The 123,198-nt window shown below is 42.2% G+C and overlaps 3 protein-coding genes and 1 non-coding gene across 5 annotated transcripts; 2 read left to right on the top strand and 2 right to left on the bottom strand.

Moving 5' to 3' along the window:
• The first annotated feature begins 29,080 nt into the window (after positions 1-29,080).
• On the top strand, positions 29,081-39,471 carry TCP1 (t-complex 1). The gene is made up of 12 exons (XM_075203563.1): positions 29,081-29,257; positions 31,199-31,284; positions 32,872-33,000; positions 33,363-33,460; positions 34,295-34,405; positions 34,759-34,940; positions 35,478-35,604; positions 36,513-36,688; positions 37,674-37,797; positions 38,131-38,323; positions 38,507-38,670; positions 39,145-39,471. The coding sequence occupies exons 1-12, from the start codon at positions 29,194-29,196 to the stop codon at positions 39,356-39,358; spliced, it is 1,668 nt and encodes a 555-aa protein (XP_075059664.1). The 5' UTR covers positions 29,081-29,193; the 3' UTR covers positions 39,359-39,471.
• LOC142147678 (small nucleolar RNA SNORA29) lies at positions 31,549-31,684 on the top strand. Its single transcript, XR_012690789.1, has one exon. It is a non-coding gene; the product is annotated as a small nucleolar RNA SNORA29 (small nucleolar RNA).
• A 331-nt stretch (positions 39,472-39,802) lies between the features above and the next one.
• ACAT2 (acetyl-CoA acetyltransferase 2) lies at positions 39,803-51,739 on the bottom strand. The gene is made up of 9 exons (XM_075203564.1): positions 51,564-51,739; positions 49,010-49,144; positions 48,480-48,661; positions 45,165-45,282; positions 44,917-45,060; positions 44,230-44,352; positions 43,602-43,756; positions 41,215-41,325; positions 39,803-40,611 (listed from the first exon to the last, which is right to left on the bottom strand). The coding sequence occupies exons 1-9, from the start codon at positions 51,616-51,618 to the stop codon at positions 40,438-40,440; spliced, it is 1,197 nt and encodes a 398-aa protein (XP_075059665.1). The 5' UTR covers positions 51,619-51,739; the 3' UTR covers positions 39,803-40,437.
• An 11,496-nt stretch (positions 51,740-63,235) lies between these two features.
• Positions 63,236-94,096, bottom strand: WTAP (WT1 associated protein). 2 transcript variants are annotated; one of them, XM_075203562.1, is made up of 8 exons: positions 93,855-94,096; positions 88,381-88,416; positions 88,243-88,298; positions 83,501-83,559; positions 79,716-79,843; positions 76,920-77,098; positions 66,330-66,484; positions 63,236-64,478 (listed from the first exon to the last, which is right to left on the bottom strand). In XM_075203562.1, the coding sequence occupies exons 2-8, from the start codon at positions 88,408-88,410 to the stop codon at positions 63,904-63,906; spliced, it is 1,182 nt and encodes a 393-aa protein (XP_075059663.1). In that variant the 5' UTR covers positions 88,411-88,416; positions 93,855-94,096; the 3' UTR covers positions 63,236-63,903. The 2 variants fall into 2 exon arrangements, 1 of the variants encoding a protein (XP_075059663.1); XR_012689737.1 differs by lacking the exon at positions 63,236-64,478 and having other exon boundaries at positions 66,351-66,484; positions 76,322-77,098; positions 93,855-94,094.
• Between the last annotated feature and the right edge of the window lie 29,102 nt (positions 94,097-123,198).

Here is a 123,198-nt window from a genome sequence, read left to right as displayed (position 1 = left end):
ATTTAGATATGTCTAGGTAGCACTTGTTATGTAATTGTTATGTGTAATTGTTATGTCTGGGTTAGGATACTTACAAGTTAATTTGGGTAACAAAATAATACTATCTAAATCTGGGTACACACTACAGGGTTTTTGTCCAATAATCGGCTCAACCAGCTGACATGCGACCACTCGTTCGAAAGTCGGGTCAGTGTGTGCAGTGACACAGTGGTCGAAAGGCTGCCCAAATGGACGATTGTCACCTCCTTTGGTTGGTCATACCGTTCAATATTTTCATAACCTCTTCATATTTACCCTTTATAAACTTATACCTTTATAAACTATTAAACTTATAAAGTCATATTAAACTTTATTAACTAATATTTGTAAAATACACAGAATAAACCACACAGTGTTAATGCAACAGTTTTATTGCAGGAAAAAGTACAAAAATTTTTATTGCAGAATATGACAACTGAAAAAAATATTATTACACTTTAAAGGTGCTAGTGGTTTGTGGCAGAACAATTCCAAACAGCATACACATTTCAATAACATTTTTCTCCAGTTTTTCTTGATGTCGCTTGGGTTTATATTCCCTTTGATTTCTTTACCTACGAAACAAGGAAATAAAAAATGTTTACCATTAAACTTCTATATCTGTAATTTATATCCAACACCAGAAATACTCTCATTTGCTCACCTTGCACACTGCTCGAGATCAGTTTATGTTGTGGTCCCTCTGGCACAATCGCAATAATAGCGGGCTTAACCTCCATATATTCTGGAAAATGGGCGCCATTTTGGTTATTATAACGGTATAGGTATGTGCCCAAAGCATTTAGTTGTCTACACATGTTCACTGAAATACCTTTGTGTATAACTTCTTTCATATCTTGGTATTCAACATCAATTTTCTTGTTTGCTAACAGGTGTTACATTAGTGGTATCAGTGGTATCTAAACAGGCCTTCTCACCGTTAATTCTGCGTTCTGACATAAAAAAATCTATGTTACAAATCAGGCGTTTGCATTGCTTCGTGTGAAACTAGAATGAAATTCTATGAAATACGGGGGTAAGAGAGGGAGAGAGAGAGAGAGTATACTACAGACGCCTCACTAATAATTATTATAATTCAGACATTATGTACAGGACTGCATACATATATTATTTATTATTACACTGTAAGGCTATTAAATGTATTTAGTGTGCTGAGTGCTAATATATGATTAGCAGCATTGATGTCATCACTTATAAGCTGGACTCATTATCAGCATTAATAATAATGCATATGCATATATATTATGATGTTGGGCTAAGTATAGCAGGCATATATATGTGTACTTTGCAAAATACTGATGTAGGACAGTAACTAAATAATAGGTATGTCAGTGAAGACTGTAGAATATTTAATGAGGTGAAATATTGTAGTAGTGTAAGGACACAGTTAACATGCCTTATATTGCTCTGATTTTTACTGTTGATTCAACCAAATTCATCCTATGTGGCCAAGAGTCTGTAAGATATCATAAATATTGAATAACATGAGTTTGAATAGGTTGGCTAGCACAGAATGAATAGGGGGTTGTCACATCACACCTATAAGCACGATATACAAGCTAAACCCCTTCTTGCTATATGTTTGTTTACTCACCTGGGAGGTCTATGGCTATACAAGCACATGGGGACAAGGACATAGTACTGGGAGGTATCTTATTACATCTAATTACAAGTATTATTCCTGACTATACACATTCTTGCAAGATTGCATAGCACTAATAAGATAATATTACACAAGGGCACTGAGGTTGGTACATTTGCATAGGTACCATTAAAGTTGTCTGATAACTGAAAATATTACAGTATCTTTTTTCAGAAGTCCTGCTGATTGGAGAGTTTAGCACAACTCATGGCAGAAAGTACACAAGTCTGCACAATACAGCTAAAAACTCATCTCTGTACCACACGACAGACTCATACCAAGATCTGGCCTTCATAGTGCCAAGCAATGGAAGCAGAAGCTGTTGATGGACATTACAGAGTTCACGGCCGGTCCAGCGGGACTCCAACACAAGCACACCGGACAGCTGACACCATGCCCAGCGCAGCCACTGGTGCATCATCTACGACTGATACCATTTTAAACACGGTCAAAAGGATATTCATCGCATCACAGCTGAAGGTCCACCAAAAAGCTGACACCATGTCCAGCGCAGCGGGCGGTGTATCATCTACAGCTGACGCCTTTTCCAGCGCGACCAAAAGGACATTCATCGCATAGCAAGGGAATGGTGAGATCAATAATACCGCTGTGCAAAATTGTAATGTAATTGATGGTAATAATGTAGGTAATACAAATATTAATGTTAAGGATGTTTATAAGGATCAAGAGGGCGTGGGTTACAGTTCAGGTGACGATAGTTCATCTGAGCAGATGTATAAGGTGTTGAACGAGCAGCTGCGTGTAGTAAGGTATAATAGGAGGAAGAAGAAGCTAGTGGGCCCCAGGCTGGATGCAGTAAGGAAGAGGCCTGGGCAGGTGGAGTTGCAGGAAGAAAGTTTATTCGTACAGTGGAGCGTAGCTGTGGGTTGTGAGTTGAGAGCAGTGGCGGGACATTTGTCAAAACACACTAGGAATGAAATTGAGAAGAGTAATTTTGTTGATATATTTACATTCACTGGGGTAGGACTCAAGAAAAAAGAGAGGGAGCAGCGCAGGCAGATGCGTAAACAACTATAGATAATTGGTTGAGCGGGATGTTTGTGTACTCTGGTTGTTACATGGCAGTGCAATGTATAGGCCAAAGTACATAAACTTTATTCATTCAGTTTATAGAGAATACGGGGTGTCAGTATGGTGAAAATATGATGACACTTTCAGATTGAGGTCACAACGACAAAAGTCCGTAAGTTTCAGAGTACGGGATATAGATATTTGGCTGAGATCACAGAGTGGTGCATCAGTGGAAAGGAATGGTGCAGCAATAAGGTTTGGAGCAAGGAGGCCCAGCACGGTCAGGCAGGAGAAACACAAGTGTTGGGCTTTTAACAAATCTCATTGCACAAGGGCGCACTGTAGATTCAGACATGCGTGTGCATTCTGCAGCAGAAATCACTCTGCCAAAGATAGAGTAAGAAGGAAAAGCATTGAAGCACAAAAGCTACCTGGAGAGATTGTGCCTGGCAAGAGCAAATAGTCCAATAAAGGTGAGCAGGATGCTAGAGTGGCTGGCTAGGTATCCAAAAAGGGAAGAAGCTGAGTTGTTGCAGGCAGGTTTTACAGAAGTTTTAGGATTACTATTACAAGAAGCATTCCCCAAAGGGGTTCACAGGAATTTGAAGTCAATCAACATGCAATCTGCAATAGTCAGGGATAAGATTGTCAAGGTGCTGATGTTGGACCGAATGGCTGGCCCATTCAAGGAGCCGCCCATTTTAACTTTAGTAATTTCGCCTCTGGGGCAGGTTCCCAAGTAGGCAGCAGGAAAATTTAGGCTGATCCAGCACTTATCTTACCCGGCTGGGGCATTAGTTAACGATGCTCTGGACAGGGAGAAGTGTTCGGTCCAATACCATTCCTTTGACAGGGCTGTAAAAATGGTTAAAAGCATGGAAAAGGGGCCCTTATGGCAAAATTAGACATAGAGTGTTAGGAACTCCCAAGCCAGTACAATGAAACTCGGGGTCTACTCCGAAGGCCCGGTGTTCGCTGGAGCCCCTAGTGGTGGGGATGGACTTGGCCGCGGGCCGACAGAGGGTTGAATAACGTATACTAGCTTAAGGAGAACCCAGGAGTGGAGTGATTGGCGGACAGTAGCGGGCAGGAAAACCAAGGTCAGAGGTCACAAGCACAGGTTCGAAATCCAGGGACAAGTGAAAGGTCAGGAGCACTAGCGGAGGAGCAGAATCCGGTTTTCAGGCAAATGGTCAGGGTCAGAAGTGTAGGTACAGGGGTCCAAGAACAAGCAAAGGTCATACACGGGAAGTCAATCAAAGGTAATAATCACCAAGCACAGGAAGAACAAGCAGGCAGCAGAACTGAGAACAGGACGCTATAACCGGCAGTGAGGCTGCAGACCTCACTGCCTTAAATAGCACTAAGAACCAATCAGGACTAGTTCTAAAAGTAGCCACAGGTTTTGCCTAATGGCAGGAGTGCAAATGGCCAATAGGAATGCAGTGTCCCACTGCATAGTAACTACTAATGTGCCCTGACAGCTGATAACAAATAGCCATGATTGGCTAAAGTGCCTGCAGCGCACGCACTCGGCTGTAATTCAGCTGCCCGTGTACGCGGCAGAGAATCCCTTGCTTCCCGGCTGTTGCCTAGACAACCGAGACGCCGAAACCGGAAAGAACGTCCCGGTCGCTATAGCGTCGACCGGGACGCCAGCAGGAAGGTAAGGAGAGTCGCGGCGGTGCCCGCGGCCGCCGCGACTACTAACAGTACCCCTCCTTGAGGAGGGGTCAAGGAACCCCGACATCCAGGCTTAGTAGGAAATTTTTTGAAGAATTCCTTCACTAACCTCTGAGCATGGAGACGCCTCTGTGGTATCCAACATCTCTCTTCTGGGCCGTAACCCTTCCAGTGGACTAGGAATTGCACTTGACCTTGAACTCTCCTTTAGTCAAGGATTCTTTCAACAATGTATTCGTGATCTCCATTGAAAATCAAAGGCTGAGGCCTCTTATAGGAAGACTGACTGAATTTGCTGGAAGCCACAGCTTTCTTAAGAAGAGAACAATGGAATGTAGATGGTATTTTTAAAGAGGGTGGTAGATTAAGCCTGAATGCGACTGGATTTATCCGTTTTATAATAAAAAATGGTCCAATGTATCGGGGCCCCAACTTCCTGCAAGGTTGCCGCAACCTGATGTTCTGTGTGGACAACCACACCCGATCCCCCACTTTCAATGAACATGGTCGACGATGGCGATCCGCGAAGACCTTGGATTTTTGGGAGGCTTGACCTAGTGCAGAGTGCACCTTTCTCCAGACAGATCTCAAGCTGGCAGTAAAAGCAGGTGTTCCGGAATCCCTACTGGGAACAGCAGTAGAAAACGAGTTGGATTTCGGGTGATACCCGAGGTTGCAGAAAAACGTGGATGTGTGAATAGTGGAATGGCAAGAATTGTTATACGCAAATTCTGCCCAGGGCAAGAGAGAGGACCGGTTATCGTGAAATTTCAAAACATAGATGCGTAGGCCTGGTTGGTTCTTTCTGTCTGTCCATTCGACTGGGGGTGATACGCCCGAAGACAGACTTACAGTGATCCCGATGGATTTACAAAAAGATCTCCAAAATCGTGCAATAAACTGAGATCCTCGGTCCGAGACGATGTCTACGGGAAGCCCATGGAGACGGAAAATATGTATCAAAAACAAGGTAGCCAAGGTCCTAGCATCAGGTAATTTGGGTAATGATATAAAATGTGCCATCTTACTGAATCTGTCCACGACTACCCAAATGGTGTTATGACCTGCGGATACTGGCAGGTCAACAATAAAATCCATCGAAAGATGGGTCCAAGGCCTGCTTGGAGCAGGCAAGGGTAATAGAAGACCAGAAGGACGGTTTCTATCAGATTTATTTCTGGCACATTCAGGGCAGGCACGGACGTAAGTCTCCAGATCATCCGATAAGGTGGGCCACCAAAGCCAGCGAGAAAGAATTTCGATAGTCTTACAAATTCCTGGATGACCCGCAGAGCGGTTCTTATGACCCTCTATGAGGACAGATTTCCTTAGGTGAACCTTAGGTGTCTGAACGGGAGCAATTTTCTGGAAGTGTCGGATAGTTGCTCTCAGATCCTGGGTGAGTCCGAGATGAATAGAAGTTGACGGAACAATAGGCAATGGGTCAGAAGACTGAGAATGATGGGCCAAAAAACTTCGGGACAAGGAATCGGCCTTAATATTTTTGGAACATGGACGGAAAGAAATGATGAACTTAAATCTGGTGAAGAATAGAGCCCAGCGGGCCTGCCTGGGATTCAGAGTTTTAGCAGTCTGGATATATTGGAGGTTTTTATGGTCTGTGAAGATGGTAATGGTATGTGCAGCTCCCTCTAACCAATGTCGCCATTCCTCCAGTGCCAATTTAATGGCCAATAATTCACGATTTCCGACATCTTAATTACATTCAGCCGGCAGAAATTTTCTAGAGAAAAAAGCACAAGGATGTAACTTTTTACTCCGCAGGTCTTTCTTTGAGAGGATGGCACCAGCACCGACATCCGAAGCATCCACCTCCACAATAAACGCAAGTTCTGGGTCAGGGTGTCTAAGTACTGGAGCAGAAATGAAGGCAGCTTTGAGAGCTGAGAAACTTGCCAATGCCTCTGAAGACCACTTTGCTGGGTTAGCTCCTTTTTGGGTGAGAGCAGTGATAGGAGCCACTAACGAGGAGAATGAACCAATGAACCTTCGGTAATAATTGGCGAACCCAAGGAATCTTTGGATCGCCTTTAGGTTAGTAGGGACGACCCAATCTTGAATTGCCTGAACTTTGGCAGGATCCATTGCGAATCCTGATGAGGAGATGATGTAACCCAGGAACGCCACTGTAGACCCCTCAAATTCGCATTTCTCCCGTTTTGCGTACAGATGATTTTCCCACAATTTCAATAAAACCTGGCGGACATGCAGACGATGCTGAGATAAGGATTCGGAATAGATTAAAATGTCATCCAAATAAACAACAACTGTTTTTTCCAGGAACTCTCGTAATACGTCGTTGATCAGGTCTTGAAAGACTGCCGAAGCGTTGCACAACCCGAATGGCATTACGAGATATTCATAATGTCCCGACTGAGTATTGAAGGCGGTCTTCCACTCATCCCCCTTCTTGATTCGGATAAGATTGTAGGCCCCTCGGAGATCAATCTTCGAAAATATAGTGGCTGTTTTCAGTTGATCAAACAGGACAGAAATTAACGGTAAAGCATACATGTTCTTAATCGTGATGTTATTCAGTCCACGGAAATCGATGCAAGGTCTCAGGCAGCCATCTTTTTTAGAAACGAAAAAACAACCTGCGCCTACGGGAGATTTAGAAGAGCGAATGAACCCTTTCTTCAGGTTTTCCTCTACGTAACTCTCCATGGCCTGAGTTTCAGGGATGGACAAAGAATATAAACGACCTTTAGGCAACATGGAACCTGGTACTAAAGCAATTGCGCAATCGTATTCTCGATGTGGTGGGAGTGAATCAGCTTTCTTTTTGCAGAAAACATCACTGAAGTCTGGACTAGGCAGTATGACTCTAAGAGGCAAGGTCAAGCAGGACGTAGAGCACCCGGGACTCCAACGGATAATTTCCCCTCTTTTCTAGTTAATAAGGGGGTTATGACTGCAAAGCCAAGGATACCCCAGAATCAAGGGAATCAACGGAGCAGAGGGACAGGTAATTAGGTAGAAGGAGAGTTCCTCTGTATGGAGGGCTCCTACTGACAACCGAACCATTGGAGTCCTAGCGAGAGTTGTTCCCCCAGGCAAGGGGTTACCATCCAACCCACAGGTGGTAATGCTTGATCCTAGCTTGATTTCCGGAATGTCGAGCGTCAGAGCCAAATGTATGTCCAGGAAATTACCGGCCGCACCACTATCAAGAAACGCTGTCAGATCCACGGATTTCCCACGGAAGGCTAAACGTCCAGGGACTAAGAAGGAATTTTCTGAAGAGATAATTTGAAGACATAAGCGCACCTCTTCACCTGCACTTAGGCTTTGGAGTTTCCCGGCTTATTGGGACAGGAACGTACTAAGTGGCCAGGTTAACCACAATACATACAAAGACCTAGTGAGCGTCTTCTGGAGCGTTCTTCTGGAGGCAAGCGGTAAGCGCCCAACTGCATGGGTTCAGAGGAATCGGGCAAAGTGGTACCGGAGCTGAATGATAAGTCAATAGGTACAGATGATTCCCGTTCAGTCTTCCTTTCTCTGATTCGACGATCAATTTTGATGACGAGTTGCACCAACTCCTCCAGTGAGTCAGGTACCGGATACTAGACTAAGGAATCCTTAATTTGCTTGGTAAGACCTAAGCGAAATTGACTTCGCAGTGCTGGATCATTCCAGGCACTATCGGTGGACCACCGCTGGAATTCCGCACAATATTCTTCAGCGGAGCGACGTCCCTGCCTTAACGCTCAGAGATGAGACTCAGCTGAGGCCACCCTGTCTGGGTCATCGTACAATAATCCCAAAGCTTGAAAAAAGGCATCCACGGTCTGCAAGGCTGGACTAGTTGAAGGCAAAGAGAAGGCCCAAGACTGAGGGTCGCCCTGTAGTAGAGAGATGATGATCCCTACCCTTTGCTGTTCAGAACCGGAGGAGCGGGGTCTCAGGCGGAAGTACAACTTGCAATTCTCCTTAAAGTTGCGGAAAGCTGACCTGCTTCCAGAGAACCGATCCAGTAAGTTCATTTTGGGTTCTGGTGTGTCACCAGCGGGGGCTTGCTAAAGCTGCAGGTTTCTGGAAGCCTCTTCTTGGGCTGCCAACCGTTGGGATAGATTCTGTACGACTTGGGAAACCGTCTGTATCTGATTTGCCAGGATCTGGGCTGGAGACAGATTCGGTTCGTCGTTGTCCATGGCCATATAATACCAATCTTCCTTGGCCGGTTATAATGTTCGGAACCCCCAAGCCAGTACAATGAAACTCGGGGTCTACTCCGAAGGCCCGGAGTTCGCTGGAGCCCCTAGTGGTCGGGACAGACGTGGCCGCGGGCCGACAGAGGGTCGAATAACGTATACTGGCTTAAGGAGAACCCAGGAGTGGAGTGATTGGCGGACAGTAGCGGGTAGGAAAACCAAGGTCAGAGGTCACAAGCACAGGTTCGAAATCCAGGGACAAGCGAAAGGTCAGGAGCACTAGCGGAGGAGCAGGATCCTGTTTTCAGGCAAATGGTCAGGGTCAGAAGCGTAGGTACAGTGGTCCAAGAACAAGCAAAGGTCATACACGGGAAGTCAATCAAAGGTAATAATCACCAAGCACAGGGAGAAAAGCAGGCAGCAGAACTGAGAACAGGACGCTATAACCGGCAATGAGGCTGCAAATAGCACTAAGAAACCATATGGGGACTAGTTCTAAAAGTAGCCACAGGTTTTGCCTAATGGCAGGAGTGCAAATGGCCAATAGGAATGCAGTGTCCCACTGCATAGTAACTACTAATGTGCCCTGACAGCTGATAACAAATAGCCATGTGTCACTCACCAGACTGTTAGTGCCTCTAGGTTGGGACATGGGTCTCTCTCGCTCCTGCCGGCGCCTCTCCTGAGCCGCGGCCGTCCGCCATCTTGACTAAGATTGCGCATGTGCAGAAACCTTGAACTGTTAATACCTCGCCTCTAGTCTCATTGGTTAATTAATCACCTCTCAGTACTTAAGGCACCTGTTGCCCTATTACCTTTGCCTGTTCTTGGTTCTCATTCCTTGAGACTCTGAGGTGTTTCCTGTTTCTGCTCGTGTTATCCATTTGCTCTGGACAAGTCTCCTCTCCACATCGGTAGTAGAACTTACCCGCTGCAGACTACTCTCGCTACTTCCGTTACCTGCCTGCTCCTGGACAAGTCTCCTCTCCACATCGGTAGTAAAACTTACCCGCTGCAGACTACTCTCGCTACCTCCATTACCTGCCTGCTTCTGGACAAGTCTCCTCTCCACATCGGTAGTAGAACTTGCCTATTGCAGACTACTCTCGCTACCTCCGTTACCTGCCTGCTTCTGGACAAGTCTTCTCTACACATCAGTGGTAAAACTTGCCTATTGCAGACCACTCACGTTACTCCGTTCCATGCCTGCGCCTGGACAAGTCTTCCCTTCACATCAGTGGTACAACTTGCCTATTGCAGACCACTCACGTTACTCCGTTCCACGCCTGCACCTGGACAAGTCTTCTCTACACATCAGTGGTAAAACTTGCCTATTGCAGACCACTCACGTTACTCCGTTCCATGCCTGCGCCTGGACAAGTCTTCCCTTCACATCAGTGGTACAACTTGCCTATTGCAGACCACTCACGTTACTCCGTTCCATGCCTGCACCTGGACAAGTCTTCTCTACATATCTGTGGGGAAACTTACCAGCTGTAGACCATTCATGTTTCCTTGTGATATAGCTACTACTCTGTATGGTACCTATTAGCTGGACTAAAGTCTGCAAGTGCCTCTGTATTGTAGCTGCAAGTCGCTGACTCTTCTACTATATTGTTGATTGGTCTTTGCCTAACGTTATCCAGTTATCAAGTACTGGCCTGTTATATGCTACCTGCGTGCTAAGGCACTTGGACTCTTTCCTCATTGTATCCTGTTTACTAAACTGCTGTACCATCACAGTTCCACGGTGCCAAGACTCAGCATTTATACTATTGATATTCCTTTCCTCTATTCTACTGTATGGTTCCACTGATTCACCACACTACCCAGAGGTCTGCACTTCTGGTAAGAGTAGCTACACCTGGTGAATTCTGGGTAAAACTCCTAGTGCCCGTGACACCATGATTGGCTAAAGTGCCTGCAGCGCGCGCACTTGGCTGTAATTCAGCTGGCCGGGTACGCGGCAGAGAATCCCTTGCGTCCCGGCTGTTGCCCAGACAACCGGGACGCCGAAACCGGAAGTGACGTCCCGGTCGCTATAGCGACGACCGGGACGCCAGCAGGAAGGTAAGGAGAGTCGCGGCGGTGCCCGCGGCTGCCGCGACTACTAACATAGAGTCTGCCTTTCGATTGTTGCCTCTGCACCCCAACAGCTTTGGGTTGATGGATTTTTCAGTTTGATGGGTATTATTTCATAAACAAGTGTTTGCCTATGGGCTGTTCAGTATCATGTGCATTGATGCCTTTAGCTCCTTTTGGCAGTGGTGTTTTGAATCAAGCACAGGATGCAAATAAGTGGTGCATTTCCTGGATGATTTTTTTGTGCCAGGGCTAGCGGAGTCAGATCAGTGTAAGAATTGGCTATGAGAGTTGGAAACAAGCTTAAGGATTTTGGAATATTGGAGCTGTATGGTCAGACGTGACAGGGACAGGCTTTGATAAGGCAAGAAATAAAGTGAACCCTGCTATTGGCAATCTCATTACCTGCCGTGGCAGCAGCAGAAGCAAAATCGGGGTTTAATTTTGTAGGTTTTTAGAGGAGTGATGGGGAGCTCCTTTAAGTTGTTGCACTGGATATGTTTAACAATGTGCAGGAGGCACTTGGGAGGTTGTTGTTACAGGAGGTCGCAGTGGTGGGGGGGGCTTCAATCTCCATGGACAGGGTCATGAGGACCTTGTTTGGAGGGAAAAGCAGGGGGAGCCAACAGGGCTGTATCACCCCGAGAAGACGGCTGCACGCCTGGTTCCAGCTTCAACGGTTGAGCCAATACAGGCGGTGTGCCAGGTTTCAGTAATTAGAGGGTGATTTATGCTAATGGAGCTGGTCTTCGGAGGACGTTGTTGCGGTGCCTACATGGTAGGCAAAAACATGCCCTATTTTTCTAGATGGAACGTCAGACAGTATCACCCTGGGTAGACGGCCACATGCCTGGTTCCAGCTTCAACGGTTTGGCCAATATGGGTGGCCTGCCAGGTTTCAGCAATTGGAGGGTGATTTATGCCAAGATGCTGGTCTCAAGAGGACGTTGTTGCGGTGCCTACATGGTAGGCATAACACACCCTATTTTTCTACATAGAACTGGAAAAATGTGGTAAATTTTATTTGCCTTACACTTTGCTTGTCTGCCAAATACAATTTTGAAAGTGTTTCATAAATCTGTGACCAAAATTATTTTTTGCTAAATACTTGTCTCAGAGTCTTTCTTTTAATAGCTCATAAATCTGTGCAAAGGAAAAAGTCATGCAGCGTCTTCTGGCCCGCAAGACAGTTAGAGGAGACACAGTTATGTGACTCTTCTTTCACCTGTGGCTCTAAGATTTATGCTGTATAGAAGGTGATGAAGATACAAAGGCATGGGGAGACTCAGAAATAGAGGTTAGAGGTTCAGATGTACGAGGAAATGTAGGAACATTTCCTCATCTTTCTTCAGGGTGGCAGTTGTGAATCCACTGGATCACCATCTGCAAAATGGCATTAAGCCCTTTACAGGTTTAATACATGAGAAAATTAACTACAATTAACTAGTAATGGGTATACTGTTAATTTAATGTTGGGGCTGGTTGGAGGGAAATAGGTCTATTTATTAAATGTGAATATTAAGGAGGGAGGCCTAATTATAAAACGTGAGTGCTATTGTTTTAACACCGGGACTGGTTGAAGTTTTCTAAATCTCATGTACCCATTTTTTTTCAAAATAGGGCATCCAATATTCTAGGATCAAGACAAGAAGGAATTTTGCCAAACCCATACTTGCCTACTTTGTCTATTTGTCTATCAATTCCCTTCCCCAAACCAGAGGTGGATTAAGGCTCAGGGGGCCCAGGGTATATAAGACAGCAGGGCCCCTATTATGTAATACGGTTATCATTTTATACAAATACACAGGCACTACTGTTAGATGCACACAGCTCTGCCTTCACAAGCAGTAGGTTGTGAAGCAGGACATACCTCCCCACTGTCCTTGCAGTCAGACCAAATCCTGACTAAGTGAGACAGTCACCCAAATTCACGACTGCCCCACCAGATTCAGGACAGTTGGCCGACTGTCCTGCTCTCTCCTACCTGTCTTGGTCACTTTCAACACTTGTGTCACTCACCGGACTGTGAGTGCCATTTCCCGTTCAGGAACCGTTGCCGTCCGCCATCCATGTACAGCCCTTATCAAGCCTTCAGTACCTGTTGCTTTTAATTGATTGGATGATCAGGCAACCCTCCCTATTTAAACCACCTGTGATCATTACCTGGTTGCCTGATCTTGGAGTCTCATTCCCCATGAGCCTCTGAAGGTGTTCCTGTGTTCCTCGTGTATTCAGCTCCTGCTGATTCCTGTTTACTGCTATTGTGGTTTCCAGACCACTTCAACTCTCCTGTGTTCCTCGTGTTTGCACTCAGCTGATTCCTATCCGCTGCTTCCGTTACTACTACAGAGTTCCTGTTCACTTCAACTCTCCTGTGTTCATCGTGCCTGCACTCAGCTGATTCCTATCCGCTGCCTCCGTTACTACTACAGAGTTCTTGTTCACTTCAACTCTCCTGTGTTCATCGTGCCTGCACTCCACTGATTCCTATCCGCTGCTTCCGTTACTACTACAGAGTTCCTGTTCACTTCAACTCTCCTGTGTTCATCGTGCCTGCACTCAGCTGATTCCTATCCGCTGCCTCCGTTACTACTACAGAGTTCTTGTTCACTTCAACTCTCCTGTGTTCATCGTGCCTGCACTCCGCTGATTCCTATCCGCTGCTTCCGTTACCACTACAGAGTTCCTGTTCGTTTCAACTCTCCTGTGTTCATCGTACCTGCACTCAGCTGATTCCTATCCGCTGCCTCCGTTACTACTACAGAGTTCCTGATCGTCTCAACTCTCCTGGGTTTATCGTGTCAGCTCTCCGCTGCCTCCACCTCTACTACTGGATACCAGACAGCCTCAACTCTCCCGTGTTCTTCATGTTTCCAGTTCCACTTACTACTGCTTCCTGAGTATTGCTTCGTTGATTCTGGACTACCTGCCATGCGCTGCACCAACCTGATTACCGCTTCCACCCTCCAGTGGTCGCTCCTCCTGTCGGCCTTCAGCCGTTCAGGTATCCCTGCACGTCTCTCTGACAGCCTGCTCTCCTGAACCGCGGTATGCATACTTTCCATTGACTTTGCTTGTGTATTGCATATCCATCTGGACTGAGTTGTGTTCTCCTCCAGAGCCTCCTATCCACTGAAGCTATTGTTACCATTGACTTTGTTTCCTATTGCCTGGATAGCTATTGTGACTTTGTATACTTCAAGCAGTGCTTGTCAGTTATCGTTGTATTGTGGATATCATCGTGGGATCAAGTTCTGTGTGCCCCGTGTATACTCTGCTTTACATTCATCTCCTCGTGCCCCTCCTCACATATATATAGCAGTGGTACAACTTGCTGACGCAGACCACTGACTCCTGTTCCCTGTGACACCAGTTTCAAGTATCCTCTCACATAAGCAGTGGTACAACTTGCTATACGCAGACCACTGACTTCCCCGTTACCTACTTTCACCTGGATTCCATTCCTTCACTATAGACAGCGGTACAACTTGCTATACGCAGACCGCTGACTCTCACTACCTCCTCGCTACTCCTGGACATTCCTCCTCACTATAGCAGTGGTACAACTTCCTATACGCAGACCACTGACTTTCCTCACGTTCCCTTGTCCATCTGGTTCCTTGTGTACATTCATCTACTCATTACCAGTTGCTGCTAGTCATAGACTTTCCTCGAGCATTCTCTCACCATCTGCTGTTTCTCCTGTTCCGTTGTCACCCTGCTACCAGAGAACCATAGTATCAACTATATTACTCTGGTAAGTCCATCATCTGGTGATATCCTGGGCAAAGACTCCTAGTGCCCGTGACAACTTGTAGCAGCTGGTTTATTTAGCTCAGTTCCTTCTTCTCTTGATCATGGAATATTGGATGCCCTATTTTGAAAAAAAGTGGGTACATGAGATTTAGAAAACTCCAACCAGCCCCGGTGTTAAAACAATAGCACTCACGTTTTATAATTAGGCCTCCCTCCAGAATATTAATATTCACATTTAATAAGTAGACCTATTTCCCTCCAACCAGTCCCAACATTAAATTAACAGTATACCCATTTACTCTAAACATATTTCCCTCCCTCCAAACAGTCCCAGCAATAAATTAAATAGCATTACAGTTTAATAAATATAGCCATTTTCCACAACCATCCCCGGCAATAAATAATTTATATTCACATTTAATAAATAGCCCTCTTCCCCAAAATCAGCCCCATATTCAAATGATAGCCCTAGACCACCCCAGCATTAAATTCAAGGTTCCTTCACCTCATCTTAAATAATTAGAGCCCACCTACACTCCACCATTAAATACCCTACCTCCCACACTATATTATGATCCTCCCTTCCCTCACATATTATATTAAAATACTGAACGCACGCACACTATATTCAAATACTGCGCGCGCGCACACACACGCACACTATATTTAAAATACCGCAGACACACACGCAGACTATATGAACATGGCCAAACACACACACACGCAGACTATATGAAAATGGCCAAACACACACACGCACACTATATGAACATAGCCAAACACACACACACGCACACTATGTTAACATGGGGCCACACACACACTATAGAAACGTGGGGCCACACACACACACTATAGAAACATGGGGTAACTTACACACACACTATATTAACATGGCCAAACACAAACACACACACACACTCACACACACACACACACTATATTAACATGGAGCCACACACTATATTAACATGGGGCCACACATTATATTAATATGGGGCCACACACACACACACACACACACACTATATTAACAAGGGGCCTCACACACACACTATAGCAACATGGGGCCACACACACACACTATAGCAACATGGGGCCATGTGTACCTGTATATACAATAAGTCCCCGAAGTATCTACAAAGGGACAGAAGGATCCCTATTGTATTCTATAGTTACTAAGAGAGTCTGTACTAGCACAATACATTACTGCATTGACGTGCAGCATAGTAATAACCTGCATCTGTATATATATATATATATATAATTTAAAATTTACTAGCCGGTACAATAGGAGCAATATGGATTTTTTGGATCTTCAACTGTCCATACAAGAAGGGGTAGTGGCAACGTCAACTTTCAAGAAAAAGGTTGATGTTGCCAACTATTTGCACTACAAAAGTGCACATTACCATAAATGGAAGAGTAACATACCCAAAGGCCAACTCATGCGCCTTAAAAGAAATTGTACGTCTGAAGTTGTCTTTGCTGGTCAAGCAAGGGACATGTTGATGGATTTTAGAGAAATAGGGTATCTGGAGAAACTGCTGACTGAAGCATTAGAGGTTGTTAATAAAATGGAAAGATCAGAATTGTTGGAAAAGAAAATAGTTACCAGTTCATTAGAGAAAAATAAGAGGAAGACTTCCTTGTCTGTTGCCTTTATATCCAAATTCAATAAGAAATCTACATCAATACGGAACATAATTAGAAAAAATTACCCAATTTTAAAACAAGATAAAACTCTGAGAAAGATCTTACCAGAAAACCCACAAGTGATATTTAAAAGAAATATTAATTTGAAAAACATACTGGCGCCAAGCCTTTTACGAAACGATTCATCAGAAGGCTCGAGTCAAAAGAGTCTTAATAACTGGATACCAGATAGATTAACAGGATGTTTTAAATGTGGTCACCAAAGATGTACTACTTGTAAACATATAATGAATAAAACCACGGATTTTGAATGTAAGGATAAGAAATATAAAATTAAAGGGTTTATCAACTGTAAAACTTGTTATATTATTTACGTACTAAAATGTAGTTGTAATATGTTCTATGTTGGTAGGACAACGAGGCCATTGAAAATTAGATTTTTAGAACATAGACGGAATGTTGTGAAGAGAAAGCTTAACCATAGTGTTTCCAGGCATTTTGATTTAGTACACAAAGGGAATATTGAACACCCCAGTGTCTGTGGTGTAGAATATATACCACATACACTGAGAGGAGGTGACAGATATATGAAGCTTTGTACACAGGAAGTTTACTGGATCCAACAATTGAATACTTTAAGTCCAGCAGGACTAAATTAAGTGGTTGAATTGAATGATGTTTTTTCTTAGCAGCCTATGAGCCATGTGGAGGATTCTTCATTACAGTTCTCCTCTTTCTCATTTGGGAATAATGGGTGGTCCTATTGCTGATTTGTAGATCAGTAATTGGTTGTTTAATATCGATATGTCAGATAAATCGAAGATTTATATAAGATCAATTTAAGTATTTATTAATGTGTTGATAAGTAATAAGAAAATCAAGACCTTAATAACTTATCACATGTTTCTATTGTGGATATATAATGGCCAATCCGTTAAGGAATGATCATTATAATTACAACAGTTGGTTAAGATTGGTTATTCCATAATGGGTGTAGTAGGGTGTTGATTCCTAAGATCTACTAATTTTAAATTTTTAATTTATATAGTTATTATTACCTACAAGAGCATGTTAATATGTATTAATATGTATTTTTATGCAAGGTTAATGAATTAGCTAGACTATATTGTTCATGAGTTATATATTTAGTCATAATTGTTCTGAAGTAATGGTCTGCGTTGTCGCAGATTATAATTAATTTATTAATATTGACAGTTGTATACTGTTTTTTATATTTATTATATATCTTTGTTCACAGTTTTTATTATTAATATTATTATTAATAATTTTTATTATTATATATATTTTTTTGAATCCACGTTTGTTTAGTATAAATAACTGATGGGGACTTATATAATATTTGGCTAACACCTTTTTTTCTCTAACTCGACCCCTTACCTTCTGGCGAGGGAATGGTTAACAAGAAATGTAACTAATTACCGGCACACTTGCCGGAAGAGGCCGATCATTGTGTCCATTAAGCAACCTATATAAGGTGTATCAACTACTCTGAATAGCATCACATTTTCTCTGATGAAATCACCACGGTGATGAAACGCGTCAGGACTTTTATTACATAGCCAATTCCACTCTTGGAATACGTATCCAGATACAGATTTGTCTGTTACCAATTTCTACTACCACGGAGAGAAGCGCTGACACGGCCGTGCTAACCGATGGTCTTTATGTCATGCTGACACGGAGCTGAACGATCTAAGTAAGAGACTGGTCTGGTGAACCCCGTGTGAGTATCTTGTATTCATCATCGGCACCTACTCCAGGGTGGCTGACGAACCAGCTACACATCAAGGAAAGTAACGGAATATATACTATCTTCTATTGCATGAATGCTAATTATTGGAACTTTCCTGGTGCAGTTTCTAATACTATTTACTTACCTTCATTCCGATGTATAATAGGGTTAACTGATTGACTATAAGACTGCGATGATTCCAAAGGAATAACAATACTATTTCCATCAATGCATCACCTATAAATGTGGTACATCTTGAATTATCAACTTGGTATGAAGAGTCATCCTATTTTAACATCTAGTAGGAGCTTATGGATATATTTATTATCAATATTGGAAAGACTTTGGGTCTACGAACTATCAACAACCCTATTCATTTGAATAAGTGATTAGATAACCGTTTTTTATGCTACAGACTCATTTACCTTCATTCCGCATTGTGTTTGGAGTCTGTAGCAGAGTGTAATTGTTAGCAGTGTATTGATATCTTGCTATTTATATGTTGTTAATGGATTTTTGCATGTTTTTAAAATAAACTATTTTATTTGTGCAAACGTGGATTCAATACTAGACTTAATTCTAGGTCTCAGCGCTGTTTTTATATCTTATTGATTGCTTCCATTTGACCCACGGGTTTCTTACAGCAGCGGGACCTGTATTAACACCTAATTTATTTTTACTAGTGATTCAGAGCCGAATTTTTTTGTGTATGTATGTGAAGTAACCTGCATATACAAGAAAGTATAAGTACATACTGCATAAGACTGTATGCATACTACTGCATGAATCTGTTTGCTGCTGTACTACAAGCCACACTGTGAGTACCTGCATAACAAAGTGATTATTACCAAGTTCAAAGAAACAGCATCCTGTTTAAGTTAAAAGCGTTTGTGGAGTCACATCCACCTAACACTTATATCTAGGGGGTTGATATGTGGCTGAGGGGGTCATGATATATCTGGGGGGTCTGTGAAGTGCCTGTAGGGGTTGTGATGTGCCTGAGGGGGCTGTGATATGTCAGGGGGGCTTGTGATGTGGCTGAGCGGTGACGTGATGTGCCTGGGGGTGACATGATAAATGTAATGTTTTATTATAATGTATGTATTATATACTGCGTGATCTGTGTTATGTACTGTGTTCACTTGGTTTTCAATATTTCATGTACCTATACATTTTCCAATCAGGTCCCAACATTCCAGGATACATACAAGAATCCAGTACCAGGTTGTGAAAGCTGCAATAATGGGTAGGTGAGAGCAACACTGTTTTAATAATAATATGTCATATATAAAGCGACACAGCCATGCCCCATGTTGATCATGCCCCCAAAATTGTAACTACGCCCCCTTCGGCTGCCACACCTCTTTCCCTTCTGCTCTATGGAGCCGGGGCCCAAAAAAGTTGCTGTACTGGGGCCCCAAATTCCACTTGGTGGCCCTGCATAGCCCACCCAGCTGTTCGGAGGTATCCATAGAAACCAAGCAGTCAGAAGAAATGGAGTATCGCGGTGGAGTGTGTCTGCACCCATTACTCCTTACAACAACTGCACAGAAATGACAGTCACCAATGACTGCTTTATTATTGACAGCTAATAATGCTGCTGCCTTACAGTAGCCACACACATTTTCCCCATCAGCAGCTACAATTGTTGTTCCACTATCTTCCTTACACCTAAGCTCATTTGGGCAGGACCTTCTGGTTCATGTCATTATATGCAATTTGTTTGTGTCGTGATATATGTATAGTTTATGTATAGATTATGTATAGTTCTTGGTAATGTCTCAGAACTTTATAATTGATAATAATGTAAATTCTACTGCAAATTTAATACAAAATTAATCTGCCACATCAAAAAATCGGTAAATTAATTTTGTGTATTACAAGTTCTATGTAAATATTTACTTGATACAAATAAAAAGGCTATCTATCTGAAATCTTTTATTATGTTTGGAGTTTGATGGTATCAAATGTAATCTATGCCTGTGGCACGGGGAAGGTAAATGGGCATGTTAGTTTCTGCTTTTATGTGGTTACAGATTTATATTGTTAGAGGGGGTGTAGGGGGGTGCCATTGTTTGGGCTGAGAGGCAGGGCCGGATTTACCGCTAGGCAACCTAGGCACCTGCCTAGGGCCTAGCGGCTCTCGGGGGGCACAGCTGGGGGGGACAGGAGTATTTTTTAAAAAAATGAAAAAAAAAAATCGGCCCCTCCCCCGACTCGCGGCACACCCCCCCCCCCCCCCGCGACTCGTGCGGGGGGGGTGCCGCGAGTCGGGGGAGGGAGGGTGCCGCGAATCGGGGGAGGGGGGGGTCGGGTCCCGGCAGCCTCTTCTCCTCTCAGTGTCTCAGTGATAGAGAGGAGGAGAGGCTGCCGGGACCCGACGAGCGATCACGTGACTCTTTCTCTTTTTTTTTTTTTCCTTTACATCTGGACTGACGGAGGAGGAGCAGCGCGCAATAGAAAGGTAAGTAAAACAAGGGACATAAGTGGTGATGGTGAAGGGGCACAGAAGTGGTGATGGTGAAGGGGCACAGAGGTGGTGAAGGGCACAGAGGTGGTGATGGTGAAGGGCACAGAGATGGTGATTGGCACAGAAGTGGTGATGGTGATTGGCACAGAAGTGGTGATGGTGATTGGCACAGAAGTGGTGATGGTGATTGGCACAGAAGTGGTGATGGTGGTTGGCACAGAAGTGATGATGGTGATTGGCACAGAAGTGGTGATGGGCACAGAGGTGGTGATGGTGAAGAGGCACAGAGGTGGTGATGGGCACAGAGGTGGTGATGGTGAAGGGCACAGAGGTGGTGATGGTGATTGGCACAGAAGTGGTGATGGTGAAGGGCACAGAGGTGGTGATGGTGAAGAGGCACAGAGGTGGTGAAGGGGCACAGAAGTGGTGATGGTGATTGGCACAGAAGTGGTGATAGTGAAGGGCACAGAGGTGGTAATGGGCACAGAGGTGGTGATGGTGATTGGCACATTGGTGGTGGTGGTGATTGGCACAGAGGTGGGGATGGTGATGGGCACAGAGGTGATGGGGAAAGGGCACATGTGATATTGTGAAGGGGCAAAAGTGACAATGAAGGGGCACAGTGTGATGATAGAGGGACAAAAGTGACAAGAGCACATACTTGGATTTATGCGTATTATTTTTGCAAACAACTTAAGTAAGTATTTCTGCCCTGACTTCAATATTTATTATGTTGTTTTGACCCAACTACTTAAAAAAACGGGACTGCTTGGTAATTATTTAGGGGTCCTTTTTCTGCAGCAGGGTGGCCTTGCTCTTTTCACATGTTAGGTACGCCCCCAAAGATGCAAGCCACGCCCTAACCTCCTTTTGCTTTCATATCTACGTAACTATAGGGGTATATGGTAGGCTGCAAAAATATAGTGCTATGGATTGTTTCAGGGAGGGGGCCCAAAAACAGTATCCTGCCTAGGGCCCTATGAGGTCTAAATCCGGCTCTGCTGAGAGGGGACAAGTGTCACTTAGATTTTCCACACCACCACTTCTAAATTCCCACTTCGAAATTGATATAGCGGTCACCATTATATCTTATAAGTCATGTCTTGGTTGCTACTAGCTGGTATAAGTTTGAGCGCGAGGTGGAAGGTGCGGAGGATGTCAGTATTAGTAAGGTTGAGGAAATGTTGTGACCATTTCTGAATCCCCAATATTTTATCCTCTGGCATGAGCTCAGGTTTTATGGTCGAATATATAGTGGAAAATAAAGTGAGGGCCATTTGAGATGAGAGAATCAAGGGGGCTAACAATATTCTGCTGGCTGAAAGTCGAGAGGGTTGCTCGAACATAATGAGTGGCCTGCATGAAGGCAAACTGGTGGCCGGAAAGAAAGGACAATTTTTTCAGTGGCCTGGGAATATGTGAAAGGGTGTTTAGAGGAGTCAAGGAGGTCCTTAACATGGACTATGCCCTGTTGCGCCCAGTTAGTGAATGGCAGGATCATCTGTCCATCTTGAAAATACAAATTGCTCAAAAATTAGAGCAATAAGAAGTGAGGGTAGGGAAGGCCATGGTTCTTTCTAGCAAACGTCCAAGCCTGGCAGGTGCCATTAAAAAGGATACTATTAATTGCGAGTTCCTTCAGTGTGGGCAAAGGGGCATGTATAATATAACTCAGGGAGAGAGGAGCACAGAATTGTGAGTCTAACAATATATCCGTAAAAGTGCTCTTGCCCCTTATCCAGTCCACCGCAAAACGGAGCTGGCATGCCAAGCTGTAGAACTGTAGGTTGTGTAAGTTAATCCCACCCTTCTGAGGGCATTGTTGGAGTTTGATCATGATCCTAGTCCTTTTGTCATGCCAAATAAAGTCCTGTATACTTTTGTTAAGATGGCAGAGATCTCATTTGGTAAGCAAAAGAAGGGTCATCTGCATAACGTATAGTATCTTTAGAAAGGTAGACATCTTAATCAAGTTACATCTCCCTAGAAAATCAAGGCTCAGGTCTTGCCAATCATGTGGTTCATGATGGATTTTACGGAGTACAGGGTTCACATTGCAAGTTACCTGCTAGCTTGGAAAATCAGCTTCTCAGCTTTACCTGGAAATCCAGGTCTCCTATATTTGCAGTCACCTGCTAACTTGGAAAACCAGAATCTACAGCTACTTAGCTTACATGGCAATCCAGGCATACTACTCCTGTAGCCTTCTGCTAACTTAGAAAACTAGAGTCTACAACTTCTCGGGTTAACCTGGCAATCCAGGCATCTTTTTCCTACAGTCTACTGACCCACTCAGAAAAACCAGAGTCATCAGATATCCTGGTCACCCAGTCATCTATACTGGTCCAAAATCCTCTTGCTCTCCAACCAGCCCGCCTGGTGCCCGTCCGGAGAACCGCGACCTGTGGTGCTGAAGCAGCCAAGACCAAACCTCTGTGCAGGGGTCACTGGTAAACACCTTCACTTCGTTAGATTTCGTGGTAGGCAGCGCAAAACCACACAGATCATAAAGTCTTGTCTGCAAACATAATATGTAGGCTGGTATAAGAGAACAATGTTTCCGATCTACAATAGAAAGTCACACCATAATAGACAGGGTTCACATCTATAGAGTCGGCACACTAATGTAGCAAATCAAAGAGTGAGCTTGGTAAACAGAAAGATTAGCTGTGATCACGTCAGTGAGTAAGTAGAACTATCAAACACTCATCAATTGAATGGTCGAATGATAGTGAGAAAACGCTGTTATGGACTTACCTTGTTCCCCGCCGCTCCATCCATCAGAAGTCGTACTTCCGGGTTCGGCAGTCACATGACCGCAACCCGGGGGTGGGGATTCCTGTGCCTCCAGCTTCCTGTGTATTGATTCTGCCTGCTTGACTATTCTGCCTCTCCAGCCCCTGTATACCGACCCAGCTTGCTGACCTCTCTTCTGATTCTGGTGACCCTGTGTAATAACCCGGCCTGTCTGACTACGTACTCCTGGCTCCTACTCCCGCTATACTATATCTTGAGGCGAACCTGCGACTCCTAGCAGCGAAGCCCATCCTGCCTTGCGGTGGTTCTTTGTGAACACCAGGGAGATCGTTAGACTCCGCGCCTCAGGTAAGCCAGCGCTAATCAAGATTAGTATTATTATCCAGTAAATCCATTACAAACGCCACTTTTTAATTCCATATAAGTGCCGTCAAATGACTCCAACTTGTAGACCAGGGGTCCTCAAACTACGGCCCGCGGGCCACATGCGGCCCGCTGAGGACATTTAAATGGCCCGCCGCCGCCGCCGGGGGGGGGTTTCGGGGCTCCCTTCGTTGGTGGGGGGAGCCGGGTAGTAAAAAGAAAAAAAAAAATATACACTACTCACCTCACCGCGGCGCTGGCGTCCCTCCTCCTTCCTGCACTGTTGATACTGAATGACAGGCGTGACGTCATCAAATCACGCCTGTCATTCAGTGAGGAGCAGCGCAGAGAGGAAGCAAGAAGAGAGAAGACAGAAGAGAGGAGAAGAAAAGAAAAGCTAATAGAAAGGTAAGTAAAAAAAAAAAGGGAATAACGCAAAAAGGCACATTATGGAGGAAAAGGGGTAGAAGAGGCACAGTATGGAGGAAAAGGGGTAGAAGAGGCACAGTATGGAGGAAAAGGGGTAGAAGAGGCACAGTATGGAGGAAAAGGGGTAGAAGAGGCACAGTATGGAGAAAAAAGGAGTAGAAGAAGCACAGTATGGAGGAAAAAGGGGTAGAAGAGGCACAGTATGGAGGAAAAGGGGTAGAAGAGGCACAGTATGGAGGAAAAGGGATAGAAAAGGCACAGTATGGAGGAAAAGGGGTAGAAGAGGCACAGTATGGAGGAAAAAGGGGTAGAAGAGGCACAGTATGGAGGAAAAGGGGTAGAAGAGGCACAGTATGGAGGAAAGGGATAGAAAAGGCACAGTATGGAGGAAAAGGGGTAGAAGAGGCACAGTATGGAGGAAAAAGGGGTAGAAGAGGAACAGTATGGAAAAAAAAGGGGTAGAAGAGGCACAGTATGGAGGAAAAAGAGGTAGAAGAGGCACAGTATGGAGGAAAAAGGGGTAAAAGAGGCACAGTATGGAGGAAAAAGAGGTAGAAGAGGCACAGTATGGAGGAAAAAGGGGTAGAAGAAAGGCACAGTATGGAGGAAAAAGGGGGAGAAGAGAGGCACACTATGGAGGAAAAAGGGGGAGAAGAGAGGCACAGTAAGGAAAAAGGGGGAAGAAAGGCACAGTATAAGAAAAAAAGGGTGAGAGAAACAGCATGAGGAAAAAGAGGGGGGAGAGAGACACAATAGTGGGGACAATTAATTAATTTAAGATGGGGTGGTTTGGGGAGAATGAGGTCCCTTTATTAAATGTGCCTATGAATTTAATGGCAGTGACAGTTGCGGGAAATAGGTATATTTCTGAAATGTAAATACTATTAATTTATTGCTGGGGCTGTTTGTAGGGAGGGAAATAGGTTTATTTATTAAATGTGAATACTATTATTTTAATGTTGGGGCTGGAGGATGTTAGAAACTCCCAAGCCGGTACAATGAAACTCTGGGTCTACTCTGAAGGCCCGGTGTTCGCTGGAGCCCCTAGTGGTGGGGACAGACTTGGCCGCGGGCCGACAGAGGGTCGAGTAACGTATACTGACTAAAGGAGAACCCAGGAGAGGAGTGATTGGTGGATAGTAGCGGGCAGGAAAACCAAGGTCAGAGGTCACAAGCACAGGTTCGAAATCCAGACACAAGCGAAAAGTCAGGAGCACTAGCGGAGGAGCAGAATCTGGTTTTCAGGCAAATGGTCAGGGTCAGAAGCGTAGGTTCAGTGGTCCAGAAACAAGCAAAAGTCATACACGGGAAGTCAATCAAAGGTTATAATCACCAAGCAGAGAGAGAACAAGCAGGCAGCAGAACTGAGGACAGGACGCTATAACCGGCAGTGAGGCTGCAGACCTCACTGCCTTAAATACCAGTATCAGCCAATCAGAGCTTAGCTCTGATGTCACATGAGCAGGCTCTGATACCCACAACATAAATCAGCCCACAGGCTTGTGAGTGCCTCTGCGCATGCGCCCGACTGTCCCCAGCTGCCGGGACGCAGCGCTACTGCTGCTAGCGTCCGACCGTTGGCAACGGTCGGGTGGATTCAGGAAGTGACGTCCCGGTCGCCATAGCGGCGGCCGGGACGCCTACAGGAAAAAAGGTAAGAGTCGCGGCGGTGATCGCGGCCGCCGCAACTGCTAACAGAGGAAGGCCTAATTATTAATCATGGGTGGTACTGATTTAACGATTTAAAATGTACCCATTTTTTTTCCCAAATAGGGCCCCTAACATTCCAGGATCCAGACAAGCCGCAACTAAAGAAACCTGCAACACAGGTGGTGAAAGTGAGAACAGGTAGGAGAGAGCAGCATAGTCTGTGAAATTTTGTGATTCTAGTGGGATAATCCCAATTTTTGGTGACCGTTCAATGGTGTACACAACAATGCAGTTTTTGTCTGTAGGAGGGTGGCCTGGCCATGCCCAATGATGCATTATCAATGGTATTTTAATTTGCGGTATCATTGCTAGTTTTAATGTGCATTATAAATTTTATTTTTAAAGTGCAGTATCATTGCTAGTTTTAGCGTGCGGTATCATTGCTAGTTTTAGTGTGCGGTATCATTGCTAGTTTTAGTGTACGTTATCAATAGTATTTTTAATGTGTGATATCATTGCTAGTTTTAATGTATGGTGTCAATACCCATTTTAATGTGGTGTTTTGATGATTGTTTTAATGTACAGTATTTGTAGTTTGTGGAAACAATGATTTTTCTTATGCAGACAACCTAATCGAGCCCTCTGGGAGAGCTGTGTCATACTGTGGGCTGTAGGTGATGTAATGCAGGATGTGTCACTATGCCCTTAATTTTAGATCTTAGGGGCCCCCCTGTCTTAAGTGCCCCGGGCCCACCGAAGACTTAATCCAGCTCTGCCGCCGGGTGTTTATGCCGCCGCTGCCTGTCTGTCATTTTTTTTACATGAGAAGGACGGTCATTGGTGGAAGAGGGAGAGGGGGCGACGGCCGACGCCGATTAGCTGGCCGGCTGAAGCGCTGGATCATAGTTTTTGTTTTTGCTATAGTCCGGCCCTCCAACGGTCTGAGGGACAGTGAACTGGCCCCCTGTTTAAAAAGTTTGAGGACCCCTGTTGTAGACCATAAACAAAGAAATTTTAAATGATTGTGTTGAATAAACCCAGGGACATGAGGTTCACAGCAATCACAGGCACTCTTTCCTAAGCTGAATATCAGCTACATGAGCATTAGCAATCGTAGATGTAAATGTACCTACAGAATAAATCACAGTGGGATTTTTTACATACGCTCAGAAACGATACTCACAAACCAGCCAAGGAGTAAACGGCAAACAGTTTTTCTCTGAAGGTTGTAAATTGGCAAACTTTCCAATATCTCAGAGGTTGATAACTTAATGTTTCAAAGGGACACGTTTCATTACCATTGTGTAATTTCTTCAGAGGTATTTTTAGTCCGGTATCTGGAATCCAACAAGGTGCTGTCATCATTTATTGACAGAAGTGAACTACTAATTGGAGGCATTTTTAGTTTTCACAGAGTTAGAGACAGATACCAAGGGCCTGATCATTAAGGAAAGTTAAGCAAAAAATTGAGTAGGTTTCCTTACTCAAGTTTTCTGGACAATACTATGTTGCAATGCAAGGTGTGCAAATTAGTTTATTATTTTGCATAAGGAAAATACTGTTATTTTATATAGCACACAAAATACTTGATAGCTTATTTGTACACTGAAATTTAAAGTTGATATAGGGCATGCCCTACTCCAAATGTAAATCTGCCATCACATTTTATATTTACCTCCTCCAATGCAACATAGTTTTGCCTTACTTACTTTAGCTTAACTTTCCTTAATGAATCAGGCCCCAAGTGACATTGTTTTTTTATGAAGTAAAATTACAAGCATTTCATAAATGGCAAAGGCTTTTATTGATAATTACATTAAGTTTATGCAAAGAGTGTTGACCCTTCTTTTTGAAGACCTCTGCAAATTGCCCTGGCATGCTGTCAATCAACTTCTGGGCCACATACTGACTGATGGCCACCCATTCTTGCCTAATCAATGCTTGGAGTTTATCAGAATTTGTGAGTTTTTGTTTGTCCACCCACCTCTTGAGGATTGACCACAAGTTGTCAATGGAATTAAGGTTTGGGGAGTTTCCTGGCCATGGACCCAAAATTTTGATGTCCCTGAGCCACTTAGTTATCACTTATGGCAAGGTGCTCCATCATGCTGGAAAAGGCATTGTTCGTCACCAAACTATTCATTCTTGGATGGGAGAAGTTGCTCTTGGAGGATGTTTTGGTACCATTCTTTATTCATGGCTGTGTTCTTATGCAAAATTGTGAGTGAGCTCACGCCCTTGGCTGAGAAGCAACCCCTACACATGAATGGTCTCAGGATGTTTTACTGTTGGCATGACAGAGGACTGATGGTAGCGCTCACCTTTCCTTCTCCGGGCAAGCATTTTTCCAGATGCCCCAAACAATCTGAAAGGGGATTCATCAGAGAAAATGACTTTACCCTTGTCCTCAGCAGTCCAATCCCTGTACCCTTTGCAGAATATCAGTCTGTCCCTGATGTTTTTCCTGGAGAGAAGTGGCTTGTTTGCTGCCCTACTTGACACCATCCATCCTCCAAAAGTCTTTGCCTCACTGTGCGTGCAGATGCACTTACACCTGCCTGCTGCCATACCTGAGCAAGCTCTGCACTGATGGTGCCCCAATCCCGCAGCTGAATCAAGTTTAGGAGACGGTCCTGGTGCTTGCTGGACATTCATGGGCGCCCTAAAGCATTCTTCACAACTATTGAACCTCTCTCCTTGAAGTTCTTGATGATCCGATAAATGGTAGATTTAGGTGCAATGTTACTAGCAGCAATATCCTTGCCTGTAAAGCCCTTTTTGTGCAAAGCAATGATGACTGCACGTGTTTCCTTGCAATGGTTAACAGAGGAAGAATAATGAATTCAAGCACCACCATCCTTTGAAAGCTTCCAGTCTGTTATTCTATCTCAATCAGCACAACAGTGATCTCCAGCCTTATTTATCATGGTCAAAACTCTCATCTGTGTTAAGGAGAGAATCACTGACCTCATGTCAGCTGGTCCTTTTGTGGCAGGGCTGAAATGCAGTAGAAATGTTGTTTTTGAGATAAAGTTCATTGTCATGGCAAAAAAAGGGCCTTGACATTAATTGGAATTCATCTGAAATACTTAATTCTACAATGATGAAATTGAAATTTCCTATTGGTACATCTATTTTCCCCATAGCACACATTAGGTATATCATAGTTTACTACACGTGTACATATGACAATGTTTTAGTTCCATTTTTTCCTTTATTCCTAGGAATTACACTATAAAAATATATTTAAGACTTTTGCTGCAACAGAATGAGACATACAAGAGTAAATACCACAGATTGATTGTTGAGGATTATGTAACGCACATACAATTAGAAAGCGCGCTCCAGTGCACCAGCTAACAGGGAAGGAGCCTCTGTGCACGTGACACGAGAGCGCGCACTCAGCACACAGGCCTAGAACATTCTTTATCCGGTGCCGCATAGTGCGACCACGCCTAGACGTCACTGCCGTTCAGACGCACGTAACCCTTTCGCTGCTGATACACGTCGCCTCCATTTTTCTACCGCTTTGTCTCTAGTCATTCTCTTATCTGGCAATGAAGGGGTGTTTGGAGTAGGCGGAGTATAGTGACTGGGCAGCGTAGGGGTAAGGTCTTCCCATCGTGCTGTGCGGCTAGGCGGCGGTTGGTGAGCACGTTGTACCGGGTCAGTCGTCGGGTTTGTGTGAAGCAGATAGCGGAAGATGGAAGGGCCGCTCGCCGTGTTCGGGGAGCGCAGCACCGGGGAGGCCGTGAGGAGCCAGAATGGTATAACATTGATCTCAGGACAGTATTGTAGTCAGCTAGTAGTGAGGAGCAGCTGCTGAGATGACAATGGAGTGTAGAGAGGGCCGCGCCATGCATGGCCCCTCAGTGCTTGTCCCAATCCCAGTGTTACATGCAGATCTCTGACAGCTGAGTCCTTGTATGAAATCCATAGCCCATTCCCTGTGTATATTCCTGTTATTGTGCTTTAACTTCTTTATGATCAGAATCGCTGTATTTCATCCAAAATTGTTCAGTTCTGTTTGTGCTGAAAATGAAACCTTAGAAAGGTAGTCCGGCATTGTACGGGCTCCCAGAATCCCGTTAGTTAATCTACATTCCTATAAATGACAATCTGAGTCCTGGTGTCATCATTTCTGTTTTCTTATGGGAAAACTAATGTAATAAAATAACTTCCCCCCTCCCCTATTGTTACCATATGTGCATATTATAGCATATTATAAGGCACCTTGATTTACCGAATATATCGGAAGTTCTTGTTCAATATGCACGTAATTTACATTATGGGGTGCATTAGCCCTTCTATAAATATTGATGTTTGACGTTAAAACTTTAAACTCCATACTAATTGCTGTAAACTAATAATTTAATATCTTATTTATGTGAGCTACATATGACATATATAATAAGAATGTGGATGCTTTACTTCTACTGTCTAGGCATAGCAGCACTGGTTGCTAAAACAATTCCTTATATGGGGGTTATGTTAAAACCTGTATAGCTTACTTTACACTGCCATTAACTACTAAAAACTCCCTGACCACAGAGGATTTTAATGTTTTATTCAGTCATATAAAAAGCACTTCAAAAACATACTGGTAGGTTAATTGGCTGCTAACAAATTGACCCTAGTGTGTGTTAGGGAATTTAGATTGTAAGCCCAATGGGGTAGGGACTGGAGTGAGTTCTCTGTAGAGCGCTACAGAATTAGTGGCGCTATATAAATGGTGATGATGACGACTCGGAGTTAAAACTGCAGGTATTTTGACCATCTAGTCAATTTTGCTTATGGTGAATGGTAGAAGTATTGAAAAGCAGTTTTTCAGCTTAACTCAGAACCACTTTTCTTTTTGATGGGGAAAAGAATGTTAATGGTGTGAGTAATCCTCACTTGAAGGAGGCAAGAAATAACTTGTCTGAAAAATAGCATAATGTGTGTTTTGGTCCCTACTTTTAATTGTAATATACTGATAATGTAAATCTGCAGCCTTTAATGTTGAACTACTTTAAGACTGTAGATAGTTTACACCTCTATGGCCAGGCTCATTTTCATTGTGGTGCAGCAGTCTCCCTGGGAATTACTTATTAATATATCATTAATAGCAAAGTGTGTGTGTATATAGATAAATATAGATAGATAGAATTTTTTTATTTTCCGGAGACGCATGGATTGTTTTTTTTGATCTAGTGTTTTATATTTCTTTTAAATTTTATGACCATTAGCTAGGGGAAATGTGACATCACAAAAATATACTTTGCCATGTTTTTTTTACCATGGTTTCGCTTAAATATTCAAAACAATTCCAGATAATTACCCAGAATTTTAGAGAATTTCCTCAAGTGCAAAGATGCGAAATGTATGTTCTTATTTTATCAAGGTTTTTGGAAGTTTACAGGGTAACAAACAGATATGATTTTAGTCTTTCGGACTTTATAAATATAGTCAGGTACTCAAGAAAAGGGTTTATTGACAACCACGGCTAGGAAATGGGATGGTCATAAGGAGCATAATTCCTTCATATCTTTTATAATTAAATTATCAGTCTGGCACAGTCAGATGTGACTTTCTAAATACATTTTTTTGTAATGGGTTAAATTGTCTGAATTGGTTATTTCTTGTTTATGACTTATTAAATATAATGTGCTTGCTGTTTTTCCTATGGACTTTTTTAATATAACTTCAATTTCTTATTTTATTTTCAGTGATGGCAGCAGCTTCCATTGCCAATATTGTGAAAAGCTCACTTGGTCCTGTTGGTCTGGATAAAATGTTGGTGGATGATATTGGTGTAAGTACATGATTTTTAAAGCATTTCTGTCACCTAAAATTGATTGCTATCGAATTGACCATAGTCTCTCTCTCAGTGTGTGTGTGTTAGGGAATTTAGACTGTTGGCTCCAATGGGGGAGGGACTGATGTGAGTGAGTTCTCTCTACAGCGTTGTGGAATTAGTGGCGCTATATAAATAAATGCTGATTCATGTTAAAGTTAAATTCATTTCAAAGATTGCAATTAGCGACTAGTGATGTTATTTGTGTTGCAACTGCATAATAATCCCATTTTAGTACCACTTTTTCGTTCTCCAGAATTAGTGGCTATGCTAATGGGGTAGATCAACATCTGTTATTGTCTGAAGCAGAAGGTGCCTCTTTCACCTTCTACTACATGATATAGCAGGACATGTATTTTGTAGGAGTGTGACCTCTTCACTGTCATGTAGCTCCATAGAAATCTTTGATTTGTGCCTCTAATGACAACTTCCATCAAATTTATATCAACTGTATAAATTATTTAGTAAACACCTGGTACAGAGCCATACATTATTCCAACATATGCAGACATGTAAATCTGTTTTCAATGCCAGTGGGTGTTGGAATCATTTACAACTCTAAATTATGATTGCAAAACATTGCTCTCACATTTTATAGTTTAGTCTATTGAAAGGACCACCAAGCTTACAATATAAATATATCCAATACAAAAAAACAACATTTTGTGACATACTCCAACACTTACATATATATCAGCAGATCCTAAGGTATTTGACATTGCATTTATGTTGCAGAGTACACGCTATTTTATATCCTTAATTATTTAAAAGACTCGTGTACAGGAAGGTAGGTATGTGTACATACTCAACAATTCTTCCCTCACCACTAAAACTTTACATTTGATTTTGACATGGTACTCTTATATGCAGAGACTTGTAGATTTCATATGTGTCCTTTAAAGGATTGTACAACCTGATATTGGATATGCTATATTTTAGTTTGGTTACACATATCTGGTGACCTGTATCCAGTTCATGCATTGGCACAATTTAGGTCCTTAAGTGTCAAGTGGGACCTTATTATCTTTGGCATAGAATATTTTTCCTCCATTTTATGCATGATGGAGCTGCAGCTGTTATCACTAGGTTTTCTCCACTATTTTCATGTAAAATACCATACTGCAATCAATGGGTAAGTGAATTATTGCTAACAAGCTCCTGATTTGGAATATAAAGAACATCGCATGGACCCTTTTTCTGATTTCATTTGGGCCTATTAGTGGGGTTATTAGATGACTGCACAGATAGGATGATCGCTTTTATCAGGCTTGTAGGGAGGTATGGACTGTGAGGTTGTCAGACTGCTTTTGTTAGATCTCATTGTGTGACCAGATTAACCTAGGTAGCTGGAGTCTGGTTTTAAATGGAGATAGTGTTATCACCAAGTATGTTGGCTCACACACTGATTCCATATAGATGAGCGAAAACATTAATTTACCACTCGTAACTGCAAAAAAAAGTATGTAAATAACAAAAATCGTGATTTTATATTCTACCATATTAACCATTCAGTTTGCCCTAATTCACTTACTGCCTTTCTTGCAGGATGTAACTATAACAAATGATGGTGCGACCATTTTGAAGTTGTTAGAAGTGGAACACCCTGCTGCCAAAGTCCTTTGTGAACTGGCTGATCTGCAGGACAATGAAGTTGGAGATGGGACAACATCCGTAGTAAGTTTTCTTCTGCTTCCTTCACACACACACTGAATCCAAATTCAGCATAGTTAACCATTTTAATTACTGCTACAATAGTAATTATCATTAAGTGTTTTCTAAAAATAAATAACAAGGATGCAAGGACTAGTTAATGAACACATTTGGTTTTTGACTACGTTGGCAAAAACATCAAACTAGCACCAGAAACAATGTCCTTGTAAAGTTTAGACTATCAAACATTTGGGTACTACGCTATTAGTGAACCCACCCAGCCCATTTCTAACCCCCCCCCCCCCCCCCCCCCCCCCTTTTTTAAAAATAAAAATACTACCAGTGCTTTAATTTTATGTCTTAACAAAATGACTGTCTACACGCAGGTGATTATTGCTGCAGAGTTACTGAAGAATGCTGATGAGCTGGTGAAACAGAAAATCCACCCCACATCCATAATTGGAGGTTATCGTCTGGCTTGCAAGTGGGTTATCTTAATACTGTACATTGTATTACTGCACCTTCAGTTATAAATGACAAACTTATCTCTGAATGTTTCAATTTCCCTGCTAATAATTTCTTGGTTTTCTCACCTCGTGTTTTCTTTTGTTTATATAAAAGTGTAATGGCCTTAACATATGATACTTTTTGTAGCCGTGCTTATCCCTCCGCATCATCAGTTTGTGTTCACTGCATGGGGAACGCAGCACACAGGAATGTAATCGGAGCCATAATTGATTTCCATGGTAAACGTGATGTGTGTGTGTGTACACTCAGTCTGTGTTCATCATTTAGTCAAAGCAATCTGATGCTGTGAAGCATGGCTCCTGTGGAGAGACCTGACTCCAAACTGTTATGCGAGATGCTTGCACCACACTTGCCGTGGGTATATTGCATTAGGATAGCTAATGTGCCTGTAAAATCTGCTGCTGGCAGCTAACTTTCAGGAGTAATTTCTGTTAAGCTCAATATGTGCGTATCTTTCCTGGTTACTTAAAATATCCAGTTAACTTAGATTTGACATGTTTCCTAAATTCCATATTTTTAATGTCCCTATGACCATTCCTGTTTTACTAGCGTTCAGGTGATTGAAATTCCATTTGCTTGAGTTTGCTATAGGTAATATTGTGAAGGCCTACAGCGACCTCCAATGCCCTCTAAATGTTCGTAACAAACATGGCAAACACATCTGAAAAAAACACCTACCGTTTATTTGAGTTCTTATCTGATTAAGAATTTGACATCCGTCACCTAACTGGTTGCATTAATGTAGCAAGTATCCTATTTCGACAACAAATTATGCTGTGTTTTTCAACAGAGAAGCAGTCCGTTACATCAATGAGAACCTCACGATCAACACTGACGAACTTGGGAAAGATTGTCTTCTTAATGCTGCAAAGACCTCAATGTCTTCTAAAATAATTGGAGTGTATCCTTTTTCAAATTTTGAACTGGCTCCATCATTACAAATGGTATTTGTATTAACGTGGATGAATCTGAAGTTCAGACACTTGGGAAACATGTTTGCTTAAGTCTAGGAAATGGTGTAATATTTTGACCTAGTTGGGAGGAGCAGCATTAATTTGGGCTGGAAGTTGGAGAGAGAGTTGTATTTTGGATGGCTTACATCATCATTATCATTTATTTATATAACGCCAGCAAATTCCGTAGCGCTTTACAATTGGGAACAAATATTGATAAAACGATACTGGATAATACATACTTACATGTCGATGCATGCATTATATAGGTTCAGTTGTTATCCTTGACTTATTTGCTCAGTGACAGTGACTTCTTTAGCTCTATGGTGGTTGATGCTGCACTTGCTGTTAAGTATGTGGATCCTAGGGGTCAGGTCCGTTACCCGATCAACTCTGTTAACGTGCTGAAAGCTCATGGCCGGAGCCAGAAAGAGAGTATCCTAGTAAATGGTTATGCACTTAACTGTGTGGTGGGCTCACAAGGTGAATAGTATTGACATTTTACAAGCTTATGGTGGTGCAATTTATAAAAAAATCTGTTAAGCAGTCCTGCAAGTGAATTATTTTGATTTTAAAGGATTTGTCAATGTTTAGTCAACCACTGGTATTGAGGTTCCTGCTTCCCTTATGCAAGCTTTTAGTGGGCACCCCTTATGTTGCCTGCGGTCAGCCACTGGCCAAATCACACCGACTGTTTTGCAGAGTTGCCAGGGTAGTTGGGTGAGGAATTCACATTTCTAGGTATGTGGCAACAGTGCAGCAGCTGATATGATGAGATCAAATCAGCTGTGCCAACCAATCCCCACACACTATCCTCCCTACTTTAATAATTAAGTTTTGTCTACTAGTGTTGGTCGGTAGCCAAATGTGTGTTTCAAGAAGTGTCTGCTGAAGACTGCTTGGTGGGATCTGCCTCAATAGCAGGGGTTGTGCAAAGGTTCACACACAACTTAAATTCCATTAAATATTTAGAGACTATACTGTGTTTATAAAATACTTTGTATATATGTTTGTTTTCAGGAATGACCAAAAGGATCACAAATGCAAAAATTGCCTGTCTGGACTTCAGCCTGCAGAAAACGAAAATGAAGCTTGGAGTTCAAGTAATTATTTCCGATCCAACCAAGTTGGACCAGATCAGACAGAGGTATGAATTATTGCAACTGTATCATAAGTCAGATAAAACTCTTATCATAATTTTCAATTCAAAAGAGTAAAGATCAGCTGAAAATATATAGTGTGTATAGATTGAAAATAGAGCACAGGGATAGATATATCTAAGTGTAGCTATAATAGGCATCATTGTACTACAATGATTAAAAAATTGCACTAGTTTCAGTAGGGAAGTATTGGTATGAAAGTTGGCTGTTTTCTTAAACTGGGCAGGAGGTTAGGGGAGACCAGGACAAGTCTGTCATGCAGCATGAACATCACACGAAACACCCAAAAATAAATGCCTGTGTACACGAATGGGTTAAATGCTTGCACCTAAAATAGATACTTGATTTTATCATTGCTTAATACATTGAGACACGGTCATTATTCTAATTGAAAGACACTCATTGAGACTAGAAAGGCTGAAGTTTGAGAACAGTACCCTGCTTTATAAGTTATTTGACAATTACCTACAATGGTTTTGAAACATCTACATAAATGTTACAGAATGGCTTTATGGAAACCTTTGTTGTGAAACCCTTTTAATTTATAGTAGGTTGTCCCCATTTTTTTGCTGCCATACAGATTTCGTGGTGTGAGCAGTTATACGCATGGGGTAAAGCATGATTGGGCTTCTGCTTAAATGGTGAAATTGTATTTTTTCACTAGATTGGCAAGAGCTCTACATTGTAAACTGTTTTGTTTTTCATTTTTGAGTTGTGCTGTTTTCATAGGTCCATTCTCTTCATTGTTTAACATAAACTGTCTTAACATGTACCATGTGGTTGCTTTACAACGTTTATTACTGGAGGTAGTATAATCACAATTTTCTCAAAAGAAAAACAATTTTGAAAGTCTGTTTTGTTTTTTTTTTATAAAGCAGTTTGTGTATTATTCTAGGGAGTCTGACATCACCAAAGAGAAGATCCAGAAGATTTTGGCGACTGGTGCTAATGTCATTCTTAATACTGGTGGAATTGATGACATGTGCCTCAAGTATTTTGTAGATGCGGGTGCAATGGCTGTACGGAGAGTTTTGAAAAAGGATTTGAAACGCATAGCTAAAGCAACTGGTGGTAAAGGCTTTCTTTTATTTCTGTTGTCGTCTCACCCCCCCCCCCCTTCACCAGTTAAATACTATACATAGCCTTATCCAGTGTAATATAAGCAGAGCAACACTGGCCTTTTTCCAGGGTCGATGCCTGTCAAATGCAGTGAATTGGTTTCCAATACAGACTGCGCTTTACCACATTTCTAAATCTGACGCTTCAAGTGTTTTAATATTCTATTATTTGACTTGAAATAGTATTCCTGCTTGCCTTACTGTATGAGGCATTACTTGTCCTAATTGGCATTCCTGTAGGGGCAGACATTTTATTGGGAGAGCTATTTAAGAGTAACATTAATTGTCTTTAGTTGAACTTTTATAATCGCTGCCTCAGTGCATTCAATTCGAGATTTGTCATTGGCTCCATTATGAATGGGACAAAATGTTTGCAGTCAATTTATCACTAGCTAGTGACCATTTCAGATATAAAATGCAACATGTTGACCTTAAGTCTGTCATCTTGTGAAACAGGTCTCAGATGTGCTTAGTGTACCTTTAATTGAAATGTCTTCAGAAATATGATTCAACTGCATGTTTAAGGAGCAGATAATGACAATTATAGTTTGATTAAAGAGCTTTCACATCCTAGTTTAGTGTTTTTCAGTAGTTCATAGCGCATGACATCTGCCTTAAATGGTGGTAATCGCATGAGGAATTGATTCTATCTGCAGAACATGTGGATCCTTTATGCCATTTTCATGTTGGATTGATTTTTAGAATAGGGATTTCACCTGAAATGTGGAAATTTGCTTTTATCTTATAGGGGTATTAATGTTCATCTATTGAAGATCTGTCATATTTACTAGTTGGATCATATGTATTCCTTTTTACTGGGGTCTAAAGTCAAACTGAGACTACGCTGGTTGCCTTGCCTCTAATGCAGCAAATTATTTTAGTTAGAATAAATTATTTCTGGGTCTAATATTTGCATATCTTACAATTTGATCCGACAGCTACAGTTTGTTCAACGCTTGCAAACCTGGAAGGTGAAGAGACCTTTGAGGCATCCATGTTGGGACAGGCTGAAGAGGTTGTACAAGAGAAAATATGTGATGATGAGCTGATTCTTGTTAAAAAGTGAGTGTTGTCCTACTTGGGCCCATATCTTTCCCATTACATTACTGCCTTGTAGATCTCTCATTTGCAGTTATACGCGTGGGATAAATTAAGGACAGTCTTTGAAACATATTGAGTCTAATCTATTGATTTGACTTTGACTCAGAGACTGCACATTTTCTCTATTACAGGTTTATTCATGTCAAATGGGTGTCATAAGTGATGCTGACTTTTGTTTTGTTGTGCTAATGCTACACCTTAATATTGAAGACCTTACTTATCCCTGTTGCATTATATATTTTTTTTTTATTGTTTGGAATGACCACTGCATTTTTATTACCATCTGTGTTACAGTACAAAGGCCCGAACATGTGCATCCATCATTCTTCGTGGCGCCAACGACTTCATGTGTGATGAAATGGAGAGATCTGTCCATGATGCTCTCTGCGTAGTGAAGAGAGTTCTAGAATCAAAGTCTGTAGTACCTGGTGGTGGCGCTGTTGAAGCAGCACTTTCCATATATCTTGAGAATTATGCTACAAGCATGGTAAGATTTATTTTAAAGTGTTTGTGAATGTCATTTTCAGCTACAGAAACACACAAATGAGTGCAATTTAGCCTGTAAAATAATGACAACAATTTAAGTGACTCCCATAGCCTTTAATTGTGCTGTAAGGTAATAATGCTTTTGTACGGTCATGTAAGATTTCTTTCCCTTTGTAATTTTCAGGGCTCCAGGGAACAATTAGCAATTGCTGAGTTTGCAAGAGCACTTCTGGTTATTCCAAAGACCCTGGCAGTGAATGCTGCACAAGATTCTAGTGACCTGGTTGCTAAGCTCCGAGCTTTCCATAATGAAGCTCAAGTCAACCCAGAGCGCAAAAATCTTAAGTGGTAAGAGCTTGGATGTACTAATATGTACTTCCGCACAACATTCTAATAAGTCCACTATTGTCAGTGTTACAAGAACACCTTCTATCCAGCTTTAATGTCTTCTCTGGAAATGTGTTTATACAGAAACTTTTTGAAAGTTAAAGTTAATTGCTGCTCATGTTGTAGACCGAGCCTTCTACGATGGACAATTCCTATACCTTTACAATTAATATTGGTACAACCCTCAAAATGGTTGCCGTAATTGGGTAATGAGTTCCTATAATGTATATAACTGTTGGTGTTTTCCTGGTCACTATCAGTTGGTTATGTGAGAATAGTTGGGACAACATTGGTAGAACAGAATCTGCAGCAGCAGTCATGCAATGTTTTCTATAAATTAGAAAGTCTATTGTACAGTGACTGATGTTCCTCTAAACATGTTTTGCCAAGTGCTGCACTTGAAATCATACATTAACCACAAACTCCTTTTCCCAGGATTGGTCTCGACTTGCTTAATGGAAAACCACGGGATAACAAACAAGCTGGTGTTCTTGAACCCACTCTCGTCAAGACAAAGAGTCTCAAATTTGCTACAGAAGCTGCAATTACTATCCTGCGAATTGATGACTTGATTAAATTGCATGCAGAACCTAAAGAGGAAAAGGGGAAGTACCATGAAGCTGTGCAGTCGGGGTCAATCGAAGGCTAATTTGTCCTAGCACTTTTTTTCATTTTGTATTACTGTAATTTATAACTGTTACCATTGTTCATTTTGCGTTTGGTCCCATCAGGCATACTTAATAAATGCAAACTGTCAACTTATTTTCCTGCTTTTTTTTTTTATTATCCTACAGCAATATACATATGTAAAATGGACATTCTACTGGAAAGGAGTTCAGAACAAGTTTATACTGTCCAATCCATCAATTCCCCCAGCAAAGTAACACGAGCACTGGGTACTCTGATCAGTCTTTCCCCTAATGGCCCTGCCACAATTGCATGCAGGGTTTAGTAAACACCCAGTTTATCTTCCATTGCTGGAGGGGTTAGATTGCGCCATTGTTCTGAATTTATGTTTTAGTTGTAGCACACATGAAGTGGAACTGCCAACAATAAACTAAAAGTGCTTGGATTGCATTGCCATATCTTTGCCTTTTTATTGATTATCTTGAATCTGCTTTGACAAAACTGGTTAGCTGGAAATCCATTTACTACATTAATGTAAATTTGAGCATAAAACGGGCATGAGTGCACCTGAAATCTTGGTGGATTCTTTTTTTAATGACCCTTTCTGGAGACACATGTCATGATTTGTCATTCTAAAATCTCTACCACAAGTCCAATATGGAGCCATCTGTTTTATTAATTAAATACTTCCTGCACACATTGGAACTTGCCGTTTTGTGGACAGAACAGAAATAAGAATGCAGCCTCAGATCATCAGGCACCAGTTTTTTAATGACTCAAAATATTAGTTTGTAGGTAATCGTTTCAATTAAAACTTCTCGATGTATTAGCCCACAATGTGTTTAGGTGACAGTTAATCTTTAAAATAACTAATAAAATAACTAAATAGTGATTTGAGCAAGGATATATTTTAAAATTAATACTGCATATGAAATGAGTAAATTGAGGATAAAAGTGGTGATCCTCATGGAATGTAATGGCACTTAAGTCAATTGTACATTGCATAGGAACAGTTTCCTTTTGAAATGTCCATCTGTAAGTAGTTATTTCACAAACATGTAACCTGGGTGTTTTATAAAAGAAAGTGAATAATATTTCAGTTTAGCTTGTTCTTTCAATGCACATCGCTATTCCCATACCACCACCTATACACAGGGCAGCGACTCCCTTCTTCCCACCCGTTCTTTCCAGAGCATAAAGAAGGGTGACCAAAATCCGACAACCAGACATTCCAAGAGGGTGTCCAAGGGCTATAGCACCACCTTGACTGTTGACCTGTAAAAGACGAAAAACATTTTCTAAACATTCCTGATATACGGTGGCTTAGTGGTTAGCACTTCTGCCTCATAACACTGGGGTCATGAGTTTGATTCCTGACCATGGCCTTATCTGTGTTTATATGTTCTCCCGATGTTTGCATGGGTTTCCTCCGGGTGCTCCGGTTTCCCCCCACAATCCAAAAACATACTAGTAGGTTAATTGGCTGCTATCAAAAATTGACCCTAATCTCTCCCTCTGCATGTGTTAGGTAATTTAGATTGTAAGCTCCAATGGGGCAGGGGACTAATGTGAGTTCTCTATACAGCACTGCGGAGTTAGTGGCGCTATATAAATAGCTGATCATGATGATATTAAATAAATACTCCCATGTTTAAACTACCAAAAAAAAAAAAAAGTCCATTCTGCTCTTCCTGTGTATTACTCCACATTAAGGGAAGGCACTCTGATCAAATTTGTATGACCACACTGAGCAGCGATTATTTACAGGGTTTCCTATCTGTGTTCGGAGCTTTCTTGCCGAAGTCTCAAGCTAAAAGTTGGTTGGTGGTATATGCATACACTATCATATTGAAAGCTACCCTAAATACAATAACCCACCTTATCTGGGTTCAATCCTAGCTCTTTAACAATTGCTAAGGCTTGTGCTGCAAACGCTTCATTAATTTCAAATATGTCCACATCATCCAGACTCCATCCTGCTTTCTCAACCTGCAAGACAAAAGAATCCTTTTTATTTTCTGTTGATAGAAGATACAAAGAAATAAACATTCTTTCCACAAATATTACCCATGAATGATTGTACCAATGTTAACATACAGCCCAGTACCTGAACAACAATATCTAGTTTCATAGAGATTTTCTCTCCACTCCATAGGAACACTGGGGTATAATGAGTGGATGCTGCAGCCTCTTCTTCCTGCACAGCAGTCCGGTAAATGAGATGGGCCAAGTGGTTCTTATCTGCCAACAAACTCCATTTAAGTGGCTCTTCAACTCTTGTGAAGTGGTGAGCTGGCTACAAATCGTGGTCCTCCCTTGGTACCACAATACGCAGAGTAGTGGGGGCCTCAGTACGTAATGTGTGTGGGGTGGAGGGGTCAGGTAGGTGTTAATCCTTCGAGCAGCCTCTTACTAGGCACTGGGTGGCTGGAGTGGCCATTCTTTGGCCAATAGCAAGACCACTGTTCTCGACCCTCTTTGACCCTTAGTTCTTTGTAAACATGTTTAAATTGATCTACTGTATTAGCCTCTACCACTTTTAACGGGAGGCTATTCCACTTATCCACAACCCTTACTGTGAAGTAGTTTTTCCTCAAATTTCCACTGAACCTACTTCCCGCCAGGTTCAGTGCATGTCCTTGTGTTCTAATCCTTCTCTTTCTTTGAAGAATGTTTCCCTCCTGCATCTTGTTAAAAACTTTTAAATACAACAAGGGTTTTATCACATCCTCCCCTCTCCTCCAAACTGTACATATGAAGATCTATTAGTCTAGAGTGGCATTATTACTTCTAGACTTCGCCCTGATGATGGCTTGGGTGGAGCGCTTTTCCTCCACAGGCATGTCTTGTGGAGGCCATGTCTGTTATCAGGTGGAAGGCCCACAGAACTACTCCCACTGGTAACCATGCTTCTGCAGGTGCTTAAAAAAAAAAAAAAAAGTAGAGAGGGTGCTCTGGTGATTCTCCTGATACTCCCAACTTAATCAGCAGGGCATAGGGTGTGAATTGAAGGGGTTTCCTACCTCTTTTTTCAGGCTTGACCAGTTACTGCAGATTCTGCAGAAAGGTTTGGGGAGGCGGGCGGGGATCGGTTCCTTGAAGTTCCAAGTTTCAGCCCTTTCAGTTTTCTTTCAGATAAAACTGGCTCTTTTACCTTAGGTGCAGACCTTTTACACCCCACTCAATTTGATGCTGATTGCCTTGCAGCACCTGCCTTTGAGCCAAATGGTTCAGTAGTTTAAATTCCTGACCTGGGAGACAGTCTTCCTGTTGGCGAGAAAAAGTTTCGGGGCACTGTCTTATAGATCTACATTCCCAATCTTTCATGAGAACAGAGCAGTATTTGAGTTGAAGCCTTGATGTCAGCACAAGGTGGTATGAAGGTTGCACCTGAATAAGGAAATTGTGATTCCAGTTTTGGACCGGGATAAGTCTCCAGAGGAAGAGGACGCTATTTGATCTCTGGATGTGGTTTGGGCCCTAAGAACCTATGTGCATAGGACCAAAGACTTGACCTGTTTGTCCTCTACGGTATTTTTAATTGTGGCTATCCAGCCTTTAAACGGACCATTGCCCTGTGAATTACTTTAGTAATTCGCCAAGCTTAAATTGGGGTGGGACAGGCTATTTCTGAAATTGTGAGGGTGCATTCTTGGGCAGCTCATCACAGGATCTCCTCTGAGCAGCTGTGCCCAAGCACCCAAGGTCTTCGGTGCACACCTTCATAAAGTTCTACAAGTTTAATAGCGGAGATACCCATGAGTTTGGAGCATACCATCTCTTAGGGACAGCTTTGGGATGTTCAAACCTAAATTTGAAAGTGCTCAAGGCTTCAGCACCTAATCAGTGTCCCTCCACTGTATTTAAAGAAAAGGATTTAACAAAAAGGATTTTTGTACTATAAGCTTACCAATATTAGTTGCAGCCCTAGGTTTAATCTTTGGCCCCCTTATGCTGCTTTTTCTTCCCCAAACTCACCCAGGTATCATCTGTTTGAAAGAAGTGTATATTCTAGCAGTAATTTAAAATATGCCTTTTCTTTCTAGCATAGAAAAAGTAACGAAAGAAAAGAAAAACAAAACTAAAATTATGGGGAAAAAGGGTGGATTTTCTACAAATCCAGGCCCAAAGTACTTGGTTTAAATAGTTTGGACAAATGTTCTTAATTTCACAAGAGTCTTGCATCAATACTCTGTACTATTAACAGTTAGCTGCTAGTATTGGCTGTGTGTGGCCTGTTGGAAAAACTAAATGGAGATACTTACAGCTTTTTTAATGGCCGGAATAGGTCCAACTCCCATAACGGATGGATCCAAACCAGCCTGAGCAGTGCAGACAATCTCTGCCATGGGAGAGAGATGTCTCTGGTGGGCTTTAGATTTCCTCATAAGAAGTACTGCTGCTGCTCCATCATTAATACCTGAGAAGAGGTCAGCGTTTATAATTGCGTTATTGAGAATTAGTATTGCTTCATGTTATGTGATGCATTTCAAGAAATGTTGATAGATTGAGGGTATTCTGATATCACTGATAAGAACTGCAGGTTTTATTTGTAAGGTATTTTGTTTTGTGACCCAACGTTAGAATGCTGTATTGCCCATCAACATGATGTTAGTAATGCGATCTGAACCATGTCTGTGTGTGTGGTCAGACACATGGGATTGATGTGCACAGCCAATAACTACTGTACAAAAGTAAAAATAGCAACAACAAAAAAATATCAACAGCACGTACAAACACTTGTCCTGTCATTTGCCCATCTTGTACCAGGTCACTCTTCTCTCTGACACCATTTCCGGTGTGAGCCTGTGTACTGGTTACCAAGCTGGACATTGCGCCCTGGGGCATACAAAGCTCTAGGTGTCCCGTTGATATGAAAAACAATCCACTGACCTGAGGCATTAGCTGGAGTTACAGTGCCGGTCCCATCCTTGAGAAAATAGGGTTTTAATTTTGCCACTGAGTCTAAATTACTTCCATGTCGAGGAAACTCATCAGTTGTCACTGTCACAGGACCTGTTGAAAATTAAAATTTGGTCAATAATAGATTTAAGAATATTTTACTAGGTCTAATAAACAGGTAAGATGAGCAGAAGAATATGCTAGAATAATCATTTTCCATCCAGTGCTGACTGAGGGTTCTGCATACGATCAACTTTTTCTTTTCAATGTACATTAACACCTCACTGTCGTGACCTATAGACATTTTATATGGTCATAGAACTCCTTGGTGATTTTCTGAAATGGGTGCTTAAAATTCTCAGATGCAAGGACGGTGCGTATACATGTTGGGACTCTCTGGGTATGTTGTGGCTAGTGTCATTTCTGGCTGTGCTAACCAACATGGAGGAGTGAGGAATGAAGCAGAGAAGCTGTAGGTATAGTGTTCTATTCCTTACTCTCTGCCACTGATGAGGTGAACATATTGTGTCACTTGTCACATTACTAATCACCAAATAAAAAAAAAACAATTCACACCAATCCTCTATTACATTTAAAAAAATATCAAACGCAGTAAGCAGCTGTATTTTTCACAATATTTTTTACTGAGCTATGCAAATGAACCTGTAATTCATATACCTTTTCTGGAAGGTACCTCAACGGGTACAATCTCTTTGTCAAAATAGCCAGCTTTTTGTGCATTCTCTGTTCTGTTCTGTGATTGGACTGCAAGTTGATCTTGTTCCGCTCTGGAAATGTTCCACTGCTTGGCCACATTTTCAGCTGGAGAACAGATACAGAATAATAATAAACATACATTTTATACTCAGAGCTTTATAGCAGAGAAGGAAAATGTCATCAGCATTCTTGACAGGAAATTATCTCACCAGTTATTCCCATATGATACTTGTAAAATGCATCATTAAGACCATCACAAAGTATACTATCTTGTAATGAGACATCACCAGCTTTCACACCATCTCGCATGTGGATTAAATGAGGAGCCTGAAAATGAACACAATTATTTAGGTGATTGTGTATAGGCAGATGTAACCAAAAAGAGGACATAAAAGCCTTTAGGAATGAGTGTGTACCTAGTTTCAACTATTTCATTGTTATGTGACATTGCTGGTTATAGGGGTAAATAATGGTAGCAATATGCAAACACATACCTATCACATGCAATAGTAGGTGAAACAGAAGCTGTGCTAAATTAAGTTTCTTCTGTCTGATCACCAACCTTCCTAAGAAGAAGTCTGCATGAAGTAGCCATTTGTTGTGTAGTCACTATTTTTGATGTTAGTGGAATTGTGGAATGTTGGCTATTACAATCACCCCAACAAGCACTGTGTTTTAGCCAATCATTGTATGCACCCCTATACTCTTCTCCTTCTTCTTGGACCTGCCTATGTCTCTGACTGTCAGTGTCCCAAATAAATGTTCATTCTACCTATATCTTCATGCCTTCATCTCTTATTATGAATGGTTTGGGATATCCTTAAGCTTTTCCTATTTAGGAGAAAATAATTCTGAAAAATGTGATTTACTTGCTAGACATTGCCTGCCGTATATAGGCTAATATATGTATAAACTCCTGTAAAGAATATCTGTATAAATGGCAAGTTCTAGACTCTCTGCTTATAACTGTTGACTTCAGTGCTGATCAGGGAAAAGTGTGTAGTATAAGCACCCACTACTGTAAATGAGTACACATATTAGATATTGCCTCAGAGTTCCATAACCTGTATAAATGTTATATGTAATTAAAACTGTTCGAAGACAGCAAGGAGTTTTGTGATCATATATGTTTAAACATGCATGTATTCTTGAAGAATAAAAAAAATGATTTATCTTTAAAAATATTGGTATTAAATATTTTACATGTCTCTTTGTCCTACTTGGCGTAATACTAACCCAGATAGTTCCATATAAACTGGTGTCCTTTGAAAATGCACTAGACAGGTGCTTTGATTAGAAGCCATTCTTATTTACTTTCTTTAACTAATATATATATATATATATATATATATATATATATATATATATATATATATATATATATATATATATTAAAAAGAGGATTTATGTACTTACGTTACATAACAGTTGGGCCTCCCTGTTACAACAGGTTCTATTGGAACGTCTATACCAGGACCTTCTTCTTTACATACAGACCAAGCCCCATACGTTGTCTGGGGGACACTGCTTACCATGGGTTGTGGAGGGAGCTTGGGGAGTTGGCACCTAACTAGTTAACTTTAGTACTGCCGACAGACCCCTTCCCCTCTACAATCCCCCTGTTCAGTTAATTAAAAAGCCCAAGGAGAAAAAGGCCAGTCAAACAAGAGCACACAGAAGAAAAGCAGAAGGGAGGGATCGCAGTGTCCCCCAGACGGAATCAGAGAAACGGATTTAACGTAAGTACATAAATCCTCTTTTCTCTTTCATCCAGTCTGGGGGACACTGCTTACCATGGGAACGTTCTAAAGCAGCCCCCTAAGGGTGGGACCACTCTGAAAATCCCACTCGTACAGCACTACGAGCGAAATTTGCATCCGCGGATGCCACAGTAGATAGCAATTGATTGGATTGAAAAACCATCTGTGCTAAAGAGGGAACCGACTGTGTCAGGGAGGTCACCCAGGCCGGTTCCTCCAACGGTGGGGCTGAAATATGCTGGGTCTGCGCAGGGGGGACCCCTGCCTTGCAGACAGAGCACAGCGCCAACGGGTCCTTCTGCCCACAAGGTAATTTCACATTACATTTAGAACATGTAAAATATTTTGCAATAGGGCCCTTTCCCTTATCTGACATCTCTTAATAAAGGAAGGCACACCAAACACACAGACTTAAATTGTTAAATTTAGCCGAGTAGAGAGAGAGAGATATAAATGTGTGGAGAGAAAAGTGTAAAACTACAAGTAATCAACTAATCTAGATATAAAAGCTGTACTTGTAATATTTTAAACACAAAATAATACCTAAGCAAGTAGGAGAACTATAATATAACCCCTACTAGCCCTTTGTACACAGCAATACAGAATATGTGTTTAAATAAATCAGATACTTAGCCCATAGGCCAAACAGGGGAGAAGTACAACAGCAGTATCCTTGTGCCTGCTCCCTCAGATCAGTTCTCTCTTCCTGGGCTTCTCCTTGGCGCCAGAAGACTGGGATAAACCATCTCTCTCTCTGGAAGGAGGGGGAGCTCTAAGTGTTAGCTCCCTCCCTTCAGTAATGCTGCCTCTGCAGCGATTCTGTGGTCCATATAAAAAAATAAAAAGGATTATGTGGCAGAGTAGTGGAGACCTCCAGGGGAGGTCTCCGCAGCGGATAATACCTGATGCCCCCTCCTATGTATCAGGGGGGATCCAGGTATAGCCCCCTTCTCCTCTCCTCCGCTATCCAAGATGGCCGCCGTCAATGCAATATCCGATAACCGGCGCTCTATGTCTGCAGTGGCAGCGCCGGTTATCGGGGAGGCTCCAGGAGTGACAGCGGTCAGGCACCTATTCTTCTTGTCTCCTCATGTCCCTGTCAGTGAGAGCCGCTGGCTCTCATCTGACAGGGTAGTGCCTGCGCTGCCCTGCTGTGAGTGTGTTCTCTATATTAGAATACACTCCAGCTCTGCCACCTGTAAAAAAAAACGTTAAAAGAATAAAATAAATTAAATAAAAGTAAAAAAATTACTTACAGTACTAAAACACTGCCCAACTCACCTAAAAAAAACTGAACAAGAGGGGGCAGGGGGATTGTAGAGGGGAGGGGTCTGTCGGCAGTACTAAAGTTAACTAGTTAGGTGCCAACTCCCCAAGCTCCCTCCACAACCCATGGTAAGCAGTGTCCCCCAGACTTGATGAAAGAGAAATGATATTGTTTTGCTAGTTTGAAGTGCATGCTGTGTCTGAATATGCATATATCAGCAAGTGTACTGTCAATACATGAAACTGAAAAAGATGTCCAGTGTGGAGCCATGTTACGATATAATATCTGATTGTGTCATAATAAACATATATATATATATATATATATATTCTTTTATAACTTCACTTATAATAGCATTGCCTTGATCCCTTGAAAATTTCCTCTTGGTGTTGTTTATCAACCACTTCTCGTATCTTTAGAATTTACATGAGAGGTCACATTAACCTACATATTATCGGAATGTTCATGTTCACTAATATGGCACACAACATCCTCACCTGACTCATGTTCTCCATTCCACCTGCTACCACGATGTCAGCTTCCCCTGTCAGAATGGACTGAGCTCCCAGGCTTACTGCCTTTAAGCCTGATCCACAGATCATCTGGCAACTCCAGGCTGGAACAGAGTAAGGAATCCCAGCACCCACACTGGCTTGACGAGCCGGGTTCTGCCCAGTACCTACAAAACAGAGGTGAACATAGAAACCAGAAAGATATTTTTACTGTTGAAAGTCAGACCAGTGCCATCCATAGGGGACGTTGTACCAAAATACAATGCTGCTACTTACAGTCTTCCATTGCTTATTATGATTCAGCCTATAAAATCACTGTCTCCAATGTGTGTAGATCATAAATTCACATAAAAAGCACAGGGTATGATGCAAACATACAGGAAATGTTATTGTTGATATATTTTACTTACTTAATTGCATATTGTTTGCAGATGTATAATGATGTTTCATCCTAGACTTCAATACATAGTTGCTACATTTTCAGCATAATATCTATCTAACATCCTATAGCATACCTGCAGTCAAAACGTGTCCAAATATCACTTCAGAGACCTCATCCGGCTGGGTGCTAGCTCTTTTCAAAGCCTCACTGATCACAACTGTTCCCAGAGCATGAGCAGGTAAACTAGACAGGGCACCATTGAATGAGCCTAGCAAAAAAATAAAGCAAAACGAACAGTGATTCACCAGAGCACTCAGATAAAAGTTATGTAAATAAATAACTAGGAATTTAAAGGTAATGGTTATAGTAACCAGTGGTAGATTACTAAAACTTCTAAAATGGAAAAATTGAGTTATTGCCCATAGCAACAAATGAGAATTTAGATATAATTTTCTAGAATGTACTAGATCAGTATTGAGCCTCTGAGCATTCACCTGTGGCTCCCAGCTCCTTCCTGCTTTATTGTCAGGCTTGTTAGTTATAGCTTGTAACACTTGTATAAATGCATGCTATGTTGTTACATATAGGGGTCACTTTTTTTGATTAAATGTGTTGTTTTAGCGTGTTACTGAGATTAAAGGGAACGTGCAGCCTTTTTGAAGGTTAGAGGGACGCCCATGTGGCACATCTCAGGTTCCCTGTACTAGATAAATGATAGCAGGAATCTGATTGGTTGTCATTTTAATACCTCTAGTTTTCCCTTTTAGAAGATTTAGCAAATCTATCCTCAATCTTTTACATGAGATACATATTTATAATATTTGTCGTACATTGTAATCTATCTGGAGTGGAAATGCTGTTGCAAGTTTTAAACACTTAGGGGGGAATTCAACTGGACGCATTACTTGAAAAAATAATTGGCCTGCACAATATTACCGTGTGCATAAATACCGTTATTACGGTAGCTTTAACGCCGGCTTAAATTTATCGTAAAAACGGTAATAGCTTTAACATGGCGGTAATTCGGGGGGAATCGAATTCCCCCCCTTAGGCGAAGATCCCTATTACAAAAAAAAAAAAGAAGAAGAAAAATAGCATTCTAAATTTTCTAAAGTTTTATTTAGACTATCTAAACAAAACACTTTGAAAAGGACATTGAGAGGGAAAATTAGTTTGGCACTGTTCGAATGGGCAAGTAACATGACACAGAAAATTGTGATATTATCAGTCTTATTCGTCTTTTCATTGCTTGTGAAACCAAATTATTCACTATGCAGTAGACCATCAACCTGATCCATTTAATCTAGGAAATTAAATTTCATCTGTCTGCTACAGAATCTGGCACATACTTTCTGTAAAAGGCTTGCTTTATATCATCAAGCCTAGATATATACTTTGGAAGCAGACAAATATCTCTGGGATTAAATCGGTCCAGTTGACACTGCACCCTGGTGTTCTGAGGAAGTGAAAATTAAATGCAGCAATTAGCATTTTATTCTTTCATCTTTACCTGGAACAATAGAGCAATCACAGCAAAAACATTCTAGAAACACCTCAAAAGCACTTTAAAACCTTATTACAGGTAAGAAACATGTATACTATTTTAGAAGTATTCAACAATCACTAGCACATCTGTATTACAGTAGTATGCAACAGGTTACATTTTAAACTAGTATTTTGGCTCTCTCTATATTAACAACAGAATTTGTGTAAGGGCAATAATTTAACCAGTGAAATCATTTAAGTCCACCTTTGTTTACCAAGTTAAAAGTTACAGAAATTAAGGATTACTTGTTAAATATTTGCAGGCAATAGCATGTGATGGAACCAGTTACATAAGTTTTCCATTTTCTGGAATAGGGAGCCTGGCACATTTTAACTGGTTTGGTGGAAGTTGTAGTTTGGACTATAGCATCTATGCTATCTCTAGACAAACAGAACAAAAGGTTGCTTAAGGATACAGATGTAGCAGTGAAGTCATTTAGCTCCACCTAGGGTGCAACAGCAGCATCCAGTGACAGCACAGACCTGTAACATGATTCTACAGGGACAGGCAATCAGAACACTAGGAAGGGAGTCATCATATAAACATCCAATAAGAAAGTTGCTGTAAAATATGGTTCTACGCTAGTCAGCCAATCAGATGCAGACATCATGAGGGATTTCTGACATCACTTGTAACTCCTCACTTCACATGGATATGATGACTATTCATAATACCCGGTACACTACAGAGTAGCTACCTTACGTGCATTAAGTACTGTATTTACTGCATTGTACGTCATACACTCCTTACAGTACATCTACATGGATCTGATGAATATTCATAATCTCACACCAGCCTATACATGGATCTGATGTAATTCATATAACCTGATACAGTAAATACAGAGTAAATGTATTTAACGGTGATGATGATAATAATAATAGTATCTAAATAATATGTTTGTACAGCCCTTTTTTAAACAGTATGGAAAACTAATCTCTACTTGTGTATGAAAAGAACAGGTTAATAGTTAATCCTCCCATTTGCAATGTATTTGACACATGATTGGATTTTCGTATACTAAGGCGCAGGATATATTCCCAGTCGTCAGCAAATACATTATGATCTGTCTTCAATCATATAACACATTCAGACAGTTGGACTCACACTGACATTATACAATACATGTAAACGTGATTACCTATAGCAGTACGAGCGGCAGATACAATCACCACTGGGTCCTGTCTTGAACTCATCTTCTAGGTTAGTGTTCTCTGCTCCGCACACACTGCAACACTGACACCCGCGGCTGATCTGAGCTCTGACACTTACTGTACGTTACTATATCCCAGGCTTACTCTCCCTTCCTGGGTCACAGAGGCTGGTTCAAGATACGAAACTGCCCCATCTAATGGCTTGGAGGTGGCATGTCATCTTTTATATCAACAGTTTGAAAACAGAAATATTATACTGAGTTTTATAAATATTTACTTACAGACAGTTATTTGCTGACAAATCGTTTTTCATGGAATTCAATAACATACAGGGGAAATAAAATGTACAGAATAAAGGGAGTCAGTGACTGACAATGTATTCACAACCCTATTTCAGATCTAAATCCATTAGTACCATGAATGTTATGTGCAATATAATAGTGACACAATGTTTTTTTGTATTACTGAACTGTCAAACAGTTTGTGTTTTTGCCTGTCAGTAAAATTACTGACTCTTGGCAACTTTGTTGATAAAGATAATGTGGTCTACAATGATCCAACTAGCTTTCCACTATAAATGAAATATAGTAAAAACAGGCTCGCTGCCTGTAGAAGTAAACACGTTACAGGGAGGATACCACTGAGGGAGTTAGTCTAATTAATGCACATTTTATTGCATGTTTATAGGCGCATTAATTGTATATACTATATTAGATTTGTTTCAGCACTTTATCTATGTGAGGTCTCTCTTCTAGCGCTCCCATTCAAACCATACTTACCAACTTTAGAATGTTGGTATCCGGGAGCCTGAAGGGGAGGTGGGCATGATGGGGGTGGGCCTCCAAAATGCACGCCTTTTTGGACCCGCCCCCATGACGTCATGACACAAACGCGTAAAGTGAGCCCTTCCTAGTGAAGTGGGCATCTCCGGGAGATTTCCACGTGAGACTCTCGCAAAATGTGGGAGTCTCCTGGACATTCCGGGAGATTTGGCAAGTATGATTCAAACTATAAAAATAACTTTTCATCTTTTTTCAAAGGACCACTAAACTCTAATGAAAAACATATATTAGTATAATTTGTCCTAAATTATCCACCTCTGTGCCCTCTAGTGCCCCTGGGTAGGGCTTCACCACACACATGGAGCAAGTCCCCCACAGCTGAAACTGCAATTCTAATTTGAAGAACATGCCGAACATTTGGGATTTTGGTAGCATGATTATTGGAGGAAGCTAAATACGAGTGTAAATTATTCTTTTTTTGTCTATGTAACCCTTGAACACGCCTGCTCCAGTTCTATTGAATATTAGCTGCATTGTCACTCCGCTACGGCAATGCAGTGAATCCACTCATGTCTGAGCTCACAACCATAGCAGTTTATATATTCTTCACCCACCTGAGTACTGAGTACCTGACTCAGGTACTGCAGCTTGACTTCCTCATACACAGGTACAAAACATAAATAAGTAGGGGGAACAAAACATGTTGACATGTATATTATTGAGGAGTTAATAGGTAAGGGGTGTGGTGGCTTGTACTTGGTAGATGATGGCTCAAAAGACAGATAGAAAATGATCATTAGTTAATTTAAATGGGTGTAGTTATTAAACAGAATGAAACAGTCACACAGTTCATTGTAGTGTGGTTAACTAGACAGACAAGAACTCCTATTCAAACAGGTGATCACACATATAAACTATGGTGAGTTAGTATAACTCCTATGTCAGTGTTGGCTAACCTGTGACACTCCAGCTGTTGTGAATCTACAAGTCCCAGCATGCTTTGCCAATATATAACAGCTTATTGCTGGAAGGGTATGCTGGGACTTGTAGTTTCACAACACCTAGAGTCTCACAGGTTAGACAACACTGTCCTATGTCTTAATCACTTTGTAATGATTAAAAATAAGCAAATGTGCTCCTGGAAAAACCATGTAATCTTTGTAATGGGTTTGAGGGAGCCACATTAGGCATTCAAGTGACCCAGGGACGTTGCATTCAGAGCCTGACAGGTGTCTCCTTCAATATAATCTAATTGTGAACTGTTCATCATGCCCCTCTGGCCTTTGCCACGCAATTGCAGGGAGCTCATCTGTAAGTTAGAACAGTCAACAGTTTGGCACTAGCTTACCTTTAAAAGGAAGTCAGCTTCTCCAGGTTGTAGAACCAAATCTTGTGGGGGCGAAAAAACAGTTTAGCCTCTCTGATAGCGCTGTTCATTCCAGGAAGACTCAATCTTCAGCCAGATTTCTTAAGCAGGAATACCCGCAACTGATTTGAATGGGAACTGACACATAGGATCTTTCGGAAGATTGTGGATAGATGAGATTTTCAGAGAACTAATATAAAAGATTTTTCTCAAAGATGCCTTGCCTGGGGTCAGACAGTGCAGGTGCATTGTCTAAGGCTGGGTACACACTACAGAAAATTTCTCCTATAAGATATCTTTAACGATTTTACCAATGATTAAAGAAATTTTTATATGATTTACCTTCAGATCTGTGCTCTTCATCTGTCATATCCATCGCCTGAAAAGACTATGCATACTCTATAGAGATCTATGGACACTGCCGGTCATGATTGCATACACAGTGCAGAATTAGAAACAACATTGTTCCGATATTTTTTAGTTCAGTTTAAAAATCAAATGAAACTATACAATGAACTTTGGAACAATAGAAATTCATCATTATAGTGTGCACACTTATCTGATATCAGGCCGAACGCCAGCTTATCGTGTGATTGGCCCGATAATCGGTTAAAACCCTGTAGTGTGTACCCAGCCTAAGAAGTTAAACTTTTGTCTAGCATTACTCTTTCAGCAATTCAAAAAATCAGCTGGGACAGAGCAGAAATACTAGTTGTAGCACCAGATTGTCTAATGAGACCACGGTACACAATGTTAGAGCATATGGCAATGAAAAGCCCCTACTTCAAGATAGCGTGGTCCAAGGTTCAATCCAACACCAACAGTCACCAGAGTGGGCCCTCAATTTATCTACCTGGATACTGCAGTAGTGGAAGCTTTGCTAAAAGACAGAAAAACATCCACTTCCATTGTTTATCCTATAGTCTGGAAGAAATTTGTAGAATTGACAGCTGTAAAGGAAGTGTATTTGACAAACAACAGCCACTTGTGTCAGGCATCCTTAGTTTCTAGCAAGAAGTATTGGTAAAAAGCTATAAATACAGAACTCTGAAAGTTCATGTCTCTGCCTAGTCTGCCATTTCAGGGGTTCAGTAGACAAAACACCCAATGGTCATAAGATTGGCCTCATGTTTAAACCTTCTATACCTCATGAGACTTACCTTTAGTCTTGTGTCCCTGTAGTATTAAAGGCATTAACTAACAAACCTTTTGAGCCATTCATGATGCCACGCACATGAAACAATCTTTCCATTAACTATCACCAGGGCTAGAAGAGTCAGAGAACTTCAAGCCCTTTTGTACCATTTTCCATCAACTTTTTTTTTGTCTTGACAAAGTAGTGATCAGATGTGTGGCAGAATCTCTCACTAAAGAAATTACATGTTTCCATGTCAAGCAAGAGATGTTTTGCCAGTGTTTTTTCCAGAACCACGGAATGAACAGGAGAAGAAGAGGCATTCATTGTATTTTCCTAGATACCCCAAAATATAAATAGGAATGACTGACCCAGTTAGGACCACAAATAGACTGTTTATACTGCCACAAGGACGGAAAAGAGATCAAGCAGCTTCTACTACAACAAACAATAGATAGTACAAGCAATCAGTCATAATTATGGCATAGTCAGTAGCTAATAAACGAACATGCATTTATAAATGATTATTTCCAATGACATGAGTTTTATCCTGTCCCTGGGTGCACACCAAGGATTAAACGTGCTAAAATTTCCTCTGCAGACCTAACAATCTGCTTAGTGTGTGGGTCCTGCCACATTCTGGGTTTTGTATATTTCAAAGAGGACTGGCATTGTGCTACATGATATCAGATAAGATAAATATGTTTATAGCCCCAGCTCTACAGAAGCCATGAGATTTAAGTTAATTTTGAAGTTACAAAAGGGTACTAGCAGGGAGTATAGTATGTTTTATATAAGAACTAATATACCTCAAAACAAACATCATATCCCATGTTTTAGGGGATCTCTATGACAATAAACCTAGCCCCATCAAACAAGTCAAGCGCAAAGTGCAAGCCCCATAGAGAAGCTAGAAAAATAAAATATGGTTCCAAAAAAATTTACCTAATATTTTCATGTTTCATATGCAAATATTTGAAATGTTCCACTCTGTCTGAAAGATGCAATATTATATTTCTAGGATGTCCCAGAGAAAAGATATTTCATTTATAAGAAGTCTTTATTTCCTTTCCCTTCTCCATGGCAGCCCTTACAATGGATTAATACCCTGATCAGCTTAGTGTAGACAGGAAAAGATTCATCCCATCTAAACCCTATATAAGGCACCTCCTCCTCTTCCTAAGTGTCTTCTTTCCTGTCACAGCAAGTGTATGACAGGTTAGTGCAGTGTAGCATTTTTTGTTTTGGTTTGTTATTTTATTTGAGGGGGCTTACCTGAGGTTTGTGGCTTTCCTCATGAGGCTGGCTGTATGTGCAGTCCAGCGGGGCATGGGCTGGAACTGTATCGGTTTTTCTCAGCTTGGCACACGCGCGCATGTGCAGTGCGCTGCCGGGTTGCCGTGCAGCCCTACTCCCGCTCATCTGTTCACCTGTCAAGGGTACAGGTGAAAATCATTACAGGTGAAAGCATTATCCTGCGGTGGACACACTCTGATGATGTCAGGACAGGCACTTTTTAAAGCAACTGACGCCCATTATATGAGGCTCATTGTTTGCTATAGGTGGTTGTATGCTGCAGGACTTAGCAGCTGTCTGGATACAGTGCACTATGGACCAGGAGCCCACCCCAAAAAAGCTGAAGGACACCCCAAGGTAAGCCCTTAGAAGTGGGTGTTTGTGTACTTTAGAATAGTTTACTTAGTGCCTTTTGTTCTATTGTTTACAGTACCTCTGTGGAGCTTGTGCAGAGAAAAAGAAAATGTAAAGTTAAGAATCAAGTGTGTGCAGCCTGTGATGGCTGATTGCCGAAAGAATGCATTGATCCGTTATGTATGTCATGTACCCCTGAAACGATAGAAGAGCCTGGCCCCCCAGAACAATTCAAACAGTTCTTTTCATGGATGGTGAAGGCCATGCAGGATTTTCAGGCCCCACAGCAGGGGGCACATAGGGATTCCAATAGCAGAAGAGATGGAGGATGTGAGGCCAGGGCCGTCCTCTGAAACATTCAGTTCCTTTCGGGACTGGGATTCCGAGTCAGATAGTGAGGCTGAGGTGAAAGAGGATCCCAGAATGTTTAATTTGGATACCGTAAATGTTATACTCAAGCATATTAACAAATCTCTAGGCATTGAGGAACCTACAGTTCCGGTCAAACCACAGGATGCACTGTTTGCAGAACACCAACTGAAATCTAGAGTATTCTATACCCATAAGGAGATTAAAGACTTGATCCCTAAGGAGTGGCAAGCCTTAGTCAAATGTCATCCTAACATAGGGAGACTGAACCGCATGTACCGTTTCCAGTATGAGGATATGCTGAGATGTTGTTCAGTACCTAAGGTGGATTCAGTCATAGCCAGCTTATCCTCAAGGACAACTCTCCCATGGGATGATGGGGAACCATTGAAAGATACCATGGACAGGAGAATGGAGACTTCCTTCAGAAAATTACACATCTCCTCAGGCATAACTCTAAAGTTTGGGATAGCCATGGCTTCGGTAGCTAGAGCCCTTAGGTTGTGGGCCAGCACGTTGCATACAGACATTGAAGATAGAATAAATAGATTGTACCTTCTAAAGTCCTCAGAGGTTATACAGAATAGCATTGATTTTCTGTGTGAAGCCTCATTGGATACGATTGTGTTCTCTTCCAAAAGCATGGCTTCGGCAGTTGTAGTGAGAAGAGCGCTTTGGTTACGTCCCTGGGCGGCAGATCACCAATCCAAAAGCCATTTGACAACGCTTCCATATGAAGGTAATTTCTCGTTTGGAGAAAAACTGGATAATCTGATGCAGAGGCTAGCAAGTGGTAGTGCTAATCGTTTACCACAGGACAGAAAGGGGAGACGTTTCCTCACTTACTCTCCAAGGCAACAGTTTAAGGAAGCCTGAGCCTATAGGCCTGGCAGACAAGTTTCCAGACATCAAGACAGAATGACAAGACAGTCTTTTCAGCCCTTCAGACCGAAAAGGGGAAACATGGACAGCAAAGAACCCAAAGACTATCTGCAGATCCAGTCTCCACTAACCCCAGTGGGCGGCAGGATATCACGCTTTGCAGAAATTTGGAATCGGACCACACAAGACAGGTGGGTCCAGTAGATAGTCACCAGAGGATATGCCATAGAATTCCATACCTGGCCAAAAGGAACCAGATTTGTCCAGTCAAGAAGTCCAATGTCCTTCTTAGAACAGCAAGCACTGGAGGAAGTCCTGGTGAAAACAAAAGCTATTGTGCAGGTGGCAACAAATCAGGAAAACATGGGGTTTTATTCCAGCCTGTTCTGCGTCCAGAAAGCGTCAAGTGCCTTCAGAACGGTACTAGATTTACGAGCTTTGAATTGCTTTGTGCAAGCAAAACACTTTTGGAGGGAGTCTATCAGCTCAATCCTCAAAGCAGTAGAAACAGGAGATTTTTGGACGGCGATAGACTTAAAGGATGCATATTTTCATATCCCGGTCGCGATTCGTCACCAGCAATTCCTGAGGTTTTGCTTTCAAGGATGCCACTTTCAGTTTACTTGTCTTCCGTTTGCCCACATCTACAAGAACATTTACCAAGGTCCTTATAGTCCTCATAGCGGCACTCAGGAAGAGAGAAGTAGCTTTGTGGCGGTTGGTCGTATCTGGACGATATCCAGATTGCGGCAAAGTCAGAAGAAGCGTCCCTGGAGGTTACATCCCAAGTAATCCAGCTTATGCAACAGCACGGTTGGTTAATCAATGTATCAAAAAGACATCTGAAACCGTCACAACAGATGATGTTCCTGGGTGTACAAATAAATACAAGAACGGACAAGGTCTGTCTCTCTCAAGAAAGAGTGGACAAAATCCAGGGCCTTAGCACATCAAATTCAGATTCAACCTCGAGTTTTCCTCCTAGGGATGTTTTCCTCAACAATAGGAATCCTTCTATGGGCAAGATGGCATATGAGAGATCTTCAATCAAACCTCTTTTCAAAATGGGATCGTACACTGGGGTCGCTAGATTCCAAAATCAACCTCTCAAGGTCGGCAAGACAGTCCCTAGACTGGTGGCAACTACAAGGCTTGAGAAAGCAAGGGGTGACTCTCTCTATACCAGACTGGTGTGTCCTTACCACAGATGCCAGTTCAGTAGGTTGGGGTGCTCACATGCAAGCGATGGTCACACAGGCCACCTGGTGAGACGAAGAGAGACTTCTCCAGGGGAACATCTTGGAGATGAGAGTGGTCTGGCGTGCAGTCCAGTACTTCCAGTACTACTTACAAGCCAAACATCTGCGAGTATTCTCAGAAAACAGGACTGTAGTAGCCTTTATAAACAAGCAGGGTGGCATCAAGAGCAGAGCAATGCTGGCTGAAATAACCACTCTGATGGCATGGGCAGAGACGAATATGAGATCTCTCTCAGCTCTTCACGTGGCAGGCAAAGACAGCGTGGTGGCGGACTATTGATGCAGACACCAAGTCCACCCAGGAGAATGGGAGTTGCACAAAGAGGTCTTTTAACTCATACGACACAGGTTTGGAACACCAGAAACAGACCAGATGGCCACAGGAAGCAATGCCAAGGTACCCCTTTTCTACTCCCGTCAGAGACAACAGGGCCCTAGGAATAGATTATCTGTCGATACAGTGGAACTTCAAGCTGGGGTATGTGTTTCCTCCATTTCCAGTCATCCTTCAGGTACTTAGGAAGATAAGGAAGGAAAGGGTAGAGGTTATAGCAGTCCTACCGGCATGGCTGCGTCGCCTTTTGTTCACGGTATCACGGAGGATGCTGCCGGAACGTCCATGGCCGTGGCCGGTCAGACCAGATCTCCTACATCAGGGTCCGGTTCTGCATCCAAATCCGGGCTCCCTTGGCTTAAGACTGAGCGGCGACTGTTGAAATCCAAAGGTGTTTCAGACGAGGTAATATACATTCTAATTCAGGCAAGGAATTTATTACAGAATTTTGAAAAAATTTATTTGTTGGGCAATGAACATGGCGAAGGATCCCATGTCCGCTAGTGTTCCAGATGTGCTAGTTTATTAAAGATGGTTTTGTGAAAGGATTAGCACCGTCTACATTGAAGGTGCAAATATCTGCTCTTAACATCCTTCTTGATACCAAGCTGTCATCTCAGGATCTTGTCTTCCAATTCTTTCAGGCACTGAAAAGGTTACGATCAAGAGTGAAACCATTCTTAGCCCCCTTGGGACCTTAATATTGTCCTGGACACCTTAACCACTGACCTCTTCGAACCATTGCTGGATATTTCTCTTAAATGGCTCACTCTGAAAGTGCTCTTTCTAGTGGCAATCACTTCGGTTCATCGGATAGGAGACATACATGCATTATGGTGTGAAGAACCCTGCCTGTACATTTATGAAGATAAAGTGATTTTGAGGATGAATCCAGAGTATCTACCCAAGGTTGTCTTCCTTCCACATCAATCAAGAACTGGTACTACCGTCTCCCTACCCTTATCCCACTAATAGTGAGGAGAGACAACTCCATATTCTAGATGTGGTGAGAGCCATATCTACCTACATTGTGAAGACGGAAAATCTTAGGAAGACAAAGCAACTATTTGGACTTCCTTAAGTTCCTTGCAAAGGGTTTGTCCCATCTAAACCCACATTGGCGAAGTGGATAAGAGAAGTGATTGCACATGCCTACAGGGGGAAATGGCGTGACGTACCCAAGATACTGAAGGAGCATTCAACTAGGGCGGTAGCGACCTCTTGGGCGCATAGAACCCATGCATCGGCAGCTGACATCTGTAAGGCAGCCGAATGGTCGTCGATGCACACCTTTTCTAAGCATTATCTTCTTGACGTTTCAGCATCTACGGAGACACAGTTTTGGAGAAAGATTCTCCAGCAAACAGTGTAAATAAATAGTTAGTTTGACTGTCATTAAGGTGTTGGTTTTTATTGCATTCCTGACTATTGTACTGCTTTAGTATATCCCATTGTAAGGGCTGCCATGGAGTAGGGAAAAGAAAATTGAGAATTATACTCACCATTAATTTCCTTTCCTTGACATACTACATGGCAGCCCTATATTTTCCCACCCTTGTTCTAATAGTTAAGTTCTAGGAGGGCTTGGGAAGTCAAAACACACTGAGGAGGAGGAGTTTCCTTATATAGTTTCCTTATATAGGGTCCAGGTAGGGCAAATCTTTTCCCGTCTACACTAAGCTAATCAGGGTATTAACCCATTGTAAGGACTGCCATGAAGTATATATATCAAGGAAAGGAAATTAACGGTCATTAAAATCCTAAATTAATTTCTGCAACTATTAAAAAAGTGATCAGTTGTTGGAGACAATTATAAAAGGCATGGAAGTATAGTAAGCATTTGTGTGTGTTCTGCTTGGACTTCCACCGTATGCAGAGGCAAACGCATCCCAAGATACATTCGGCTCTGAATAGTTGTACAAGTTTTTAGAGCAGAACTTTTTTTTCCCATTCAGTTGATACCCTGCAAATTGATTGAGTGCCGACTTACTTTTGTATTATTTTTTCCAAATATCGCCTAATGTTATCTTAGCTGCTGTCCATCCATTATATTAAATGTTATGAGTGATTTAAAAACAAAAAATGCTTTTTGTTACCTTTCAGCCTCTTTACCCGAGAGATGATTTTAACTGCATTTTGGTATTGTTTGAAGCATAGATGGAAGTATAGGGACCCACAAACATAGGACCCTTGACATAGATTAGATGTTTTGATTGACATATGAATACCATACACTACTTTTACAATATAAATTGTGCTTTGCTGTACTATTGCAAATCTAACAACTTTGTTTATACCAATTATTTTCTGCAACATATACCTGAGAACAAGGTGCCCTGCTATCTGAAAAGCTTATATGCATCATTTACATACAAATATTGCTTTCCTTGAGTACAGGTAACACAATACATCACACTTAGAACAAGAAAATATCTATCTTGTGAAAACTTTTTATATTCTTTTTCTGGTATATTGCCCCTTCAAGTTATCAACATTTTTTGCATTATAGAACATATGGCTGGCTTGGGCACCACAGAAACAAATCCGTTAGGGAGTCACCAGTGACCATGTCCAGACATGGATTAGAAACAGACCCTTTTCTCCCCTTTATCCATTGCTTCTTTATTCAGTTTTGTGATGCTTGAAAAAAACAAAAACAAAACAGGTATGTAACATCCCTCTCCCCCCCCCCCCCCCCAATCAAACCACCTTGTATATATCCTTTCCGTGGCACCCAGACTTTCATCATAGTGCAGAGAAATTACACACACACACCCTCCTCATTTAAGAAATCGAGTAAGCATACTTTTTTTTTTTTTTGCGTCCTAGCAGTCAAAATGCCAGAAGCAATGGTCTGAGCAGACACCTTTCAATGTCTGATTGCTGAAGAGAAAAAGCAGTAGGTGCAGGTACAGTGTGTTAAACAATAAAACAGAGTAGGGAGATTTGCAGAATTGAGTGCGAGTCTATGTATTCCAGGAGTGCCCTCAATTGAGGCGTTTTAATTTCTATTAAATCTTGTGATCTCAGACAGGAAGTCCACTTTTTAGATTTCCTAGGCGTTTTCTGACCATGATACACGAGCACAGCCCCTAATCACAATGTTTGCAGGCATTCTTCATGCTCAGTAGAACATTCACTATGTGCAGTCTCAATTTCTTTTGGCTGCACAGCTGATCTCCGATGAATCTACCATAAGTGAAGAGGTAGTGCCGGCAAAGCCAACCAGTTGGTTGGAGCCATATACTTCTCCTGCTGCATGTACATTGCTGTATACATAGAATATTATATCTTGCTCCTGCAAATACATAAACATTAGGTTCCTTATATTATTCTTGTGGTTTACTAGGATCTGGTTCACCAAGGCTATGAATGGCCAAAAGATCAAAAAATGTTTTGCAAGGCTGCCAGCTAGACAGGGTTGTTATAGTTAAAATGGCCACTAAATGCAAAGTGTAATTCATCCAAAATACAGAATATGATATTTATTCATACACCTAGGAATTGTAATACAAGATATATTCATATTAAGGCATTGTTACATGTGTGGCGTTTGTATGTTTTCCCTGTTGATGTGAGTTTTCTTCAGGCGCTCCATTTCCCTCGCAGACAACCCCCCAAAAAAATATACTGGTTTGTCAATCGGATTTGGACAAAGGTGACCGCAGTGTAGAAGGACTGACGCAAATGATCAAACATGCTCTGTAAAGCATTGTGTAATATGTTGGTGGTAAATATAAATAAAACTTGTTATTGAAATATTTGCATGTATAGGACATTGTTGTTTTGGAAAAATACAGTCATGTTACTCATTTTAAGCCGTATTGATTTTAAATGTTATTTTTTAGGGCAAGTATAATCAACAAAGCTGTATAAAAAAGGTGACATTATTAAAAATCTTTATTTTGGTTTGGTAAGTACAGGCAAGATAATATTGCAGTCACAGAGTCATATGCATAAACAAGGTACAACAGTTTTGAAAACTGAGTAACTGCACACAAGTGTCAAACATTCAGCCATCTAAAGAAGGAAAATAAGTAGTATGTACAGATATTTTGTTGAAAAGGAAAATAAAATGGGGTTTTAACATGAATCTACCAGAGAACTTTCCTAATAGTCCAACTTTTTGTGATAAAACTACATCACTGAGCAAACTTTGGCAGCCAAACCCACACAGTACCATGACAAGGTGTTAAAGTCTACGGATGATGAAAACATGGGTAGGAATGCCATTATACAGCAAAAGTTTTAGATATTAACAGTTGTACAGACATCATTAATGTGAAGAAATTCCAACGTTAATTTTTATTCAACTTTTCATTAACTGACAAAAATAACTGTCCACACAAATGGCATTTTTGCAACTTTCAATGTAATTAACTGTTAAAACATCCAAATTGGCATAGGTATTACATTAAGCAACAATGCAAAACAAAACTCAGGCAACGTTATGACAAAATATGCACTATTCCTGGACAGTATCAACTCTGAAATTAAATGAAGTGTATAAAAAAAAAAAGTAAATAAAACAAAAAAAATCTTTTTTTTTTTTACAAAATGGAACCCTGTACATTTGCACCAGAGTCCAAGCCATTCTGAATGTGACGGGAGCTCACAGTTCTGTTGCCCTTTCCACTCCTTGGTTTTTCCTCCAGAGAGTCATGATTGGAGTCTGTATCATTAGAGTGGTGAGTGAGAGAGTTCTCACTTCCAGTGGGTGAGTCTACACTCTCATACCCAGTACTAAGCTGATTTATGTAGCTGCCTCCACCTCTACCAGTTCTCTCCTCAGAGTGGTTTGACAGCTTTCCCTCATTCACAGGAGACACAGGAAAGTCTTCTTCTGCGCTACTTCCCTCCCTATAAAGCCCCACAGAGCTGTGAGTTCTCTTATGAGAAGTGCCACCATTGCTTGGTCCGTTTGACAAGCGACTGCAATCCTTACTAGTAGATTCTCCTTCTTCTTTGGGCTCTGCTAGAGCTCTGTTGGCAGAACTTTGAGACTGCTGCTGCTGGAACTGAGAAAGTTGTTGGCGGGATTCCTTTAGCTGCTGTTGAAGAACCAAGATAGTGCTTTGCATCCCTTCCACCTCCTCATCGAGCTGAATGATGAAGTCATTTAGTTCTGCGTTAAAGAAAAATAGCCACAGAAATTTAGGAAAAAACTAAGGGAAGAACGGATATACACAAAAACATTGTAATAAAAAGAAGGAAGAGCAATCAGTTGTGGCCTGTGACTTATGCTGTTAAATTGCAATTCTCATAGGAAACAGGGAGAAATAGGCGACGTCTTTTAAACATCCTTGTGCAAGCTGTGAAAACCTTGTAATGCACTTATTAATGATACAAAAAAAACCAATTGGTAGTAAACACACTCCAGCCTTGACTGGTAAGTGCTCATGAAAGGTAACCACTTCATTTTGTACCAATTATAAAAAAAAAAAAAAAAAAGAAAAAAAAGAAGTATCATTGCCTAGACTTGATCAATCCAGAGAACACATTCAGATATAAGAAATGGTATAAAATATGTCAGATCCTGTGATGCAAGTAATCAGAAATAATGTTTTGTAAAAAAAACAAAAACAAATTTTGATATCACAAATAAGAAACAATCTAGTTACAATATATATTCAGGGGGCTTTTAGGCGGAAATAAGAAAGAATACTAAATAAGAGTGCAGTCCGGACACCTGAAACTTCCTGGCAGGCGTTAGACTGCCTCCCCCCACAAGAAAAAGGACATACAAGAAAGTTATCATGTAAAATAAATAGGAAGGAGGAACTCTACAGGCTGCAGAGAATGCACATGCTGTTAAAATGACACATCATACGCACACAACAGTTTAATTAAGGCTATTTATCTTTCAACACACTGAAGGGTAGGCTTGCATTTAGGCAAGCGAGAACATTTTAACTGCAACATTTTTACAGAAAACACTTACCTCTACATGCCAAGCAGAGAGCATTCTTAGTCAGCGCATTTATCCACCCAAAAATGTATTCATAACACATTATTGGAATTGTGAAGGACAAGATACAGAATATTCTGCCCTTACTCAATTCTCAAGCGTAAAAATTCTAACTCTGTCTTTGGAAGAGTGTACTGAAACATTTTAAAAGTTTAGCCAGGATATAGTTATCTTGCACTCATTAAATCATTGCAGTTCCCCTGGATATAATTTAATGCCATGTTTTGCAAAACATTTCACATGCAAGGTCTTTAAGAAAAATTTGACTGCATAAATACGGTACCAGCTTGCATAACCGATCACAAATCTAAGATCACATAATACAATTAAATGTGAATCTATATGAACAGGGTGAAGTTAGCAAATGCCTTATTTTCCCCTCGTGTTCTGAAAGGAACATGTCAAAGCATCTTGTTTTGGTGTCGTGAAAACAGAAAATAGTTATCAATGAACCTCAGGGCTGCTAAATGTTCAGTTCTTATTGTGTGTTCATTTAGTGCTTTTTCCCCTCTATTAGGTGTGAACTATTGTAAACAAGCCCATAGTTACAGGATTTTAAATGTAATCAATATGTACAAGATCAACACCATTCAGAAAGCCACTTAAATCCTATACCCATATCTTAGAGAAGATATTTATTTGTTTCTATTTTCACAAAGAATGGCAAATGGGATATAAGATAAAGTATAAAACAGTCATTTACTTCATTAAGGTAAGCATACTATTGTCCAGTGAGTTTATGCATTAGTCCACTGTTAACTATAATTGCCATGGTAAAACTTGCCATGCCACTGATCAAACTAAATGTGTATAAAAGTATTTGCAAGAGACTACCATTGAAAACTTAAGTGGGGAAATCGAATCATGACATTAGGGAAAGAGCAAATGTTTTCTGCACAAGACGAGAGAACTAAATCAAACTAAAATAAAATGACACTTCATGCTTTTATTAAAAACAAAGAAACAGGGAATTGCAATTGGAAACCCATTTGTAAACACGACCCTTACCATCCTGACTGCTTTTAAGTTCCTCACTATATTTCTTCTGCAAAGCCAACTCTGCTTCAAGTTGAGCAATACGACCCTGGGACAACTGCCTCCCCAGCTCTTGATTCTCCTGGATAAGCATTCGACACTTCGCCATTAATTTTTTGCCTGTTTGGCTGTAAAGGAAAAAGTTGCTTGTCAAAACATGAAGATATTATCTTGCATATGCTGCTGTACTAATGCCAAGGATTCCTGCAATATTTTTTTTATTTAAAAAACAAAACAAAAAACAGACATACAATTCATCTTCTCATTAAAAAGAAAGCTGGATTATCCCGCTGCTTAGTTATCCAAGTGTTCCTCCAGAGTCTGGTCACATTTTTTGCCGCTTTGGAATTTGGAACTTTGGAGTTCCAACGTGCAACCTTGTAAACTAAAAAGGAAGGAAACTTACCAAAGCTAAGTGTATGAAAACAAGGTCTATAATAAATGTTCATGGCTATACGAGAAAATGTCAAACATTAAAGAAGCACACTGTTTTGTAAAGAGATAAATGCCACCACATAAGTCGAAACAAAAATAAGTCCAACATTCATGAACGTCAAGATTTTCTTATAACAGACCTCTAGATTGTAAGCTCTTACGAGCGGGGGCCCCCTTTCTTTGTTTTCCCACCTACTTTCCCTTGTACCTCCACACCCTTAAGACACATATTCAGCACAGTCTCTAAGGCCAACACTCAGCATTTCTATTGCTGCTTCTTGTACTCCCAAACACAGGCTTGCTTGTTTCATTTCATTGCAGTTTTACAGCTTACTCTAACCCCCATTGTAAGCCGCTACGGACCCCTTCTGGCGCCTTATATAAATAATTAGTATTCTTGCATAATTCATGTAATTAAATCAATACCATTTAAGTTTCACAGTGATTTTTCTATAGTGTGTCTATCAGCATACTATATATTTTCTAAATTGGGTGAATGATTTAGTAAATCCATGGAAAAAAAAAAAAATCTCCTCTGATGTATACATTTTAATACAACTAACAATTATCTTTGATTACGAGTGAACATTAGAAACCAATCTAGACACAAGCATATTATACTCACTTGCTCTGGAAACCACAATCTAGAGTTGATCTCCTGCAGTAAAATATTATAGAGAATGCTAAGCACAAATAGCCCCTTAGACAGTCCTCTCCTGCAGACAGCAGTTCAATAGATCACTTTTTGAGGACAGGACAAACTTCTAGACTAGTTAGAAGTTTGTCCTGTCCTAGTTCTACACGAGTTACAGCCACTGTCTCGGCATACACAGGAAAGTCCTGCTCCCAATTTCAGGCAACTGGCAGAAGGGAAGATAGAGAAATCCCGCTACCACCCTTCCTTTGCAGGTTGGGTGGTATGAAGACTTAAGAGGCGTAATTATCCAAAAGTGGATAACCGCTTTAATTCTAATACCAAGACAATTAAATTGTTGACTTCTCCACAGGTAAGAATTCCTTTATAAACAGGCATGCATGTTATTATAGGTCTAAAAATATTTATCTGCAGACACAGTTAACACACAGGCATCATTTACCCAAAAAACAGTGGACTCTTATACTCCTTTCCAATACAATAGTGGGTTCTGCATTACCAAACTGTCCAGCCTATTGGCTCCTTAATGATACAAAAATGCCCATTTCCCAATATAAAAAGTATTTGGTGAAATACCTTAGTAACGCAGCAAAGGCTGCGATACCAGTCCACTCGAGATCACCAACAGCTACCTCCACAAAAGAATTGTTTGACCATTTAGACTTTTATGTCCATGGATAACCCAATCTACTACTCGGGTGATAAATACAGGACATTTTCTCATTTGTAGTTCGAATGGATGGAGTTCAAGGGAACTGCTCTGTATACTCAATGGAATAACTAAAGTTCAAACACAGTCCCCAAAATTATACCCATCCCCCTACCTCTCATTTCCCCCCTCCTCCCTATTTCCCAACCAAATACTACGTTTATTTGTATAAAATAGTTTTGACTGTAAAGCTTGTTGTGAAACATCTAATTGTATCCTAAGTAATCAAGGATTACAGACATTATGGTAATAGTGTGCATAATTACCATTAACACAGTAATTTCAATGCTGGCTTTTTGCAAAAGCAGGGTTAAAATTCCTGTATTAACAGTAATAGGCATAGCGCGGCGTTACTCTGGGGAAGAATTGAATTCCCCCCATAGAATCTATACTCACATTTAGCTTTCTACATTTTAAAGAGATATTGTCAAAGTCTTTCAGGAAGGCCCACATTCATCTTTTATGTCAAACAGTAAAAAATAAATAAAAATTTAAAAGTAAAAAATAAAATAAAATAATTGAGCGTAAAACAGTGGATATGGAAGATCTCAAGGAAGCAGTAAGCCACATCCAGCTTACGTCAACTGTATGGGCAGGATGTTAGAGGTGTGCACAAATTCACCTAATAGCACCTAATGCTTGGTGGAAAAAACAAAAACCTCCAGCATTTGTCTATCACCAGAGCAATCCAACAAAACCCTCCCCCCACCCAAAACAAAAAGGAAAAAAGAAAAGTGCAAAACTGTAAAGCTGGGTACACACTACAGAAATTTCGACCAACTTTTTATGCCGTGCGATTTTACATGCGATCGATGTTCCGATCGCTCGGTCCATGGGCTGCATACACATTAGCCTTGTTTAGGACGATAAAGGGAAGAGCGGGCGTGCCTTTAGCGACTTTTTACAGCCATGTTGTCGTGAGCAATGACTAATTTCGTACTCACTGTTGTGGATCGGTCAGAAGTTTATACACACTACACAGCGGAAACGAGATTGGAACTAAAATATTAAACGGTACGACCAACCAAATGAGGCGACAATCGTCCATTTGGGCAGACTTTCGACCATCGTGTCACTGCACACACTGACCCGACTTTTGAACGAGCGGTCGTATGTCGGCTGATTGAGCCGATTATTGGATGAAAACTGTGTAGTGTGTACCCAGCTTTAGTAATGCTAATTGTTTCTAAACAAGTGCAAGTAAATGTAAATAAAGGCCAAACAAGTCTAATGGGAAAAAAATATTGTCCACAATGCATTAAGGGTTGTAACTCGGAATCCCATTTACATAGTCCCACATTATAATGGACACTCCTTTTTCAGCATCATATTTAAATTTTTGGCAAAAATAAACGGCTAGTTACAATCTCAATTTAGATATTAAACATATATTCACAGCTTTAATAATGCACAGTACCCACAAAAGTATATGCAGGAGAAAACAAAAAACCTACGTGTGGCCAATAGAGACATTGCTGCAGAATTGTTGCCTGCATACAAGAGCATTGTGGTGCTTGGCATACAGCAAGTGTTTAGTCCTATGAAATCAACTATTGCAGTGATGGCACAAGACATGTCCATGTTTCACAAAGCTTTAGATTATCCATCAAAAACACATGTCTATATTGTCAAAGTTGAGCAGGTCAATGATCTAGAAGCCTCAGCATGTTGCAGTTTAATGTATTGCATTAAGGGGTTCCAATATGCAAAGTTAGGTAAAACTGGTGTCTACAATTTATAACTGGCAATGTTTAAACTTTGACTCAAAGCAGCCAGTACATAACAGGGCTGTATAAATTTAGCCAAGGTTTAATAACCAAGAATAAAAGTTTGAAGCCAGAATTTTTGTAAAATGAGCCCCAATTGCTTATTTCACCAAGAAAGGCAGTGATGTACCTTAGTAAGTAACATGGGGCTATACACAAGACCATCATACAAAATGTTCCAAAATATGATTCATCCACACATTATGCCAGCCTGTGTCCCCGACCTGCATACCTGCCAGGGACTTTTACAGACTTCCATTCCCAGCAGGGATATGTCAGCAACCAGGCAATTACACTTCCTAGGCAGAGTGTTGCACACACTGTGCTGTAGTAAAGCTGCTTACAAGGTTTCTGTCCGACTACAATAGCAGCCCAGTGCATCAGAACACCTGGGAGGTGAAAACCCCAGCAACCAGGTATAACGGTGCTGGAAAAAAGCATTGGGGAGGTAGATGTCATTCACAACTGCCTTACAGTGCAGAAGGAAAAGGAGTATGCAGTTTACCAGGAAACATTACTATGTCACCACTGACATGGATTTGTCCAACAATGTAATAAAGCTAATGGTAATACTCACGGGGGGGGGAGCTGCACCACTTTGCAAACCCTACACTGGCTCCCCGTGTCCTCCAGAATTAAATTCAAATGACTCACCCTTACCTACAAAGCCCTCAACAACAACCCTGCATACATCTCAAATCTCATATCAAAATACTCTCCCTCCCGCCCTTAGATCTACCTCTGACCTGCACCTTGTCTCGTCTCTCATAACCACCTCTCAATGCTGCCTACAATACTTCTCCCGTGCTGCTCCCGACTTATGGAATTCCCTGCCACGCTCAACTCAGACTTTCCCACAGTGTTGAAATCTTTAGATGCTCTTTGAAAACCCATCTCTTTTTTAGAGGTGACCTTATCCTCGATAACACCATTCACACCCTCACAACTATCCCAATCTTCACTCAACCACACTCGCTCCTCTTGTTTTAGCTGTGCCCTCTTTCCTTTAGAATGTAAGCTCTCTAATAATGAGCAGGGTCCTCCATACCCTTTGTATTCATGTCTCCATTCATTTGGTCTGCCTTGTCTGTTCTTGTTTTACGTATGTTCTGTTTTATGTATGTCCTTGTCTTCCCTACTGTACGGCGCTGCAGAAAACTGCGGCACCTTACAAATCTACGATGATAATAATAATAGTAAAGCTAAATGACATTTTGAGATTGACTACAAATATCAACACAGATGCCCTTATTAAGAAAGAAACAAAACAAACACGATTAAGAACACTCCTATACTAAATGAATAAAACACCATTTTGAAAAAAAATATTTAGATATGTTATCCTTTGGCCGGTTAACTTATATTTCAGAGTTCAATTTCATGTTGAAGTTTGTCAATGAAACATTGATTTACAAAGTGTCAACATCTAGTTCTCCCTTTATGAAATATATTGCTTCATTCACTTATGTAGCCAGGCTCAGGCAACCCAGTGGCTACAGTATCAGCTACTGCAAATACAAAGTATAGGAATTAGACTAATGAAGATCAGCAACAGGAAAAACCTGCAGCTCAACAATGAAACAGTAAACTGGATGCACAAAGTTTGTTATGTAAAAGGCAGTTTTATATGAAATAAAAAGTTGTTTCCAAGATACATTGTATGAGTGACCGGAAATTGTCTACAGGGTCCCCAACATTTTAGTCATCGCTGGGTTTCAAAGTTGAATTAACAAGTCCAAGCATAGATAAAGATCTGAGGTTGTGACTTTGCTGGGGGACCAGACTGTAAAATATGCCACCCAGCATTTCAAGTGATTGCTCCTCCCACAGAGACATGTCTCTAATATCCTGTGGCCAATGGGCTTCAAGGAAGGCAGAAAAGACTCTTAAGTGTTTATTTCTAGATCCTAAATAAGTGGGGGGAAAAAAATCATCCCACACATTTAAAAAGTGTGTGCGCGCGCAAGTTAGGCTTGCTGTTAAAAAGGATTTGAACCTTTACACGCTAGCCCCACTGACACTTCATAGCCTCACCACTGGAAACTCCATCTTCATCCCATAAATCATGATCACACTGTAGCTAGAGCAGACATGTTCGCCTGAACTGTACACAATGCCTAGGCTAATGCAACTGCAACTTATAGTGGACCAGTACCCTTGTAAATTCAATACAATGTAAATCAACTTGGATTGGTAGGTCGCCTTTAATGGAATTCTTTTTTGAAATTCCAGTTGAAGGGTCAAATAAAAATCTATTCATAGCCGTTCATAACTGACATACAAGCTTATTAATATGCAACAATTTTGCAATATAAAAACAGCAAAATATAGGAAAAATACATTGTTACTCACTAAAAACAAAAAACAGTCTTCAAATGACTTGAATGAGTGATGACTTCAAGGAACATCAAACAGGATATTCTACTTGTGTAATATAAGAGACTCACGAGACATTTTCAATTTTGCTTAGAATAGACGATAAAACCCAGAGACAGAAATAGAGTACAACACATTCAAATAAACAGCTTTCATATATTTGTAGTGTGTGCAGATACTATTTCTGTTTTATATAGACACATGGGGCAATCTAGACAGTGCCCATACACATACTTTCACTCATACTTGCTCTATCCATCATAGGTACAACTTAGGCTAGGTACACACTGGAGGTTTTCAAGCCGATTATCAGGCCAATCACCCGATAAACGACGGCTCGCCCACATATTGCATTAGTGTGTATACTTACACAATGAATGATTGGTGATCGTGTGTACGCATGAATTGCCCAACTGGTCGGACTTTCAGCCGTAGGTACAATTGCTGTAGATAACAGATTGGTCGGAAAATTCCCCAGTGTGTACCTATCTTTACTTGATTCAGCAGTACTGATTTTAACTATTTGTTTTCTACAGCTGCAATATAGTTAAGATGTTAAACTTTCTCACAGCTCACATGATCCAGATTTGTTGCACAGATTAGACAAGGTAATTTTTAAGTGCATATAACAAATGATGTGGCATTTATGGCTTTACAAATGATCGCACAAACAGCTTATCTTACTTTCCACAATTACATAACACAATGCTGGCAAGTGACCAATGTCTATAAAAGCTAAAATTGAAGTATAAAGCTTCATTAGCAATTTTTCACATATTGAAGCCTGTGAAGTTAGAGTTGGTGCAGCAGTGGTTAATTAAGCCAAGTAAAAGCAACTGGTGACACTTTCGAAAGTTTGCTTTGTACATACCCTCCTGTAACATGTACTTCATACATGCATTATCTTTCAGTCTAGTTTGCAAACTTACATGAAGGTGGAAAAATCCCACTACAGACTATTGCCATCAAAATTTAAAATTTGTAATTGTGTCAAGTTTACAATTATAACAGTAGATCTGGTGTTTTATCCACCAATGATGCATTGTTTGCCTGTATCTGTGAAATCTTTCTGTTCTCACTGTTGTCTGTATATATAATTTAACCTGCTAGAACTATGCAAATGCACTGGGAAGTACACAGGGGAAGGGGGCTCTACCAGTTAGAAGTGTAAAGCAGACTAGTGGGACCATTAGAAGCTTTACAGACCAGGCAATTTACTAGATTTAGTCTAGTAAACAGTACCTAATACAGGCTTTAAAGTTTTGGGTGGAGTACTTCTTTAATGTTGTGCTATAGATAGGTCAGCAAGCTCTAATCTTCCAAATGGTACGACAAGAATGTGTTCATCTTTCAATTTATTTTTTAAAAACACCATTTGCAATGGAGTGAAACAAGAAGTACAATTTGTTGTAGAAAAAACGTCACATTTGACATTTAAATGTATGCAGACTTTTTTCGGTGCCAATTCTCATTCAAATAAGCAAACTTATGCAGCACAAGATGGAAAACGTATTCACTTAATAAACATTAATATCAGGTTGTATTATATTGCCAATGATCAACAAATAAACTGTATGAAACAGAAAGAAAAGTTGAAAAAGAACCTTTTTTGGATAAGTAGTTCATCAGATAAAAAGTGCATTAGTTTAGGGCTACACAAATGCCAGTTGCCAGTGCAACTAAAAAAATGCACCCTGGCAACATTGTTCTGTTCTCCTCCATGGAAGATAATGAATTTCAGACATAGGGGTAAATGTATTAAGCTCCAGGTTCTTCAACACCCGCGAGTTCGTCGTCTTCGGCGTTTAAACGCCGAACTCGCGGGTGTTGAAGAACCCGGAGCTTAATACATTTACCCCATAATGTTGAGTGCTGTGCAGCAGTATATGTCTATAGGCATTAAATGTACATTCTAATAATTGCTCGTGGGGACATATGGGATACATGCTGGTGTGTAATGCATTGTGTGCGTGTGCAAAACATGTATAATGTTTTTTTCTGAGGCTACAGGTCATTATGTATTGCTCCCCCACCCCCCAAAAGCATTACAAAATGGCTCCTAACTTTGGGAGAACTTTCTCCAGTCCTCTGTTATGTTGCAGAGAACAAGACAAAAAGCAACTTTTAACAGGGATAATTGTGGTAAATAAAGAACTCTTACAAACAGATTTTAAGAACACCACCGCACAGAATGGATTTTGCATGTACTTTCTTTGAGCAGTTGTGTTCCATGTGTACAGACCATCATAGGGGTCTATGATTCCTAATGCAAGGTTTGTTTCAAATCCAATTTACTTTTAACCAAATAGTGATTAAATGCAACCCAGGACTGCCCAAGACACTTGTCTGTACATAATCCGAAAGAGCTCGTTCATGTGCACCAAGTATAAAACAATGTCATTGAACGCCATCAGTCTATTCACAGAATCATTTGGACTCTTTCTTGCACAGAACAAGGGAAAAAAAAAAAAAAGCATTTGTTTAAAGCTGCACTACCAGCCAGGAAAGTGTTTTACCAACATAACCCACTCTACCTCTAGCCAGGAGCTCCAGGGTTTTCTATATGCTGCAGTTTTTTCTGAAGCTCTACCATTCCTGGTCCGGCAAACCAATTAAGCTCACCAGCTTTCTATGGCAGTGGAGAGGGAGGTGGGGGTTGGGTACAGGAAACCCATTGTAAAGTCATCCATCTCTTTATTTTGCTGATGTGGCTTTGAGAAAAACATTTGACCTCCAGAAAAAACGCTGCACAGATCACATTAGTAAAATATATTCCTGGTTGGCAAAGCAGCTATAAATGGCCCAATAGGAATCAAGAATGTGCACATATTACAATGGAATGAAATGGAGTTCACAGAAATTAGGCTTACATGTGAAAAAAACTTGAGGGTAAAAGAAATATGTAATGCCAATTAAAGCTATTTTTTTTAAAGAATAAAAAAAAAAGTTCTACTCCACTCCCTAACAATACACACAATCTTATTCCTAAATTGAAACTAGAATTAATGTTTGAAAATCTGTACTGAATTTTGTACCTTAAAAACAATGGCAATAAAAATGTTCAAAGACACCCACCCTTGGGCTAGACATTTATGTAAACATTTTGCAATAACCCAGCTTTCAAATGATAAAATACTTTAACCTGCTTACCTGATCGTCCAAATATAAGCAACTCAAAAAGTTATAATGCTTACTTAATATATATATGCATACAATACTTGCTATTGCCATTTTTCACAACAGAAAAAAAATAAAATAAAACACAAGCTTAATTCGAGTAGAACCTAAGAAAAGAAAGCAATAACTGGTTATACACACACACACAAACCAAAAACATTGGATTTCAGAAGTCTTTAGTTCACAGAAAACATTTGATTAAAGAAAAAAAAAAAAAGGTCTAAGCAACTTAGACATTTACTCTTTGTGTTACTGCAAACGTATAATAAATTAAATGTTTTATCCATTTTCCTGGTGTTGTCCAAAAGGACTAGATTTTAAAAAAAAATCCCTTAAGATTTGTTCTCGTTTTTTTTTTTACATGGGAAGCTAAAACTCTTAAAGTGCATCTTAGCCAACTGTCTTTCTTGAGCAGATCTGCTGCAGAAAAGCACACAATACAAAAAGCAGAATTAAAAACAGGCAAACAAAGCAAAAAACTATGCATAGCCAAATACCAGAACGCCTAACAAATAAGCTCATGGCATGCTCTTTAAAGAGACCCAATGCATTGGGCTTGCTTGCCAATATTACAGCTAGCCTTGCAAATACAGACTAGTTGCATAACAATTTACTCCTGTACCAAGCTCGGGTCCCATGGAGGTGAGTAACCACCTTCATTCATATGCATAATTGTTTTTGTTGGAGGTCCATTGGATTATCAAACCACAGAGAAGTGTGCTTGAAACTAAATTTCAGATCTGTACTAGAGATGAAAAGAGTTGCTAGCTGGTAAATCATGCACTACTCTGGTGTGACTGATCACTGTAACGTACCCAAGACAACCCCTCGTTAAAAAAAAAATCACCTTAGTTTGAGATTGGGCCCAGCAGTTCATTGAACAATCATGAAGTCCAGAGTCTTATTTGAAAGTACGGACTTAAAATGTCTATAAGTCACTAGGCTCAATGTAAAGAGCAATGAACATTCCACCTTTAACACTTTACGGGAATTTTACATGTTCAATTTCATGATTTATGGCAAAAGAAAAAAAACAAAAAAAAACAAAACTAAGTTCTCTCCTCCATAAATGGCTGCTGACACAATGTGCCAGACTTAAGACTTCTTTTTCTCCCTGTATTTTCTTCAATCAGAACCATTTTTTGCAAGTGTCTAAGTGTTCTAGAAATGGGGACACTGCCGGATGTGGCCACTTCTTCGGAATAGTCCGACGCGCTCAGGCCTCTGAAGCAAATGGGGGGAGGAAAATAAAAAGCTGAAATACAAGGTTCATCTGATAAGTTTTACATTAAGCATTATAAGCTGGACAATGTAAGAAAGTGGCTTTTTGGCTCACAAGAGTCTGAGTCTTGGTGTGCAAAACGAGTACTTGGCCATCCCACCATAGCATTCTCGTAGTGGGATTGTCAGGGAAGTCTTGACTGGGGAGTATTTGGTTTGTTTACCTATCAGGCGTAAATTTCCAGGCACTCAGTTCATTTTGGGCTTGTTCCAGTTTGTCTTTAGTCTGTTCCAGTTCGCCTTTCATTTTGAGGAAAAACAAGTTGATTGCCGGGTCAACCATAGTTGTTCTCAGCTGGGCAACACTTGGCTGCTGGACTTGCTTGAGATGCTGAATTTGGTTCTGCACAGAGGAGCCAAAAGGCACAATTACTAGCATGCTAGGACTGCAAAAAGAATATAGCTTTTGTTATAGCATAGCGTATGGAGCATAAATGTTAGGATTACCAAAAGGCTTCATGCTGCAACATACACTTATGTCTGCATTCCAGTTTGAAGTTTCCCTGTGATACATGAATTCATAAATACCACAGGATTTATTTTTTTTAGTTTTTTTAAGCAGTGCATATTAAAAGGAAAGCCATTTCTTATTTTACATGACATGAAAATGAAAAACTAAAAAAAAAAAAAAAAACAACACAAAAACGCAAAAGAATTAAACAAAAACACTATGGGCCTGATTTAGAATTGGATGCAAGTCCTTCTGATCAGTGCAAAAAGCACTTTTGACCAAAGATCTGTCTCAGTTTGCATTTTGACTGAGATGGATCTTCCTGTTGCACCTCTCTGTGCTTAGTGATGTGGAACAGGGAAGGTAGTGGGCAAGCCTAGCAATGTAAAGGCGTGTGCACGCTCCTTACATGCTATACGGAGTTGAAAGCAACTGCAGACCTATCTTTTGCAGGTGCTTTCAGCTGCTGCAAGAGACCTTGATGTATTTAAAAAAATAAACAAAGTGTGCACCCCCTCCCAAACAGCATAACCAACCGTTTGTGCCGTTTGAGAGAGAAAAGCACAATTTTTAATTATGTTTGACATTTTCTAAATCATTTATCTGCTTTACAGGGCCGCTGTGCATGATACACTTGAACGCTGGCCCATAAGACAGCACGGTCGTTTAATGGTTAGCACTTCTGCCTTACAGCACTGGGGTCATGAGTACGATTCCCGACAATGGCCTTATCTGTGCGGAGTTTGTATGTTCTCCCTGCATTTGTGTGGGTTTTCTCCGGGTGCTCTGGTTTCCTCCCACAATCCAAAAACATACTAGTAGGTTAATTGGCTTGTATCAAAATTGACCCGTGTTTGTGTGTGTTTGGGAATTTAGACTGTAAGCCCCAATGGAGCAGGGACTGATGTGAGCGAGTTCTCTATACAGCGCTGGGGAATTAGTGGCGCTATATAAACGATGATAAAAGGGGTGTATTTGAGCATTTTGCACAGTATTGTAAGTCACATGGATATAAGATCCATGACACTTCGAATACTGTGTGAATTACGGGATGCCAGTGTAAATTGCATCAGACTCTAAAATCAGGCCCAAATAGCGGAAGCATGGTCTAGTCTTCCAGTGAGTAGGGTACTGTAAATCTGGGGCATTTGTCAGTCATACCCTTCATTCTTTAAGGTGAAATTAAACCACACAAACATATTTAGACATGTTCTAGAACAGAATGTTCTTACTTTTTTGGGTTCTATGACAATTGTGTGCCGGAATAGCATAGTAAGCAATTTAGCTTTTCTTTACTGCACTTCCTTTAAATTACAATGCTGCCAATTAAGTATACATTAAATCGCTAAAAAATATTGAAATAGGATATGGGGCTTAAAAAAAAAAAAAAAAAAAGATACTGAACACGATAATATATTCGTTGGTAATACACACATTTGCAAAAGAGTGTCCTCCCTAACCGTCAGGTGACCCACAGTTAAGAGGCATGAACTACTTCTCCCTGAAGTTAATTGCTTATACAAGATCAGAGTTTGCTCACTGCATGCTGGTTGTGAAAGTCTTCAACACTTGCTAAATCAAATTCGATTAACATATCTGTTAGCAGCTGTATAATGCGGTTTTCTTTCACTACCTGTTAAAAAATTACGCATTAGAAAGCATTCCCTTTATTGTCCCTTTATGATTTTCTTTGCCATCAGCATTTGCAATACTAAGGTATTTTTAGTTTGGAGGTTTAATTCAATTGTAAACCTTTTATTTGAAACAAAATTATATTTGGGCAAGAAAATCCCAGAAGGTACATTTCCATTAACATAGCAATCAATATAGTAGTTTTCAGGGTAAACACATTTATGTATTAGAGGGCACCAAGCATATACTAGTCTAACTGCAAAATGGACATTTATAAATGTATCCAAAGAAGACGCCATTGAAGAGGACATCGGGTGTACTACCGTCCTAATAACTATGTTATTAATGGCAACTTTAGTCTAACCCTAGAATTGTTTCAATCCTGGCTCTCTGATCACAGCAAGTGTTTACAATGAACACTATATAGCCAATGCAGAAAGACTAGGTCAGGGTGCGCAACAGGCAACCCTCCAAGCCTTCACCTGCAACCCACTCGCCGGCTGCTCCCGATCTTATCAGAACGGGAACAGACGACTTCCATGTCCTCCTCTGTACAGTGCAGGAAGGTCACATGGCATACGCAGAGAAGGAGAAAGTGAACTGTGCTCGCCCTCCTTTTTCTGAGCAGCACCTTGAAAGTTGGAGGGACGCACATATGGCCCTTCATCTATTAAGAAGCTCCTCACTGGGATAAGTGCCTCCACATTAAATAGAGAAGCCCTTTAACGGATGCCACAAAGAATTTCTCTATTGAAGATCAAGACCGGAAAGTGCAGAGGACACAGGACATAAACATACTAGAAAACAAATGTGAACGTAACATGTTTGCATTAGTAGGGTTGTATAAAACAGTTATGGAAAGAGTTTTAAAACGAACCGTGCATTCCTGCATCTCCTGCTCTTTTGTGGCCAATCTCATTACTAGTATGTTCTCCCTTCGGGCAGACTCTTGCTGTTGCTGCTTTAATTTTTCTTCAGACTCCCGAAGTCCAGTCACATCATTAGCTGAAGGCAAATTGCAAACATTACACACGAGAAATCATTGTTTTTTAAAGGTAAGAAAGTACCAGTCAAGCAAAAATGAAAACATTAATAGCATATTCGGTGTAAAGCCTAACTGCAATGTAGTTATTAACACAACAGATTCTTGAGATAATAATTTGCACAACTCTGCCTCTCCTTACGGGGAGTCCAGCATCAGAAAAAGCAAGCTGCAAGTAAAGGTTGCGCTCTTGCATTTCCTTAAACTAGCTAAAGCATCAGAGTCCAATGTAGCCAAGCAGCTTCACTAGGGACAGATAGCAGCCATTATTGGGCATGTGGACAGCACCTTGTGCCCAGTATAGCAGTTTAATTAGAGCATTGTGCATAAAGAAAATTAGCCATTAAGGAGTCTGCCATATAGACTGATGTAGTTGTATGTGATCAATTAGAAGGGAAAACTATATTAAAAAATATAAACCACAAAATGGGGAGTCTGTGCTCTAAACTGGCTGACATTCTATTAGTACAGAAGAGTCATGAATATTTGAAACCTGTCTTGAAGCTTTACTGGGACATATCAGTGCAGTCAGAAGATGATCAGACAGACACAAACTTTACCAGTAAGTCAAATAATTTGACCAATCATTTTTATTTTTTTTATGCTGCCCACCCTCTATCAAATCTGTGTTAATTTAGCCCTCACAAAATACTAACATTTTATAAATGTAATCTCATGTGACAAATAATTTTTAACAGATTTTACTTTGACATTATCCCATAGATTGTAAGCTTGCAGGCAGGGCCTTCTTACCTCTGTCTATATTGCCCAGTATTGTTTTATTACTACATTTGTTCCCAATTGTAAAGCACTACGAAATTTGCTAGCGCTATATAAATGTTGATTTATTCAACAAAAGAGAAGTCTACATGAAAATGTGTGAGAAAATATACCCCATAATTCAGTTGCTTGTAAAACCACTTTTAACAGCAATAACTTGAAGCAATCATTACTTGGCGTTGTACATCAAGACCAAGGATCTTCACTTGGTCTTGTCTGCCCTAAGGAAATTGTTCCAGAAGTAATATGTATCATTCAGATGGAAATTTGCAAACCTAAGCCATTCCTTTATTTTTATCAAAAATAGGCTTCATCCTGGCTACCCTTCCATGAGACATACTTGTTCAGTCTTTTATGAAGGTAAAGCTAGTTTACCAAGTTGACAGGGGCCTTTATGTAACTTTTTGGCTCCAGGATTTCATTGTTGGGTGAATTTGCTAGGACACCCACTCCTGAGAATCTGATCAATCTTCTTCAATGTTCTCCATTTGAAGATAATCTTTAACTATAGAATAATGGACTAATAGTTTGGAAATAGCGCCTCAACCCTTTCCAGTCTGACGAACGTCAACAATTACTTCTGAGAGATTGTTGCAGATGTTTTTCTTCATGGCATGGTGGTAACAGAAATCTGAATGATCCAGCCCAAACTGACAAAGGTTTTGCCTTTATATAGAGGTGGACGCAGAATGAATAAGTTGAAGTATAGTTGATTAACAGCAATTCTTTGTGGATATGGATGCAGTAACAATGTAGTTTTTCATACATGGCTTCATTCATCATGTTAACAAATTTTTTGTTGTGTAAATAATGAAAAAGGTCAAATCTGTTATGGCTTATGTGTTCCATGAGTTTTTCAAGTTTCAAGTATGTGTGGGCTAGACTGTCAATTATGTCCTGATAGAGGGCGGACAGCATAAAAGTGCCTATTCAGATTATTTAGCATATCGGTAAAACAGGGTACACATTTTCACAAGACAGATGTGGCAGGACCACTGTAAAGTTGATCTCACTCAACCTAACATTGCAGAACAACTTTTAACAGCAAAAGTTAATATATTATTCTTTCCAACATAGTAATGTTTACTAATGGAAATATCTCAGCAATGCCCAAGTAAACGGACAAAGGTAAGGCGAGTTTTAACCTTCATTTGCTGCACTGGTCTTTAATGTTAACTGTGTGTTATTGTTTGGTCTGAGTCTTGAACAGTGCGTTTGCCTAATGTGCGAACACACTCTTACCTTATTCAGACACGAGCAGTCTTTCATGCCCCTCTTAGTAACATGCATATGAATAGTTCCTGTGGCCTCACAATTCTTTCCCTCTAACCACAGCACCTGTATAAGCACTATGCATTACATATGTAATGTTGGCAAGTGTGTGGGTAAAGGTCGGTGACTGGATTTCTATGCAAGTGAGAAACTAGTCTTTAAAGTGATCATCATTTTTAGTCTTAAAAGGAGTACCTACCCCCTATCATTAGAAGCAGAAAGATATGGATATATTTTATTACAGTAAAATGTTTTCGTTTTCTTGTACTTTTATTTGAACCACTGGAGCCCAGCTTTTTGCAGCCAACAGGCAAGATTATTCCCTAATTTTTACTAATCAGATTCCAAAAGAGTTCAGCTCCTAATCTGCTGAACGCAAAACATTTACTGCCCACTCAACTCTCATTTCAAAACGCAATACTTTGATTACTACAGCTATAGAAATGAACAAAAAAATACGTGTTTTTAACCTAGCAGGCAGTCAAAGGGTCCTGGGGTTCTGGCAGATTAGGAGCAGGGCTAAACTTGTGGATAGTAGGTACTCGCCTAGATATATACAAATATTCCTGTGATTCTTGGTAAATATTTTTGTAAAATATAAAGATAATAGCAGTCATTGCTCGCTATAATGGCAACATACTTTGACACATTTTACGATTACCGGGTTCTGTAGATTTTATTATTAGTCAAGAACTGTAAAATATCTATTTGCTTCTGCACACATAGAAATGTTTTGTAACTGACCTGAGAAAGTTCTTCATCTCAACTGCTAAGGAGAACTGTTAGGAAGCTTTGCAATTTAAAACAGTTGGCAGGAACCTGATTGATTGCTATGGGCACCACCACTGTGGATGACATTTATGAGAACAAAGTACACACACACAATGTCCCCATTGTTTCTACCCCAGTGCAACTGCTATTGGCTGTGCACTACCAGACTAGTTCTGAAACTATAGTGCTTGGCTTCTTTGCAGTTTAAGGACCAGGGGTAAAATAATCAATCAGCGGTTTGCAGTCAATATTTAAAATGGCAATTCTATTAAAGGCAAGGCACACTGCGATTTAAATAATGACAGCAGACCACAGAGAATCAGCGTTTTTCCAAACCCCCCCGCAGTGTTTTTCACCAGCCATTAGAGTGCAGGAATAGTATAATCAGACAAGAGTCATACATTTCCTACAGTTGAAACAGGAGAGCAAAAAGCAATGGAGGTGAATGATTGGAAGAGGGTAAACTATACGGAAAACAAAGCTTCTTAGAACATTTTATTTTTAAACTGCTTATGTGCTAATTTATATATATATATATATTACACACACTATGAAGATTATCCAGACCCATTCAAATATATATTGGTCAGTATTATGTGCAGCAAATATTTCATTTATAATTGCTCCAAACAGTCTACTACATAGCTTCCACATATCATGAAGCTTTAATCCAACTTACAATGCAAGTCAATGCTTATACAAAAGTTTAAACATGAAACTTTTTCATGTGGTCAACACATTCGACAAGTATGGCACAGATTTTTATTTTTTAAAGTCTTGCAGGACACCAGACTTACAATTCAGATCAGTGTACTTGTTCTCGAGAGCTTGGACATAAGCTTCATATTGCTTCCACCTAAAATTGGGTGAAGAAAAAAAAACAAAACAAAGTTCTTATTTTTAATTCCTGAAATTTTTTATTAAAAAAATAATAACTTTGGTGCTAGCAGTTATTAGGTTTTAAGACAAGAAAGCTGCAATTAAAATGAATTTATGGGCTTTCGCACGGACTTAAACAATTATACAATTGCCATATGCCCCATCTAAAATGTTACTGAATCAAACTGCTGCAACATGCATAAAACTTGTTACACTGTCATCCTTCTCTTTCATACCCAGGTATGTTTTGAGAATGACACAAATATTTTTCAAAGTCTGCTGCCTCAGTTTTTTATGATGGCAATTTGCATATACTCCAGAATGTCATGAAGAGTGATCAGATGAATTGCAATTAATTTCAAAGTCACTCTTTGCCATGACAATGATCATCATCCCAAAAACATTTCCACTGCATTTCAGACCTGCCACTAAAGGACCAGCTGACATCAGATCAGTGATTTTCCCGTAAACACAGGTGAGTGTTGATAAGGACAAGGCTGGAGATCACTGTCATGTGGAGTTAGAACAGACTGGAAGCTTTAAAATGGGGGTGGTGCTTGAAATCATTACTCTTCCTCTGCTAACCATGGTTATCTGAAAGGAAACACGTGCAGTTATCATTGCTTTGCGGAAAAAGGACTTCACAGGGATTGCACCTAAATCAACCATCTATCGGATCATCAACATCATCAAGGAGAGAGGTTCAATAGTTGTGAGGAAGGCTTCAGGGCGCCCAAGAACATCCAGCAAGCGCCTAGAGTTGATTCAGCTGTGAGATCGGGGCACCACCAGTGCAGGAATGGCAGCAGGCAGGTGCGAGTGCATCTGCACGCACAGTGAGACAAAAACTTTTGGAGGATGGCCTGGTGTCAAGAAGGCCAGCAAACAAGCCACTTCTCTCCGGGAAAAACATCAGGGACAGATGGATATTCTGCAAAAGGTACAGGGATTGGACTGCTGAGGACTGGGGTAAAGTCATTTTCTCTGATGAATTCCCTTTCAGATTGTTTGAGGCATCTGGAAAAACGCTTGTCCGGAGAAGGAAAGGTGAGCGCTATCATCAGTCCTGTGTCATGCCAACAGTTAATCATCCTAAGACCATTCATGTGTGGAGTTGTTTCTCAGCCAAGGGAGGGGGCTCACTCACAATTTTGCCTAAGAACACAGGCATGAATAAAGAAATGTACCTAAACATCCTCCAAAAGCAACTTCTCCCAACCATCCAAGAACAGCTTGGTGAGCAACAATGCATTTTCCAGCATGATGGAGCACCTTGCTCTAAGGCAAAAGTGATAACTAAGTGACTCAGGATCACAACATCGACATTTTGGTTCCATGGCTAGGGAACTCCCCAGACCTTAATCCCATTGAGAACTTGTGGTCTATCCTCCAGAGGCAGGTTGACAAACAAAATCCCACATATTCTGACAAACTCCAAACGTTGATTAGGCAGGAATGGGCGGCCACCAGTCAGTAGGTGGCCCAGAAGTTGATTGACAGAATGCTAGGGCGAATTGCAGAGGTCTTGAAAAAGGGTCAACGCTGCAAATATTGACTCTTTGCATAAACTTAATGTAATGGTCAATAAAAGCCTTTCACACTTATGAAATGCTTGTTTTTTTATGAAGTAAAATTACAATGTCACTTGGGGCCTGATTCATTAAGGAAACTTAAGCAAAGGTAAGGCAAAACCATGTTGCATTGGAGGGGGAGGGAAATTTAAAATGTGATGGCAGATTTACATTTGGGGTAGGGAATGTCCTAGATCAACTTTAAATTTCAGTGTACAAATAAGCTATCAAGTATTTTGTGTTATATAAAAAAACCAGACAGTATTTTCCTTATGTGCAAAATAAAATAAACTAATTTACACACCTTGCTTTGCAACATGGTTTTGTCCAGAAAACTTTAGTTAGAAAACGTACTCAATTTTTTGCTTAACTTTCCTTAATGAATCAGGATACCATAGCAACATCTGACAAAACACAGACGCAGCAAACTTTGTGAAAACCAATACTTGTCATTCTCAAAACTTTTGGTAATGACTGTACACCACCAGGTACAATTCCTAAGCTGAACCTCACCTCATAACTTGTGCTTCACATCTGTGCAGAATGCTTTATGGAAGTATGTAACAGGAATTTGTTATATATAACCTGTTAGGACTGCTGATCTGTGAAGCATACTTTAGGACACCATTCTGGCCTGGTTCTCATATAGCCCGACTAAGACCAATAGAATTCTCTTAGATCAGCAGACCAAATAGCACAGATGCAGCAATTTTGTATTCTTTCCAACTATATCTTAGCATTCACTATAAGAGGAAACATGTTGGGATTTTTCAAACACTGTTTTTCTCATAAACTGTTAGGAAATGCACAATTAAACAGATGAATGCAAGGAACAAATTATGCCACTGCACTTCTTATTTCCCTATCCTAGACATTGAACCTGGTAATTAGATCCTTGTTTTTCTTGCTTTATTTATTTGACTCACTCTCACCAACCAGCTGCTCAACTCCTGCTATATGACTCTTACCCTTTTACTTTCCACTTCTGCTTTCCACAAACACAACCTCTACTGTCTCACCTTTACTCTGAGCAACCCTGTCTCTTCACTGATCTACTGCCATGAAATACCCCCTCTCCAATACTTCCCATTGCCTTTGTATTCTCTGTTCTTAACTGGACCATCATTGTAGTGCATTGCCTTACCATAACACAGCTGTGCCAAAATATTGCTTTGCTGTTTTACCATTTTGATTATATTGCCACTGTCACACCTTACTTGCCATCATCCAGGCTTCTACACCATCTAGGACCAGACATTTCCACACCTAGGCTCACGCACCATCTTGGCCATTGTCTAAATAGACCTCTGCACCATCTAAACCAGTGTTGGCTAACCTGTGACACTCCAGGTGTTGTGAAACTACAAGTCCCAGCATACCTTTCCAGCAATAAGCTGCTATATATTGGCAAAGCATGCTGGGACTTGTAGTTTCACAACACCTGGAGTGTCACAGGTTAACCAACACTGATCTAAACCCTCCAGCACTCTCTACCACCCAAGCCCCTGCACCACCAGTGTTCCATCTAAGCATCAGTATAACTTGCAAACTTCTGCACCATAGTGATTCCCCCCCTTATGCTTATGATCTCATGTGCTCCTTTTGTCTCATTACCCCTTGCATTTAGAATGTAGAGCAGGGTCCTCTAGCCAGGTCTCATGTCTATCCACTCTCCATCCTCCTCAAATGTTCCCATTTTGTCTTATGCTGAATCGCTTTTGTCTGCCATGTAATTTGTTCTGTTCATTGCATACATGCATTTATTATTCTGCTTATCTGTTCCCATCTGTATTCTCAATAGCAACTAATAATATTCAGATCTTAATATCCTGGTTGTGCTATCTATTGGTTGCAAAATAAGGATTCAGTGTCTACTATGTGAAGACATTAGATGCAGCTTAGTTACTAAATCTTGAATTATATAGTAGCCATGATGTGGTGTGGTATGGGTGCAACATACTTTTGTCCACTGATGGGAATTCATGTTAGATGTATAAAGTATTCTAGATGTCATTTGAGAATTGTATTCTCTTAATATTAGATACAAACTTAACACTAGGTTTGCAGTTCAAGAACTACATTTATGCTTGTTAAAAATATAAAAATTAAAAGTTGAAGTCAAGGTACAAGGTGTTTCACTACCATGCTTCATAGAACTTTTCCTGGAAAAGACAACATAAGAGTTGATGTACTCGAAAGTTTTAAAACCAAATATGTAAATGTTCCAGAAATATATATATTTTTACCTTTACCCTGTTAAGCACTGTAAAGGATCACATCAAACTCCTAGATCTCTACTACTTCTTGAAATAAAATCCAGTGTAAAATGGATCTCTTGCATAAGCAGCATTTACAAACAGGAAAGTTTAATGAATCTATTAAAGCCATCCGTCAAAGAAAGCCCGATTCATGTATCCTCTGCAACGTCCTAATCTGTCCTCAGTAGAGAAATCCTTAATGTCCCATAAGCATTTAATAAACAGATGTGAAAAAAGCTTCCCAATTTTTCATTAGGTGTAAGGCTATAGGGGGGACCAGGAAACAAATGGAAATGCCCTGCGATAGACAGCTGTGGCCAACAGACTGAGTTTCCCCCATCAGACTAGTAGTTCTACATCTAGCCTTTACAACAAACCTGTCACTTGTTCCAAACCAAATGATTCCCACAGTTCTAGAACTATTTCAGTTACCTACACTGTATGCCCTTCATATAGTGCAGTAACAAGGTCTCAATTAAATGGAGTTTTCAGTATTTCATTATTTCACAAGACATGCAACTTCTGCTGTAATACAGACTACTGCTTATTAGTGGTTTTCAAGTATTCAATGGTGCAGAGATGCACGCCTCTGTCATCTAAGGCATCCTCGTTATCATGCTCCACTGTGAATTTCCCATGTACATGAATGGGAAGTCTAGGGAGGAGAGACTCTGAAGCAAGCAGTAGTAGCACATTACTGGATTGTTTAAGCCTTTACAAATTGGTGGAATGCTACTCGATCAATTGGGGAAATTCAACATTATCAGAGGACAATATTTTGGTCAAACCACTCTGCCATGGGCTCATGCCACTGGTCCAACCATTCTTTACCTTTGAAGAAGCTCTTCTCTTGGTAAGCCCTTGAAATCTGCTTCACTGAGACGAACCTGAAAATCAAATGAACATGTTATACTTCATTTCAACAAATGAGAAAACGCAAAACAAAATGAAAGGTTTTTTTTGACTAACCTTTTTTGGAAGAGGTTCCTCGTTAGTCATTGTGACCTAAGAGACAGAAGAGACTTCAGTTTACAAAACAGTTTAATATTCAGCTTATTTTACTAAACATGCACAGTATACTAACTTTTACAAAAAAATAATAGCTATTACTTTCAACATGTGATACTTTAAAGTAGGTATAAGACTGCTGTTGGTGTTTATGCAGCTCGCCAATACTCACAGCAGTACTGGAAAAAAGCTGGTACATGTACAAGCTGGCACAGTATTTTATCTAAAGCTAATTGATAACATTACAGTGAAATCTAGCACTATAAGGATTTATATATAAAAAAAATAAAAAAAATAGCATACTACTCCCTAATTTGCCTGAATTTCAAATTTCAATGATATTGCACTGCCTTATCACTAACTACCACATTGCAAAATCCTTGATGTACAGACACCCCAACTCTCTTATTTATTCAACTATGAAAATGCAATGCAGCAAACAAAATAATAATCTGTCAGCACCCACTTCTGTATTACTGTCAGCGGGCAGTAGAATGCCACGGTGGCAGAATAATACACATTATCTGTGAGCGGCACACCAGGGCACTGGAAAAGCCATTGAGGGTAGTGGCATGGGCAGTAGCTAGGAGTCAAATGGAACCAGTACTGAAAATGGGGAGGTCAGAGCAAAGAAAGTGTGTGTGTGTGTGTGTGTGTGTGTGTGTAAATCACATAGTCGATATCAAAAGTCCAAACTGAAACAGGTGTTTGCGACATAAAGCCCTATAAACAAAATAAATGATGTCAGATCTTTTTTCCAACATTCAAGTGAAAACAGACATTTTTTTTAGGAAACATTAATAAAAAACCTACAATACAATTTCATAAGTTGGCACACCCTATGATGAGGGGCTGTAGCTGTGTTCAGAATTAACCAAGGCAGTCATCTGACTCTGATAGTTAAGGGACATGCCAAATTTGTAATTAGTTCAGTCAGCCATATTGGCCACACACAATATTTGTCCAGTGTGATTAAAACTGATCAAATTGAGCAACAACATATTTTGTTAATGTTGGGGATAAGCATAAAGGGTGCCACACATTCAGAAGAATTAATTTATCGGTACTCTAGCTTGGCCACACATGTTGTTGGTCAAATTGGCTGCATGATTTGAAAGAATATTTTCACCTTTTGGCTGGAAAGTTTTAAGTGACTGCCAACTCTACTGATCCTCCTCATCTTTAACGGTCAGGGTCCCCCAATCCTCTGGTCTACAGGTTTCCTGAAGCAATCTGGTGTGCCACAAAGGAAGGCCCAATTTAGAGAAGGTGGTGCAATGTCGACCCCACCTTCTGCTCCTGTCACCTTACTGCTACAGGACGCCAACACAATGGTCCCAGAGCATACATGTTAAAGAGCTGGAGTTTTAAACGTCAACATCAGTGTTGTCAGGTAATTAGAGCTCTACTTTTTTCGCTTTCGTTTTTGTAAGGTCCAGATTGCAAAGGGCCCCCTACAACACAGAGGATGAGGATCAGAGAAAGGAACACCACACTTAAGGTAAGGAGGTGCAACTGGGTGAGCAACTGCTTACAGTATTCCACCAAAAGGAGAAATTACCATTTTAAGGGGCACATTTAACAAATAATGATAGTGCACTATCATGCACTTACCGTAAGATACACGTCCCTCTGTGTGTCCCGCATATTTAACAACGGTGCATCGCAGCAGATATCGTGGATATCTACTGCTTTGCATTCCTTTTCTTTTTTGGGTGCAGTCACCATTCTACAGTATGGTGACTGCTCACGGCCGCAATCTAACAAGCCAGCTTCAGTGCTGTCAGCTCTGCTCCGAAGAGCAGAGCTGGACAGCGCATGTGTGGAGGGATCACATGATCACTCACTTTCACTCACTGCAACTATAGTTGCAGAGACAGAGCGAAGATGTTTGTGCACATGTGCAGTTCGAAGAACTGCACATGCACAATTGATGTATGAAGAGGAGCGAAGAAGACCTGGAGGAGATCCGGAGACAGCGCATTATGAAGAGGCGGGGTAAGTATGTTTTTTTTAATAACAGAAAAAGTAGTTTATCGGAACTGCTGTTTCTGTGTTCCGTTTTTCATAAATTTGAGAAATAGTTCAATCCGTCAGTCTGACAAGGATTGAAAACTATTTTTCACTTTATGAGAAGATTGATAAATGTGCCCCTAAAAATGATAATGAGATGAAGAAAGAAATTATCAGTAACAGTTTTCATGTTGTATCCCTGGTCAAATAGCTCATGGCAAAACTTTTCAATTCCAAAAGCCCCAAACTTGGAAAACGTGTAAAAATTGATACCTATTTTTATATATAGGATATTGAGCAAAGCAACGACATTACACTGAGATTTAGGGGTATGTCTTTGGGATATTTTATTTATCCTGTTACCATATTACCAGCATGCACACTATAACAAATCAATGGATTTTATTATACTAGAGCAAAGCTAGACAGCTCCAACAAAAACGCATAGGACTTCTGCTTATGTCGTCTAGCCCTTACAGTGCTCAGACTATACAAAAAATTGTAAATGCTGCAAGAAGCTGGATAAATTTTATGTGTGCCACATGAAAAATTCAAGCCCTGTATTTCCCTACAATCATTTATGAGCATTTCAGATTGAATCAAAAGTATGTGTGAGGAGCATATTTGAGTTGCTTCAATATCACTCCAAAAGGCATCCATCTAACATGTCTTTTGGAAGAAAGTGCTTTTTTGTTTACTTAAGGAAATTGTGAGTGCTTATTATTCTAAGACATAATTAGTGACTCCTATCAAGGGAAAATCTTGTTTGTCTGAAAAAGAAGTGGTCCTTTGTGGCCTGAATGCTACACCACCTACAATCTTAAGAGATACAGGTTAGATAAACTGGTTTCAGCAGAGCATGTTGGTGACATTCATAGGGGCATATTTAAGAAATCACGGTAGTGCAATTACCGTGGAAATCAGGTCCCGATGTGCCCTCCGCAAATTTATTAAAGGAGCATTGCAGCAGATATTATGGATATCTGCTGCTTTGCACTCCTGATGGTTTTTGCGAGCAGTCACCATTCTGGCTCTGGCCGCAATCTAACAAGTCCCGAAAAACATTTTTTTTTCGGGAACTTGTCATGTTAACAGCTGAAGCTGGCGTACATTATCAAAATTGAAAAAATCCAATGCTGTCAGCTCTGCTCCGAAGAGCAGAGCTGGACAGCCAGCGCATGTGTGGAGGGATCACATGATCCCACCCTGTCATTCACAGCTCTCTCTCTGAAACATCGGAACTGCTGTTTCTGTGATCCGTTTTTAATAAATTTAAGAAATAGTTCAATCCTTATCCATGCGATAAGGATTGATGACTATTTCACATTTTTGCCGATGAATGACAAATGTGCCCCATAGAGGCTAAAGCATCTCAAAGAAATGTTAAACATAGCTGAGCAAAATCAACCCCATATTACATATCACCAACATTTACAGTTTACATATAAAAGCTTTGACTATCTTTCAGAACATGCCCTTTATCTGCAGCAATTTAGTTTTGTTAATTCTTTTTAATTTTCTTTAACCCATTTTTCGGTCAGCCACCTCTCTTCTCACTGCTGTTTTCAAACTCTGGTCTAAGGTCTACATAAAAACTATAGCTGTGATTCTCCAAAGTTAAAGCCAAGCTGAATTCACACATTAAAATATATCCATAAACTGCAAATAAGTAGAGAATGCTTCTAGCCAAATAGTTAATATACTTCCCTTTTTCTACAATAGTTTAATGGTCAAGTCTGTTAACCAAAACAACTTAACAAGGCAAGCCTTTTAAATAGGATGTGCAACAAACCACTTGGAAAGCTTGTCACCAACAAACCTGCATCTTAATCCACAACAAATCTACACCAGAAATGTTGTAATATGAGCACACTAAAATTAACCTCTTTTAGTGGGTAATTACAATCTAGTTATATCACACGGGACATATGCGCAAACAAGCAGTAGTTCCAACTATATTGAAATTCTGAAAACAACCAGAATATATCATATGGGGGATCTAAAGGTTTTAGATGGAAAGCTTGAAAAGTGACAATTACTATGATTTTACCCTAAAAATCTAGTACATACACTCTCATCACTGCCACTACTTTGGGTTTGCATGTTCGGCCACATATTTTGCTTTACAAGATTAAACTGTAATTTATCAGTTTAATAAATGTATATGTATGGATACCAACCCATCAGGTAGAAAACGTGTATAACAAATTAGAATGATATGCATATGGTAACAAGCTGTATATGACATTTTAGTGCATGTGCATTTAAAACAAGTTATTTACTTATCCCAAAATGCTAAACTGTTCAACATGAAGATATTCACTTTATATGAAGGTGTTATTTTAACTATCAGACATACATTTGTCGTGTTTGCACCCACAGAAATATCATGACAAACTGTACCAATGATACGAGCTTAGAGTAGAGAAGCCCAATAACGATACATACATTAAAAATGACAAACACAAAAGGTGTGCTCAAAAGCACTGATTGTCAAAATGCCCACTTATAAGTGCGAGACCATCATTTTCTCATTGTCACAAACTGAGTTATAGATTTGTGACAGGTTAGAAAAATGAACACTACTAAAATGTGACCTGCTTGTGGTCATCAATGAACCTCTGCCGCCATGACCACTAGTCCAGCAGAGAATAGCATGTGTAAAAATATAAAAACAAAGACATTCGTCAAAAGTATACAATAAATAGAAAAGACAAACATCACTCAGGGCTGTCACCTGGCTTGTACTTATCACACTGACAGGTAAAAATATTACTCTGCGAGTTACTAAGAGGGCATCACTATAACAGCTATGACATCTGGTCTTTTCCCTTAAAATAGCGCAGCCATAATCCCACTCATACTTTGCAGACCTCTCAAAATACATAACAAGGTTGCTACATTGTAAACTATGTTATATCAAAACAACCAGAACCAATACAAACTACAACTGCTGCTGCATTAGAAGGCTCCCCAAGAAGAACAACTGTCTGTGAGACTCAGTGGGAGCCGCACCTGCTCCCCTGTATTGCGGGACTTGCAGCATTCCTACAATTAACAAGACGCAATTCCTGCAGCACTGCTGGGTTAGTAACTATTTTTTAACTCGGGAATGAACAAAGTGCATACTGGCCAGGATATGAGGATTTCCGCCCTCCATATCACCACTACCCCCTCACAACAACACGCACACTCTCTTTGCTGCTGGTGTAGTCGGTTCTCAGAACTATCTGCAACCCGAGGTCAGGCCCCTGGAGGCCGCGAAACCTTCCGCTCCGCCATCTTTAACATTTCGACACAACCTCGACAGCGACATACGCAAATATCGGGATGCAGATCTACCGTCCAGTCACCCATTATCCGTCTCTATATCGGGTGATACTGAGAACCAGACGAGCGCCGCAGTACGGCCTATATCTTACCTACAGCGGGAACTGCGCAGCCCGGGCAGCTCCTGCTGCTCACACCGCCCGCACAGGGAAATTAATGGCGAATGATAGGATTTCCTTGGTGCAATGGAGTGTAGAAAGGGTCACTTCGTGAGAATATAGCTTGTACTTTGTTCATGCACACTATTTTTTTCGCGCTCTTGTCTTCTCCCCCCTTTTTCCCCTCCGCGCTCTTGTTTCTCTGTAGTGCCTCCGATACAAAATGGCGGCGGAGGAGGAAATGATACACAAGCCAGCCTCCATGTTACACACAGACACACCCCCGGCCCCATCTCACACACTCTCAGCAACACAGTCCTGCTACGTTCTTCAAGGTCTTAATGTAAAATCAGATATAAAAAAAAATGTGCCTGGACATTCACTGCTGTCAGTGCAAAATCGAAGTCTATTGGAAATTCCGCATTCGTTGCGTACCTGTCAATTAGAAGTGTGTGTCCTTCTAGTGAAATGCATTTCTGGAAAATTTGCATATTTATTTGAGCTATTGCTTGGTCAACAATGACTTGAGTTGCCAAGTCAGCTCGCTGTTCCTGATTGTCAGGGATAATGTTATTTTTTACGGAATATTCCTGTTTTGTATTGTAAACATTCCATTGTTCTGCACAATGAATACAATTCTTCCTATCTATAATAGTGCATTTTTTTGCATTACTTGTAAGTTAATTCAAGTCAATTTTTAAAATACTGAATTGTTATAGCTGTCACAAACTTATCTTGCCAATGTTAACCATTCAATATTTATTAATACTCTACTGTTTTTCCAAATACAATGACTTTGGATAGATTAAACAACTGGTGCTTTGAATGTCAGTTAATTAAGCTAGGTACACTCCTATGCAATTATAGTGCAGATGACGCGATTCACAACCATTTGTTCAGATATTGCAAGAGTGGGTACACTCCATTAATCATGTTTAATTCATACTTGCCAACTCTCCCTGAATGTCAGGGAGACTCCCTGAAATAGGAGTGATCTCCCTCACTCCCTGAAGAGTCTGGCATTCTCCCTGATGCTGAGCCAGTACAAGACGTGGTTGGCTTCGCCATCTGTGGCATGATGGCACAGTTCAGAAATTGTGTCCTATGTCCATGTATTGATGCCTATGGAGGTGGCCATTTTCACGGAGACCAAGATATAATCAAAGACTGGCAGGTAAGACAACATGACTTCAGTAATGGAGACAGAAATGTAAAAGACACTTCAGTCTCTAGAGATTCATTAGCTGTTTTTTTTTAACGCATAGTTGCCTACTCTCCCGCAACTATGCGGGCTTAATGACGCAAATATCGTGCCATCTTACCTCCACCTTCCTGCTGTAATTGGTCAAAATTGTGAGAATCGTTTAGGGGCGTGACCAAAATGATGCGATAAGTCAAGCCCCGCCCCCGCACGACCACATCCCCTGGATCTCCCTGAAGCCAACGAGATAAAGTTGGCAAGTATGGTTTAATTGTACCAAAACACATAATTTCATTTCGTTTTGTAAACTTCCTAAAAATCACAATCAACAATGGAATAATGTCAAGCAAATATGAAAGTGTGACCAGCACCGTAGGCAAATATCTATAGAGTGTACAGAGTGACAATCTTTTCAGCAAATGGTTATGAGAGATGAAGCTCAGAGATCTGAAGGTAACTTGTGTAGGTGTGCATGCATGAATCAGCATGCTCATAGGGACTATCCAGGGCCGGACTGGCCATCTGGCACTTCTGGCATTTGCCAGAAGGGCCGATGGCTGTGTGGGCCGGTCCCCTGCGCAGCGATCATCGCATCCAGGATAGTCAGTGTGGGGGGGGGGCAGAAGTGACTGGATGCCACACAAGGGGGGGGGGGCAGAAGTGAAAAGATGCCACACAAGGGGGGGGGGGAGGCAGAAGTGAAAAGATGCCACACAAGGGGGGGGAGGCAGAAGTGAAAAGATGCCACACAAGGGGGGGGGGGGAGGCAGAAGTGAAAAGATGCCACACAAGAGGGGGTGCAGAAATGAAAGGATGCCACACAAGGGGGGGAGCAGAAGTGAAAGGATGCCACACGGGGGGGGGGCAGAAGTGAAAGGATGCCACACAGGGGGGGGGGCAGAAGTGAAAAGATGCCACACAGGGGGAGACAGAAGTAAAAGGATGCGACATGGGTGGGGGGGGCAGAAGTGAAAGGATGCCACACGTGTGGGGGGGGGGCAGAAGTGAAAGGATGCTACACTGCTGTATGGCATATTATGATTGGGATACTACTGTATGGCATAATATGATTGGGGGCACTACTGTATGGCATAATATCATTGGGGCACTACTGTATGGCATATTATGATTGGGGGCACTACTGTATGGCATAATATGATGGAGGCCCTACTGTATGGCATAATATGATTGGGGCACTACTGTATGGCATAATATGATTGGGGCACTACTGTATGGCATAATATGATTGGGGGGAACACTGAAATGCATAATATGATTTCGGGACACTATTGTGGCATAATATCAACTGGGGGCAGTATTGTGGTATAATATGATTTGTAGGCTTTATGTTGGCTTAATATCAATTGGGGACACGTACTCAGACATGAGGGAAGGGAGAGAGTGTTAATATAATGTGAGAGGTAGGCTATTAATTTAATGGTGGAGTTTAGGAGGGGGCTAATTATTTAATTGGTGTTATTTTATTTGTGGGGAGATGTAGATCAATTTAATTTAATATTGGGGCCTAGCAATTTAAGAAAGGATGATTGGACCTTTAATTTAATGTTGGGGTGGTTTGGGGGCTATTAATTGAAAGTGGGGCTCTGGGGAAAAAAATAAGTCTATTTATTAAATGTGAATATGCGGGAAATAGCTATATTTCTTAAACGTAAATGCTATTTAATTTGTTGCTGGGGTTGTTTGGAGGGAGAGAAATAGATTTATTTATTAAATGTGAATACTAGTATTTTAATGTTGAGGCTGGAGGAGGCCTAATTATAAAACATGGGTTGTATTGATTAAACACCAGGGCTGGTTGGAGTTTTTTAAATTACATGTACCCATTTTTTCCCCAAAATAGGGCCTCCAGCATTCCAGGATCCAGACAAGCAGCAACTAAAGACACCAGCAACCGCAGGTGGTGATAGAACAGGTAGGAGAGAGCATGACTGTCTGACAACTGTCCTGAATTTTGGTGACTGTCTCGTTTAGTGAGATTTGGTCCGACTACAAGGACAGTTGGGAGGTATGTCCCACTTCACACTGTACTGATTGTGAAGGCAGAGCTGCGTGCAACTAACAGTAGAGCACACAGTATTGCCTCTGTATTTGTCTAACATTTGTCAAAAATGATAACCATGTTACATAATAGGGGCCCCCTGTCTTATATTCCCTGGGCCCTCCGAGCGTTAATCCAGCTCTGGTGAGCAGGAGGGAGCTGATAGCTGCTCCCAGTCTCTGGACAGGACACAGCCTGCAGAGCAAGCCGAGGAGCTCTAAGATTTGCTAATCTCGTGAGACTAAGAGCTTCCCTGCTCACTCTACAGGAAGTTTCCACCCTAATGGATGTCAGCAGCACCAGAAGCATAGATAAATATAGTGGGCTGGGGGTGTCATAATGTGTCTGGGGGCATGGCGTGATGTGACTGGGAGGGCGTGATAAAGGTAATGTTTTATTATAATGTATGTAACAATGCCCCATGTTTGCCACACCCACAGCACAGTGTGGCCACGCACTTCCCGGCACCGCCGCTGCGTGGCGGCACACAGTTTCTTTCCTGCGGGAACTGAGGTGGGCCTGTGTACTTTAAATGCCCGGGCTGATTTTTAGTCCCAGTGTGGCCTTGGGACTATCAATCGTTGGTAAAATCATTAGAGACATTACATCTGAAGACATGGAAGAATCTTTAGAATCACACTGTAGCTGTGCAAATTGATGCTGCACTGCAAATGCAGCCATTATTTTCTATAAATCTATGTGTCAGGAATCCCAGTATGAAGGCCATGAAGAGTAGTGTAAATGAAACCGGGGGGTAAATGTATAAAAGTGCGATTTTGCAACTCCAGCGATTTTCTTGGGAGAGTTTAAACTCGCCGATGTATGAAGCTGAGTTTTCATACAAAATCGCCAGAGTTCTGCTTCTGTCAAAATCGCTACTTGCAAAATCGCCAGAGATCAAACTCACCACTGTTTGCCACTGCAGCTATATAAGTCTCCAATGTATGAAGCTGCGAGTTAGCAAACTCAGGAGAGTTTGCTTCTAAACACACCAGATACAACACGCTGCTTGATAGCGTAAGCGCTAAGTACAGTAATATGTGATTTCCCCACTAGCGTGGGAAAATCCCATAATACTGTACTTTGCTCTTACGCAAACAACGTAAGATCATTGCGAAACGGACCTCCTACTAGGTAGAAGGTGTTTGCGGCGGCTCAAGAACTTTTTTTTTTTTTCTGCAATCAAGCACAAAGATTCGGGAAATTACAAATATGGGCCCCTTGTGTGCGAACTGTTCCAGTTTCTCAAGAATCGTTTATGGAGGTATAAAATGGATGTGTCACGGTCGTCTGAATGTCTTGATCCGATTCGGGACCCTTGGGACTAGCTGGAGCATGAGTGAAACAGAACTTAGCAGCCTGGATGATCTTTTTGCTCATTGTAGAATATAGCAGAGGAATGAGCAGTCTAGAAATGTTGACAGGAACAGTGCACTAGTAATGCAGACAGGAACAGTGCACTTTGTAATTCTGACAGGAACACTGCACTTGTAATGCAGTCAGGAACACTGCACTTGTAATGCAATCAGGAACACTGCACTTGCAATGCAGACAGGAACACTGCACTTGTAATGCAGTCAGGAACACTGAAGCCAAGAACTATCCTCTGGAGAGAAGTGTGTTGTTCTGCCAATGAACAGATCACAGCAGCAGGTTTAAATAGGATGTCCCAAACAACTATTGGCTGATCAGTTCATGTGATCACAGCTTCTGAATCTGGTTGGTTTGGAATGATCACCTGACTGCATCCAAGATGGCCGCGCCCATGCAGCAGGACAAACAGTATGTGTTTGTTTACAAATGAAGGTGTGGAGAACGGGAATGCAGCAGATGACCAGAAGGGACCCAGGTAGCCGTGATATGACAGCGGCGGATGAGGTAAGTGCGGCTAAGATCCCGATTTGTGACAGTACCCCCTCCCTTACGAGTGGCCACTGGACACTTAGATTGAGGCTTAGTTGGAAACTTGCGGTGAAATTTTTTGATGAGAGATGGAGCGTGAACATCAGAAGCTTTGATCCAGGCCCTCTCTTCTGGACCATAGCCTTTCCAGTCGACTAGATATTGTAAGGTTTTATGTCGAAACCGAGAGTCCAAGATCTCTTTAATTTCATATTCGTCACCATGTTCAGTCTGCACTTCAGGAGAAACCAGTTTGGGTGTATAAAACCGATTTAGCACCAGTGGTTTCAAGAGAGAGATATGGAAGGTGTTGGGTACCCTGAGGTAAGATGGTAGATGTAATTTGTAGGACACTGGATTGATGACTCGGGAGATGTTAAACGGTCCAATAAAGCGAGGAGCGAATTTCATAGATGGAACTCTGAGGCGTAGATTGCGAGTAGACAGCCAGACTCTGTCTCCGGGTTTCAAGCTTGGAATGGCTCGTCGCTTTTTGTCGGCCTGAATTTTGTAGCGTTGGGACGCTGTCACGGGCACTAGGAGTCTTTACCCAGGGATCACCAGGTGATAGGCTTACCAGAGCAGTATAGGTGGTAATATGGTACTCTGGTAGCAGGGTGATCACGGAACAGGAAATAGCAGATGATGAGATGCTCAGGAAAGTCTATGACTAGCAGCACTGGCAATATGGAGGTAGTAATACACGAGGAACTGTATGGACAAAGGACACGTGAAGGTAGTCAGTGGTCTGCGGTAGCAAGTTGTACCACTGCTATAGTGAGGAGGAATGTCCAACCGAAACGAGGAGGTGATGAGAGTCAGCGGTCTGCGGATAGCAAGTTGTACCGCTGTCTGAGTGAAGGAATGGAATCCAAGTGGAGGTATCCGGGGAGTCAGTGGTCTGCGTTAGCAAGTTGTACCACTGCTATGTGAGAGGATACTGGAACAGGTGAAACTGGAAACAGGGGTCAGTGGTCTGCCACTAGCAAGTTGTACCACTGAATATATATGTGAGGAGGTGCACGGGGAGAGACTGCAACACAAGATATACACGGGCACCTTGACTTTGATCCACAGTAATATGCACAATATAAATGTATATATGACTGAACAACACTGCCAATATAGAAAGTCTCTTGAAGTAATCCAGCACGAGATAACACAGTCAATGATGGCAATAGACTCAGCGGATAGCAAACTCCAGAGGAGAACCAACACAGTCCAGCAAGGTATGCAATACACAGCACAGTCAATGAGAAGTATGCATACCGTGGTTCAGGAGAAGGCAGTCAGACAGGAGTGCAGAGATACCTGAACGGCAGGAGGCCGGCAGGATGCAAAGTCCCTGGATGGGTGAAGCGGTGGTCTAGTAGGTGCAGCGCACAGGTAGGTAGACCAGCAGGGAACACAGGAAAGCGTGGAGAGCGGATCAGCAGTAGATGGATGAGTAGCGCTGAGGAGTAGCAGCAGCGGGTCTCTGCGGGAACACGGAGGTAGCCAATAGCAACCAGCAGGTGCAGTAACGATGGGACACGGGAGAGCAGAGTTGAACTGGAACTGTTGATCACGGAAAGTAGCGGGTAGCAATAGTGGCAGCAGACTCAAGGAAACACGGGAGAGTAGACAAGAACTGAAGACTGAAGCGCACAGAGGCAGCGGATAGGAATCAGCCAAACAGTCACGATGAAACACAGACGGGTTGCAGGTTGAAGACTGTAGTGCACGGAGGCAGCGGATAGGAATCAGCTAACAGTCACGATGATGAAACACAGACGAGTTGCAGGTTGAAGACTGTAGTGCACGGAGGCAGCGGATAGGAATCAGCTAGCAGTCACGATGATGAAACACAGACGAGTTGCAGGTTGAAGACTGTAGTGCACGGAGGCAGCGGATAGGAATCAGCTAGCAGTCACGATGATGAAACACAGACGAGTTGCAGGTTGAAGACTGTAGTGCACAGAGGCAGCGGATAGGAATCAGCTAACAGTCACGATGATGAACAGGTGAGTGGATGTGGATGAAAGACTGTAGTGCACGGAGGCAGCGGATAGGAATCAGCTAACAGTCCCAATAATACATGGTAGAGTTGAAGTGGTTAGAAGACTGTAGTGCACGGAGGCAGCGGATAGGAATCAGCTCACAGTCACGATGATACAGTAGATGGTAGAAGTGGTATGGGAACCACAGTAGTAGAAGTGGTTTGGAAACCACAGAGGTAGAAGTGGTTTGGAAACCACAGGAATCAGCTGGGCTGAATAAACGAGGAAACACAGGAACACCTTCAGAGACTCATGGGGAATGAGACTCCAAGATCAGGCAACATGGTGTTGACCACAGGTGCTTAATATAGGGAGGTTGCCTGATCTGCCAATTAAGTTAAAGGAACATACACTGAAGGTTTAGAAAGGGCTGCGCATGCGCAGTCCCTCAGGATGGAGGACGGCCACGGTTCCTAAATGTCCGGGAAGAAGCACTCACAGTCCGGTGAGTGACAGTACCCCCCCTTTTAAAGGTGGGCACAGAACGCCTGGAACCGGGCTTGTCCGGATTTTTGGAATAAAACTTCTTCAGAAGGGCAGGAGCATTAAGATCTTCAGCTTTGATCCATGAACGCTCTTCAGGACCAAAGCCCTTCCAATGAACGAGGAAACGGAGGACTCCTCGCGAAATTTTTGCATCCAATACCTCAGTAATCTCGAAATCCTCCTCCTGATGAACTTGAACTGGCTGCGGTGCTGAGGGAGGAGTCGAGAAACGGTTGATGATGAGAGGTTTGAGCAAGGACACATGGAAGGCATTGGAAATCCGAAGATTCTTAGGAAGAAGAAGTTTAACACATACTGGATTGATAACTTGAATGATCCTATATGGACCAATAAAACGAGGGGCGAATTTCATAGATGGAACCTTCAAACGAATATTTTTGGTAGATAACCAGACACGATCTCCAATTTTTAGTGGTGGAATAGCCCGCCTCTTCTTATCTGCGAAAGACTTATATTTGTTAGATGTCTTCTTTAAACAGGTTTTGACCTGAGACCAGATATTTTTGAAGGTCTGACAAGCAGTCTCCACAGCAGGAACTTGGGTGGGCGGGAGGGCAGGAAATTCCGGAAAAGACGGATGGTGACCGTAGACCACAAAGAATGGAGTTTTGGATGATGACTCATGGTACATGTTGTTATGGGCGAATTCAGCCCAAGGGAGCAATTCTACCCAGTTGTCTTGGTTGGCTGAAGAGAACATCCTAATAAAAGTCTCAAGATCTTGATTGACTCGTTCCGTTTGTCCGTTAGATTGCGAATGGTAAGACGATGAGAGTGCTAATCGTATGCCCAAGGTTTTACAAAGGGCCCGCCAGAATCTGGAAACGAATTGTACTCCTCTATCTGACACAATCTCAGACGGACATCCATGGATGCGGAAGATTTCTTTAATGAAATGTTCAGCCAGAGTAGACGAGGAAGGTAAACCGGACAGAGGGACGAAATGAGCCATCTTCGAAAATCTGTCTACCACTACCCAAATAGTATTGTGATTCTTACTTGGTGGCAAATCAGTAACGAAATCCATACTAATATGGGTCCAAGGCTTGGACGGAATGGGTAGTGGTCGCAGCAACCCTGCTGGAGTTCTGCGGGAGGATTTGAACTGAGAACATAAATCACAGGAAGCAATAAACTCTTTGACGTCTCTCCTCATTGAAGGCCACCAGTAACTACGAGAGAGAATCTCAAAGGTCTTATGTTCACCGGCGTGTCCAGAAAAACGAGAGGCATGGAACCACGAAAGGATTTTCCTCCTCAGAGTAGGAGGCACGAGGGTCTTCCCAAATGGTAGCATTTTGGTGGATGAAGCAGCCAGAGAAATACATTTGGGGTCTAGAATAGCATGGTTGGGAACCTCTTCTACATCAGAGGACGTCACAAAAGCTCGAGATAGAGCGTCAGCTTTCTTGTTCTTAGCGGCTGGTTTGAAGGTTATAATTAATTCAAAACGGGAAAAGAAAAGAGACCATCTTGCTTGACGAGGGTTCAAGCATTGAGCAGATTGCAAATATGACAAGTTCTTATGATCCGTGAAGATCGTCACCGGATGGCGAGCTCCTTCCAACAAGTATCTCCATTCCTCTAATGCAGCTTTGATGGCCAGCAACTCCTTGTCCCCGATAGTATAATTTTTTTCTGCGGGCAGAAGACCCCGAGAGTAGAAGGCACAAGGATGTAATTTTTGTTGCTCCGAGCGTTGGGAGAGAATAGCTCCTAAGCCCACATTAGAGGCATCTACTTCTAGGAAGAAGGGGAGTGTCACATCAGGCTGTCGCAGAATGGGAGCAGACGAGAAGGACTCTTTGAGGATTTGAAAGGCTTGGAGAGCCTCAGATGACCATTGCTTAGTATTAGCCCCTTTCCGAGTTAGGGCCACAATAGGAGATGCAATGGATGAAAAGTCTTGAATGAAGCGTCTATAGTAATTGGCAAAACCTAAAAAACGCTGGATGGCACGAAGAGTAGTTGGCTGAGGCCAATGTAGTACAGCATTTACTTTGTCTGGATCCATCTTCAGGCCAACTCCGGAAACTATATACCCCAAGAATGGAATCTGGGGTAACTCGAATGAACATTTTTCCAATTTACAGAACAATGAGTTTTTCCGTAGTCTGGAGAGGACCTCTGCCACATGTTGGTGATGAGAAGGCAGGTCCTGTGAGAAGATCAATATGTCGTCCAAGTAGACGACGACACATACATATAATAAGTCCCGAAAGATCTCATTGATGAAACCCTGAAAAACAGCGGGGGCATTACACAGCCCGAAGGGCATTACTAAATATTCGTAATGCCCATCTCTGGTGTTAAACGCGGTCTTCCATTCGTCACCGGAACGGATTCTAATTAAATTGTAGGCACCACGAAGATCCAACTTAGTAAATATCCGAGCTCCCTTGATGCGATCAAATAGCTCAGTGATCAGCGGAATGGGATACCGATTCTTGATAGTAATGGCATTGAGTCCACGAAAATCTATACAAGGGCGTAATGATCCATCCTTCTTTTTGACGAAGAAGAACCCAGCTCCAGCGGGAGAGGTGGAAGGTCGAATGAACCCACGCTGGAGATTCTCCTGTATGTACTCAGATGTGGCTTGAGTTTCAGGTAACGAGAGAGGATAGACCCGACCCCTGGGAGGAGTCTTGCCAGGTAGAAGGTCGATCGGACAATCCCAAGAACGATGAGGAGGAAGACGTTCAGACTGAGCTTTATCAAACACATCGGCAAATGAAGCATACTGAGGAGGGAGTCCCGGGGAGGAAGATGAGATGGAAGATTGCTGTACTTTAAGAGGAATAACTTGAGAGAGACAACGATGGTGACATTCAGACCCCCAAGACGTAACTTGAGGGGTGCGCCAGTCAATCTGGGGAGAGTGACACTGAAGCCATGGAAGGCCTAAGACAATCGGACTTGTCGTAACTGGAAGAATTAAAAACGAAATTTCTTCATGGTGTAGTACACCAATCTGAAGGGTTACTGGAGACGTACTCTGGGTGATGAGACCATTGATGAGGCGTGATCCATCTATAGCCGTCACAGTAATGGGTGTTTTTAAAGTGATCACTGGTAGGGACCATTGATTCACTAGTGATTTAGAAATGAAATTTCCTGCTGCTCCGGAATCAATCAATGCCTGTGACTCAAAGGATTTGGTAGCAAAGGAGATCGTAACATCAAAAGCGCAGACTTTAGATTTCATAGACAATGGAGAGGACTCCAGGGACCCTAACTTCACCTCTCCAGAACTAGTTAGGGCCTGGCATTTCCCGATCTCTTAGGGCAAGAGCTGAGCATATGCGTGGAATCAGCACAATAGATACAGAGTCTATTCTTTACTCTTCGTTTCCTCTCCTCTGAAGATAATTTGGAACGTCCTATCTCCATGGGAATCACAGATGATGGAGCTGGACGAAATTGAGGGTTTAAACGAAGAGGTGCTTTAACAGCCGTTGTTTTCTCAGACTCTCTTTCACGAAATCTCATATCTACACGATGGCAAAGAGAGATCAAATCTTCTAGTGACGAAGGAAGCTCTTGGGTAGTCAGTGCATCTTTAATTTTATCGGAGAGCCCCTGCCAGAAGGCGGCAACTAATGCTTCAGTGTTCCACTGAAGTTCAGAGGCTAAGATCCTAAATTGAATACTGTCCTACTGTATGGGAGCCTTGTCGCAAACGAAGAATGCTGGAAGCAGCGGAGGTCACACGACCTGGTTCATCGAACACACTTCGGAACGTAGAAATGAATTTGGCACTATCTTGTAGTATTGGATCATTTCTCTCCCACAGAGGGGAGGCCCAAGCCAGGGCTTGTCCAGAAAACAATGAGATAAGATAGGCCACTCTGGAACGATGGGTAGAAAAATTTTGAGGTTGGAGTTCAAAATGGACTGAACATTGGTTAAGGAAACCTCTACAAGTTTTGGGGTCCCCGTCATATTTTGACGGAGTAGGCAGGTGAAGCGTAGGAGCTGTAGACACCTGGGATGGCACTGGGGAAACGGAGGAAAGCACAGGAGCTTCAATATTAGCTGTAACAGTCTGTCCAGATGTTCCTTGGGAGGTTAATGATTGGTAACATTGAAGTAACAGCTGTTGGCGAGCATCCTGTTGCTCCACACGGCTGACCAGATGCTGCAGCATCTCTTTAGCAGTAGGTTCCGTATCTGGGTCTGTCATGGCCTGATCTTACTGTCACGGGCACTAGGAGTCTTTACCCAGGGATCACCAGGTGATAGGCTTACCAGAGCAGTATAGGTGGTAATATGGTACTCTGGTAGCAGGGTGATCACGGAACAGGAAATAGCAGATGATGAGATGCTCAGGAAAGTCTATGACTAGCAGCACTGGCAATATGGAGGTAGTAATACACGAGGAACTGTATGGACAAAGGACACGTGAAGGTAGTCAGTGGTCTGCGGTAGCAAGTTGTACCACTGCTATAGTGAGGAGGAATGTCCAACCGAAACGAGGAGGTGATGAGAGTCAGCGGTCTGCGGATAGCAAGTTGTACCGCTGTCTGAGTGAAGGAATGGAATCCAAGTGGAGGTATCCGGGGAGTCAGTGGTCTGCGTTAGCAAGTTGTACCACTGCTATGTGAGAGGATACTGGAACAGGTGAAACTGGAAACAGGGGTCAGTGGTCTGCCACTAGCAAGTTGTACCACTGAATATATATGTGAGGAGGTGCACGGGGAGAGACTGCAACACAAGATATACACGGGCACCTTGACTTTGATCCACAGTAATATGCACAATATAAATGTATATATGACTGAACAACACTGCCAATATAGAAAGTCTCTTGAAGTAATCCAGCACGAGATAACACAGTCAATGATGGCAATAGACTCAGCGGATAGCAAACTCCAGAGGAGAACCAACACAGTCCAGCAAGGTATGCAATACACAGCACAGTCAATGAGAAGTATGCATACCGTGGTTCAGGAGAAGGCAGTCAGACAGGAGTGCAGAGATACCTGAACGGCAGGAGGCCGGCAGGATGCAAAGTCCCTGGATGGGTGAAGCGGTGGTCTAGTAGGTGCAGCGCACAGGTAGGTAGACCAGCAGGGAACACAGGAAAGCGTGGAGAGCGGATCAGCAGTAGATGGATGAGTAGCGCTGAGGAGTAGCAGCAGCGGGTCTCTGCGGGAACACGGAGGTAGCCAATAGCAACCAGCAGGTGCAGTAACGATGGGACACGGGAGAGCAGAGTTGAACTGGAACTGTTGATCACGGAGAGTAGCGGGTAGCAATAGTGGCAGCAGACTCAAGGAAACACGGGAGAGTAGACAAGAACTGAAGACTGAAGCGCACAGAGGCAGCGGATAGGAATCAGCCAAACAGTCACGATGAAACACAGACGGGTTGCAGGTTGAAGACTGTAGTGCACGGAGGCAGCGGATAGGAATCAGCTAACAGTCACGATGATGAAACACAGACGAGTTGCAGGTTGAAGACTGTAGTGCACGGAGGCAGCGGATAGGAATCAGCTAGCAGTCACGATGATGAAACACAGACGAGTTGCAGGTTGAAGACTGTAGTGCACGGAGGCAGCGGATAGGAATCAGCTAGCAGTCACGATGATGAAACACAGACGAGTTGCAGGTTGAAGACTGTAGTGCACAGAGGCAGCGGATAGGAATCAGCTAACAGTCACGATGATGAACAGGTGAGTGGATGTGGATGAAAGACTGTAGTGCACGGAGGCAGCGGATAGGAATCAGCTAACAGTCCCAATAATACATGGTAGAGTTGAAGTGGTTAGAAGACTGTAGTGCACGGAGGCAGCGGATAGGAATCAGCTCACAGTCACTATGATACAGTAGATGGTAGAAGTGGTATGGGAACCACAGTAGTAGAAGTGGTTTGGAAACCACAGAGGTAGAAGTGGTTTGGAAACCACAGGAATCAGCTGGGCTGAATAAACGAGGAAACACAGGAACACCTTCAGAGACTCATGGGGAATGAGACTCCAAGATCAGGCAACGTGGTGTTGACCACAGGTGCTTAATATAGGGAGGTTGCCTGATCTGCCAATTAAGTTAAAGGAACATACACTGAAGGTTTAGAAAGGGCTGCGCATGCGCAGTCCCTCAGGATGGAGGACGGCCACGGTTCCTAAATGTCCGGGAAGAAGCACTCACAGTCCGGTGAGTGACAGACGCTTTAAGTAGAGATTCCCGTACCTGGCGCCAGTGGCCTGAAAAATTCTTTAGGAAAACTTCAGAGGCAGGTACTGAGGCTGTAGGAAGTGGAGTAAACAAGGGTACCCTGGGGTGTAGGCCATAGACCGTATGAAATGGAGTGGAAGCAGAGGATTCGTGATAATGATTATTATGAGCAAATTCTGCCCAAGGAAGCAGATCTACCCAGTCGTCTTGAGAAGAGGATATGTACAAACGGAGAAATGTTTCTAGGTCTTGATTAACTCTTTCCGTTTGCCCGTTGGATTGGGGATGATAGGCCGAAGAGAAGTTTAGTTTGATCTGTAGTGCTTGGCACAAGGATCTCCAGAATTTCGCCACAAACTGAACTCCTCTATCTGAGACGATTTCTTCAGTACACCCATGCAAACGGAAGATCTCCTTTATAAATTGCTGAGCCAGGATAGGTGCTGATGGGAGTCCACGGAGAGGAACAAAATGCGCCATTTTAGAGAATCGGTCAACGATGACCCAGATGGTATTGAAATTATTAGAATTGGGCAAATCGGAAACAAAGTCCATAGAAATATGGGTCCAGGGTTTGGTGGGAATAGGCAGAGGCAAAAGTTGACCAGCTGAAGATTGTCTTGAACTTTTATGTTGGGCACAGCTGCCACATGCGGAAACAAATTGCTGAACATCCTGATGAAGCGTAGGCCACCAGTAGCTTCTCAATATGAAAGATTGAGTTTTGCGGATGCCAGCATGACCGGCAAATCTGGAACAATGTGCCCATTGGAGCAATTTTTATGTCATGTATACATGATACTAAATTGCTGTTGCTCCATCTCTCGCAAACAGGGCACAAGGTGGCAAAGGACAAGTTACAGCCATGTCAGACTAAGGTCAAATACTTAGGACACTGTCTCACCCAGGGGCTAAGACACTTGACGACCAACAGAATTGAGGCCATACAACACCTGACTCTGCCGCAGAGCCAGAAGCAAATTCGTACCTTCTTGGGGATGTGTGGATACTGTAGATCCTGGATCCCAGGTTTTTCTATTCTGGCATTACCATTGCAGGAGCTAGACTCTTCCTCAAAACCAGAATGTGTCATACACACAGAGGAGTCAGAGCAAGTGTTCTTTAATCTTAAAGATAGTCTGATTAGAGCACCTGCATTGGGAATTCCGGATTATGAAAAGCCTTTTGAGCTATACTGTAAGGAAGCTGATGGTTGTGCGGCAGCTGTCCTCACACAGAAACATGGTGACACTAACAGACCGGTAGCATACTACAGTGCATAATTGGACACTGTGGCAAGATCACTCCCAACATGTCTAAGAAGTGTAGCAGCGACTGCTCTTCTGGTAAGTAAGAGCGAGGACGTAGTATTAGGACATGATTCAACTGTCTATACAACCCATGCAGTATCAGCTCTGTTGAATTCAGCTCAAACCAGACATGTCTCCAGCTAGATTCACAAAATGGGAACTAGCTATGATGGCACCCTCAAACATCACCATCAAACGATGTAGAACCTTAAATCCAGCTACATACCTTCCATATGTGTCTCGAGAGATACAAAGGGTGGGAGGTGAGGAGACCCTGGTTGGTGATGAGTTTGGTAAGGATACTGATGCGCATGATTGTATGGAACACCTGAACCAGACCTTTACTGCAAGGCCCGACATACGTGACACCGCGTTAGAAAATGTAGATTTTACGTTTTATACAGACGGGAGTTGTCATAGACAGACGGAGACGGGAGAACTATGTACTGGTTATGCTGTTGTAGAGGATCAGGACGTTGTAGAAGCAGGACCCCTTGGCCCACCTCACTTAGCTCAAGTGGCCAAACTAGTACCATTAAGGAGAGCGTGTGAGTTGGCAAAGGGTAAGTCAGCTAATATATATACTGACTCTAGGTACGCCTTTGGGGTAGTGTATGATTTTTTTTTTTAAAACTCTTTCTTTGTTACAAGAGGAAACAGCATGGAAAAGCAAACAACAAGTAAAAATCAACTGTTTTAAGACAACAAGATGTCTCCTCTTATATAAAATTTTTATAGTGGAAGGGGAGGGAAAGAGACAGGAAACAAAGAGGGATAAGGAGGGGGAGCGGGGGGGAGGGTTGGAAATGACAGGCACATATATCACCATACCTATTACAAAGGAGATTATGAGCAAAATATCTAGAGATTAACAACCTATGAGATAAATAAGAAAATAAAAAGTAGACGGCAAGACATATGGATCTCTTACCCATGGCGCATGATGACCAACCTGGAGGATCCGGAGACGGCTCAGGGTCTATGTACCATTAGAGGACGAGAGAGCCAAAGGGGGTAGACAGCTACGGCTTTCCTGGAGATACCACGGGGGCCCAAACCTTGTCAAAGTTGTATGATTTATCGTGAAGGTAGCATGTAATACTCTCCATGCTTGCGATATGCCAGATGTAGTTCCATAAGGCCTGCATAGAGGGAGTGTTAGGATCTTTCCAGTGCTTAGCTATTAGGGATTTGGCAGCAGCCAGTATGTGGGATATCAGCTTATTGGAAGGGGCGCTCTCATCAGGAATAGGGCGAGAGAGAAGGAACGACCAGGGATCCTTAGTGATCTGCTGTTCAGATACGGAGTTAATGAGTGCCAGGACCATGTACCAATAAGGGATTATACGGGGGCAGGTCCACCATATATGCAGCACCGTGCCTCTCTGGCCACATTCCCGCCAACAGCTCGGAGTAGCAGTGGGAAACATTCTAGACAACCTATCTGGGGTATAGTACAGCTTGTATGCAGTTTCTTTAATAAGTGTGGATATTGAGCTCTTGGTAATCCCCTCTCTGACCTCCGACCAGCAGGACTCATCTGGAGGGGGTCCCAGATCTCTCTCCCATTCACGTTCATGGCGTCCTGGGTTGTCAAAGGATATCTCTATTAGCCAGTTATAAATCCTCGACACCATCCCTTTGGTGAGTGGGAATGCAAACACGTACTCAAGGGAGTGAGGGGCCAAAGAGTGTCAGAGGCGGGCAAGGACATAGCGAAGTGTCGGACCTGGAAGTACTCAAAGAAAAGCGGGCGAAAAGATTCAAACTTATGCTGGAGATCTGTGATAGAGGCCCACGTTCCATTAACCACCAGGTCCGAGACCACACGTATCTCTGCACTTTTCCAGAGTTTAAATTGCTGTGGCTGGCCACCTGGGGGGAAATGCGGGTTGCTCCATAGGGGAGTTAGAGGGGAGATAAGGGAGGATAGTTTGTGCTTGAGCCGGGATGAGTCCCATAGGGACAAACAAAATTTGAGCGATTGAAGTAAGGAGGCCCCCTGTGGCCTGTCCAGTCTGGAGAGGCCCCATAGGGATGACAAGGAAGGGACTCTCACAAAGTGGGTTTCCAAGTCCACCCATGCTACAGTTCTGTAAGGGACATAAGTAACTGCAACCTGGGTCAGATGGGCCGCCAAGTAATAGTGTTTAACATCTGGTAGACCTCTTCCTCCCCGGGCCCTGGGCTGTTAAAGTACTGCTACAGAGACTCTAGGGGGCTTGCCACGCCAGACAAATTTGAGGAAAGAAGAATGTAAGTCCCGAAACACAGAATCCGGCACCTTCACCGGTAGAGTCTGGAAGAGGTAGAGAAGTTTGGGGATCAGATTCATCTTAACAGCAATGATCCTCCCCAGCCATGATATAATATAGCTCCTCCATACTTCTAGGTCTTTTTTGATTTTAATTAGGAGGGGAGGAAAATTCTCTCTATATAATCGGTCATAGGAAGAGGTGATATAGATCCCAAGATACTTGATCTTGTTCATCTGGCAGCGCATAGCAAAATTAGCCTGTAGGGTGGCACGGAGGGGAGGGGAGCGTGCAGGAGCATGGCCTCTGATTTGGTAAAACTAATTTTATAGCCTGAGAGACCATATTCATCGATGAGCCTGTATAGGGCGGGTAAAGAGTCTTGGGGGTTCGTGAGAGAAAGCAATATGTCATCCGCAAAGAGAGAGACCTTGAATTCCTGGGGCCCCATCTCCACACCCGTTATCAAAGCCGACTGCCTAATCATTGCTGCCAAGGGCTCTATAACCAATGCAAAAATTAAAGGAGACAGGGGGCATCCCTGTCTCGTCCCATTAGAAAGGGAGAGAGGATCAGAAAGTGAGCCAGTAACCAATACCCTAGCGGTGGGAGAGTTATAGAGAGCAGATACTCCTGTCAGGAATTCAGACGAGAAGCCATACGTCTTCAGAGCGTGAAACATGAAGTCCCACGAAATCCGATCGAATGCCTTCTTGGCGTCCAAAGAGAGCATCAGGGCTAGGAGACGTCTCTGATTAATTATTTGAATTATATCTATTGCTCAATGGGTATTATCTCTGGCTTGACGGCCTGGGATAAAACCCACCTGATCATAATAGATCAGATCCGGAAGGACTGTATTCAGAGGAGTGGCTAATAATCTTGCATAAATCTTAACATCTACATTAAGGAGGGAGATAGGATGGTAGCATGCACAGTCACTAGGGTCCTACCCCTCCCTGTGTATAACTACTATACGTGCTTCCAACATTGATTTACGGAATGGAGCTCCTTGCAAGACAGCATTGAACAGGGTGCGGAGGTGGGGGACCAGGGTCTGGGAAAATGTATTATAATAGGCTGCAGTGAAACCTTCTGGGCCCGGGGCCTTAGAGGCCTTTTGTGCTTTAATAACATCCAGTATTTCCTCTGACGAGATTTCCTCATTTAACTGTTGGGCCGACTCATGGGAGAGAGTGGGGAGGTTCGCTTGTTTTAGAAAAGCTTTTATGATTTCAGCTGGAGGGGTCCTTCCAGAATTTGAGCTATCTAGATTATATAAGGCAGAGTAAAACTTCTGAAACTCTCGTCCTATTTGTTCAGGACTGTATATGGGGGAGCCCGAGGCCGATTTCAGGGCCATAACATTATTTTGGGAAGTTTGAGCCCTCAAACGGGTGGCCAAGATCCTGTCTGCTATATCTCCCTCTTCGTAAAACGTTTGCGTCAGCCGTTTTAGAGCCATGGCTGTGGATTCAGAGAGGAGAAGATTCAAATCAGAACGTACTTTTAGAAGTTTGTTCAAAGTAGCTTCATCTGGGGAGAGTTTATGTTGTCGCTCCAGAGCATGGAGTTGGATAGCTGATGAGGTGCGCTTATGAATTGCTAATTTCCTACGGCGTGAAGCCATGCTAATCAAATGACCCCGGATCACCGCCTTATGGGCTTCCCAGAGGGTCGCGGGGGGCATGTCTGGAAGGCCATTTAGGGGAAAATATTCATCTAAAAGATTCCGCAAATCAAGGGTGGGTTGTGGGTCATGCAGGATGGTGTCGTTAAGGCGCCAGGTAGCAGGGCGGGGGCGGGAAACTATATCAGCGAGATCAGCAGATATGGGGGAGTGGTCAGACCAGACCATTGGATGGATGCGAGCTGCCTGAAGTTTTAGGGATAGATTGCGGCTGAAGAGGATCATGTCTATTCGCGAATAAGATCTATGAACCAAAGAATAGAACTTATAGTCTTGGGACGAGGGTTCTCGGTAGTGCATGATTTGGGGGCCCTTTTGCATCTTAGAAACTTTACGACAGCAGCAGGCACGCCAGTGGCACACTCACAACACATAAAAGGACTTTTGACAGCGATACAGTTACCCAAGACAGTAGCCGCCATAAAATGTAAAGCCCAAACCTCTGAAGAAGACCCGGTGTCATTGGGCAACAATAGGGTGGACAAAGCTGCTAAATGGGCAGCAGGGCAACCTATGACTGTATCGACTGAGACTATGATGGTTTTTCAGACATTAGACATGCAGAAATTAATTGAAATGCAAGATTTGTGTTCCCTGCAGGAAAAGACAGTCTGGAAGGCGAAGGGATGTGGTCAAGAGTCATCAGGACTCTGGAGAGATGGACAAGGTAAGCCTGTAGCTCCCAGAACATACTATCCAAGCCTGGCTGAAGCAGCACACGGTCTGACTTACCTGGGTAAAGAAGGTATGTGCAAACTGGTGAGAGCATACTTGTGTGCACTGGATTTGCACAGGTTGGTAAGAAGGCAATGTCATGTCTTACTTGTTTGAGGAAAAATGTCGGGGAAACTATACCAAATGAGCCATCCCATATCCCTCTTACAGACGGACCTTTTCAGGTAATACAAATTGACTATATCCAATTACCACCTTGCAGGAATTTCAAATATGTGTTAGTATGTATTGATGTGTTTTCTAGTTGGGTAGAAGCATATCCAGCAGCAACTAATACTGCTGTGTTCACGGCAAAGAAAATTGTTCAGGAATTTGAGTGTAGGTACGATATCCCTAGAATCATAGAAAGTGATAGGGGTACCCACTTTACTGGTGATATCTTCCAAAAGATGTGTAAGCTCATGGGAATCAGTAGCAGACTTCACAGCCCTTACCGACCACAAGCCAGTGGTAAGGTGGAAAGAGTAAATGGTACTATTAAGAACAAGCTTGGTAAGATTATGGCTGAAACTGGGTTGGCGTGGCATGAAGCTTTGCCACTAGTCCTTCATAGCATCCGAACCACTCCCAGACCTCCTCTTAATCTGTCCCCCTTTGAGATATGGTTCGGCCGGCAACCTCATTTGATCGTGAGTCCACAAGACGACTTGAAGTGTAATAATGAAGTGACTGTGCAATATCTTATAAAAATGAGCAAACAGCTAAAACAACAACAACAAAAACTAAAAATGCTGTCACCTGGTATGCCAGAAATAAATTGTCATGATGTTGAACCTGGGGAATATGTTATGATCCGCAATTTCTTATGCTCAGGTTGTTTAACACACCGTTGGGAAGGCCCGTACCAAGTGCTGCTGACCAGTACCACATCACTGAAGGTTGCAGAAAAAGACACTTGGGTCCGTTCTACCCACTGCAGGAAAGTCAGTTACCCAGAGAAAGTGCGAGATACTGAGACTGACGACACCGATCGGTCACTCGTAAATCTGTTCCAGGAGACCTAAAGCCTACAGTCAAGACACCTGAGCCAAAGACGTTGCCCCATAACTATCTTTCCAGCAATGGAGTGGCGATTTTTGTTTTTCTTATGTTCCAGAATTTTTCTTGTTTTTGCTTTTTATAGGACACCCTGTTTTTGTCAAGGAGAATGGAGGACAGAGGCAGGATCTGGTAGTGATACCGATGAGATGGATGTCGAGGAAAAGTTATTAGAATACCCAGAGCAGCCCATTATCAATCTTGGTCTACGGGTTATGAAAAGGTCTGCTAGCTCTGGAACTCAGACAGTGTGAGGGGCTATTGTCAGATGAATATTGTATCTGTAAGAACTGTGACTCCCTAGTTGAAGAGAAGTGCATCGAGCGATGTGTTAGGAACCCCTCTAGCCGATACTGCACAACCCGGAATCTACTCTGCCAGTCAGGTGTTCACTGGAGCCCCTAGTGGTGGGGACAGACTGGGCCACAGACTGACAGAGGGTCGTGAAGTGCGTACCGGCTGGGGAGAACCCAGGAAAGCGGAGTGAAGTCCAGGCAAAGGTCAAGGGCCGGCAGCAGACAGCAAATCCAATAAACAGGCCGAGGTTAAGGGTCACGAGCAAACAGAAAGGTCGGTAAACACGCCAGAGGTCAGGGTCACAAGAAACACAGGCAGGGTCCAAATTCAGGCAAGGGGTCATACACGGGCAATCCAACAGAATATCCAAAGGACAGGAGCTAGGAGCAGAGCAGGTCAGCAGACTGGTAACAGAAGCTATAACCGGCAGTGAGGCTGCAGACCTCACTGCCTTAAATACACAGATGGCCCAATCAGGGCTTGTATGCACTCCTGCAGACTAATTGCCTGTACAGAGCAGGACCAATCAGGGCTTGTCCCTGAAACAAACAGTTGCAGGCTAATGCCTGTAAATTCAGCCCCAGGCTGGATTAAACAAAGATGATTTTAAACAATGCGCGTGCGCGCCGGCTTTCCATGCTGCCGGGATGCCGCGCTGAAGAAGCGTCCTACCGTAATGGCCAGGAGCTGGGCGGAAGTGACGTCCCGGTCGTCAAGGTGACGGCCGGGACGCCCGAGGGCACAGGAAGCGAGCCGCGGAGGCTGTGGATACCGCTGCGGCTCGTGACACGATGTCAGTCCAATAATAATCTGGACATGGGCAGGCATCGTCTGGAGGATTATCACTCCTTAGTGGGTAAGGTCCTAAACCAAACTGAGTGCTGGGTGTGCTCTCATGTACCTCAGGGACAGCATAACATAAGACTAGTGCCGTTCCCACTAAACATCTCTGAGGTGCTCGAATTAAGGGGGGGGGGGGGAGGTCCATGGAAGGGAAGTACAATAACACTAGGTCCCCTAGTCTGAAGCTTCGACAATACTCCTTAGACAGATCTTTACTGTGCCTAAATATCTCATATGCAAAACGTCTGGAGAATTGGGAAACTGAACGATCATATCAGACAATGGCTCGCCACACTCATTTTGGAGGGAGACTTACAAGGTCACCAATAGGCAGGAATGTTGATGGACACCATAAATTAGGACGTGTAATCAAACATAAGAAAGTATCCATTGTGAAGGTCTCTATAGGTAATTGTAAAAATGTTATCCATCCTGACACGTGTCTTGAACAAATGGAGACACTAGGCATGGGTAGTTTTGTCAAAACCTTATGTGATATAATTAATGGGCATACTGTTCCTTATGTTCTCCCAGATGATGTGTACTTTGTTTGTGGGAGAAAATCTTATTCCTGGGTGACTCCGAGTTCCAAGGGTTTGCGTTTCTTAGGTAAACTGGTTCCTGAAATCATGACTATTACTCATGAAGAAATGGTTGGTATTCACAAGACTACACCATACATACACACACACACACAGTATGAACACCGTGGCAAGAGAAATATGATCCCTGGTGAGGAACCCATAGCTACAAAATTGATTAGTGAAACCTCTGGTTTTCAAGTTATGGTTGCTCTAGATCTCACCAGGACCGCTCGGGGAACTTTAAATTTTAAGTATATTCAAGATCTGGCTAAATTGATAGACAATATCACCGAGATGTATGATGACACTTTCAGGTATAAGGGAAGGGAGCTACAAGCGTACAAGGAGTTGGTGCAACATAGGCTGGTACTGAATTATCTCACCTCTATTACTGGTGGATATTGTGTGACATTGGCCACTCAGTTTGGTGTCAAATGTTGCACGTACATCACCAATAATACAGATGACCCCAAGGAAGTTATATACCAGATGATGGATGAAATTCTGCAACTTAAATGGGAATTTCGAAGGAACCATAATTCTTCATTATATGAGGTCGGGGAAAAGGTGGCAGGTTGGTTCTCATGGTTGAACCCTGTAAAATGGTTCTCTGGTCTAGGGGAGTGGGTACAGGAAATGGTTGGTAGTGTAGGTAAGCTTCTCCTTGTACTTGGTGTCATCTTAGTAATTGGTTTATGTGTCAAATGTGTTCCTACTGTGTTGAAATGTGGAAAGCAGTCTTCTGGGGGAAACACTGAAAAAGAGACTGAAATGGTGGTGAGGGATACCGAGATCATGGTCTGTGAAGAAGTGTTGTACAATCCTGAACTTGAAACAGTGATTTTGTGATAGTCTATTACACTATCAAAAGGGTGGAGCTGTCGAAGTCAGCAAATTGGATAAAGTCATTTCAGTTAATATCGAGCAAACTTGGTTGTCTTTGTCTGAAAAGATGCGTAGAGCACGCTATGTCGTGGAAGGGCGTATCCAGCCGCAACACGTGGCAATAACAGTTTTTACACACATTCGCACAAACACACACATTTGTAATTAGTACACATTAATTGTAGTTGCAACACATAGTTATTTATGTCAAAATATAGTAGTATTTATATTTAATATTATAAGTTATATGCATGTTAGTAAAACATAAGGTTCAGGTTATAGGAAATGTGTAATGTCTGGTATCATTTTAATGCCCTATTCATCAGCAGTTGTCCGGTTCATTCGCCGAAGAGATCGCACATTGCATACTCTAGTTAGCGAATAAATGTTTAAAGTGATACTGACAATAAAATGCTAATAAACTAGTTGAAACTGGATTCTTGGCGGGAAAGTCGGAGCACATCCCCTGGAGAGATGACCCCCACCTTTGGATATTTTAGTTTGAACTGGCCTATGATCTGCAACATCCTGGACCTTCCTGAAACCTGGACCAATAGAAGCAAGCCACATCATCTGCATTATTTTACTGTATTTCTGACTGCATAGAAGCAGGAGCTCTTGATCTAGTGAGCAGTCTTCTTTGACCACAGACTTCAGACCTGAATGACTTTTCACTGGATCCAGCGCGCCTGCGATAAGTAACAGCTGTACTTATTTTATTTTGCTTGAATTATTCTGCTATTTTTGGATAATAAATATATTTGTGCATTGGAAACAGAAATCGAGGTTCGATAATTGTTATTGGATAGCGACAAAACGTGCATAACAAGACCGACACTTTTACGACAAAAAATGACGGAAGGTGACTTGGGCGACATTTAAAAAAAGCAGACTGACCTGGATAATGACAACACAACTATCGACACCATTCTGCAAAATGCGGAGCACAAGTAATGATGGCACAGCGTTTTTATGTAATTTAAAGTATCTTCTCCGATTCTCAGCGGAGCTAAAATCCAGTCCATATCTGTGGTGCCGGGGCGTTAAAAAGAAGAGGACTTACCCTATGCGGGCCTATGTCCCTGTCATCTCTGTTCTCACATTTGGTGTAGTGTTGAATCTGAATGCCGAACAGTCGCTGCCGGGACTTCTTCCGGATGTGCGCATGCGGCAGAAAAAGAATGAAAGTAATCCGTTCCTCTGTGAGCTCCAATCTGGAGCACGTATAGAGAGCAGAGGTGCAGCGGTATAACCTACGCGTTTCGCCAATGGCTTCCTCAGGGATAATGATGTTCATGGAGTAAGTTACAAGTATTTAAAGGCGCCCGGTAAGGTGGTCTGTTTCAAGATTGGTTAATGAATGGTGACTTCCGATTGGTTCTGGTGATAATTGATAGGGTTGTGTTTAGTGTACATTGTAGAGGCGGCGCTTCCTTAACTGACCACCTTAATAGCGAGACTGTCTAGGTCGCACTTTAACCTGATGTGATTTGCAGGCGCCGGGATGTTCATTCTGCGGAATTGTTTGCAAGAGTCATTTCAAGCAGTCGTTCTCCCCTCCAGGTCGGACACCTGAAAATCGCACTTCTCCTATCGGTCAAACTGCTGTCGGATTTACTGTAGTTGTAGAAGTGACTACCACCGAATTGATAAATGCTACGGCTGGTAACATTCATGTCCTTGATGTACAAGTAGTAAATAACAGATTAGTCTATTCATTCATAAATATAGTTAAGGTGGATGATTCATTAATATGCAGTATTGCAGATAGCATATAGTATATCTTGAAATAAAGATAACTTTTCATATGAGTTCTCTTAAACTCTCAGAAGGACATTGTTGTGACAAAGGAATAAATGGAAAAAACTGATACCACAGTGTTTCAAAAAGAAAATAAAGGATTCTGTAAATATATCAGCTCAAAGTCTATGTTTAAACCTTTTGGGGCCAAGGTTTTTAGATTGAAAATAAACTTTGATTCTTCTTGTGAGGTAAGTTTGATATAATTCCCACCCTCCATGATTTATCCACTTTTTTTATACCCATAAAGTAGAGTAGGGAGGGATCCTGAGTGTGATGGGTAAGAAAGTGCTCGGATACACTATGTTTGTCAAACCATTTCTTGATGTTCCTCTGGTGCTCAGGTATTCTTATATGGAGTATTCCGATTGTTCTTCCAATGTATTGTAAACCACATGGACCCCGTTTCTGAGGCTCTAATATGTCCCATGAGATGCCCTGTGTTGATGACATCATGGGGGTGGGGCTTAGGCCACAGGAATCCCAGAGGGATTCCCATAATGTCTGCCCTCTTTGAGCTGCGACCTGCAGTGCTGCCTATGCTATGCGCTTGCATCGTGTCACGAATCAGAGTAGAAATACAGCTGAGGAGTCATGGATAGGTGGAGAAAACAAACAATGTTTATTGCTGGTGAACAGTTGATGAGATAATATCTTGCAGAGTTTACCAGATATACAGCTGATGCAGGTAAATAGGAGGTGAGGTAATATTCCAGACAGGGAAATACACGGATAAGTCCCAGGTACAAATAAGGAACAGGTCAGCAGATAGTATGCTGAGATAGATCCCAATGCAGCATACAATCACAGGAGCAGGGTAGGAGAAAGGATCACAAGGTGGAACCACAGGATATGACATCAGGATGACAACAATAACCAGCAATGACTGCTGGGAGGAACAGGTATATATAAGGGGAATGAGACACACCCAGGTGCATGAGATAATTAGTGAACATACAGGTTAACTCCTTAAGCACAAGAATAATGCACAATAGCAGCACCTCTGGGGAAAAGAGGTACTGCTGGAACACAAAATAGAAATACAAAACAGAATGAGAAAAGGCAGGAGCTGCCATGCAAAGCAGCATGTAATGCATACGCTGTAGGCAGATCATGACAGTACCCCCTCCCTTAAGGGCGGATTCCAGACGCCCAATTACCAAAAATGTCTGAATTCATCGGAATCATAGTCCAGAATTGGGGGCCCGGCAGAAAAGTCCTCGTCCATGGGTGGATGGGCAAAGGAGACTATGCCAGCTGTCAGTTCAAGCTCTGTAGACCTTGCTCTCTTCTTTCGCTTTTTCTTTTTGCGAGAATTCCCTGGAACAGCAGTTTGAACCAATTGGGTGGAGCACAAGGAAAACTCTAGGCCAGGTGAGATGGGTGGACCTGCTGACAATACAGAGGCCCCGTAACAAGGCATAGCGGGAGGTGTTGGTGAAAACTTGTTGATCACTGCCTCGACAAATAGTGGTAAGTCAGAAAGAATGGGGTGATCAGACTCAACCAAAGGGTTTGCCCATTCCATAGCCTCTCCTCTAAAATGTGCCAACAAAAACAAAACTTGCCTCTTTGGGTCACTGGCAAGGCCAGGTACTGAGGGGAAATAAGAAGCACAAAACCTCAGTAGAGCACTAAATTGAGAAAGGTGCCCCTCAAAGGTAGATGACAGCTCACACCTGGCACCCTTGGCAACGGATGGTTCGGACTTGGCAGCAGGCTTGACAGGAGACCCGGACTGGGCGGCAGACTTGGGAGCAGGCCCGGACTGGGCGGCAGACTTGGGAGCAGGCCCGGACTGGGCGGCAGACTTGGGAGCAGGCCCGGACTGGGCGGCAGACTTGGGAGCAGGCCCGGACTGGGCGGCAGACTTGGGAGCAGGCCCGGACTGGGCGGCAGACTTGGGAGCAGGCCCGGACTGGGCGGCAGACTTGGGAGCAGGCCCGGACTGGGCGGCAGACTTGCCAGCAGGCCCGGACTGGGCGGCAGAAGGCTTGCCAGGGACAGCACTTTGAGAAGCCTGAGGGCAGACAGCGCTTTGAGAAGCCTGAGAGCAGACAGCACTTTGAGAAGCCTGAGGGCAGACAGCACTTTGAGAAGCCTGAGGGCAGACAGCACTTTGAGAAGCCTGAGGGCAGACAGCACTTTGAGAAGCCTGAGGGCAGACAGCACTTTGAGAAGCCTGAGGGCAGACAGCACCAAGTGGTAACTCGGGCTGAACCGCATGGACTGGCAACTCGGGCTGGACCGCATGGACTGGCAACTCGGGCTGGACCGCATGGACTGGCAACTCGGGCTGGACCGCATGGACTGGCAACTCGGGCTGGACCGCATGGACTGGCAACTCGGGCTGGACCGCATGGACTGGCAACTCGGGCTGGACCGCATGGACTGGCAACTCGGGCTGGACCGCATGGACTGGCAACTCGGGCTGGAGGGACAGAACCCCCTCTGGAGCAGACTGTAAGAGCAGCGCCCCCTCTGGAACAGTCGATAAGGGCAGCGCCCCCTCTGGAGCAGACTGTAAGAGCAGCGCCCCCTCTGGAACAGTCGGTAAGGGCAGCGCCCCCTCTGGAGCAGACTGGAAGGGCAGCGCCCCCTCTGGAGCAGACTGGAAGGGCAGCGCCCCCTCTGGAGCAGACTGGAAGGGCAGCGCCCCCTCTGGAGCAGACTGGAAGGGCAGCGCCCCCTCTGGAGCAGACTGGAAGGGCAGCGCCCCCTCTGGAGCAGACTGGAAGGGCAGCGCCCCCTCTGGAGCAGACTGGAAGGGCAGCGCCCCCTCTGGAGCAGACTGGAAGGGCAGCGCCCCCTCTGGAGCAGACTGGAGCTCAGGAACAGAGACAGCGGCTGAAGACTCAAAACTGGACACAGTGGCAGGAGACTCGGAACCGGACACAGTGGCAGGAGACTCGGAACCGGACACAGTGGCAGGAGACTCGGAACCGGACACAGTGGCAGGAGACTCGGAACCGGACACAGTGGCAGGAGACTCGGAACCGGACACAGTGGCAGGAGACTCGGAACCGGACACAGTGGCAGGAGACTCGGAACCGGACACAGTGGCAGGAGACTCGGAACCGGACACAGTGGCAGGAGACTCGGAACCGGACACAGTGGCAGCAGGCTCCAAGCTGGAGGCAGATGATGTGACCTCAGAGCTGGAGACAGAGGCTGGCACCTCGGCACAGGAGACAGAGGCTGGCACCTCGGCACAGGAGACAGAGGCTGGCACCTCGGCACAGGAGACAGAGGCTGGCACCTCGGCACAGGAGACAGAGGCTGGCACCTCGGCACAGGAGACAGAGGCTGGCACCTCGGCACAGGAGACAGAGGGAATGGGTGCCTCAGGACAGGCGGCTGGAGCTGGCAGATTGGGTCTCTTCGCAGAGAACAGGAATGCTGGAGCATAAACAGATTTGGAGTGCCGAGAGGAAACAACAGGAGATGGTTCAGTAAGCTGACGTGGTCTACGGACAGGACAGTCCTGCAAGAAATGTGCATTGCTGGCACAGTAGAGACACAGTTTGTTGGTTACTCTGCGCTGTCGCTCCACTTCGGTCAGATGGGGGCGTGGCCCACTTGTGAACCGGGCATTAGTTAAACTGCAGTTGTTAGTTAAATGCAAATTTGACATGGTATTATTGCAAGGTGTTGGCGGCACGGATTCAGCAGCAGACAGAGTTGGCTGGGTCAAATCAACAGCATTAGATTTCAGTGAAACCGTCTCTGATAGTCTCCTGAGTGGGTCCAAAAGCAAAGCGGAAAATCCGGCCAGCTGGGAGCGCAACAATATAATGTCCATTTGTAAGGTTTGTAGCAGGGGTAATTCCATGATTGGTAAAACAGACATGTTGCAAAAGACAAATGAAAACTTGATTGCAGCAAAAAAGTCCCAGAATAAAACAAAACTTTCACCTGACTCCAAAGCTGTTTTTTGGGCTGGTTATACTGTCACGAATCAGAGTAGAAATACAGCTGAGGAGTCATGGATAGGTGGAGAAAACAAACAATGTT

Source organism: Mixophyes fleayi, chromosome 3 (genome assembly GCF_038048845.1).
Source record: "Mixophyes fleayi isolate aMixFle1 chromosome 3, aMixFle1.hap1, whole genome shotgun sequence".
In the NCBI taxonomy this organism is placed as follows: domain Eukaryota; kingdom Metazoa; phylum Chordata; class Amphibia; order Anura; family Limnodynastidae; genus Mixophyes; species Mixophyes fleayi.
The sequence above is the reverse complement of the archived record's forward strand: the minus strand, read 5'-3'. Positions and strand labels throughout refer to the sequence as shown.

Bases quoted from the DNA above. Each gene is read 5' to 3' on its own strand.
- TCP1 (XM_075203563.1), top strand. From the start codon at position 29,194: ATGGAAGGGCCGCTCGCCGTGTTCGGGGAGCGCAGCACCGGGGAGGCC. The intron at 31,285-32,871 runs GTAAGTACATGA...CCTTTCTTGCAG, and splicing joins TGTTGGTGGATGATATTGGT to GATGTAACTATAACAAATGA. The intron at 33,461-34,294 runs GTGGGTTATCTT...GTTTTTCAACAG, and splicing joins GGTTATCGTCTGGCTTGCAA to AGAAGCAGTCCGTTACATCA.
- ACAT2 (XM_075203564.1), bottom strand. From the start codon at position 51,618: ATGAGTTCAAGACAGGACCCAGTGGTGATTGTATCTGCCGCTCGTACT. The intron at 48,662-49,009 runs GTATGCTATAGG...TCTGTTTTGTAG, and splicing joins TGGACACGTTTTGACTGCAG to GTACTGGGCAGAACCCGGCT. The intron at 45,283-48,479 runs GTGAGGATGTTG...GTTCATTTTCAG, and splicing joins GAATGGAGAACATGAGTCAG to GCTCCTCATTTAATCCACAT.
- WTAP (XM_075203562.1), bottom strand. From the start codon at position 88,410: ATGACTAACGAGGAACCTCTTCCAAAAAAG. The intron at 88,299-88,380 runs GTTAGTCAAAAA...TTTGATTTTCAG, and splicing joins AGGAACCTCTTCCAAAAAAG to GTTCGTCTCAGTGAAGCAGA. The intron at 66,485-76,919 runs GTAAACAAACCA...TTTCCTTTACAG, and splicing joins TGGAAATTTACGCCTGATAG to CCAAACAGGCAAAAAATTAA.